This window comes from Neoarius graeffei, chromosome 16, assembly GCF_027579695.1.
Source record: "Neoarius graeffei isolate fNeoGra1 chromosome 16, fNeoGra1.pri, whole genome shotgun sequence".
Lineage (NCBI taxonomy): Eukaryota > Metazoa > Chordata > Actinopteri > Siluriformes > Ariidae > Neoarius > Neoarius graeffei.
The window spans coordinates 7,520,112-7,652,506 of record NC_083584.1 but is presented as its reverse complement, the minus strand read 5'-3'; the positions used below and the strand labels follow the sequence as shown (position 1 = coordinate 7,652,506).

The 132,395-nt window shown below is 43.8% G+C and overlaps 1 protein-coding gene across 4 annotated transcripts; it reads left to right on the top strand.

The window, feature by feature from the left end:
• Positions 1-17,206: 17,206 nt before the first annotated feature.
• Positions 17,207-123,883, top strand: LOC132900382 (NLR family CARD domain-containing protein 3-like). 4 transcript variants are annotated; one of them, XM_060942443.1, is made up of 17 exons: positions 17,207-17,269; positions 22,408-22,519; positions 22,760-22,876; positions 23,127-23,243; positions 23,499-23,615; positions 23,858-23,974; positions 24,219-24,335; positions 78,627-78,746; positions 80,433-80,489; positions 80,679-82,463; positions 89,559-89,732; positions 100,089-100,262; positions 114,825-114,998; positions 115,753-115,926; positions 120,261-120,434; positions 122,763-122,918; positions 123,191-123,883. In XM_060942443.1, exons 3-17 carry the CDS (start codon positions 22,770-22,772, stop codon positions 123,195-123,197), a joined length of 3,570 nt encoding a protein of 1,189 aa, XP_060798426.1. In that variant the 5' UTR covers positions 17,207-17,269; positions 22,408-22,519; positions 22,760-22,769; the 3' UTR covers positions 123,198-123,883. The 4 variants fall into 4 exon arrangements, with proteins under 4 accessions (XP_060798426.1, XP_060798428.1, XP_060798427.1 ...); XM_060942444.1 differs by having other exon boundaries at positions 17,240-17,269; positions 22,405-22,519; XM_060942445.1 differs by lacking the exon at positions 78,627-78,746.
• Positions 123,884-132,395: the final 8,512 nt, after the last annotated feature.

Below are 132,395 nucleotides of genomic sequence, written 5' to 3'. Positions count from 1 at the left end.
TCTTTCTTCGCTGTAAGCAATTCTGTATTAACATCTGGAGCAGGGAGGATCCATGCGGGGACACTACTCATAGCCAATGCAGAGCTGAACTTAAGATTTTTTAAACCAAACACTCTCGCAGACTCATCAATATTCCATCCAAATCCCTTAGCTTCTTTGGAATATTCCCAACAATCTTTGAGCACTGATATGGCTGGACTGTCAATGCTGCACTGTTGTCTGACCCAGTAGGTCAATGACAGTTTTGCAAAACGCAACTGAAGTGGAGTTTCCTCTGACTCCACTTGTAAGGCACTAATGGGAGTTGTCTTAATAGCACCCAGGGCTATTCTCAGGGCCCTTGAGTGTACTCTTTCGAGTTTCAAGAGGGATGTTTTACAAGCAGAGCCATACACTATACAACCATAATCAATATTTGACCTTATCAACGCTTTATAAATATTGAGTAAAGATTGTCTATCTGCTCCCCAACAAAGACCAGAAACCATTCGCATCAAGTTCAGAACCTTTTTGCACTTTGTTTCTATGTATTCAATATGCTGTTTCCAGGTGAGTTTGTTGTCTAACCATAGACCCAGATACTTGAAACCTTCTCCTCTTTTGAGCGGGTGGTTGTAAAGTAAGACTTCATGGTTTTCTGGGACTTTCTTCCTTGTGAAGTATGACACTTGTGATTTTTGCACGGAAAACTTAAAACCCCACTCCACTCCCCATTGTTCTAGGATATACAAGTCCTTCTGTATTGTTTTAGTGATATGTGGGATATTATTCCCCCTTCTCCAAATGACGGCATCATCAGCATAAAGTAGACCGTCATTCATTCTATTCAATTTCTCAAAAATATCATTAATCATAATATTAAATAAAATTGGCTAATCACACTACCCTGCGGGGCGGCACGGTGGTGTAGTGGTTAGCGCTGTCGCCTCACAGCAAGAAGGTCCGGGTTCGAGCCCCGTGGCCGGCGAGGGCCTTTCTGTGTGGAGTTTGCATGTTCTCCCCGTGTCCGCGTGGGTTTCCTCCGGGTGCTCCGGTTTCCCCCACAGTCCAAAGACATGCAGGTTAGGTTAACTGGTGACTCTAAATTGACCGTAGGTGTGAATGTGAGTGTGAATGGTTGTCTGTGTCTATGTGTCAGCCCTGTGATGACCTGGCGACTTGTCCAGGGTGTACCCCGCCTTTCGCCCGTAGTCAGCTGGGATAGGCTCCAGCTTGCCTGCGACCTTGTAGAACAGGATAAAGCGGTGAGAGATAATGAGATGAGATGAGACACTACCCTGCGGAATTCCACCTTCCACTGGGAACTCCTTTGAAACAGTTTCTCCAACTCTAACCCTCAAGGTGCGTTTTGATGAAATTTAAAATATAGTTGTACATCTTCCCTTCGATGCCCATTTTCTTTAGTTTGAGGAATAGTCCTTCTCTCCACATTGTGTCATAAGCTTTTTCAATATCCAGGAAAATTGCTACCATCGCTTCTTTCATAGTCAATGTTTTCTCAATTTCATTTGTGAGTTTGACCAGTGCATCTGTAGTTGATCTTTGTTTTCTAAATCCCGTTTGATAACTATGGAGTAAATTATTATATTCTAGATAGTAGTTTAGTCTAGTCACAACCATTTTCTCCATTAATTTGCCCAGGTGTGAGGTGAGGGCTATTGGTCTATAATTACCTGGATCACTTTTATCTTTACCAGGTTTATGAAACGGGAGGATTGTTGATCTTTTCCATGCCGTTGGTAATGTACCCTCCTTCCACACTTTGTTAAACAGCTTAAGGATTATTTCTAAAACTTCGTCAGGGAGTTGTCTAAACATGGCATAGCAGAGACCATCACTGCCAGGGGCAGAGTAGGCCGTATTATTTAAAGCCATTTTTAACTCTATCATGCTAAAATCAAGATCTATACTAGACATGTTTGATTCCCTCTTTGTAAGAAGGTCCTCATTCATACTCAAGATTTCCTCCTTTCTTTTCTTAAAGCAGTCTTCCAGGTGGTGACCTTTGTGAACATCTGCAAAAGTTTTAGCTAATATATTAGCCTTATCTACATCTGTAATATAATGATTATCCCTGTCAGTTAAGACAGGAATATGAGGAGGTTCATATCTACCAGTCATCTTTTTAATCATCAGCCATACTTGGTTGAGTGAGGTTTCTCTGCCTATTGATGAGCAAAAGTTTCTCCAGGATTCTCTTTTCGCCTCTTTGATAGTTCTTCTAGCTAATGCTTTCTTGTTTTGATAGTCCAATAAGTTATCATAGGTTAAAGTATTACGTAATAGCTTAAAGGCTTTATTTCGGTCCTTAATCGCTTTGGTACATTTATCATCCCACCAGGGGATATTCCTCGTGTTATTTTTGCCCTCACTCATTGGTATAGACTGCCTTGCTGTAAAATAGATAAAGGAGCTTATACTGTCATTCACACTCTGTTCAGATCCTGGTATTCGTTCAGCCAAATCTGCAGACATGTTCTGGAATTCCTCCCAGTTAGCCTTCCTAAAAAGCCATTTATGATGTACATAATTAGGTTCAGTCCTGATTTCCACATCCACTTTACACCAGATAGGAAAATGATCACTGCCAATAGTAGTTGTTTGGTCAGTGTTCCATTGACATCTGGAAGCTAATCTTCTGTCAACTAGGGTTAGGTCAATACATGAAGTCTCATTCTTAAGGATATTGAGTCTAGTGCCAGAGCCATCATTTACGCACACTGCATTCTGTCATTGATGACTTCTTCAACCACCATACTATTTAGGTCTGTGTGCTTGCTACCCCACAAACTATTGTGGGCATTAAAGTCGCCACACCAGATCTCTGTGTGATTCCTCTTAGCAACACTATTTAAGAAATCAATTGTTAAGGCTTTACATGGGTTATAATAGTTAATGATAGTATACGTCTCCTTAGGCCCATTAAATATTTCTGTAACAATACATTCATGTTCACTGCTTGTTTTAATGCATTTATAGGAAATCCCTTCTTTAATGAATGTTATACATCCACCACCTCTCTCATTACCCTTGTCACGTCTAATAGCACTGTAACCCTTAATGACAAATTGTAAGTGTGCTTTCAACCAGGTCTCCTGGATACAAATCACCTCAGGTTTATCTGTTAACTTTTGAATATATCTTTTAAGTTCCTGACCATTGGCTATTAAACTTCATGCATTCCATTGTAAAATGAAAAACACCATAGTCCATTCAATTATCTTGAGTCTGGCCATATTTGAGAGTTAGCATTTTATGTATCTCATCTGCTTTAGCAGTAGACCCCAAGAAATCATTGGCAATTTCCACAATAGACTTAATCCTGTCACTTTCCCCTGGATATTTCAGAGTTTTATTCATTACTGTACACAGGAATGCAATAAATTCATTTTTCTTCACTAACAGTGTGTCCTTTGTAATGTTAGTGTTGCATGCACACTTCTCTGGGGCTGGCATAGGCCTAGGACCAGGCCTAGTCATGTAATGACTTCCATCCAGTTGTACCTGCTCATTCAGGCTAGTAACTCTGTCATATTGGCTCCATGTAGGTCGTTGCAGTGTAGTGGGAACACTAGAGACTCTTTTGTCATTCTGAACCGTCTTAAGGGCGTTCGCATAAGACGTCTTACGCATGACTCTGCATTTCTGTACCTCCTTTGCCTCTTTCTGTTTTTCACAACCACCATACGCAGCACTATGTGGGCCTCCACAGTTGCAACATTTTAACACTTCTGTCTCACACTTATCATATTCATGGTCCCCACCACATTTAGCGCATCTTAATTTCCCTCTGCATTGGCTTGCAACATGTCCAAATCTTTGGCAATTAAAACACCTTAAAGGGGGAGGGATGTATTCGCGAACCGTGTAAGACATATAACCCATTTGAACTCGAGCTGGTAGATCTTTAGTGAAACTTAACAAAATTGACATGCTGTCTGTTTTTTCTTTGCCTTTAGTCAGTCGTTTAGCATCAAGTATTGCATACTGGGACAGATTCTCTTTGATCTCTTCAATAGAGACAGTCGTAGGAATTCCTGATATGACCCCTCTTGTCTAGACGCTGTCCCTGGAATGTGCGAGGATATCTTGAGCTTATTAAGTGTGTTTTTCTTTAGGATGTTGTTACGTTGTTCTTCTGAGCTAGCATAGATTAGCAGTCTACCATTCCCCAGGAATGTGGCATGATGAATCTTCCCTATTTCTTTCTGAATGGCATTAGTGATGTGAATGGGATGTAAATCTGGTCCACCTTTTGCTTCGAAGGCAACAATTACTTTCCATGTCGTAGTCTCTCTATCTTCATTAGACCGTCTTCTAACCACTCTTGACCTTTTGACCACTGAGGCCACCGATTCTCCACTGCTATCTCTGTCTGATAGCTTCCTCACCCGACTAAATTCATCCCAAAACATATCGTCACCCAGATTATTATTTCTCAAATGCCCGCCAGACTTCTCCGCCATGACCATTCACATTCACTGTACAGTTCTGGTAGGATATCAATGTTACCGCGTATTGTAGAGAGATTTAAATTCACTGCCGTCAGCAACCCGGTTCTAGGAGAAATGTTATGATCCACCTCTTCCTGTCTCCCACTCCGCACAGTACGTCAGGATGTTGGGGGGAAAACAAGAGGGAGGAGGCAACAAAATGGCGGCTTTTCAATCAAACCTTCAAAAGTTCATTCCTGTCAAACAGGGATTGAGAATAATGTTTTACAGTTTTGTTGGTTTTCTGTATTCAGGACTTTATCCTGAAAGATATTGTGAATTCTTTATAATAAAAAGTGTTTAAATCGTGTGTAGTTTTGTTGTTTTATGAACTGGGGTTGTGTAAATGTGTAGATTTTTATGGAAAGGGTTTGTTTAAATGTTGCAGAGGCTCCAACTCTCCCGCTTTAGGGAACATTTAGAAAATCCTCCCAACCTCCCGCTGACAACATAAAAATCTCCCGCCCACCCTTACTACACGATTAGTTAAAAAATATATATATAACTTGATCCGTTTATGTTGACGAAAATTAATAGTTGACTTTCCACTTTTCATGTGTCTGACATTGTCTGGGTGGACTCGAGTGTGTACCCCGCGGTATATGCCGATTCCCCGGTTGGTACACCGATCGGCGTAACGGGGGGATTGGAGTGAATGCCAGAGGCATGCACGCACAGATCAAGTGCACATATGAATGGAGCGGAATTCGGTGCGCCGCGGGGTCACACTGAGCCACCCAATGTCTTAGCAGTTACCGATAAAGCATACAGATGGAGCTATTAATGATATGCGCTAGAGAACGAGAAAACCCGCGACACTCAAACATTTTGTTTGTTTTTTTGCGTCTGCATTTTGTCTGCATTTATCGCCTGTTCATCTTTAACTTTATGTTCTCTTGAATGAGATAATGAAATGAAGTTCCGTTGGTGGAAATGGCGAAAGCCAAACTACAAAGAAAAAATATCAGAAAATCACCAAGATAAAGTTGGGATCGCCCGTCGCGATGGTCGCCAGGGACGAATGGCGGACTATTCTGGACGGCAGCAAGATGACCCTATATCTGACAGGGTTAGATCACTAGACCAGACATTAGATTCTAACCAACTTGTCTGACTTTTTTTGTCTGACTTTTACTAACTTAGACTTAGAAATAGAATATTATTAGAAGAGCATTATCATCAGAGGGTCTACCACTGGCAATTTATAATAGTCATTACTGACATTAACATTGACTTTAGGCATATTAAAGTTTGGTCTATAGTCACTGGATTTATCTAGATCTGTTACTATTAATAAGATTTAATTGACACGAAATGTGGTGAATCATTCATATATAGTATATACACACACACACACGTACAACCCCAATTCCAAAAAAGTTGGGACAAAGTACAAATTGTAAATAAAAACGGAATGCAATGATGTGGAAGTTTCAAAATTCCATATTTTATTCAGAATAGAACATAGATGACATATCAAATGTTTAAACTGAGAAAATGTATCATTTAAAGAGAAAAATTAGGTGATTTTAAATTTCATGACAACAACACATCTCAAAAAAGTTGGAACAAGGCCATGTTTCCCACTGTGAGACATCCCCTTTTCTCTTTACAACAGTCTGTAAACGTCTGGGGACTGAGGAGACAAGTTGTTCAAGTTTAGGGATAGGAATGTTAACCCATTCTTGTCTAATGTAGGATTCTAGTTGCTCAACTGTCTTAGGTCTTTTTTGTCGTATCTTCCATTTTATGATGCACCAAATGTTTTCTATGGGTGAAAGATCTGGACTGCAGGCTGGCCAGTTCAGTACCCGGACCCTTCTTCTACGCAGCCATGATGCTGTAATTGATGCAGTATGTGGTTTGGCATTGTCATGTTGGAAAATGCAAGGTCTTCCCTGAAAGAGACGTCGTCTGGATGGGAGCATATGTTGCTCTAGAACCTGGATATACCTTTCAGCATTGATGGTGTCTTTCCAGATGTGTAAGCTGCCCATGCCACACGCACTAATGCAACCCCATACCATCAGAGATGCAGGCTTCTGAACTGAGCGCTGATAACAACTCGGGTCGTCCTTCTCCTCTTTAGTCCGAATGACACGGCGTCCCTGATTTCCATAAAGAACTTCAAATTTTGATTCGTCTGACCACAGAACAGTTTTCCACTTTGCCATAGTCCATTTTAAATGAGCCTTGGCCCAGAGAAGATGTCTGCGCTTCTGAATCATGTTTAGATACGGCTTCTTCTTTGAACTATAGAGTTTTAGCTGGCAATGGCGGATGGCACGGTGAATTGTGTTCACAGATAATGTTCTCTGGAAATATTCCTGAGCCCATTTTGTGATTTCCAATACAGAAGCATGCCTGTATGTGATGCAGTGCCGTCTAAGGGCCCAAAGATCACGGGCACCCAGTATGGTTTTCCGGCCTTGACCCTTACGCACAGAGATTCTTCCAGATTCTCTGAATCTTTTGATGATATTATGCACTGTAGATGATGATATGTTCAAACTCTTTGCAATTTTACACTGTCGAACTCCTTTCTGATATTGCTCCACTATTTGTCGGCGCAGAATTAGGGGGATTGGTGATCCTCTTCCCATCTTTACTTCTGAGAGCCGCTGCCACTCCAAGATGCTCTTTTTATACCCAGTCATGTTAAAGACCTATTGCCAATTGACCTAATGAGTTGCAATTTGGTCCTCCAGCTGTTCCTTTTTTGTACCTTTAACTTTTCCAGCCTCTTGTTGCCCCTGTCCCAACTTTTTTGAGATGTGTTGCTGTCATGAAATTTCAAATGAGCCAATATTTGGCATGAAATTTCAAAATGTCTCACTTTCGACATCTGATATGTTGTCTATGTTCTATTGTGAATACAATATCAGTTTTTGAGATTTGTAAATTATTGCATTCTGTTTTTATTTACAATTTGTACTTTGTCCCAACTTTTTTGGAATCGGGGTTGTATATAAAAACTTGCCTTCGCGCCTATGGCGCTCAAACTTGTCTCCCTCCGAGCTACTCACAGAGAGGGAGAATCTCCCTCTTTGCAATTTCCCAAGTTGGAGCCTTTGTAAATGTTGTGTAGATTTTTATGGAAAGGGTTTGTTTAAATGTTGTGTAGTTTTTATGAGCTGCTGATGTGTGGAATATGTGTACATTTTACAAGACAGGGTTGTGTAAATGTGGATTTTTTTTAGACTTTATGGGATGTAAATGTTGTGTAGATTTTATGGGATGGGGTTGTGCTAAATATGAAATATGTAGATTTTAAAGGACCGGTTGTTTAAACGTTGTGTAGCCGACATTATCCAGGTGCTCTGTGCTCTGAGTACTGTTATATGTTTTTAGTATGAATACACAGGTGATTATAGAAAATCGCATGAGCTGATTGGTCGAGAGATTCAGACGATTTTTCAATAATCACCTCGAGCAACTCGGCAAAAAGGCGGCTGATCGCTTCGTCACTGTAAGCGAGGAAGAATTACAAATTATGAGAGAAAATGTTGCTCCTAAAAGCTATAAAACACTATAAAGTTTGGTCTAAAAATATTCAAAGGTAAGGTGGGATTGTGATTTATTTTATCAATTTCACAACAAAGTATTTTATGTGAGTCGGGGTAGATAAGTGACACAAGTCTGCGCCACACTGTTAGTATGTTTGAAGTTTGAAATATTTTTTTAAAATACATTTTTTTAAATAATCACCTGTGTATTTACCGTATACTAAAACAATTTTCCGCCTCAGGGTCAGTGAATATCCGTGATTATTATATGTACCGGCCACATTTTTCTTGGAATCAAAATGTGTTCTATTCTCTTCCAGCAGGTTTCATTTATTTAGTTCGATAGCATGCAATATTGTTAGCATATCACTTATCCTACATGTACAGTGGTGCTTGAAAGTTTGTGAACCCTTTAGAATTTTCTATATTTCTACATAAATATGACCTAAAACATCATCAGATTTTCACACAAGTCCTAAAAGTAGATAAAGAGAACCCAGTTAAACAAATGAGACAAAAATATGATACTTGCTCATTTATTTATTGAGGAAAATGGTCCAATATTACATATCTGTGAGTGGCAAAAGTATGTGAACCTCTAGGATTAGCAGTTAATTTGAAGGTGAAATTAGAGTCAGGTGTTTTTAATCAATGGGATGACAATCAGGTGTGAGTGGGCACCCTGTTTTATTTAAAGAACAGGGATCTATCAAAGTCTGATCTTCACAACACATGTTTGTGGAAGTGTATCATGGCACAAACAAAGGAGATTTCTGAGGACCTCAGAAAAAGCATTGTTGATGCTCATCAGGCTGGAAAAGGTTATAAAACCATCTCTAAAGAGTTTGGACTCCACCAATCCACAGTCAGACAGATTGTGCACAAATGTAGGAAATTCAAGACCATTGTTACCCTCCCAAGGAGTGGTTGATCAACAAAGATCACTCCAAGAGCAAGGCGTGTAATAGTTGGCGAGGTCACAAAGGACCCCAGGGTAACTTCTAAGCAACTGAAGGCCTCTCTCACATTGGCTAATGTTCATGAGTCTACCATCAGGAGAACACTGAACAACAATGGTGTGCATGGCAGGGTTGCAAGGAGAAAGCCACTGCTCTCCAAAAAGAACATTGCTGCTCGTCTGCAGTTTGCTAAGATCACGTGGACAAGCCAGAAGGCTATTGGAAAAATGTTTTGTGGACGGATGAGACCAAAATAGAACTTTCTGGTTTAAATGAGAAGTGTTATGTTTGGAGAAAGGAAAACACTGCATTCCAGCATAAGAACCTTATACCATCTGTGAAACATGGTGGTGGAAGTATCATGGTTTGGGCTTGTTTTGCTGCATCTGGGCCAGGATGGCTTGCCATCATTGATGGAACAATGAATTCTGAATTATACCAGCAAATTCTAAAGGGAAATGTCAGGACATCTGTCCATGAACTGAATCTCAAGAGAAGGTGGGTCATGCAGCAAGACAACGACCCTAAGCACACAAGTTGTTCTACCAAAGAATGGTTAAAGAAGAATAAAGTTAATGTTTTGGAATGACCAAGTCAAAGTCCTGACCTTAATCCAATGGAAATGTTGTGGAAGGACCTGAAGCGAGCAGTTCATGTGAGGAAACCCACCAACAATCCAGAGTTGAAGCTGTCCTGTATGGAGGAACGGGCTAAAATTCCTCCAAGCCGGTGTGCAGGACTGATCAACAGTTACCAGAAATGTTTAGTTGCAGTTATTGCTGCACAAGGGGATCACACCAGATACTGAAAGCAAAGGTTCACATACTTTTGCCACTCACAGATATGTAATATTGGATCATTTTCCTCAATAAATAAATGACCAAGTATAATATTTTTGTCTTATTTGTTTAACTGGGTTCTCTTTATCTACTTTTAGGACTTGTGTGAAAATCTGATGATGTTTTAGGTCATATTTATGCAGAAATATAGAAAATTCTAAGGGTTTCACAAACTTTCAAGCACCACTGTATTACGCCACTCTACCCAATGGAGAATGAGCGATGAACATGGTTTACAATACTGCATGGTTGTCGAGACAACATGACATCACACATTGGAGATGTAAAACTTACACGCTAGTGAGCGACTGTGACAGTTTGTAAACAAACATGGCCACCAGGTTTGCTTCATTAAGTATGGAAGAGTTTGAGAGAATTTTGCCTGCCAGTTCCCTCCATTGTATGTAGCTGATGATTTTAAAAATAACTCAGTAAATTACACAGGGAAATGAATAGTTAAGCCTGAGTGAAAAATACTGTGGCAAGCATGCAGCATGGAAGAAGAGTCTTGCGACAGAACTCTTAGTGTCTAGGCCTGTGCTACTCCTTCTCAATAGCACTGGCTTGACTGCGCTAGCGTTGGCCTTCGCTAATACTACTGATGCTTGGAAGATGACTTCACTGCCGTGCTGATGAATGCTACACTGTCTGGAAAGTGACTGCACTATTGCGCTAACAGCACCGAGTCACGGGTAAGCTAGCGTTAGCCTTTGAGTATGCTGATATGAAGAGTGTGTATGTATAATAATAATAATAATAATAATAATAATAATAATAATAATTTTAGCTGGCTTTTTTCATGGTCTATCAGATATATTCCATTCAGCTAGAACTCATCTTTGAATGGTTCAGTATCATGCTAGCTGAATGGAATATATCTGATATACCACTCAAAGTCAGCCAATATTATTTAAATAATAATCTCGACTTCATCTCGCTTATTATTCACCAATATTCACTTCACCTTCAGCCAATAATTGTTAAATATAGATATAAATTCTGCTGATAAATTTCATTTATTCATTTTCTCTACCACTTATCCATTAAGGGTTGCAGGGAAGTTGGATCCAATCCCAGCTGACACTGAGTGAGAGGTGGGGTTCACCCTGCACAGGTCACCAGTCTGTCACAGTGCTAACACAGAGAGACAGCCAGCCATTCACACTCACACCTATGGGGGATTTAGAGTAGCCAGTTGATCAAATCCACATGTCTTTGGACTGTTGGAGGAAACCGGAGCACACGAAGGAAACCCACACAGGCATGAGGAGAACATGCAAACTCCACACAAAAAGACCCCAATTAACTGGCAGGTTCAAACCCACAACGTGCTTGCTGTGAGGTGACGGTGATAACCTCTGCACCACCATGCCTTCCAGCCAGTAAATTTACACATTTTAATACAATAAAACAAACAAACAAACATGCAGTTTTTTCATATTTACTTTATTTTAAAGAAGCACTTCAACCAATTAAAAACTGCTTTTTTAACATCCTGACCACTCGGTCATTCCAGGTAAGTTTTGTGTAAATTTTGTAACATTGGCATAACACACACACACACACACACACACACACAAAAAAAAAAAAAATCATAGTCTAATAATAATGAAATACAACCCCAATTCCAAAAAAGTTGAGACACTGTGTAAACTGTAAATAAAAACAAAAATGTGATAATTTGCAAATCATGGAAACCCTATATTTCTTTGAAAATAGTACAAAGACCGCAGATCACATGTTGAAACTGAGAAATTTTATTATTTTTTGAAAAATATGTGCTCATTTTGAATTTGATGCCAGCAACACGTTTCAAAAAAGTTGGGACAGGGGCATGTCCATCACTGTGTTGCATCACCTCTACTTTTAACAACACTCTGTAAACGTTTGGGAACTGAGGAGAGCAATTGCTGTAGTTTTGAAAGAGAAATGTTGTCCCATTTTTGCACGATACACAATTTCAGTTGCTCAACAGTTCGGGTCTCCTTTGTCATATTTTGAGCTTCATAATGCGCCAAATGTTTTAAATGGGAGGCAGGTCTGGATTGCAGGCAGGCCAGTTTAGCACCTGGACTCTTTTACTCCAGAACCATGCAGTTTTAATATGTGCAGAAAGTGTTTGGCATTGTCTTACTGAAAGAAGGAAGGCCTTCCCTGAAAAATATTTTGTCTGGATGGCAGCATGTTGCTCTGAAACGTGTTTATATCATTCAGCATTCATGATGCCTTCCAAGATGTGCAAGCTACCCAATGTCACATGCATTAATGCACCCTCATACCATCACAGATGCTGGCTTTTGAACTGTGCACTGATAACAAGCCGGATGGTCCCTCTCCTCTTTAGACTGGAGTATGTGATGTCCATGATTTCCAAAAATAATTTCAGATTTCGATTCGTCAGACCTCGGGACAATTTTCCACTTCACCTCAGTCCATCGTAAAAGAGCTCAGGCCCAGAGAAGGTAGCGGTGTTTCTGGATATTGTTTATATCTGGTTTTAACTTGCATTTGTGGATGCAGTAATGAAGTGTTTTCACAGACAATGGTTTTCTGAAGTGTTCCTGAGCCCATACAGTGATTTCCACTACAGACATGTGTCTGCTTTTAATGCCGTGTTTCCTGAGGGCCTGAAGATCACAGGCATCCAATGTCAGTTTTCAGCCTTGTCTCTTGCATACAGAGATTTCTCCAGATTCTCTGAATCTTTTAATGATATTATGGACCATAGATGATGTGATCCTCAAATTCTTTGCAATTTTACATTGAGGAATGTTATTCTTAAATTGTTGCACTGTTTGCCCAAGCAATCTTTCACAGAGCGGTGAACCCCGCCCCGTCTTTACTTCTGAGAGACTCCGCCTCTCTGGGATGCTCTTTTTATACCCAATCATTTTACTGACCTGTTGCCAATTAACCTAAATTACTTTTTTTTTAGCATTACACAACTTTTTCAGTCTTTTGTTGTCCCTGTCCCAAGTTTTCTGAAACGTGTTGCTGACATCAAATTCAAAATGAGCATATATTTTTCAAAAAACAATAAAATTTCTCAGTTTCAACATTTGATATGTTGTCTTTGTACTATTTTCAATGCAATATAGGGTTTCCATGATATGCAAATTATTGCATTCTGATTTGACTGATGTTTTACAGAGTGTCCCAACTTTTTTGGAATTGGGGTTGTATGTGCTTTGGAAAATGACGCCCATTTGTCCAGAATAAAAATGGGTCAACACAAACCAATAAATTAAGACAAATAAATCAAATTAGGAAATTATGGATAGGCTCCAGCTTGCCTGCGACCCTGTAGAAGGATAAAGCGGCTAGAGATAATGAGATGAGATGAGATGATGAAAGCAATGCTGCTGTATAAAAGGAGAATGGGCCGGTCTGTCTGCATATCGCCTTAAATGCCTCCACTGATGGAGGATTTGGCACTTGCCTATTATTATTAATATCATATGTTATTAAATATTTTTATTGGCATAGAAGTGAGTCAAAAGATTCCACTTCAGTTTTTCAGCTTATGCTGATTATTAATTTCCTGCTCCCAGGTGTCTGTGTACTTGACCTTTTATAGTCAATGACAGTCAAATGAGCTGTGATGGGAAAGAAACTTTCAGGTGATAAATACAGGGACATGACTTCTGGGGGACCTTTTTCAAAACCCTGCACTTGCATCCGTCTGCCTTAAATGCTAAATTTTATTGCATCATTTGTGCACTAACTTATGTTGTAATTAACCTAGTTTACTTTTCTTTACATTTTTAAAAATGCTGAATAAAATATCCATGTAGATTCGAAAAATATTCATGCTCATATCAGTCTTCATTTATCTGTCTGTCTGTCTATTGTGCTGATTTCCTTATAAAATGAATATTTATTGCCCTGTGATGACCTGGCGACTTGTCCAGGGTGTACCCCGCCTTTCGCCCGTAGTCAGCTGGGATAGGCTCCAGCTTGCCTGCGACCCTGTAGAACAGGATAAAGCGGCTAGAGATAATGAGATGAGATGAGATGAATATTTATTTATTGAATGTATTTATTCTAAACACTATTATTTTCTATTTTCTCATCACATAATGTTCTGGTCTAAATTATTAAACCGGTCATTATATTATACAAACTAATAAATACATAAATATAATTCAAAACAGGGCGGCACGGTGGTGTAGTGGTTAGCGCTGTCGCCTCACAGCAAGAAGGTCCTGGGTTCGAGCCCCGGGGCCGGCGAGGGCCTTTCTGTGTGGAGTTTGCATGTTCTCCCCGTGTCCGCGTGGGTTTCCTCCGGGTGCTCCGGTTTCCCCCACAGTCCAAAGACATGCAGGTTAGGTTAACTGGTGACTCTAAATTGACCGTAGGTGTGAATGTGAGTGTGAATGGTTGTCTGTGTCTATGTGTCAGCCCTGTGATGACCTGGCGACTTGTCCAGGGTGTACCCCGCCTTTTGCCCGTAGTCAGCTGGGATAGACTCCAGCTCGCCTGCGACCCTGTAGAAGGATAAAGCGGCTAGAGATAATGAGATGAGATGAGATAATTCAAAACAATAACAAATCTGTAAATGCTGTATATTGGCAGGATATATGAGATTTTTTTTAATCAATGTCTCCCTCTAGTGGTAGGATGTGGTAACATGCAGAAAATTAAATCTGTGCAGAAAAAAAAATGCGAGGACTATTTATTTGTTTGTTTGTTTGTTTTAAATCTTTAGTATTACTGAAAACATGCAAAAAGCAACCTTAAAAATTTGATGTAGAGCAAGCACAGGCCCTAAGAATATGTTGCGGGGCATTCAAAACCTCTCCAGTAGCTGCTGTGCAGGTTGAAATGGGAGAAATGCCATTATATACTGTACTAGGAGAGTTAAGCTTGTGTTGGCATACTGGGTTAACTTACAGGGGCACAATGAATTGCACCCAACAAAGTCCATCCTGCAGGAGTGCTGGGAACACAACAAATCAAACTTTTACAGTTTTGGATGGATTGGTAATGTCAAGGCAGGTGAAGCAGGTCTACACAGTCACCAGTACAGCAAAACAGTTCCAGCGATCCCTCCCTGGCTGTTTGTGATGCCATCTGTTGATCTGAACTTACAAAAAGAAATGAAAGAAAAGTGTCTGCTTGTCACATTGTCCAAAGCTACATACAACAACACCTTGCAGATAAGACAGTGTTATTTACAGATGGTTCAAAGAACCCTGAATCTGGATGCACTGGTGCTGCAGTATATATCCCACAATATGGCACAGCTAGGGCAGCACGGTGGTGTAGTGGTTAGCACTGTCGTCTCACAGCAAGAAGGTCCGGGTTCGAGCCCCGTGGCCGGCGAGGGCCTTTCTGTGCGGAGTTTGCATGTTTTCCCCGTGTCCGCGTGGGTTTCCTCTGGGTGCTCCGGTTTCCCCCACAGTCCAAAGACATGCAGGTTAGGTTAACTGGTGACTCTAAATTGAGCGTAGGTGTGAATGTGAGTGTGAATGGTTGTCTGTGTCTATGTGTCAGCCTTGTGATGACCTGGTGACTTGTCCAGGGTGTACCCCGCCTTTCGCCCATAGTCAGCTGGGATAGGCTCCAGCTTGCCTGCGACCCTGTAGAACAGGATAAAGTGGCTAGAGATAATGAGATGACACAGCTATAAAAAGGAGAACAACAGACCGTCTTTCACTATACACAGTAGAGTTCGTGGCCATAATGCTAGGATTACTATGGGTAGAGGCATCCGTTCGTCTTAGAGGATGATGGCGTAGCACTAGGTGCTGTTGCACTTTCTAGAGTGGCTGAATAGGTCGACTCTGGAGTGGCAGTCTCTCACACATCTGGCACAAGCAAATTCAGCTGGAACTCTTGAGGATGTTACTCTTGCTTTACGACTGGCTCTTTTCGCTTTGAGATGCTCATTCTTGTCCCTTTCAGCTTTCTGCAAGCCATTTCTCACACAAGCCCTCCAAGACTCCTGTGAGGCCACGATGTTCTCCCATGTGTTAGGGTTGATACCTGCTGATTTCAGGTCCCTTTTGCACACATCCTTGAAGCGGAGATGAGGTCTTCCAACAGGACGAGTCCCTTTGTGCAATTCCCCGTACAAGATATCCTTGGGAATGCACCAACTACGTCCTCATTTCCTACATATTTGGACATGGATACATGTCCAAATGGTGCATGTATCCTAGCCACCTGAGATGCTTTTGGATCAGCAGAGTGTGGATGCTTGGAATGCCGGCATCAAGGACCTCCGTGTTGGTCAGTCTGTCCTGCCAAGAGATGTTTTGGATGTGCCTGAGGCAGCGGAGATGGAAACTGTTAAGCCATTTTTTCTTGTCTGGCATATGGTGCCCAAGACTCGCTGCCATACAGTGGAGTGGAAAGAACATAGACTTGGTACATGCAAAGTTTGGTGTTCAAAGATAACTGGCAGTTGGACCAAACTCTCTTGTTCAGTCTTGCCATGACACCTGCGGCTTTACCAATTCTTGCACCGACTTTGGCATCCAAGGAGAAAGAATTAATGATTGTTGAACCCAGATACATAAAACTCTCAACTGCCTCTGCATAGCTGTCATCAATGACAATGGCTGGAGGGGAGTCAGCACCCTGCGCAAGAATGGTAGTCTTCTTGATGCTAATTATTAGCCCAAACTCTTTACAGGCGTAGGAGAAGCGATCCACCAATCGTTGGAGGCCAGCCTCCATAATGCTAGGCCATAATGCTAGGATTACAATGGGTAGATGAAAACAACCAAAACAATACAGTACACTGATAACATAGTTTATCAGCACTCATGAGCATCAGGTCAGGGAAATCATGCAGGCAAGATATCATAAATAAAATAAATATCATATACAGAATACACAGAATGAGCTTAAGTGTATGTTTCATTTGGGTTCCTGCTCATGTAGGGGTAGAAGGAAATGAGGATGTAGACATATTGGCAAAACAATCAGTGAAATCACAAACAATTCATCTGCAAATTCCATTATGTAAAGCTGAGGCAAAAACCATCATGAGTCCAACAGAAGACGTATGGCAGGAAAACTGGGACACCAGTGATACAGGAAGGCATCTCTACAATATACAAAAGCATGTGGGTGTTGGAAGAAAGGTGGGGAGAAACAGAAGAGAAGAAACCATCATCCATCTAAGAATAGGCCATACAGCACTCAACAAGACACTTCATATAATAGGAAAACATCCGAGTGGGTTCTGCAGACATTGCAATCAGCCAGAACATCTTGGGTAAGGCATTAGGACACATATATGGATAACTAATAACATTTTTAAAGGAAACAGGTGCAATAGAAAAAAATTAGTTTTTTTTGTTTTTCTCCTGCCAATCTTCTGTTCCACACTCCAATCCAGTAGGTGGCGGTAAGGCACCTTTAAGCTGGCATGCCAACCGCCATGCAACCCAAAAGAAGTGAAAGTGAAAGTGTTTATTTTCCTCGACGTCATTCGGAAGAGGGATATCTGTTTGCAAACGGTAAGAAATATTTCTCTCTCTTAAAAGCCTTTGTAGGCGAGAAGAATGGGTTTAATTTGTTTATCCTGCGTTTATTGATTGATTGATTGATTACTTTATTCTGAACAATAAAGAAGAAAGATATAAAAATAAAAATTTTAAATAAAAAAAATACAATAATCAAAACATCATCATAAACAAACAGAATAGCGTAGCCACCAGGCAATAACATAATGTTCAGAAAGGATTAGGAAGAAGTAATAACTTATCCAATCCTAACCCTCTATACCACCGCTAATCAAATGTCACTTTCCACCATAATAAACTATATATACAAAAGAAAACAAAAGCAATAAACAAAAAAGAAAACATACCAACATATCAAAACATACCGACATGGTATAATATCGACCAAATCAAATCATATATACAGATACTTATGTTATGCATATAGACACACATACAATACATATATACAGTACATACATATACACATACCTATAACTATACACTAAATACAAGAAGACCAGTCACAGACTTACTCTCAATTTCATCATCACCTATATAGTCTGCCTGTCCTCATTCTCATATATTTTTATTAACATGTTTTTATATAATTTTTTAAACAGTTTTATGTTGGTGCTATTTTTGAGTTCATTATCCAGACCATTCCACAATTTCACCCCACAGACTGTTATGCACATACTTTTCATAGTTGTTCTAACATTTACTCTCTTAAAATTCATTTCCCCTCTCAGGTTATACCCACCCTGCCTTTCCATAAACATATTTTGTACCTCACCCGGAAGAAGGTTATGTCTTGCTTTATACATAATTTGTGCAGTCTTGTGTTTAACCAGATCAGTGAATTTCAGAGTGTGTGCTTTTACGAATAATGCGTTTGTATGCTCAAGATATCCCGTATTATTGACAATTCTTATTGCTCTTTTTTGTAATGTGCATAACGGCTGCAGGTTAGATTTGTAGGTATTACCCCATATCTCCACACAGTCGCTCAAATATGGAAGTATGAGTGCATTATACAGAGTATGTAGTGATTTATAGTCCAGAATGTGTCTTGATTTCCCCAAAATTGCAGTAATCTTTGCTATTTTTGCTTTAACATGATTAATATGCGGTTTCCAGCAGACTTTATGATCAACAATCACACCCAGAAATTTTATTTCATACACTCTTTCTATGGTTATGTTGTCAATTTTCAATTCAACTTGAGGGTTTGACTTATATTTTCCAAATAACATAATCTTTGTTTTACTCAAATTCAATGACAATTTGTTTACGTTAAACCACCTTTTTAATTTATTCATTTCGGTTGTGATTGTTTCCATAAGCTGCTGTGCATTGTCCCCGGCGCAAAAGATGTTTGTATCATCAGCAAATAATATGCATTTCATTATACTTGATACATTACATAAATCATTAATGTACAATATAAACAGTTTAGGACCTAAGACAGACCCTTGCGGTACTCCACATGTTATGGGCAAATACTCAGATGTGTGATCTCCAATTTTTACAAATTGTTGCCTGTTACTTAAGTAGCTCCTCACCCAGTCCAAACCAACCCCTCTGATACCATACCTCTCTAATTTTTTGAATAGAATGTCATGATTTATTGTATCAAATGCTTTCTTTAGATCTATGAAAATTCCCATAACATGTTTTTTATTGTCTATACCATTTGTGATTTTCTCGATAAGTTCCATTAATGCCAGGGTTGTTGATCTGTCTTTCCGGAATCCGTATTGACTGTCAGCTAAAAGTTTATATTTTTCAATGAAATTGTCTAGTTTTGCTGTGAACAGTTTTTCGAGGATCTTGGAGAACTGAGAGAGTAAAGAAACTGGCCTGTAATTTGTGTAATGGTGTCTATCTCCACATTTATATAAAGGTATAACTTTAGCTATTTTCATGTTGTTTGGAAATTTACCAGATTGAAAAGACATGTTACATATGTGAGTAAATGGTTCTGCAATTTCTTCAATAACTTTTTTTATTAAACTCATATCAATATCATTCCAGTCAGTGGAGGTTTTACTTTCACTTCTCCTTACAATGTCTATGACCTCTTTTATGCCAACTGCACCAAGGAATATAGATTTAGGATTTCTCTCCCATCGAGCAGCCTCCGCCCCTCCAGGTGTGTCTGTATCTTGAATCTTTTCTGCCAAATCTGATCCCACATTTACAAAGAATCTATTAAAACCATTTACCACTTCCTCCATATTATTTATTGATCTGTCATTCTCAATATAATGATCAGGGTAGCTTGTGTTTTTGTTTTTAGCTCTATTCCTAATAATACTATTCAGTACATTCCATAGCCCCTTCATATTATTTTTATTACTATCTAATAATTTATTATAATATTCCTTCTTACATGTCCTCATAATGCTGGTTAATTTATTCTTGTATTTTTTATATTTAATTTCTGCCTCCAAAGTTCTTTTTTTTATGAATTGTCTATACAGCGTGTTCTTTTTTTTACAGGCATTTTTTAATCCTTTGGTGATCCATGGACCATTTGCTTGTTTTTGTCCATCATTGTATTTCCTTACAGGACAGGTTTTATCATATAGTGTTTTAAAGATATTTAGGAATCCACTGTATGCTTTGTCAATATCTTCTTCCTCATATACGACTCTCCAGTTCTGTTTAAGTAATTCACTCTTAAGTATCCTTATGTTTTCTTCGGTTCTTATCCGTTTGTATTTCAGCTGATTCATATCCTTAGGTTTCCAGTAATTACAGTGATAGACAATAAATACAGGCAAATGGTCACTGATGTCGTTATATAAAAGCCCACTTTCTGTATTATTTTCCATACTGTTTGTAAATATATTATCTATTAATGTGACACAATGAGAAGTAATTCTACTAGGTTTGGTGATTTTGGGGTATAAACCCATACTGTACATTGTATTTATGAAATCTTCTGTCATTTTATGCTTTTTTGGATTTAACAGATCAATATTATAATCCCCACAGATAAACACAGTCTTCTGCACTGAGTTAGAAAACACGTTTTCCATCCAGTTTTCAAATATCTCGATACTTGATGCTGGAGTTCTGTACAAACAGCTCACAATTATATTTTTTACTTTTTCCATACAAATTTCCACTGTGATACATTCCACCAGATTATCAACAGCTGCTGTCATACTCTCCACCACCTTATACTTCAGTCCTTTGTCCACATATATTGCCACACCTCCTCCTCTCTTTTTCACTCTGCTTATATGATTTAGATCATAACCCTCCATCTCAAAGTCCACACCTCTGTCAGTGCTGATCCATGTCTCTGAAATTGCTATGATGTTGAATGGGTTCTTAAACTGTTTCAAATATTCTTTAATACTGTGGAAGTTGGCATATAGGCTTCTGCTATTGAAGTGGATGATTGATATGTTATGCTTTGATTGGAAAGTTGCGTTGTAGTGCTCATCTGTGTAATAACTGCAGCTGTTTTCTATATCATTGAGTAAATTGTTATCCGGATCAATATGTTCTATGTCCTGTATTTTATGTTCTGTATATACAAAGTTTTCTAGTCCTAATGTGTGTTTATTATCAGGAGTTGTCATGGCTGTAGTTTAAGGATACCTTGTTGTACGTTTCGTTAATATTTGCTCAGCTCCTCCAGCTCCCGGATGACTAGTACTTTGGCTTGTTCTGGTGTTCCATTTAACTTGATGTATATTTTGCAGTTTGAAGTCCATGTTGATTGTATTTTCTTCTGTTTTCTGAGTAAATGGGCCATTCTGGCAATGTCCGCATTTTTCTTTGTCAGGTGCTCATTGATGTAAACGTCTGATCCCTTCAGCCGTCTTCCCTGTTTCAGCAGTTCGTTTTTGTGTTTTCTGTTTGCAAACCGAACTATTATTGCCGGTTTTGTCTTCTCGTTTCTCCTTGGGAGCGGGTGACAGGCCTCGATGTTCTCCCTGTCTAACTCAACTCCCTTTGAGCGGAGAAACGCCGCCACCTGTTGCTCCACCGATGCCGCGTCCTCCTCGCTCGGCTCCTCCCCGTTCCGCATCGCCACTGCCCGTGCATATGAACGAGGTTTCACTTCCAAGCCGGTGATTATGATGTCGTTCATTCTGGTATATTGCTCCAGATCGGCCACCCGGTTCTCCAGCAAGTTAATCCGCTGGTCCTTCTCAGTGATTTTTAGCCTCAAGGCTTTAACTTCCTCCACCAAAGTCATGATGGTTTTCTGCTGTTGTCTAACAGCAGAAACCTCCTCCGTCAACATGTCGAGCGATCTTTTAATATCGTCGACCTCCTCAACCTGTGCTGTATTCTTTTTTGGTGGCATGTCGCGAAGCGCAGGAAGAACAAGCGGGGCGGCAGCAGCGCGACAGGAAAATCTGAGGCTTCAGCCGCGGCCTGGGCCCGCTCTCAGCCCGCTCTCGCTCTCAGCGTGTTCTCGTGCAGCCTCTCAGCCCGCTCTCGCTCTCAGCGTGTTCTCGCGCAGCCTCTCAGCCCGCTCTCGCTCTCAGCGTGTTCTCGTGCAGCCTCTCAGCCCGCTCTCGCTCTCAGCGTGTTCCCGCGCAGCCTCTCAGCCCGCTCTCGCTCTCAGCGTGTTCTCGTGCAGCCTCTCAGCCCGCTCTCGCTCTCAGCGTGTTCCCGCGCAGCCTCTCAGCCCGCTCTCGCTCTCAGCGTGTTCCCGCGCAGCCTCTCAGCCCGCTCTCGCTTTCAGCGTGTTCCCGCGCTGTTTACCGCAGTGTGTTTATAAAAACAACATGACAAAACTTCAGCTAGTTGTGGAGTTAAAGCGCCGTTAAATTTGATTTTTTTTTTATTGAATTTTGTAACCTGAATTTGATTGGTTGAACCTTGACCCTGTGTGGATCAATTTCAAAACCTAATCAGCTGATCTGCTGGTTACAATGATAATATAAATCCAACAAGCTGTCAAACCCTTGTTCTTGAGAAATCACACTAATGAGAATCTCTGAGAGATGCACAGACAACCTGAAAAAAGGTATGTCTCCCCATGGAGTAAAAAAAAAAAAAAATCCTCACCTTCAAAACATAGTTCAAACTTGTATCAAAATTAGGAAGAACTTTGTAAAAATTTAACAAAACACTGATCTTTACTGAATTAATGTTTCTGGTGTTCTGTGTGTAAGCAGTGTGCCCAAGATGAAGAGATAAGACTCACCAGGGCCCAGCTGTGTGTCTATGAAGAGTGATTACGCCACAATCACGAAATTTTAAAGATGGAGAATCCACAGCTGGATACAGGTATCTCCTTATATCTAATTCAGTGTGATGCACTGCAGCTTATTCCTGCAGAAATGCATAATAGCCACATATAATAATAATAATAATAATAATAATAATAATAATAATATAGGCGTAACTGTATGTGCCCCTGTTTATGATAATCTTAATATGAATCATTGGTGTGTCCTTATTAGTAAATATGTTTATTATGCTTTTGATTGCAGTATAACAAATTATAATATGTGTCTTACTGTTTAGTGAAACACAGATGAAGAGATCAGACTCACCAGGGCCCAGCTGTGTGTCCATGAAGAGTGACAACTCTATGGATATTCCAATAGCTTTTAAAGATGGAGAATCCACAGCTGGATACAGGTATCTCCTATATCTAATTCAGTGTGTTGCACTGCAGCTTATTCCTGCAGAAATGCATAATAGCCACATTAATAATAATAATAATAATAATAATAATAATAATAATAATAATATTATAGGCGTAACTGTATGTGCTCGTTTATGATAATCTTAATATGTATCATTGGTATGTCTTTATTAGTAAATATGTTTATTATGCTTTTGATTGCAGTATAACAAATTATAATACAGTATGTGTCTTACTGTCTAGTGAAACACAGATGAAGAGATCAGACTCACCAGGGCCCAGCTGTGTGTCCATGAAGAGTGACAACTCTATGGATATTCCAATAGCTTTTAAAGATGGAGAATCCACAGCTGGATACAGGTATCTCCTTATATCTAATTCAGTGTGTTGCACTGCAGCTTATTCCTGCAGAAATGCATAATAGCCACATTAATAGTAATAATAATAATAATAATAATAATAATAATAATAATAATAATAATATTATAGGCGTAACTGTATGTGCCCGTTTATGATAATCTTAATATGTATCATTGGTATGTCTTTATTAGTAAATATGTTTATTATGCTTTTGATTGCAGTATAACAAATTAGAATATGTGTCTTACTGTTTAGTGAAACACAGATGAAGAGATCAAACTCACCAGGGCCCAGCTGTGTGTCCATGAAGAGTGACAACTCTATGGATATTCCAATAGCTTTTAAAGATGGAGAATCCACAGCTGGATACAGGTATCTCCTATATCTAATTCAGTGTGTTGCACTGCAGCTTATTCCTGCAGAAATGCATAATAGCCACATAATAATAATAATAATAATAATAATAATAATAATATTATAGGCGTAACTGTATGTGCCCCTGTTTATGATAATCTTAATATGTATCATTGGTATGTCCTTATTAGTAAATATGTTTATTATGCTTTTGATTGCAGTATAACAAATTATAATACAGTATGTGTCTTACTGTCTAGTGAAACACAGATGAAGAGATCAGACTCATCAGGGCCCAGCTGTGTGTCCATGAAGAGTGACAACTCTATGGATATTCCAATAGCTTTTAAAGATGGAGAATCCACAGCTGGATACAGGTATCTCCTTATATCCAATTCAGTGTGTTGCACTGCAGCTTATTCCTGCAGAAATGCATAATAGCCACATTATAATAATAATAATAATAATAATAATAATAATAATAATAATATAGGCGTAACTGTATGTGCCCCTGTTTATGATAATCTTAATATGTATCATTGGTATGTCCTTATTAGTAAATATGTTTATTATGCTTTTGATTGCAGTATAACAAATTATAATGTGTGTCTTACTGTTTAGTGAAACACAGATGAAGAGATCAGACTCACCAGGGCCCAGCTGTGTGTCCATGAAGAGTGACAACTCTATGGATATTCCAATAGCTTTTAAAGATGGAGAATCCACAGCTGGATACAGGTATCTCCTTATATCTAATACAGTGTGTTGCACTGCAGCTTATTTCTGCAGAAATGCATAATAGTCACATGATGTTATTATATTTTATGGCTAAAATGTGTGTGTGTAAATGTTTGTGCTTATATTTGTAATAATCTTACCGTGTCTGAAATCACTCCCTATTCACTATATAGTGCATTATATAGTGAGTTCGCCATTTTGTAGTGCTGTCCGAATGTACTGTGAGAATTATTACACCCTTTATAGTGCAGTCAAAGTATCCCACAATGCACAGTGAAAAGCAGTGTACAACCAATGGTCACTAACCAAGCAATATATCCCATCATGCATTGCGGTCACGCTGAAAGAAATCAAATCAAAAGCCTCAAGTGTGATTTAATAAAAGGCAGCAACAAAGAAGAAAGTATTCAGCCTTGATTTAAAAGAACTGAAAGATACAGCAGACACAAAGTACTCTGTATTTATTAATGTGTGAAATATGCTCAATATAATATGAATTTACCACAAAAACACACGCATGTATTTATTATTTTGAAAACCCACCAGCTGACTGATCTGGTACGTTTTAATTGTGCGACTGTAATGACGTAAGTAACAGTGTGATGGAGTCATGTCCGAAAGTGTTTTTCATCTTACCAGTGAGCTCACTATGTAGTCCTCTATAGTAATTGTCTATATAGTGAGTTGGGAGTAGTGAATGAGTGAGTGGTTTCGGACACAGGGTTAGTATGAATAATTTGTGTCCTTATGAGTAAACATATTGGTGGAACACTGGTGCAGTGGTTAGCACCGTCACCTCACAGTGAGAAGGTTCCGTATGTGAACTTCATGGCCGATGAGGGGCCTTTCTCTGTGGAGTTTGCATGTTCTCCTCCAGGTGCTCTGGTTTCCCCGACTGTCCAAAGACATCTCTTGGCCTCTGTTAGTCAAGGTTGACCATGGAATGCATCTTTATTTCTGTCTGTTCTGTCGATTCTTGTCTGTATTTGTCATGTCTTGTCTGTTCCGTCTGTATGGGTAGAACAACGCTGCCTGTGACTGTAGAGATCAATGTGGGAGTAACAGTTTCTGTCGCAAAGGACACATCTGTGTGCGGTCACTGGTCTGTTAGTTATTCATTCCTTTCTACATGCCCTCTTATCAGCTGCTCCACTCAACAGTGGTCTCAAAGTTTAGGGGAATAAAAGGGTACGAGGCAGAGAATAGGAGGGTACAATTAAAAAGGCTGAAGCCCTTCACTGTGAACCACAGGTGAGAAAAATGGAAAACTGGGGTTATCTGAGACACAGTTTCATGGCATTTGGGGAGGAATTTCCAATTTATTGTAAACAGCAAAATAGTGTCTGAAGTGATGGTAATCGATCCAAAAATTTAATAGAACTGCCATATAGTAATGAATCAAAAAGAAGTTTGACAAAACTTTATATATTTTTGATGTTTACAAACTCAAGTAACAGTTAAGCTGCTAGTAACCAACTACACACACACACACTTTTATATATATATACACATACACGGGCGCAGATAGAGGGGGGGATTCGTCCCACCCAGATTTAAATTCACCTCGTTCGGTCTCCCCCACTTATAGGGAGGAAAAAACGTCTATGCTGTCTTTCTTTGCATAAGGTAAGTAGGGTGACCATTCGTCCGGATTTCGTCCGGACAGTCTGGTTTTAGAGCCGTCTGTCCGGACGTCTGTCACGCGTCCTCACTTTTTACATTTTGTCCTCATTTCGGACCCTCAGCCGCCACCGTTGCATCAATCGTCACAAATCCCCGCCCATTATTTACACTTGCTATTCTGCGATAACATACAGGCAAAGATAGCCTACAGGGATTTCTCGTATACAAACATTGGCGCTGCGCGCACAGCTGATGGAGCCTCTGCAGCCTCTGATTGGCTGGAAGCTGCTGTCACTCAAAAGCTGCGCTCACGCGATTCACTGATTTTTGCTCCTCCGAGCTGCGCGCGCAGTGCGAATGTTCGTACGGAAAAACCTATGAATGTTGGCACGCATGCTGTTGAACAATACTCATGCTGAAACGAAAGACATCCTTTAAAAATGCTTGGTGCTTAGAGCATCGTTTTGTCGGCAAGAGCCAAAAAGGAGAACACTTCGCCTTCTGCAAGCCCTGCCGCATTGACATTGATGTGGGGAGCAGAGGTAAAGGTGCGATAGACAGACATGCGGACACAGACTGCCACAGAGAGAATGCCAGCAGTGCTGGACAGTCATCTTTAGCATCATTTTTTGCCCCAGCTCTACCAACCCCAATCGATGACAAAACCACTGCTGCTGAGCTGACTAAATTGTTCCACACCATCACTTGTACAGGAGTTTAGACTGCTCTGCAAAAGTTGACAGGTAAGGTTATAGGCCAAATGTAAATGACATGGTTGACTATCAATTTTCATATTTTTCTTATTGATATTTTTTTGGATGAGCATAAATGAACACAACGATGTTTTGTTTTTAGTTTAGTTCCTGTGGATAAGCCAAGGCCAGTATAGTAGGCTAAATGACAGTAGGCCTACATGTTTCTTGACTCATTTTTCGATTTTTCATTTTTTTTCTTTTTGATGGTCATTTTCAAGTGAATAAATATGTTGGCCTATGGCATGGCAAAGACTGTTTTTTCAGTGCCTATAGATGGACACAACTCTTTACAGTGACTTTACAGTGATGTTTTGTTTCTTGTTGACATGGTCTTGACCATCATTTTCCACATTTCTCTTTTTGATAGGTGTTCCAAGTTAATAAATATATATTGACTTCTTACATTTTTTTAATAAGTTTTTCTTACACCCCCCCGTAACGCGACAGTGTCCTAACTTTAGGGCCTTTGTCCTCACTTTTGGACACAAGTGTCCTAACTTACAGACTCATGTCGGTGGTGACCCTAAAGGCAAACCTCACGGAAAAATCAAAAGACTAATTACCATTCGGTTTATTGAGGTGCACAGCAGTACATACATAGTTGCAACAACTCACATAAAACAAAACAAAGACTGATATTCGGTTGGTTGAGCTGCGCAGACTGCACAGGTTGCGAGCTTGAGCTTGGTTGCTATGGTTACCCACAACAAGTTTGACAGGCATATCGAGGACAGCTCCTAGTTCAGGACCCCAACACGGCATGATGAAGGGTGCCAAACCGAAAAGGCAGAAAACGATTGCATCGTTTTTTTTCAAAAAACAACGACTGTAAGTAAACTGTGCCTTACTTTATCATATCACCTTGCAATTTTTTGATAGTCTGTTCAAAGTAATGTCGTAGTGAAAGTAAAATCGTACGGAGTAGAGATGCCTTTCTGGTAGCCTCCTTCTTTCGGTGGCAGCCTGTAGATACAGTGCTCAGAAGGCAGTTTTAATGTTTAATCTGGCGTTCCCTGCCATAATTTCAGCGAGCATATTGTTTCATAAGGAAACTTTGCGAAGAGTTGTTGACTGACTGCCGCTCATGCAACACACAGGCATAGTTAGAAAGTCAGGATGCACTGGTTTACACTTTACACACACACACGTAGCCCAGCCTCTCGCTATGTTTAACAGTTGGAACTTAGCGGTTTTAAAACTAGTTTTGCAGTTTTGCAATTTCTGTGCGTGATGATAATGTGTAAACTTTGGATTTCCCTGAGGGCATCAGAGTATATTCCTTGCACAACACATGTTGGGGGTGGGGTTGGTTTGCTGGCAGCTTTGTCCCCCCCAGTTCAAAAAACGTATCTGCGCCCCTGCACACATATATACATACACTGTGTGTGTGTGTGTGTGTGTGTGTGTGTGTGTGTGTGTATAGACCCTTCCCACATGACGTCACGACAAACGCGGCTGCCATTTTGGACATGAACTACCAGTAGTCTACCACAGCCAACAACGAGGAACGACGGCGAAGCATCGAAAGGAATATAGCCATCAAAGAAAGTTTTTACTTTCAGCAAGACTTCCATCATGCCATTATATTGTTGTGCACCTGGATGTAGTAACCATCAACACACAAGGCAAGATTTATCATTTTATCGGATCCCGACAGATGCTGACAGACGGAGAAGATGGATGGTCTCTAAAATATTGGCAAAATGATGTTTATTGACATAGCAATCGTGTGTAACGGGAAGCATTTGCATGTCCGAAGTGTTGTGTTTACATCAAAGATAAAATAAACCGATATGACAATGACTGCTGCTGCCAGGTTGGGGACACAAACTAGTAGAAAGGAAGTGTGCCAACAGTGCCAACACACTTCCTTTCTACTAGTTTGTGTCCCCAGAATTTTCCCACGACTTCTATCCATGTTTCTGTAGTTGCTCCTTTTTCCCACGGTTGTTTTGCTACAATGTTTGTAGTGGGTGTGGCAGTAGGTTGAGAAAGTGTTTATCATTCGGTGCATCTTCAGATCATGCGAGTGCTAGTCTTCAGCGTTAGCCATGTCGAAAAGAAAACAAGGTACTCTTTCGAGTTTTGGATTTGTTAAGAAAAGTAAAAATTCCGAGGAGCAGCGAGACGGTTCTTCAGCAGATGACAGTGGACAACCGTCCGCAACCACCATCACTGCACCTGCTGGGAATGCCAGGCCCGCTGTCAGCATGCAGCAGGATGAGCAAAACCCGCAACAGACTGCGTGAGAAAAGCCTGTCATCACTACTTTTTGTGGATTTAAATGGGCCCCCACTGGAGCGATTTGACCCAGCACCCTTCATCACATCATGGATTAAATCAGGTCATCGCCTGTCCATGTCATGGGTTTCGGGACCAACAGCCAAGGAAGAAGAGCCCAGGCCTTTGTGGTCGATTCTGCTTTAAGGTAAGATGCATTTAATTATTCGTCTGCTGTGGGTTTGGAATCGGTAGCCTGACCGATTCGTTCATGTTTGTGGTGCCATTTGTTTGTTGACACGTGTTGAAATGGAAGATTGGTTGTTGACATGATTTCCAGTGATGCTTTGGTGCTGCTGTGGATCAAATGTGTTGAGTAGCCTGTTTTTTTTTTCTTTTTTTTTCTTGCGTGTGGTATCATTGTTGACGCGAGGTTGTTTTTTGAACATGCCAATGTGGACACGATTTCCCCTGATGAGTTATGACTTCAGACGCGATGCATGTGTGGAGGTGTGGAGTCCGCGTGATATGTGCGTAAGATAGGCTTCTCATGTGTTTGGAGATCCGCGCTCTGAGACAAGCGCAAGCACCCCCCCCCCCACGGGAAAAAAAGGGACCCCCCAAAAATATCGGCGTAGTTCGAACACTGGGTTGGAGAAAGTAATGGCAAATAGTGAGTGCACAAACCATAGAAGGTAAACTGTACACAGCACCAGGGCAGTGTGATGGTATGTCTACTTTTAGATTGTGTTAGCTTATCAATGAACACACTTGTCACTCGACGAGTTTCATGTCTTTACAACGGATACTTTAATGTGTGTGTAGCGCGGATAATGTGTGGGTGGAGCACAGAGGACGGCAGGACAACGTTTGGAGGTAGAGACAGCGTATTTATTAATCAACTTTTCAGTTATATGATCGTAAGCACACACGCACACAGACACACTCAGCCTCCAATCCCGGGTCACGCTCCCTCTGCTCTCTCTCAGCCTCCTTAAATAGGGAGTGGTTTACTGGGAAAACACACACAAAACACAGGTTAATTACCGTCAGGTGTAGCGATTCTGCCACTCACCTTCCCTGGCTCCACCCTCCTGTCACAGACCGGCGCTTGACCACGCCCCCGCTGCCACATACCCCCACCGCCCGACTCAGGCCGGGCACCCGTCCGGCCCGCAGCCGACTCCCCCCCCCCTTGATGGGAGAGGAAGTCCGCCACGACCATCTGCGCCCCCGGCCTGTGGACCACCTTGAAGTTGAAGGGTTGGAGTGCCAGATACCAATGGGTGATCCACGCGTTGGCATCCTTCATGCGGTGGAGCCACTGGAGGGGCGCGTGATCCGAACAGAGGGTGAAAGAGCGCCCCAGCAGGTAGTAACGGAGGGCGAGGACCGCCCACTTGATCGCCAGGCACTCTTTCTCAATGGTGCTGTAGCACCCCTCACGCACTGACAGCTTGTGGCTGATGTATAGGACCGGGCGGTCCTCCTCCTCCACCTGCTGGGACAAAACGGCCCCCAGCCCTCTGTCCGACGCATCCGTCTGTAACAAAAAAGGGAGAGAGAAGTCAGGGGAGTGTAAGAGTGGCCCCCCACACAGTGCAGCCTTTACCTCAGAGAAAGCCCGCTGGCACTGCTCCGTCCACTGGACCGGATCTGGCGCCCCCTTTTTAGTGAGGTCAGTCAGCGGGCTGGTGACGTCCGAATAATTAGGTATAAACCTACGATAGTAGCCAGCCAGCCCCAGGAACTGTCTCACCCCCTTTTTGGTCTTGGGCCTCGGGCAGGCCGCAATCGCTGCTGTCTTATTAATTTGGGGACGCACCTGCCCGTTGCCCAAGTGGAAGCCCAGATACCGTACTTCCACCCGCCCAATCGCACACTTCTTCGGGTTGGCAGTGAGTCCCGCCCGCCTCAGCGACCTAAGGACGGCCCTCAGGTGTTGCAGGTGCCGCTGCCAGTCATTACTATAAATGATGTCGTCTAGGTACGCGGCCGCATAGGTGGCGTGCGGCCGGAGGACCCGGTCCATCAGCCGCTGAAATGTAGCGGGCGCCCCAAACAGCCCAAATGGAAGTGTGACGAACTGGTGTAAGCCGAACGGTATGGAAAAGGCCGTTTTCTCTCGGGATAATGGAGTCAAGGGGATCTGCCAATATCCCTTCGTCAAATCCAGTGTCGAGTAAAAGCGAGCCGTGCCTAGTCGATCGAGCAGCTCATCAATACAAGGCATTGGGTACGCGTCGAATTTAGACACCGCGTTGACTTTTCTATAGTCCACACAGAACTGGACCGACCCATCGGCCTTGGGAACCAAGACCACCGGGCTGCTCCAGTCACTGTGGGACTCCTCGACGATGCCCATTTCGAGCATGGCCTGAAGTTCTTCCTGAACCACCTTTTTTTTGTGTTCGGGTAATCTATAAGGACGGCTACGCACTACCACCCCCGGGGGCGTCTCTATGTGGTGTTCTATGAGGTTAGTGCGACCGGGCAGGGGCGAGAACACATCCGAAAACTCGGCCTGCAACTGGGTGACCTCCATGAGTTGGGTCGGGGAGAGGTGGTCTCCACAGGGGACCGGAGAGGTACGTGATGCCAATGACCCTTTATGGACCTCCGGCCCCAGCTCCGCCTTCTCCGGAACTACCGACACCAACGCCACGGGGACCTCCTCGTTCCAGAGTTTCAGCAGATTGAGGTGGTAGATCTGTAGTGCCCCCTCCCTGTCCGTTCGCCTAACCTCATAGTCGACGTCCCCGACTCGCCGTGTGACCTCAAAGGGTCCTTGCCACTTGGCGATTAATTTGGAGCTCGACGTGGGCAACAGGACGAGTACCTTATCTCCCGGAGTGAACTCTCTAAGGCGCGTGCCCTTGTTGTACAGGCGGGCTTGCCGTTCCTGGGCCTGCCGCAAATTTTCCTGAGTTAGGTGGGTGAGCGTGTGGAGTTTTGCGCGCAGATCAAATAACGTACTGAATTTCGTTTTTGCTCTGTGAAGGTCCCTCCTCCCAATTTTCCCGCAGTCCATCTAAGATGCCGCGCGGCTTACGCCCATATAATAATTCAAATGGGGAGAACCCCGTGGAGGCTTGGGGGACCTCTCGCACTGCAAACAACAAGGGTTCGAGCCACTTATCCCAGTTACGTGCGTCCTCACTTACGAATTTTTTGATAATATTCTTGAGGGTGCGATTGAACTGTTCAACTAAACCGTCCGTCTGTGGGTGATAAATGCTGGTGCGGATCGGCGTAATACCCAGTAGCCCATACAGTTCGCTCAGTGTTCGTGACATAAACGAGGTGCCTTGGTCAGTCAGAATCTCTTTCGGGATTCCAACCCGGGAGATGACGTGGAAGAGGGCCTCTGCAATACTGCGTGCTGAGATATTGCGAAGAGGCACCGCTTCCGGGTATCGCGTTGCATAGTCCACCAGAACCAATATAAAGCGGTACCCTCGTGTTGACCGATCTAATGGCCCGACGAGATCCATCCCAATTCTTTCAAACGGGGTCTCGATTAATGGTAGGGGGTGCAAGGGCGCTTTTGGAATGGCTGCTGGATTTACTAACTGGCATTCGCGGCACGCCGTACACCACTTACGGACGTCGCCGCGAATCCCCGGCCAATAGAATCGGGCCATTATCCGGGCGAGTGTCTTATCCTGCCCGAGGTGTCCAGCCATGGGATTAAAGTGAGCCACCTGGAATACCAATTCCCGGCGGCTCTTTGGAATTAACAACTGGGTGACTCGCTCTTTCGTCTGAGTGTCCTGCGTCACTCGGTATAACCTATCCTTCAAAATGGAAAAATAGGGGAAGGACGGGGTGGCGTTCGGCTGGAGCGTTTGACCATCGATTACTCTCACTTGGTCAAACGCGTGTCGCAGAGTCTCGTCTCGCGATTGTTCCAGTGGGAAATCCGCAAGGGATTCCCCAATAGAAAGAGGGGGGGCCGGTGGCTCCTCACTCTGTCGCGGAGATGACGTAGACGGCTCTGCGACCGCAGCTCCAGCCAAAGCGACACCGGGACCTTCCCCCGTCAACCGGCAGGACCCACTCTTTACTAGGCGTGCCATTAAACCCCGAAATCCCGGCCAATCAGTCCCCAAGATCAAAGAGTGGGTAAGGCGAGGATTAACCGCCGCCTTCACTATCGATTTTTCCCCTCTAAAATATATGTGGACCGACACCAATGGATAGCTGTGAATATCCCCGTGCACACACAACACCTTCACCCCTTGTGCTCCCCCCAATGCCTCGTCTTGCACCAGGCTTTGGCGGATCGAGGTCTGATTGCAGCCTGAATCCACCAACGCGTGATATGTAGCCCCTTGTACACTCACCGGTATGCGATACGCGCCGGCCCGATCGAGGGCAGCCTCTGGCGCGTCGGGGATCCGCACCACCGCCCCCACCTCCATCGCTGCACATTGTTGCTGCAGGTGGCCCGGTTCCCCGCAGCGCCAGCAAACCGGCCCGGGCCTTCCCTCTGCAGCTGTGTTCTGGGGCTCACTCACCTGAGGGGGGGGAGAGACAGACACAGAAGGGAGAAACGGGAGGGCACCACGGGTGTGGCGGGCCGGCTGGGGTGGAGCCGGCCCCCGCCTCCGTGGTGGGGGAATGGGGTGAGGACGGGACACAGGAGGGGGGGGGGAGACAGAGAGAGAGAAGAGGAGAGAGAAGACGATGTCATCCGTTGTCCTGCCACCGGAACAGCCGCCAGATGATCCTCCGCCAGTCCTACGGCCTGATCCAGCGACGCCGGGCGGTGGCACTGGACCCACTCCGCGGTTCCGGCTGGTAAGCGGACGATGAACTGTTCCAGCGCCACCTGGTCGATGATTCCCTCGGCATCGCAATGTTCGGCCCTCAGCGATCTTCCGCCCTCAGCCACCGCCAGCAGGTGTCCCGGAGCTGCTGGCCGAACGCGAACGGGCTGCCGACTTCCTCCATCCGCAGCGCGCGGAAGCGCTGGCGCTTCTGCTCCGGCGTGCGCCCCACGCGCTGGAGGACGGCCCGGCGAAGGTCAGCGTAGGCCAGCCGGTGGTCGGCGGGGAGCTGTAGTGCGGCCAGCTGCGCCTCTCCCGTCAGGAGGGGGAGGAGGCGCGCCGCGCGCTGCTCCATCGGCCACCCCGAGGCTTCGGCGACCTGCTCGAACAAGGTGATGAAAGCCTCGGGGTCGTCCTGCGGGCCCATCTTGGTCAAAGTGAGGGGAGACGGGCCCGCGGCCGGGGCGCTGGTGGATCCCGCCAACGTGAGGAGCCTCCGGAACGCCTCTCGGTCTTCCTGCTGGGCCAGCACCAGGGCTTCGAAGCGGCGCTCCTGCTCCTTTCGGAGCGTGATGAGTGCCTGGTGCTGGCTCTGCTGAGCCGTGGCGAGGGCGTGGACCAAGTCCGCGAACGGGGAGGATTCCATGGAGCTGCAGAACTGGTGCTCCACCTTTCCCGGGTTTCGGCACCACTGTAGCGCGGATAATGTGTGGGTGGAGCACAGAGGACGGCAGGACAATGTTTGGAGGTAGAGACAGCGTATTTATTAATCAACTTTTCAGTTATACGATTGTAAGCACACACACACACAGACACACACTTAGCCTCCAATCCCGGGTCGCGCTCCCTCTGCTCTCTCTCAGCCTCCTTAAATAGGGAGCGGTTTACTGGGAAAACACACACAAAACACAGGTTAATTACCGTCAGGTGTAGCGATTCTGCCACTCACCTTCCCTGGCTCCACCCTCCTGTCACAGACCGGCGCTTGACCACGCCCCCGCTGCCACAGTGTGTTAGGTATTATTGTTGCAGTCTAAGCAGTCATTGTAGCAGCTAGATGAGCGAGAACCGAAAGGGTCTGTGCCATAAACCGTTATTTCTTCATGTCCAAAATGGCGGTCGCGTTTACGAAGGTCACGTGAGTGAAAAGGGTCTACACACACACACACACACACACACACACGTGTGTGTGTATATATAGTTCAAAAGATTTTTCAGATATTTTGAAAAAAAAATCTGAATTTATCACAGTATTTTCATTTGGCATTGCACTATGTTATAATAAGTGAATCTATATTCATCTGACAATGAGTCACAGTTCTTGCAACAGCAACTGTACAAAAACAAATGCATACAAACTCGTGTATATATTTATAATTTTAAGAGTTACCGTAAACATTAACTGCATGACAGATGTCAAGTCTCGATATGTGACTCTCCTTGTAGGGGATGCATTGCATTCCATTGCAAGTCAAAATGTAAACAATGTCAATGCGCTAAGCATGCGGAGTGGGCGGGTTTGACCCCAAACAGGCCGTAGACAATAATGGGATAGTGATCGATATTTATAATTTAATATTTAGCCAACCAGCATTTATACATGGACCCATACACAGATGTATTTCACTCAGTAATCATAGTGATGGCTAAAATTACAGACTCGCCCTTGGTTCGAGGCATTTTTGAAAACCAGGCCTCTAACGTGCCGCTCCGCTTCTTAGTCGCCATTTCTAGCCATGTGGTAGCGCGGCTCAATCACAGTACACGAAACATTGTCAACACCTTGTCAGCCAATCAGATTACATCTTAGTTACAGCACACGGCAGCAAAACAGCTGCCTCTATTTCCTACAGATGGCCATTCAGGGTTCCCCCTGGGTTCTGAAAAATATTCTCCACTTTTTTCCTTGAAAAATAAAGTCAAAGAAATATTCTTCACTTTTTCTTAGTCTGTATTTTTTCTTAGTTACTGACTTATCAAAGTGGACTTAATACAGGTTTATACCAACCAAACTGGCACAATTCAAATATTTGTATAGATACAGCTCGGCCTCTCCATTACAGATAAAATTTAGACTCCACTCCAGACTCTCATAAGAGAGACTTGATTTTGGGCCCCTGTGCACCATCAAGCTAAAATAAACCTCTTTAGTTTGAATTTATTGAAGATTATTTGAGCAGGGAATTATTCTAAAGCAGCATTAGGACTCCCTTTAGCCTTCACTTCAACACAACACTTGATTTATAATTGAACAGAGTCGAGAAGAGTCTGGGAACAAACAACACTGAAGGAATCTGATTTACTCGTCGATTTACAAACCGAATACAGAACGACACCGCTGTTTTCAACATACGTTAGTTATCACAGCTATTTCTATTTGAGCTATCAAACAGACCGGGGGCTCAGTCCAGTTTTCCTGAGGCTTGTATTTTTTTAAGGGAGATTGGCATAGATAGATTGGCGAGGTTATATCTAACTTTACAAGAAATATCATCACCCACACACATTCACAGGTTATGACATCTTTATCACTGATTGTTGCACTGCGCTTTTTAAATTTGTCATTCACGTCAGTTTCTGTCTCTTTTTTTATTAAATTATCATCAACACCCATAATGTCTCAGGAAACTGAGGCACGTGCCCACTGACTTAATGTTATTAGTAAAATTAATGGTTAGTTTAATAAAAAAATATCATTTCTCACTCACATCTCTCTCCTTCAGGATCACAAAGACACAAATTTTAAGCTACATTTATTATATCACAACATTCAAAATCCCAGGTGACATCCAAGTCAGTTGTTTTTTATTTATCTCGGACATTTTTTTTAAGGGCGAAAATACCTGGGGGCTATTGCCCAGAAACGAAGCTCTCTTAGGTTGCTTGCTGGCTGACAACGCTTTCAGTTTAGCATTTTTTGTTTGTTTTTTAAATTTGATTTTAGTTTTTTTGTTTTGTTTTGTTCTTTTTTAACCCAACCCCTGTATCACTGATGCTGCCCAATGTGCTTGGAGACGGTTGGGGCTCTGAGTGTATCTCCCCTGTGGCTGTTTTGGCCCTTAAATCATCTTTAGTGCTTGAAGATAAATCAATCAATAAATAAATAGCCAGTTTAGACTGTGGCACTGTTTGGGTCATGCAGAGATAACGCCACCCACCCACCAGGCCAATTAAGACGCACTGTGATTGGTCAAAAGTTTGGCGATCATGTGGTCATTATGTGTAGTCGATTTTTATTGGCCACAAGCACACGCTCATTGTTTACACTCTGGTTTCCCAAAGTCTCTTCACTGGAATTGGATTTCAGCAAATGGAGGGATTTCTATAAAAGATGACTTATGACAGTGATGACACGCATTCATCACCGTGACAACTGCTTGTAATTTTCTCTTTGTCACTGATGGATTATATTCATCAGTGGCAAGTGTGGCGAGCGCCAGTGGGAACCCTGGCCATTATTTAGTTGAATAAAACTTAGTTTCACATCGCACGCTGCTCAGTTTTGTACAGATATGTAAACCAAAATATTTTTTGTTACTCAGTGAAAAATAGATGGCAGCAAATACTACTACAGATGGCGATTTGCTACCACTGGCTGGCTACTTTTGAGACCTCTGCATCAGCTTTTCTTCCCCTAACTTGAGGTGCTGCTTCAGGATGCTACTCCAGCTTGTGCAGTCAGCTGTGAGGCTTTCCCAGGATTCAGTATCGATGTCCATTGCTTTCACGTCTTTCTTCATAACATCTCTGTATCACAGCTTTGGGCAGCCAGTGCCTCTCTTCCCGGCTGCCAGCTCACCATAGAGGATGTCTTTTGGGATGCAGCCATCCTCCATTCGGTGGATATGTCCAAGCCAGCAGAGTCTGCTGTCTGAGCATGGTATGCATGCTGGGGAGACCAGCACAGGACAAGACCTCGGTGTTGGATGCTCTGTCCTGCCAGGAAATACATAGGATGTGACGAATGCTTCTCAGATGAAAGGTGTTGAGTCTTCTCTCCTGTCTGGCCTATGTGGTCCATGTCTCGCTGCTGTAAAGCAGTGTGCCGATGATACAAGCATTGTATGCTGCCATCTTTATTTTCACCGTCAGCTTGGGGTTTGAACACTGTAAAAAATGATTTGTTGTTTTAACTTAAAGCTCATAGGCAACGGTTTTAATTTTATGCACATTTGAAACATTATATGTTAAAAAACCCTCTGTAATTTTCTTCTGGTCCCAAGAAGTATTGTTATTAAGTAATAATTAAAATAAGTTAGCGCAGATCATGGCGAATTTCTGTTGGCTATTTTCGTGACCACTCTGCGCGTGACGTCATTTAAGCCAAACAAACCACTTGAGTTGAGTCCACTTCTGTTTACTTACATTGCCGTTCGGCTTTAGTACAGACATGTGTTCAGGAATTTCCAAAGAAAAACCATGCCTTATTGTTATGCAGTGAATTGTAACAACGGGACCGGTTCAGGAAGAAGTTTTTACCTTTTTCCAAGAGAGGAGAAGAAGCCAGAGAGTTGTTTTTTTTCGGAAGAGGAGACGAAGCAGAGAGAGTGGATTGTGCGTGTGAAGCCAGAGGGTTGTTTTTTTTTCTGGAAGAGGAGACGAGGTGGAGAGAGTGGATTGTGCACGTGAAACAAAATCAAGCAGTCATAGAAGAAACGGAGCAGCAACGCTCAAGCAAAAAGGAGAAAATTGAAGATAAACATTTTTACTTTTGCTTGCAATTGACAAGTCAAGAATCCTGAGGGATCCTGTACAATCATTGTGGAAATGAGACAAAGGGATATTTCCTCGCTAATCAGGTGGGTCTAGGGTGGTAGTGCACTGTAAAAATGACTTGTTGCTTTTACTTAAAGTTAGCACCTGGGCTGCCTTAAAATTTTGAGTTCATTGAAATTAATATAGTAAGTTAACACAATTCGGCCAACAATTAAACTTACTATATGAATTTCAATGAACTCAAAATATTAAAGCAGCCCAGGTGCTAACTTTAAGTTAAAACAACAAATCATTTTTTACAGTGTGGTCACTTGCAATGTTCCTGGCTCTGGGGAGGCAGCAAGAGCTGGCACTGTCTTCCAGGGAGGGCAGAGGGTGGCCGATGATCTTCTCAGCAGTCCTGAAGTTGGCAGCCTGGTGTTCAGAAAATAACCTCGCTCTGAACACCAAGAAAACCAAAGAGCTCATTGTTGACTTCAGGAAGCACAGCACCGACCTAGCCCCCCTCTACATCAACAACATGTATGTGGAGAGGGTCCACACCTTCCGGTTTCTCGGCATCCTCATCTCCGCCGACATTTCCTGGTCAGTAAACATCACAGCAGTCATTAAGAAGGCTCAGCAGCGGCTACACTTCCTGAGAGTCCTCAGGAAGTACAACCTAAACTCCAACCTGCTGCTGACCTTCTACCGCTCATCCATTGAGAGCCTGCTGACGTACTGTATTACAGTATGGTACGGCAGCTGCACTGCTGTAGACAGGGAGAGGCTCCAGAGGGTAGGTAAGGCAGCACAGAAGATCATTGGCTGCCCTCTCCCCTCCCTGATGGACATTTACACCTCCCGCTGCCTTAGCAGAGCTAAAAACATTATCAAGGACTGCTCCCACCCTGGCTTTGATATGTTCGACCTGTTGCCCTCAGGGAGGCGCTACAGGTGCATCAGGACAAAGACAAACCGATTCAAAAACAGCTTCTTTCCAAAAGCCATAACCGCCCTGAACTTGGATATGCTCTGACTTTATAGTCTATTTATTTTACTATGTGACTCTCCTCGTGCAATAATTTATAATGTGCAGTACTTTATAAGGGACTCTCTATGTGCAATACTTTTATGATGTGCAATACCTCACTCCATAATGTGAAACGCAACACCTTCACCTCACCTCAGGACTGTGCACCTTACACACAACACATACACCTCAGGACTGTGCACCTTACACACACCAAGTCTGTGCACCTACCTTACCTTGCAATACTTCATAAATGTGTAATATTTTATTTTAATTTATAATGTGACTCACTCTGTGCAATAATTTATGTGTGCAATGAGCAATACCTCACTCCATAATGTGTAACACAACACATACACCTCAGGACTGTGCACCTTACCCCCCGACACACTCCCCCCCCCCCTTTTTTTTTTCTCCCCCCCTTCCTCTCACTCTACACACTGTTTTGCACTGTTATTGGAGATGCTTTAATCTCATTGTACATGTGTATAGTGACAATAAAGGCATTCTATTCTATTCTAATGACCCTCTGCGAGGCTCTCAAGGCTCTCCTGTCTGTGGCTGAGCAGCTGGCGTACTACATAGTGATGCAATACGCCAGCATGCTCTCGATGGCAGAGCAGTAGGACACTAGCAGCTTCTCTTCCAGTCTGTTCCTTTTGAGCACTCTCAAGAAGTGGAGTTGCTGCTGGGCCTTTTTCACCACCACTGTCATGTTGACAGACCAGGAGAGGTTCTCGGAGATGTAGATTGCCAGGAATTTGAAGGACCGTTTCAAACCGTTCAAACCGTAATTTGTGGATAATGATGTAATAAGGACTTTATGATACACTGTATTGCTAAAAGTATGTGGACACCCCTCTTAATGATTGAGTTCAAGTGTTTCAGCCACATCCATTACTAAACAGGTGCATAAAGTCAAGCTCACAGCCATGTAATCTCTATAGACAAGCACTGACAGTAGAATGGTTCATACTGAAGAGCTCAGTAAGAGCAGCACTGTCATGGGATGCCACCTTTTCCACAGGTCAGTTCCTGAAGATTCTTGAAGACGTTTCACCTCTCATCCGAAAGGCTTCTTCAGTTCTGTCTGACTAATAGGGAGTATCAAGTATTTATCCTCTCATGGATGAAAAGCAATCCTAAGGTGTCATTGAGTCAACCTGTTGGTGTGGGTCACTGGGGGCTGGGTGTGAACAGCCTAGAGAGTCGTTGGGGTGATCAATGGGTTGTTGGTTCTTTCTGTCCTCCTGTGAGTCACTGAAAACAGCTGGGTTCTGCTGTGCATTCAGTTGGGAAATGCCAAGGACTGCATTGTAGGTGGCTGATAAATGGTGTCTTAGACCACCACTTCTGTTCAGTAATGGCCATTCCAGGTTGACAAAAATGGCTTCTTTAACTCCTCGCTCATACCAACGATCCTCTCTGGCTAAAATATGTACGTTGCAATCCTGAAATGAGTGTCCTTTGTTGTTAAGATGAAGATAAACAGCAAAGTCCTGGCCTGAGGAACTGGCTCTCTTGTGTTGAGCCATAAGCCTGTGAAGCGGTTGTTAAGTTTCCCCAATATACAAGTACGTGCATTCCTCACTGCACTGAATTGCATACACTACGTTCTGTTTGTGTCTGGGTATTCTGTCCTTAGGGTGGATCAGTTTCTGCTTCAGGGTGTTACTGGGTCTGAAATGTACCAGAATGTTGTGTTTGTAGAAGATCCTCAGGAGTTTCTCAGATAGACCAGAAATGTAGGGAATGACAATGTTCTTGCGTTTGTTCCTGTTATCTTCCTTATCTGTTATGTTCCCTTTTCTGCTTTTGAAGAAAGCCCAGTTGGGATACCCACAGTTCTGAAGTGCTTTCTTGATGTGATTTTGCTCCTTCTTTTTTCCCTGTACCGTTGTAGAAATGTTCTGAGCCCTGTGTTGCAAGGTCTTAATGACCCCCAATTTGTGTTCCAGTAGGTGGTGTGAGTCGAAGAATATGTACTGGTCTGTGTGTGGGGGTTTCTGGTAGACCTCGATGCTAAGGCTTCTGTCTTGTCTAATGTATACATCACAATCCAAGAAGGCTAGATTATTCCCACTGACATCCTCCCAAGTGAAACTGATGGTGATATCCACTGCATTGATGTGCTTAGAGAAGGCTTCCACCTCATGGGTTTTGATTTTAACCCAGGTGTCATCCACATATCTGATCCAGTGGCTGGGAGCAACTCCTGAAAAAGTGGTCAAAGCTTTATGTTCCACTTCCTCCATGTACAGTATAGATTGGCCACAATAGGGGACACTGGTGAGCCCATGGTGTATCCATGCTTCTGTCTGTAGAAACTTTCATTAAACTGGAAAAAGGTGGTGGTCAGGCAGAGGTCAAGCAGGGTGCAAATCTCCTCCGTGGTGAGGTTCATTCTATCCAGTAAGGTGCTGTCTTGAAGGAGTCGTTTTCTAACAGATTCGACTGCTTCTGTGGTGGGAATGCAGGTGAATAGAGAAGTAACATTGTAGGAAACCATGGTTTCACCTGAGTCTAGTTTGAGGTCTGCAAATTTAGTAGCAAAATCTTGGGAGTTTTTGACATGATGTGGCGTGTTTCCAACAAGAGGAGCCAGGATGGTGACTAGGTGTTTGGCAATGTTATAGGTGACAAAGTTTATACTGCTGATGATAGGTCTGAGTGGAGCTCCTTCCTTGTGAATCTTGGGGAGTCCATATATGAGAGGAACGGCTTCCCCAGGGTACAATCTGTAGTACAGAGATCAGTTGATAGTTTGGTCCTTTTCTAGTTGTTGCAGGCAGCTAACAACTTTTTTTTGTAACAACTGGTGTGATCCTGCCTCAAGGTTTCATAGGTGGTTGTGTCGCTGAGGAGACTGGTCATCTTTGAGTGGTAGTCCGCTGTGTTTAGCACCACTGTGCATCTCCCTTTGTCAGCAGGAAGGATGGTGATGTTCCAGTCTCTCTGAAGCAATGTAAGAGCCCTCCTTTCTTGGCTGGTGAGGTTGGGGGGGGGTGCTTTCGCACTGGACAGAGCAGCTGATACCTTCATTCTAAGTTGTTATGCCTCTGTGGTGTTCAGATTGTTGTTTCTGATGGCTGACTCTGTGACTGTGATGAGGTCTATCACTGGTATCTGCTCTGGTGAAACTGCAAAGTTTAGTCTCATCTCATCTCATTATCTCTAGCCGCTTTATCCTTCTACAGGGTCGCAGGCAAGCTGGAGCCTATCCCAGCTGACTACGGGCGAAAGGCGGGGTACACCCTGGACAAGTCGCCAGGTCATCACAGGGCTGACACATAGACACAGACAACCATTCACACTCACATTCACACCTACGGTCAATTTAGAGTCACCAGTTAACCTAACCTGCATGTCTTTGGACTGTGGGGGAAACCGGAGCACCCGGAGGAAACCCACGCGGACACGGGGAGAACATGCAAACTCCACACAGAAAGGCCCTCGCCGGCCCCGGGGCTCGAACCCAGGACCTTCTTGCTGTGAGGCGACAGCGCTAACCACTACACCACCGTGCCGCCCGCAAAGTTTAGTCCCTTGGATAAAACATCTTTCTCTGCTTGGGTGAGTACCCTATCAGATAAGTTCTTCACCCATTTCTCTTCTATGTCCGGTTGTGTAGCCTGGTCAGATTTCTTCCTCCAAGTCAGCACTTCTGTCTTGCTGGAGGAGGTGGTTTTAGACAGCAATGTTTGAAATTTGCGCATCTGTCATTCCTTGACTTTGGTATGTTGTGAAATCTGTGCCTTCTGAGCGAACTCAGAGACTTGTTCCAAAACTTCCCTGGGAAGAAGTTCTGTCAACTCTTCAAACATCAGTTCAGTCTTGTTCTGGAGAGTGTCGATGGTGAAATGTACACTACCGTTCAAAAGTTTGGGGTCACCCAGACAATTTTGTGTTTTCCATGAAAAGTCACACTTTTATTTACCACCATAAGTTGTAAAATGAATAGAAAATATAGTCAAGACATTTTTCTGGCCATTTTGAGCATTTAATCGACCCCATAAATGTGATGCTCCAGAAACTCAATCTGCTCAAAGGAAGGTCAGTTTTATAGCTTCTCTAAAGAGCTAAACTGTTTTCAGCTGTGCTAACATGATTGTACAAGGGTTTTCTCAGGGCTCTTAAATCTCACGCATTGACTCACCAAAAGACAGTCACGCTTTTTGGTCTTTTGTCACGCACTCCCGCCACACATTGTATTTCTCATGCTGAAAAAAATTATAATATAAATTTCTCTGGTGCGCCGCTATCGCTATGGAAATGGCAGGAAACAAGCATGTCTCTCATGAGTCGAGCCTGACACTTACCAGCCAATCAAATAAAGGAAAAGGGCAGCGCTACACAATAGCCAATCAGAAGCACTATTGTATCTGGGTCGATAACGCAACAACCAATGAAAAAAGCATTGTTATCCTGGGAATTGTTCACGTGATTCTGCTACAACCATCATCTGAAAGTTTTGTTCAGTGGACACCATGAGGATGAGCTCCGAGCATCACAGAGACCAGAGGAAGTCATATCCTGTTTTAATGTTCCAACAAATTCACAACTTGTTTGACACAAGAAATGACAATTTGCCTGCTGTTAGAGAATGTTGCCCAGATAATTAGCATGGACATGGTAAGGTTTTACAGAGGTGAGCTGTATTGTAACTTTTTAAATGATCCCCTGGCGAGCAGCTCCACTTGTTCACAGGCAATAACAGATGCTGGTCAGTAATAATAACAGCGACACTAACGTGTGTTTAAAGCAACATGTGAATACCAGGAAGAGTGAAGATTTTTTTTTTTATTTGTCAGCAGTTATGAAAGACCCGTTTGTGAAAGATTAAGTTTTTATTGTTCATAATATAGAAACTGCGTGATTCCAGGGGAAGATATAGGGAAGAGGAAAGTCCAACTATTACAGGTTACAGGACCCAACATCCTTTGACGTTGAGGAATTTTGGGGAAGAATGTCCTCAGAAAAGAACAAAGTAAGAAATTTTTTGCACACAGCATGACTTGCTCATTATTAAGGTAAAAGGAAAACATTTAAGTAATAGAGGCCCTTGGTTCCTTTTTCAAAGGTGACTGGCTTGAACCAATTTGGGAGGTTATCAAAGATAACAACCTGGGTTTTGGTGCTTCCTCATTCAAATGCTGACGCCGAGAGGGTATTTTCAATGGTCAGTCTGAACAAAACCTCAGCCCGAAACAGCCCGTCTCTGGACGGGACATTGGCCTCTATCATGACCCTGAAAATGGCTGGAATTGAGCCAAACTGTTTTAAGTGGGAGCCAACAACACAAATGATGAAGGACTCCAAAAAGGCAACAAACACTTACAATAAACAACACCAGTCATAATCTCTCTCTCTCTGCTCTCTCACACACACATACACTTATTCAGTACATGGAAATTGAATAAAGACTTTGTATTTGGTTGAATTGTCAGTGCTGTGTGTTATCCTTTCTTCTGCAAGTCTGAGCAGTTATTAATAACAACAACACTAATAATAATATTATTAACAAAAGACCCCCATTCCTGCGACCCGTCCAACCGGCCCCCCCAATGGGGGGAGGGAATGTCACTCTTGCCTGCATTCAAAACTTGAGAGCCCTGGTTTTCTAATCATCCATTAGCCTTCTGAGGCAATGAGCAAACACATTGTACCATTAGAACACTGGAGTGATAGTTGCTGGAAATGAGCCTCTATACATCTATGTAGATATTGCACCAAAAACCAGACATTTGCAGCTAGAACAGTCATTTACCACATTAGCAATGTATAGAGTGTATTTCTGATTAGTTTAAAGTGATCTTCATTGAAAAGGACAGTGCTTTTTTTTTCAAAAATAAAGAAATTTCAAAGTGACCCCAAACTTTTGAATGGTAGTGTACTTGTCTCACTTTCTCGTTAAGAAGCTGCTTCTGGGCTTTCTGGAGGATTATTTCAGCTCTGTGTCCTTTGACAGTTGAATACAGGTGTAGGCTAGTGGGGTTAATGTTGGATTGTCGGCATCTTAGGTTGATGCAGAAACGCAGGTGGTTTCTGTAGTCTGCCAGTTTTCTGGAAGTCCTCTCATACTCTTGCAGCAGTCGAAGGGTTCTCATCCCAAAGTGCGTGGAAACATGTCTGTGAAGATTCTCAGTCATCCAGGTCATAGTAAACTGTGGGTGGAAGATCCTCCTGAGAAATTCAGGAGGATCTTCTACAAACACAACATTCCGGTACGTTTCAGACCCAGTAACACCCTGAAGCAGAAACTGGTCCACCCTAAGGACAAAATAGCCAGACACAAACAGGACAACGTAGTGTATGCAATTCAGTGTAGTGAGGAGTGGCATGGACTCATATATTGGGGAAATAAAACAATTGCTTCACAGGCGCATGGCTCAACACAGGAGAGCCAGTTCCTCAGGCCAGGACTCTGCTGTCTATCTTCATCTTAACAACAAAGGACACTCATTTCAGGATTGCAACATAAGCATTTTAGCCAGAGAGGATCATTGGTATGAGTGAGGAGTTAAAGAAGCCATTTTTGTCAACCTGGAATGGCCATCACTGAACAGAGGTGGTGGTCTAAGACACCATTTATCAGCCACCTACAATGCAGTCCTTGGTACACTTCCCAGACAACTGAATGCACACCAAAACCCAGCTGTTTTCAGTGACTCACAGGAGGACAGAAAGAACCAACAACCGATTGATCACCCCAACAACTCTCTAGGCCATTCACACCCAGCCCCCAGTGACCCACACCAACAGGATGGCTCAACGACACCTTGGGATTGCTTTTCATCCATAAGAGGATAAATACCTGATACTCCCTATTAGTCAGACAGAAGTGAAGAAGCCTTTCGGATGAGAGGTGAAATGTCTTCAAGAATCTTCAAGCAAGTCCAGTTGCTCTCTTTTACCACCCACAGTTTACTATGACTTGGATGACTGAGAATCTTCACAGACAAGTCAGTTCCTGAAATTTCTGCCTTGTCAGATCAGTCCCGGTCAATTCTAAGTGCTATTATTTTGAAATGGAAGCATTTAGAAGCAACAATGGTTCATCCACAAAGCGTTAGACCATGCACACTCACAGAACATGGCCATCAAGTGCTGAAACATCATCACTGTTGCCCATAATAGACCATGAGACCGCCAATAAAGCTCTCCAATGGGCTTGATCTGGAGACCATCTTTCCAGCTGGCCCAAGATCCATCCTTTCTCCCTCATTTCCTTTTCAGTTGTCCTCCTTCAAGTTTCCTTGGGCCTGCCTCTGTTTCTCTGGCCATCAGGAGTCCATTTGAGGGGTACTGTTCGTAGATGTGGGTGGCATGCGCAGTATGTGTGCAATCTATCTCAAATGGTGCTTCCGCACTTCTTTGGTGGGTTTGGTAGATGTTCTTCTGTGTAACTCGAAGTTGGAGATAGTGTTAGGCCAAAAGATGTTAAGGATTCGTCTGAGGCATCTGTTCTGAAAGACTTCCAGCTTGTGGCTTATGGCTTTTGTCATCTTCCAAGACCCTGCGCCATATAAGAGAGTACTCAGGACAGTACTCTTGAAGAGTCTCAACTTGATGTTGGTGCTGATACTCTTTGCTTTCCATGTGTTTCTCAGTGCTGCAAAGGCCTAGCTGGCTTTTGAGATTCTTGCCCTGATATTTTCTTCTGCATCCCCACTCTTGCTTATTTTGGAGCCCAGATATGTGAAGTGTTCCACGTCATCAATCTCTTCTCCATTGATAGTAATTGCTGCATCTAACCTGTTGTTATTTATCAGAATAAAGTTTATTGCCAAGTCCATTCTCACATACAAGGGATTTGCTTCAGTGATTGGTGTTTGAACAGTTAAAGTAGAAAAAATTAACAAAGACAAAAACAAAAGTAGCTATATACCAGTAGCGGCTGGCTTTTGTAAAAGTGAGGGAGGAAGGAATGCTTGGTTGAAGGTCACGGGCCCCAATGCGACCGCACCTGCTGGACCGGCTATAGTTACACGCACGGGTTGAGTTGATAATAGTTGAAAAACCTATCATTTTAACGGGGTGTGTACACTTTTTATAGCTGCTGTACACATTACTTTCAGGTGTTCAACACATCTTTCTCTTTCAAAATTCTCTCAAAATCTTCCGTATTTAACGAAGCAAACCTGGCGGCCATGTTTGTAGCTCAGCCCATGGAAGGGTTTTGCAAGCAAAACATTCACCACGTCCTCTGTTTCCATTACTTTATTCGTAGAATATCTATAACATAGTCAATCCACTTCCACCTCGCCGTTCTCACTCTGACTGCCGAAGTGCCCGAGTCACCGGATCTAGAAGTTAAGTTTGATAAGATAACCCCTCCCCCCAGGCAGCTAAGGCCTCTACTTATTGGTTCATTGCGCAACTAGGGCTGCAGCCTATTGGTTGATATTTTGTAGCACTTGTCAGATCTCTTAGCTAGTCCCACCCTCTTAGAGGAGGATTTTCCTCCTCTCTCTCATTGAAGTCTATGTTAACCACGAGCCGCCAGTGCCGGAGACTGTTTGAATCGGAGTGAATGGGAGCCGAAGGGAGGAAGATCCTCCGTGCAGTAATTTCTAATAGCGAGCGATAGGGGGTGCTAATGTAATTTCACCCAGAGAAACGAATATAATGTACATGTCGTATTTGGCAGTAAAATAGTAATATTCAAGGACAGCAATTCATTAAATTGGTCAAGACAATTTCAACTTTTTATTCTTAGAATTTTTAAGGAGGATCTTCCTCCCTCTCCTCACTGGAGAGCCACCTGTGCTATATACATAGAATAAAAAAAGAAGAATCTGAAAATATACAACCCGATTCCAAAAAAGTTGGGACAAAGTACAAATTGTAAATAAAAACGGGATTCAATAATTTACAAATCTCAAAAACTGATATTGTATTCACAATAGAACATAGACAACATATCAAATGTCGAAAGTGAGACATTTTGAAATTTCATGCCAAATATTGGCTCATTTGAAATTTCATGACAGCAACACATCTCAAAAAAGTTGGGACAGGGGCAATAAGAGGCTGGAAAAGTTAAAGGTACAAAAAAGGAACAGCTGGAGGACCAAATTGCAACTCATTAGGTCAATTGGCAATAGGTCATTAACATGACTGGGTATAAAAAGAGCATCTTGGAGTGGCAGCGGCTCTCAGAAGTAAAGATGGGAAGAGGATCACCAATCCCCCTAATTCTGCGCCGACAAATAGTGGAGCAATATCAGAAAAGAGTTCGACAGTGTAAAATTGCAAAGAGTTTGAACATATCATCATCTACAGTGCATAATATCATCAAAAGATTCAGAGAATCTGGAAGAATCTCTGTGCGTAAGGGTCAAGGCTGGAAAACCATACTGGGTGCCCGTGATCTTCGGGCCCTTAGACAGCACTGCATCACATACAGGCATGCTTCTGTATTGGAAATCACAAAACGGGCTCAGGAATATTTCCAGAGAACATTATCTGTGAACACAATTCACCGTGCCATCCGCCGTTGCCAGCTAAAACTCTATAGTTCAAAGAAGAAGCCGTATCTAAACATGATCCAGAAGCGCAGACGTCTTCTCTGGGCCAAGGCTCATTTAAAATGGACTGTGGCAAAGTGGAAAACTGTTCTGTGGTCAGACGAATCAAAATTTGAAGTTCTTTATGGAAATCAGGGACGCCGTGTCATTCGGACTAAAGAGGAGAAGGACGACCCAAGTTATTATCAGTGCTCAGTTCAGAAGCATGCATCTCTGATGGTATGGGGTTGCATTAGTGCGTGTGGCATGGGCAGCTTACACATCTGGAAAGACACCATCAATGCTGAAAGGTATATCCAGGTTCTAGAGCAGTATATGCTCCCATCCAGACGACGTCTCTTTCAGGGAAGACCTTGCATTTTCCAACATGACAGTGCCAAACCACATACTGCACCAATTACAGCATCATGGTTGCGTAGAAGAAGGGTCCGGGTACTGAACTGGCCAGCCTGCAGTCCAGATCTTTCACCCATAGAAAACATTTGGCGCATCTTTTGGAAGATACGACAAAAAAGACCTAAGACAGTTGAGCAACTAGAATCCTACAATAGACAAGAATGGGTTAACGTTCCTATCCCTAAACTTGAGCAACTTGTCTCCTCAGTCCCCAGACGTTTACAGACTGTTGTAAAGAGAAAAGGGGATGTCTCACAGTGGTAAACATGGCCTTGTCCCAACTTTTTTGAGATGTGTTGTTGTCATGAAATGTAAAATCACCTAATTTTTCTCTTTAAATGATACATTTTCTCAGTTTAAACATTTGATATGTCATCTATGTTCTATTCTGAATAAAATATGGAATTTTGAAACTTCCACATCAATGCATTCCATTTTTATTTACAATTTGTACTTTGTCCCAACTTTTTTGGAATCGGGGTTGTACACTCTTCATTTCATTTCTTATATAAATGAGATTGCACATTAAATCAATAAACCCAAGTTTCCAAAAACTCAATTACCTTCAAGTAAGAGACATAGCTTGGTTATGGGGCTTTCAAATTCATTGCTCTGTGTTCTAACACGTACTTTACATACAAAGCCTTTAGCATCTCTTATTGTGTCTGTAATGCGCCCTTGAGGCCATGAATTTCTTGGAGCACTCTCATCAACTAAAAGAACTAGATCTCCAACTGAGAAGTTTCTTTGGGGTCTGTTCCACTTCTAATGCTGTTGCATCAGTGGAAGATATTCTTTCATCCATCTTTTCCAAAACAGGTCACTGAGATATTGTACTTGTTTCCAGCGCCTTTGTTTTGTGTTTATCAAACAGGCCAGGTGGGATAATGGGTTTTCCTTTTAACAGTAAGAGGTGATTTGGTGTTAGCGCTTCAAGGTCATTTGGATCATCACTTGATGGTGTAATTGGTCTATCATTCAACACAGCCTCAACATCACAGAATATTGTATGGAGGGCCTCATCATCAACTATTTGTTCTTTTGTGACAGAACAGAGGATCCTTTTAGTTTGCTGCACCAAACGCTCCCATACTCCTCCGTGGTGTGCTCCATGAGGAGGATTAAAACTCCACTTGATCCCATCCTGTGCAAGTGTGGTATGGATTTTGTTTTGATTCAGGTTTTGCATTGCTCGCTTGAATTCACAATTTGCACTTATAAAATTTGTGCCATTGTCTGATTTGATCTCCTTCACCTGCCCCCTCCTACAGATGAATCTTCTTATGGCATTGATGCAGGAATCTGTACCGAGTGTATAGGCCACCTCAGGATGGACAATGTAAAGATGACTCCATATCTTTTTACAGTATTCTTTCCTTTCTTTACTTCAATAGGTCCAAAGTAGTCCATCATGTGTAAATGGAGGAAGGTCCATGATGAGCCTATCAGGTGGGAGATCAGCCATTTTCTGTTGTCCGGGCCTTTGACATGAGCGGCGGCACATCATGCATTCCCTGATGGTCTTTCTTGCCAGTGCATTGGCATGAGGAATCCAAAACTGCCTGCGGAGTGTGGAGAGCATATGATTCCTCCCGCCATGCCCAATCTTCTCATGAACCCTGCGGAGAATGAGCTTGGAGATGTGACCACTCTTAGGCAGGATGGCAGGATGTTTTGCCTCTTCGGGTAATGCAGACTTGCTCAATTGACTCCCAACTCTTAGTGTGCCATTTACCAACACAGGATCCAGCTTGTGTAAGGGACCGGTCTTCTTTATGGCCTTTCCATCACTCAGAAGTGAAACTTCCTTAGAAAAGTGTTGTCTTTGAACACAATTGACTATGGCCTGTTCAGCCTTTTCCAGGTCATCTACAGTTAGCCGGTAAGCTCTTTCCCCTTTTATTTTGGGATCAAGTTTTGCCGACATTTGTTCCTATCTTTTTATCACACTTTTGTTTTAGTGTGTCTTTGAACTTTAAAATCCAAGCAACTGCCTGGTTTAGGTCTGCCCACCTTGAAAAGTAATAGAGCAGCTTAGTAGTGGGGCAAGACTCCATTGGCAGAACGTCTATGGCGTGGATAAAAACTTCCTGCTTTATTTCAGGGTCGTCCTCCGGAATATCATTTACATCTTCAACCACTTCTGGCCACTATATGTGAGCTTGAAGAAACTGTGGTCCATTGAGCCATGTTTGGCACTGGAGGAAGGCCTTGACTGATAAGCCACGTGACGCTGCATCAGCTGGGTTCTCCTTTGAAGAGATGTGCCTCCATTGTTCTATGTTTGACAGAGAGTGGATGAGAGAGATACGATTGGCGACGTAGGTCTTGAATCTTCTGGTTCTGTTGGCAATGTATTGCAAAACAGTCATGCTGTCCGACCAAAAAACTGAGTCTGACAACAACAAATGCAATTCTGTTCTCAGCATATGGTCCAGACATGCCGCCAAGACTGCTGCAGCAAGCTCCATTCTGGGGATGGTTGTGCACTTGAGATGTGCCACTCTGGCTTTGCCAAAAATGAAGGACACGCAGATGTCACCGTCACCATTTGTGAGCCGAAGGTAGGACACTGCGCCATAGCCCACCTCACTAGCATCACAAAAGTGATGCAGCTGTGCAGATGTAATGTGACCAAAGCCTGAGGGGATAAAGCTTCTATTAACTCCCAGAGTGCCCAGAAGGTGAAGCATGCTATGCCAACTTTCCCAGGCCTGTGCAACATCCTGAGGGATTCTCTCATCCCAACTCAATTTCATCTTGCATAATCTTTGCAGGATCTGCTTTGCCACCAGTGTGATGGGAGCCAGGAAACCTAAGGGGTCGTAGATTGAACAGACGACAGAGAGAATTCCCCTTCTGGTTATCTAGTGTAACTTGATGGCTATGCTGAAGGTAAACTGATCCTTTTCCACATTCCATTAAGCACCAAGGGCTCTTTCCATTGGAAGTTGTTCCTTGCTCAGATCTAAGGTTTGCACTTTAGCTCTGTCTTTCTCAGGGATTGCAGCGAGGACTGTATGATCATTGCTGATCCATTTGTTCAGATGGAAGCCTCCTTTTGTGCACAACTCATTAAGTTGGTGAAAGAGCAGCAATGCCTGCTCTGTGCTGCCAACTGCCTTCAGACAGTCGTCAACATAGAAATTATGCCTGATGGTGTTTGTGACGTCCTCTGAATATTCATGCTGGTGGTCATCTGCAGTTTTTTGCAAGGCAAATGTTGCACAGCTGGGTGAGGAAACTGCGCCAAAGATATGCACCAGCATTCTGTGTTCGACGAGATCTTTGGAGATGTCCCAATCAGGTCACCAGAGGAAGCGCAAGAAGTCTAGGTGTTCCTTCGCCACGCGAACCTGATGAAACATCCCTTCTATATCAGTGATGAATGCGACAGAGCCCAAACGGAAGCGGAGTAGCACACCAAGAAGGGTGTTCGTCAAGTCAGGACCTTGAAGAAGTTCCTTATTCAGAGAGGTTCCACCATAAACTGCTGCACAGTTAAAAACCACACGCAGCTTGTGTTTGCATGGGTGGTAGACACCATGGTGTGGCAAGTACCACAGCTTGCCAGGTTTGGGCTGCAGCTCACTCTGAGGAACAACTTCAGCATATCCCTTTACCATAACCTCATTCATAAAGGCCTTGTACTCATTGAAGAATGCTTGGTCCTTTTCAAATCTCTTTACCAAGTTCTGAGCCCTTTAATGGGCAATTTGCCTGTTATTGGGCATGTTCACACTGGTATTACAGAATGGAAGTTTCAGATGGTAGTGACCACTTTGAAGTTCAGCTGAATTGGATACAATCTCCAAAAACTGCTCATCATCCTGTGACAATTCAGTCTGTTCTCCATAATGTTGTTCCATAAAATCTTCACTATATTGCTTTATTAACAGATTCTCCAAATTCACAATGGATATTCTATTGACTGTAGTGCAAGCACCATTCATGCTTCCATCAAAGCCTAGCGGGCCATTGATAACCCAGCCGAGAAGGGTTTTCACTGCATAAGGTCCGCTGCCAACGCTGTTGATAATCTTCCAAGGCTCTAACGCTCTTGGAGTATTGACACCGATCAGCAGCCCAATGCCAGCGCTGATAGGAGTGATGTCAACCTCCTTAAGGTAAGGCCACTTTCTTATATCTTTTAGTTCTGGGATGTCATCGTGTGTCACAGGGATTTGCTTTTGAGTAAAAACATCGGGGAGTTTGAGAGTTTTCACTGTCCAGTGCAGCTACTTCCAAGCCAGAAACTCTATATGTGGACAGGGTTTTTTCTTGGCCCATTGTTTTCAAGATGATCTCCATTTTCTTTCCAGGGGCTGCAAGCTGTTTGGTCAGCTCTTCAGTACAAAAAGTTGCCGAACTCCCTGGATCCAAAAAGGCATATGATTCTATGCATTTTGTTCCTTTATCCAACTTTACTTTTGCCGCTTTTCCACTACAAACGCGGCTGAGTCGGGCTGAGCCGTGCCGTGCTGAGTCGGGCTGAGCGGGGCTGTTGGAGTTGCATTTCGACTACAACCGCGCTGAACCGTGCTGGCTGGAAGTGGGTGGACACATTGGGTGGAGTTAGCGAAAGTGGGTGGACGTCAGGTGATGTCGTTAAGCAGCGCAAACAGTGACATCAGTGAGCTTTTAAGCGGTAGTCTCACGACCCTAATAGTAAACAATAAACATGGAGGACATGGAGTTGTTAGTGTTGCTGGTCTTGGTTCTGTGGCTTGTTGTCACCGACAACGCCAACAGATACTGGCAAGAGCGTATAGATGAGGCGAGGCGCATAAGGCTTCAGAAATTCTCGTAATTTGTAATTCTTCTTCTTCCGGGTTTGCGGTGTTTACAGATCCCAGCGTGCTCGCGGGGCGTGTGTGGGCATGTGAGGACACTCCTCCTCACCAATCAGTGCACAGGGGAGTGTCTCCTCACGCCCCCAGCCTCACTCGGCTCGGTTTGGCTCGCTTCAGCCCCACTCCAAAACCGTGCGAGTTTTAGGGGCTAAGCAGGGCTGAAGCGAGCTGAGTCGTGCTGGTTTTTGGTAGTCGAAACGCGAGCCGTGTCGGGCTGAAGTGAGCTGAAGTGAGCTGAAAAAGGGTAGTGGAAAAGGGCCATTTAACAGGTACGATTGCCAGAGCACATTCTTTCCTTCCGGCCCCAGTATTACTACCGGTCGCCAACGAAAGGACTGCATTGGGACTTGTGGTACTTGTAGATGCCCTTGTTTCAGTCCGAGACTTCCTTTGATTTCCCTTGGTTTGTATATGCAGAATTGTTGGATGATTTTGTTTAAAGGTGTTGCACAACAGACATTTCTGACAATTTTTGTTTATATGTCCCTTTTGCATGCATCCAAAGCATAGTCCTTTATCCTTAAAAAAACCTCCACTTTATCATTGTTTGGTTTATTTTGAAGTGTTTCACACACGTTCATGGGGTGGTTTCTGTTGCAGAACATGCATGGCTTTGTAAATGCACTTGAACTGGTAACATTTGAGGATTGTTTATTTGTTTGTAAATACACCTTTGTTTGCTCAGGCACTGGCATTGATGCAACTGTAGCAGCTGTAGCAAAACTGCTCTCCTTGTTTGTTCTTAAGTAGACTTTGTTTTGTCTTAGTTCTGGTGCTTTATTCACTGGGTTCTGTATTTCACCAAAAATTGGATCCAGCATAATTCGTGCTTGTTTGTCAATAAAGGCGAGTAGATCTATGAATGTGGCTCTTTGTTTATGCTTCTTATAAATGTTGCTGACAACAGCTCGCCATTTCTCCCTAAGTTTGAAAGGAAACTTTGAAACAATGACTTAAGTTGGAAGGTGTTTCAAGATCCACAGTGTACTCCATTTCTCCCATGGCATTATGGCAGCTTTTCAAAAAAATTGCATATGACCTGAGGCTTAATGCATCCTCTGACTTAACAGCAGGCCACTTCAATGCCTTGTCCAAAAAAAGCAGACGCAACTTTAATTTCGTTTCCAAAATGCCATTCGAGTTGTTCTTTGGCCTCCTTGTATCCTCTGTCTGGTGGTAAATGAAAGCAGCTTCTTACAAGGTTCCTTGGCTCTCCGGAGGTATACTGTTCCAGGTAATAAAGCCTTTGTTGCATATTATCAATTTTTGTTTCAACTGTTTGTTCAAAAGATTTTAAAAATGATCGGAACTGAAGTGGGTCTCCATGAAAGACGGGTATTTCTCTTTGTGGTAATTGAGACAATACATGTTGCTTTGGAAGTAATTCTGTAATTTCGTTTTGTTTTTTCATAACATTCAGCAAAGAGGTGCTATTATTTGAGTTTGGGCTGTATTCTGGTGATTTTATTATAGTCTTTTGGACTGGCATTTGTTTATCATTTGAGGATGAGCAGTGAGGTTCAGTTTTAAGCTCAGTTTGAGTAAAGTCAAGTTTATGTTTGCTTGTGCTACTGTGAAAAGGCAATATGTGTTCCTTTGTGTGAGCTTTCTTTTTTGTTGTTGGCACGATATATTCTGTTGAAGTACCAGATGGCGTAGCGAGGTCAGCGGGCAAAAGTTCGGTTTCAGAAAGCACTCGAATAGCAGCTTCGGCTATTTTTGCTTGCAACTGAAGCCTTTTCTTTGCTGATTTTATTCGCAATTCCTCCATTTCGAGTTTGAGTTGTTTGTCCATAGACTGCGCTTGTACCATCAATACAGCACGTCAGAGCCTTTGCTGCCCTGACTGGAAACCCTGCTAGGTGGCTTTGCCGCTGTGGCCTGAGAAACACTGTCATGAGGTGACTCGGCCACGGCCACAGACTCATCAAGTTCACCATGCAATTCATCGGGATGTTTTTCAACTGCACCCGCCTCAACTTCGTCAGCCTTTAACCAGAATTCAATGCCATTCAGAAACTCTTTAAACCGCGACGCTTTTGGCTCAAACCAGTCGTTTTGGTCATAAGCCTTTTCTTCATGCGGTAATAAAGCTTGGACCGACTCTTGTAATACATTAAATTCATCCAAATAACGCATAAAATCCCCAACTTGTGCTTTTACTTCTTCTTTTGTATCACCGGCTTCAATAAGAGCATCTGTTTCATTACGCTTTCTTGTAAGAACACCTAATTTTCCTCTGCGACTTCCGATCAACTTAAACTATTTCTTTTCCTTCTCAGCCATCGCTTCCCCATTGTCTACATCCTTTTCTACCATTTTTAAAAATGTACACTTGTAGTTCAAAGCTCCGCTATATCCGGAAAAAATTCAACTTAATTCAAGCTTTGTTTCCTTATTTGCGCGCTCAGCTGACAGGTCAAGCTTTTAGGCTCGGCAGCCCGACATTACTTTAAGACCGTCGTACTCACGGATAGTTGATACAAATCTGAAGATCAATATAACGTTAGCTTTTCCAAGTCCAAAAGTCCACATCCATCAATCCTTATACTGTTTTGACATTATTGTGGCGATGATTTCCATTGTTAAATCCATGGGGATGAAAATGCTAGGCCTGGCCCGGATTGAACGCATATTCCATGAAACGGTAACAAAAATAATTTATTGCGTCCATTTGGGTAGAAAACTCTGAATGAAAACTGGTTGTAAATTAGGCTGTAATGCCAAACTTAATGAAAGAATTGTAAAATGATCAAAAAGTAATATAAAGCATGGTCAAAACAGTGTGAGAAAACTGGCTGCATTTTCCATCGCCCCACTCCACTCCATCCCCGCCCATATGACCTTTCACCTATGATACCATGATGTCATTATGACAATGGGCATTACAACGTAAAGAAAACAAATTAAATCTCAATTCATGTCCTTATTTCTTCATGACGCTACTTAAAGCAATTTCAATTTTCGAAACCAAAATATTAACTTTTCCAAAAACATAAAATATCAAAATGGCTGTAACAAACATCATAATACAAAAAAATGTGGAAATGCAGTTTTATTTTTAAGAACTCACTGCCAGTCATCAACATTAACAAATTACGAATAAATAAATTACAAATCAAACATTTTACTGCAGCTCTGCTTTAACAATAACAGATGCAGCAGCTGGTGGAACATTGAAAGTGCTTTGAAGTGCAACATCTTATATTCTTCAAAAGATCACATAACTGTACGCAGAAAATGCATTTGCTACTAACAGAACAGAGGTAGTTACAGGCAGCACAACTTCTATGGTGAAACATGTTTGTTGTGCTACCTTGCTTCGTCGCAATTTTTGCTAAGCACGACCTGCACAACACTTCACTCTGGTTAACATCGTCCTTTTTGAATCCAAAATACCTCCAAATAATGGAGGATGATTTATGTTTTGGCACCAAGTCAGATTCTGCACCGCCACCGGCCGCATTATCTTCCACACTCATTTTCTTTATCTCTTTTTAATTTCTCTGCTGTGTCTGTAGTGTGCGAGCGCTTCGGTCTCCGTTTCCCTCACTCCCGCCCTCATATGTTTGTCATTGGTTGGCTTCAGCTGTCGATCCACAGCAAGCATGAAATAAGGTTTGTGGTTGGCTGGCCTTAGCGGAGCATTCAAGCGGTGCCCACTGTGAATGGTTGTGTGTCTATGTGTCAGCCCTGTGATGACCTGGCGACTTGTCCAGGGTGTACCCCGCCTTTCGCCCGTAGTCAGCTGGGATAGGCTCCAGCTTGCCTGTGACCCTGTAGAACAGGATAAAGCGGCTACAGATAATATGAGATGAGAAGATTTCTGTGTAATAAGCATAATTATTTTTTTCGCGGTCCAAATCCTGCGCTCTGATTGGCTGGCGAGCAGGTCTGTATCCTACAGTACAGACCCCGGTTACGGACCTCTGGCGACTCGCTCGTTCACAACAACAACAAACATAGTAGCATTTTTTGTCAACATTTATCTTTTTTTATAAGATTTATCAAAAAGCTTATACATTTTTGCCAGCATTTCTTAGGAGAATCGCATTAATTTTACAGCATGGATAGCGATAACGACAGTGTTCACAGCAAAAGCGAGTTTTACTACCCTGAGGAAGAAATAAAATAAAACATTTGAGGAGAATTCTAAAAACCTGTAACTGTTGCTAACGCCGAGCAAAAACATGGCTGAATCCTGAATGACTCCTATTTGTATAAATAGGGGACTACATAGGCGGCAAAAAAAATTTTTTTAGTTCCTGCCATGGAAGTGCACTTGTATACCGAGGAGGAAGCCATTTGCATTACAGCCGTGAATGAGGATTCAAAAATGGCGTCTCGGCTCGGTTTTCCCTTTCGGGCACTTTCGTTTTCTGTTAGAATTTGGTAAAGAAAAAAATATTATTTACCAGCTTAAGGTCGGTCCGTATGATGAAATACCATGACCTCGGCCTTGAATACTGACCTCGGCTCAGAGGACCTCGCTCAGTACTTTCAACACCTCGGTCACGTTATTTCACCATACGGACCTCCCAGCTGGCAAATAACACACACACACACACACACACACACACACACACACACACACACATATATATATACATATATATATGAAGGTCTTCACACTTTCTTATAGTGAGATTGAATCTATCTATCTATCTATCTATCTATCTATCTATCTATCTATCTATCTATCTATCTATCTATCTATCGTGCCTTGCAAAAGTATTCATACCCCTTGAACTTTTTCACATTTTTCCACCTTAAAACCACGAACTTAAGTTTTTATATTGAGATTTTATGTGATAGACCAACACAGAGTAGCACATAATAAGAAGTGACACAAAAATGATAAATGGGCTTCAAAATTTTAAACAAATAAAAATCTGAAAAATGTGGTGTGCATTAGTGTTCAGCCCCCCTGCGTCAATACTTTGTAGAGCCACCTTTTGCTGCCATTACAGCTGCAAGTCTTTTGTGGTATGTCTCTAACAGCTTTGCACATCTAGACACTGAAATTTTTGCTCATTCTTCTTTGCAAAATAGCTCAAGCTCAGCCAGATTGGATGGAGAGCGTCTGTGAACAGCAATTTTCAAGTCTTGCCACAAATGATCTTTGGGATTTAGGTCTGGACTCTGACTGGGCCATTCTAACACATGAATATTCTTTGATCTAAACCATTCCATTGTAGCTCTGACTGTATGTTTAGGGTCATTGTCTTGCTGGAAGGTGAATCTCCTTCCCAGTCTCAAGTCTTTTGCAGCCTCCAACAGGTTTTCTTCCAGGATTGCCCTGTATTTAGATCCATCCATCTTCTCATCAACTCTGACCAGCTTCCCTGTCCCTGCTGAAGAAAAGCATCCCCATAGCATGATGCTGCCACCACCATGTTTCACAGTGGGGATGGTGGGTGCAGGGTGATGAGCAGTGTTAGTTTTCTACCACACATAGCGCTTTGCATTTAGGCCAAAAAGTTCAACTTTGGTCTCATCTGACCAAAGCACCTTCTTCCACATGTTTGCTGTGTCCCCTACATGGCTTCTTATGCCTGTCTTTCAACAATGGCTTTCTTCTTGCCACTCTTCCAAAAAGGCCAGATTTGTGGAGTGTACAACTTATAGTTGTCCTGTGCACAGATTCTCCCACCTGAGCTGTGGATTTCTGCAGCTCCTCCAGAGTGATCATGGGCCTCTTGGTTGCTTCTCTGACCAGTGCTCTCCTTGCTCGCTCTGTCAGTTTAGGTGGACAGCCATGTTTTGGTAGGTTTGCAGTTGTGCCATACTTTTTCCATTTTTGAATGATGGATTGAACAGTACTTCTTGAGATGTTCAGAGCTTGGGATATTTTTTTATAACCTAACCCTGCTTTAAACTTCTCCAGAACTTTATCCCTGACCTGTCTGGTGAGTTCTTTGGTCTTCATGATGCTGTTTGTTCTTCAATGTAGAGCCCTGCACTCCCGCGGGAGTCCCGTGGGACTCACAGGACCCGCCGCAAAGCAGTGCGGCGCGGGACAAATTTTGAAAGCTCATTGCGGGCGCGGGCGGGACCGGAAATGCACATATGCGCGCGGGCAGGAGCGGGAGTGCACATATGCGGCGCGGGCGGGAGCCGTGATAAGCTGCAGTCCCGCTAACTAAAAACGTGTTTGAAATAAAATTTATAAATTATTAATTTATGTCTATCATATATAATTTGTGCTGGATATTTTATTTGGCATTAATAAAAACATTTTAAGATGCCTAAATTTGCAGAGAGAGTCAGATTGCCAGATTGAGTGAGGAATGGCATCTTAAATTTGCCATTGATCACCCTAACGGGAAATCCTTTGATCACTCTAATGACTCGCAGTTCACACCCAGCCTCCAGTGACCCACACTAACATGATGCCTCAATGACACCTTAGATGAGCTGGTCATCAGAATTATGATTCTGATTCAGGAGAGGATAAATATCTCTCGTTCGTTTCTTGATTCTTTTCCTCTTCCGTGTTTGAGATCTCCGATCATGGCAGAAGAGCAGAGCTCCTTTACTGAGCCCATGTTTACATTAGACCGTATCAGCGGATCATCAGATTAACATTTTTAAAACGATTAGTGTGCACACAGCAACATCAATACACGATTTGCGTGCACACAGCAACGCCAATACACGAATACGCTCGGCTCCGCAGGCATCCTGCACTCCAAATCACTCCGCCCTGAACAGCGAGTGCCCTCTGGAGGGTGCGCACTCCGGCCCTGCGCAGCTCACACAGCGCGCGAGTGAAGTGCACGAGCAGTGATTCGGGACTGAGCCGCTGTGTGTGTGATCCCAGTGCATATCACTTACTACTTGCAAGTGGAAGGATGGCAAGCCTAAAGACAATCATAACTACACAATGGGCAGTATTTGCATCAGTATTTGCAGTATTTTCATACTTTTATACTCTTTAATGAAAGGTGATACAAGGCGGAAGTCCGCGCCGTTTTTCAGCAGTCGCGTCACATGACCAACGCCAGCGAATCAGGAAGGTGGATGTCACAGTGACGTTGTCCAATGAGACGCCAGCTAGAGCTCAGCACAGCGTATCTGCGTATTCTGAATGTTTACACAGCACCGGAGCTGACACGATCTGGATTGAATACGTGGACGCTGGCGGATTCCCGTTTCCTGGCGTTTCCAGGCGGTTTAATGTAAACGGACAGTGCATCCGCGAAGAAAACGAGACAGATACGGTCTAATGTAAACGTAGCCTGAATCTCTCAGTGCTTCAAAATTAAGTGCTGCTTTAAAAAGAGGTACATTTACCGTTAAGTCAAGAGTCCTGAAATCGGACATTTGGAAGTCGTTCTCACTCGTGTACGACGCGGATGGAAATCAGCTGCCCTTTGCTTGCTGTGATAAGTAGGCTAGGACTGTGTTTTGTTATAACGTTTATATATGCTATGCTTATAGGGTATTCTATAGGATATTCTAGTTAGAAATGCTTAACAAATGTAAACTGGGTTAGCCTAATGTTTTGTATGGCTGAACAATAAATATACCAAATTTCCACTTGGAATTACGTGCTTGCCTGTCTTTTATTATTATTATTAGTGCTGTAAAAAAATGTCGCATTATTATCGTGTTAACTTGACTCAATTTTAACGGCGATAATTTTTTTTATCGCGAGATTAACGCTCTGTGACATGATGTAGGTTTTTCATAAGCTTTTGAAACTAGTAGAGATGGGATTTATGGCTCTTTGATGGGATCCGCATCTTTGTGATCCGTTCTTTGAAAAGAGCCATTCAAAAGACTGGCTCATTTGGCTCTTTTTAAATATTTATTCAGTTTTAAGAAGACAGCGTCTGTAAACTCAATGCTATCCCAGAAATCCTTCCTGTAATATGCAAATTTGGCCGCCTCTGATTGGACAGCGCGACGCATCAACAGGCAGAAAAAGTGTAAAAGTACGAAATGTGTTAAGTGAGATGAAACAGTAAAGATCAGACTCAATGCAATATTTATCAACGAACAACTTAAAGTTAATATAATAGTGTACTTTATATTATAATCAAGCATGTCAAGCCTACCGTCACTGTGTAACCTGTCTCTCTGATAGAGCTGTAGACTAACTCAAGCAGGAAATCACTTCACTGACTGAAGTGGAAGAAGAGTGAAGTTTACTCCTCTTGTTAGCTCTGCTTTGCAATAAAAAAAAACACAACACCACCAACCTTGGTACAAAGCAAGCCCATTCACTTTTTTATGCTGATCAGAGAATTGCAATGGTTTCTCATGTGATAAAAATGTGTGATTCGCGATTAAATATTTTAATAGCTTGACAGCACTAATTATTTATTATTAGAGACACTACATGCTGAATTCAGAAACAAGGTAAATAATAACAAACGTGAACGTGAGCTGTAGATATTTATGTTCAAATCCATCTAAGTAGGGGGCGGGGCACCATCACGCTGTGTCAAGACAAGAACTTTCCTGAGAAATAACACGAACATCTGCATCATGCGGGATTTGCGGGCGGGAGCGGGACTGAAAATCATAATTTTTTTGTGGGCGCGGGCGGGAGTGGGACTGAAAATCATAATTCTTTGCGGGCGCGGGCGTGACTGCACAATGCGGGCGCGGGCGGGAGCGGGACTGAAAAATCCGACCCGCGCAGACCTCTACTTCAATGTTCTCTAACAAACCACTGAGGCCTTCATCGAACAAGTGTATTCATGCTGAGAGTAAATTACACACAGTAGGACTCTATTAACTAATTAGACGACTTCTGAAGGCAATTGATTGCACTGGATTGTATTTAGAGGTATCAGAGTACAGGGGGCTGAATACTAATGCACACCACATTTTTCAGATTTTTATTTGTTAAATTTTGAAGACCATTTATCATTTTCGTTTCACTTCACAATTGTGCTACTCTGTGTTGGTCTATCACATAAAATCTCAATAACAAACTTTTAAGTTCGTGGTTGCAAGGTGGAAAAATGTGAAAAAGTTCAAGGGGTATGAATACTTTTGCAAGGCACTCCTATCTATCTGTGTGTGTGGGTGCGCATGCATTTAATGAACCTGAAAGACCAAAGCACAATTCCTAATGAGCTACCATGAAACATAATGCACACGCAGAAATACTCCTAAGAGTAGATTGTATGATGGAGCTTCTCCCAGGTGCAGACGGTGTGACTGCAGTTAAACAACAGAGGTGTAGAGGAACCAGAGAGAACCCTGCTACAAAAGCAAATAAACAAAACCACACTGATTTTAATCCATGTATCATTCATTATTCATGACTTTACTCAAGGAATCTTCTGGGAAGTTGAGTCTCCTCACCTGTTCAACCTGTTTACATTCCGTGTGGCTGTGAATCCGCCTGAATATGTTCTACCTTTCCAACAGTGAGTTTCTGGAGCTTCGACACCTTTTTCAAAGTGCGGCTGAACAAACAGAACACTTTTTTTGTTGTTTTTTAAAAAAATGAGATTAATTCCAAGGGAACAAGGACTTTTGGTGAAAAGAGAAAGATTTTTCTATTTTAATGTCAGGTATGGAGAATGGGGGGGGGGGGGGGGAGTGAAACTGTTCTGTGAACTCAACATTACAGCAGAAGAGATCAGGCCTGGTTGTACACAGCTGTCTTTCCGTGAACAATAACTTTTCTTTCCGCATGGTGAAAGATGGATCAGTGTAATCCTGACCAACCTGATGGATTTCCACAATTAAAAAAAAAAGAGGTAAACTACTAAATTACACTTTCATTTCTTTTTAAAACCTTTATAGTGAGACTTTGACTGTTCTCTCTACTGACTTAGTCTGGCTTGCCAGGCTAACAATGTGAATATTTAGTCTGGTCTCGGTCGTAGACATTTCTGAAGGGTGTGGGTAGGAACAACCCGTTGTCTTTCAAACTGTCTCTGTGCGTATAGGCCAACGCTCTGACCAATCAGCGCAACAGTGACTGTGACGTAGTCAGAGCGACAGAAAGCAGTGGGGGAGTAGCCTGGCAAGCCAGACTAAATGTGACAGCGAAATGTCCTTCTTGAAAAGGAATGAGCGGAGAGCCTCTTCCTGCTCATGTTTCAACGAAAACTCCAAGTCTAATTCTTCTAAAACTGATTCCAAAGCGGAGTCAAATGAGCGCTGTTCAATAGCCATAGCCATCTTTCCTGTTGTGCTTTCTCCAGCGTCACGCAGCCTTGTCGTCACTCCTGCAAAAGCCCGCCCAAAGAATCCAAACAAATACCTTGCGTTGTGATTGGCGGGCACGATTTGATGCCCGGGGTGTTTTTGTTTATATGGTGCGAGGCTAGACCCACTCGCAGGCAAAAATATTTTTGGCCGCTAGGCGGGTGGGTCTAGTTTACTAGGCTAACTGACTGTGTGTGTTAATGACGAACTAAAGTCTGAACATAAATGATTAACCTTAAGTAATATTTTAAGAGTCGAATGTGTATTGTTTTTTTTTTCATTTGTTTATTTTTTGTTCTATTGAAACCTGGGCCCTGTACTACGAAGTGGGTTTTCTGGCTTACCAGGGTAACTTCGAGAGTAACTTGATCACGTGCAGCGTAACTTCCCGATTAACCCATACTATGAAAGTTGGCTATGTTCAAACCGAGGTATGCTGCCATGGCAACCTATGCTGCATCTCAAACCTGCTCGTCTCAGGTTATGTTCTTGGTTAACCCGAGGTTTCCGATTAACCACACCCTTTTTAAACACCACCTCTCCACCGACATTTCCTTTAGAGACAATGCCAGCGTACCTGGATAACCCGTGCGATATCGGAGTGCAGATTAGAGATGGGATTTATGGCTCTATGATGGGATCCTCATCTTTGTGATCCGTTCTTTGAAAAGAGCCGTTCAAAAGACTGGCTCATTTGGCTCTTTTTAAATATTTATTCAGTTTTAAGAAGACAGCGTCTAAAGAAGCCAGATCCCTCTGCTTAGACAGTGACATCAATATTTCTGGACATACCTTTTATATAAAGCAACCTAGACTTACATTATTGTAACCCCTAAATGCTCATAAATAACCATTAAAAAACAATGAGGGCTTCAATGAATGTCCATGCAGAACGGCTTTTCTGTTAAAAAAAAAAAAAAAAAAAAAAAACCACTCAAGAACATAGTTACCAAGAACGCAAGAATATTTTATAGAAAAACACTTGTTTTACAAAAATATTTAAGTCTGAGATACAAAATAGATACAACTACAATAAATATAACAAGAACTAGTTATCACACAAGAACATTTTAATAGAAAAAAAACAAACTTTCTATATTGAAATTGTAACAAAAATAGATACAACTAAACAGTCAGATAAAGTTAACAAGAACACATTATTTTAATAGGAAAAAAAACTTAATGCAAAAAATTAGAAAAATAGATAAAACTAGACAAACAGATAAATAAATAAAATACACAAAAATAGAACAAACAAAATGACGATAGAATAAATTAAATGAACGTCCGTGCAAAGTAGTTTTCCCACAATATTATCATTAATATCACACAACAACATTATAAACTATATACAAAACAATTTGAACTATTAGGCAAACAGATAAAACTTGAATAAATAAAAGGCAAATGAATACTTGCTTGCACACACACACACACACACACACACCATTATGAATGATGTTTTTATATTTCATTTTCACCTGTTGCCAGGTGCATTTGGCACTGCTGTTGCCTCTGAAATGTTCACAGGACATACACCAACTTAGTCAAAGGGACTGAACAGTCAGTCATCCTAATTCATGTGACTCTGTGCACATATCAGCTTAAGCAGGCTACTCCATGAATTTACCATACCAAATTTTATTCAGGATTTTTCGGACATTAAACAAGCTATATATGACTGGGGCCACGTCGAAGGACCATTTTCTGTGACTTGTGATTGATCATGAAGCTTTCTCTCGTCCTATACTTCTGTTCTGGAACATGTAGAAGGGAGAATGTACTTACGCATTTACCCGATCGGCAATTCGTTGCCAACATGCTTGCCGCTCCTTATTGGCAGCCGCTGTGTTAGATTTTGCTCTTAATGTTGTTTTGAACTCCTTGTAGCTTTGCATTATGACAGCGCATTCTTCCTCCGTGAAGTGCGGCGACCGTGCCATTGTGAACAGTGGGGATTTGCGCTGATAACCTCCCCTTTAACGTGAACGCGCATTAACCCTGATTAGGTTAAACCAGGTTCAACAAATCAACTTCATAACTGGCGTCGTAGTACCGTTTAACCCTAAACAAGATAACCAGGTTTTGTCAACCCCGGTTTAGCAGGGGAACCCTGGGTTACTTCTGGGTAGGTTAACCTCCGTTCGTAGTACAGGGCCCTGGAAAAAGAGATCAAAATGTGCATGATCCAGCTGTTCCTCCATGTACAGTGATGTGTCTATAGATCCTCCACCAGTCCGTGCCATACTAAAGTGAGGGGCGGATTTTTTTTTATGGAATTTGTATATAGGTGGAAGGAATTTTAAAATGATTAAATTTTTTCAGCATTTCTTGTTTTGTGTAAAGCCAAGGGGTTTGTGGTATGAATCATTTTGTAATATTCAGTGTTTCAGTAATATTTTCTGACCTGGCGACTTGTCCAGGGTGTACCCCGCCGTTCGCCCGTAGTCAGCTGGGATAGGCTCCAGCTTGCCTGCGACCCTGTAGAACAGGATAAAGCGGCTACAGATAATGAGATGAGATGAGTAATATTTTCTGAGTCTGTCCCCTTATTGCATTTCTCAGCCACTCAGTAAAGTCGTTATGTTGAGTCCTGATACTCATTATAAAGATTAAACTGCCGAATTATTTTCAGGGCGGCACGGTGGTGTAGTGGTTAGCGCTGTCGCTTCACAGCAAGAAGGTCCTGGGTTTGAGCCCCGGGGCCGGCGAGGGCCTTTCTGTGTGGAGTTTGCATGTTCTCCCCGTGTCCGCGTGGGTTTCCTCCGGGTGCTCCGGTTTCCCCCACAGTCCAAAGACATGCAGGTTAGGTTAACTGGTGACTCTAAATTGACCATAGGTGTGAGTGTGAATGGTTGTCTGTGTCTATGTGTCAGCCCTGTGATGACCTGGCGACTTGTCCAGGGTGTACCCCGCCTTTCGCCCGTAGTCAGCTGGGATAGGCTCCAGCTTGCTTGCGACCCTGTAGAAGGATAAAGCGGCTAGAGATAATGAGATGAGATTATTTTCAGTGTGCACATTGTCTTTCATCTTGCTTTGACACAGAAAGAAAATAAGACATACAAATGCATACCACGTTATAATTCACTCAGACTCCCACTGCAGACTTCTGTAAAGAACACGAGAGTTAAAAGATAGATTTCCTTTATTAATCTGATTCAAATCTATGATTGCTGTCGCGGCGACCTGCCGCAAGGAATGTCTGAACGCAGGCTCACATGATTGACAGCTGCCTCCGCCACTCCCTGCTACGCTGAATCGCAGTGCTACGCTGCCAGCACGCTGCGCTGAACAGGTGAAGCCAATCTCATCTCATTATCTCTAGCCGCTTTATCCTTCTACAGGGTCGCAGGCAAGCTGGAGCCTATCCCAGCTGACTACGGGCGAAAGGCGGGGTACACCCTGGACAAGTCGCCAGGTCATCACAGGGCTGACACAGACACAGACAACCATTCACACTCACACCTACGGTCAATTTAGAGTCACCAGTTAACCTAACCTGCATGTCTTTGGACTGTGGGGGAAACCGGAGCACCCGGAGGAAACCCACGCGGACATGGGGAGAACATGCAAACTCCACACAGAAAGGCCCTCGCCAGCCCCGGGGCTCGAACCCAGGACCTTCTTGCTGTGAGGTAACAGCGCTAACCACTACACCACCGTGCCGCCCGGTGAAGCCAATCACAACGCTAATTAGCAGGGCAGCAGTTGTTCTAGAACAATAGGCAGAGTTGGCGTTCAGTTTGTAACGAAGCAGCAGCACAGCAGTTGCAAAGAGAATTCGCTACCAACACAAACCTTACAGCACATCGGGGGAAAAAGGACGAAAAAGGCTACCGGTAAGCCCACTGAACTTTCCATGTTTAGTAAACTTATAGCTTGCTGGTAGTTGCTAACGTGTGTCCTTTATTACATTAGTTAAATTTCATCAGTTTCCTTTCTCAGTGGCGTGTAGTAAAATATCTTCAGTTAAAGTGCACAAACTGCCTGTTAAAGGGCTAATGGTTAAAATGGTTAGAAGTAAATGGTTCTTAGTTTAGAACTGGTTTTCTGTTCATTTGTTTGTTCAGTAACATATTGCATGAATGATTGAAAATGGTTAAAATATACTTAACTTACGTTATACATAAATATTTATATATTGTTGCCTAATTAACTTGGGCTTTGTTGTAGAAAAACAGGCCATACATGCTTTGTTGTAGAAAAACAGGCATTTATTCATACATTTAATTGTTTTTCACCTTCTACTTCTGGTTCTACTTCTACCTTTTCTTCTGGAAAAAACCCTACTATAATTTTACTACTACCACAATTCTACTACAACGTCAACTCCACTGAAAATCAATAAAACACAAGACGAGTGGAATCCTGTGTCCGAGTCCTTCCCTTTCAAGTGTGGGAAACCCATGATGCTCACATACACTTGACAGTGAAAAACTGCTGCACCAGTGGAAACTGACGACTGCCAGTGAAAAAACGAAACCAGTGACCAAGAAGCAAGACTCCACTCGTGCCACAACCCAACAGAGAGGGAAGACACTTCACCTGGGGGCCTGGAGGATAAAGCTTGAAGTCACCTGAAAAAAGAAACGAAATGGCGAAGTCATTAGAAGAACTGAAAACAGAGCAAACCACAGCCAAAAGACTTTTCTCCCTTCTTGCTCACTGCATTACAAGAACACACTCAGATGACTGTGGAGGAGCTAAAGCAAAACTTCAACAAGCTTACAGCAGAAAGCTCGAGACTCATGGAAGCGAACGAAGAGATTGCTTCTGCCATGTAGGCAGCCTCAGACGCAGCCACTGTAGAGGACCTAGGCGCCAAGAAGAAAGCAGACCTGGAGAAGATAGAGGCATACTGTAAGCAGAGGACTAAAGAAGCAAAGCTCCTAATTCAACAAACACCCTGGGAATCGTATGGGGAAAAAGAGCTGCCCCTTGCCCTACACATCGCTGAAACTGACTGCAAGAACGTCTCCTCTGCCCAGCTCGACGTGACTCTGGAGGCATAGGAGTTCACGCTGAAGCACTGAGATGTTGGTGCTGAAGGCAAAAGAAGCGCACCATGACTGGAACCGCTGGGCTCCCGCTGCAGAGCAAAGAGACTTTGATCACCAAATGGCAGCGCTCGAAGTGCAACTTCCCCAGCTGGTGTCACGCAAGGCCACCTTCATCAAAGCTGCAAAAATCAAGACAGACTCTGAAGAGCCTACTGTCCACCGTACAGCTCCAGTGCCAGCAATAAAGCTGAAAGCCACAGCCCTTCCAAAGTTTGCTGGCAACCAGCAAAGTTACTACAGGTGGAAGAAGGAGTGGGAAGCTCTACAGAAGCAGGGTGAACCGACAGGGTCTAGAGAGTCTTGATTACATTCATTATGTCTTATATTGAATATTGTTAGTTTTTTCTTTTTTATCAGACATCTAATTTTTTAGGTTTGTTTACCTGACATGTTTCGACGTACGACTGTCGTCTTCCTCAGAGTGTCACCGGATGTTATTGGTGACGCATCTTATCAGCTGATTTTTCCGAAGGCGTGGCCTTCCTGTCTAGATTGACAGGTCAGTCACGCCTTCTACTGTCAGTTCGTCCCCTGCAAGATGGCACTCCAGGTATGGGAGAGCATGTATGCTCCCTCAACTCGGTTGATGGTCCTCGGACTTCGCTTACGGATCTCTATGGCCTCCCTGATCCAGCGGCCAAACCACTACCTAGCAACATCACCAAATAGGAAGCCAAAGCCATGAGAACATTAGCAAAAAATAAAGACATCACAATCCTCCCAGCAGATAAAGGCAGAACAGTAGTTATCATGGACACCGAAGAATATGAACACAAAATGATGGAATTACTCAGTGACAATGCCTTCGAGATATTAAGAAAAGACCCAACAGAAGATAAGAAAAAGAAACTTAAAGCATTACTCAAACTGCTACTCGATGAAAATAAAATAAACAGGCATATAATCATTTAGTACCCACAGCCAATGTCATCCCCAGGATTTACGGTACACCAAAAATACACAAACCAGGAACACCATTACGCCCCATAGTAGATAGCATTGGTTCAGTGACATACAACTTATCAAAAGCACTCACCGAAATAATTAAACCATTACTAGGACTCACAGACCAACACTGCAAAAACTCAAAACAACTGGCAGAAGAACTAAAAAAACATTAAAATGCAACAAGACGAAGTTTTCATTTCACACGATGTCATATCTCTTCACCAGAACACCCACGGAAGCCACCATACAGGTAGTACAAGACAAATTAAAAACAGATAGGATGCTCAAGAAACGCACAAACCTCACTGTACAAGACATTACGCAACTCCTTCAATTCATCGCCACATCCACATACTTTCAGTTCAGGAACACAATTTACAGACAAAAGGAAGGTTTTGCCATGGGAGACCCACTATCAGCCATCATGTGCAGCTTTTTCATGGAAGACCTGGAGCAGAAAGCACTCACTACAATACAGACCAACACTCTGGAAACGTTATGTGGACGACATATTGGAAAAAGTAAAGAGGGGATACACTCAACAACTTACCAACCATCTCAATACTATAGACAATACCGGCACTATAAAATTCACACATGAAGAGGAAACGGAGCAGTCAATAGCATTTTTGGATTTAAAAATACATCACACAGAAGAGGGGGACATCAAAATAAAAGTACACAGGAAACCCACACACACCGACCAATATTTAAACTGGACTTCCGAACACCCCATAATGCACAAAATATCTGTAGTTAGAACATTACATGAACGCGCAGCAATAATTACAGATGCACAGGACAAAGAACGGGAGGAACAACATATACAACACGCACTGAAGGCATGTCAATATCCACAATGGGCAATATCCAAAGGGGCAGAACAGGTCAAAAACAATATAAAACAGAAGAAAGAGAAAAAACAGACCAACAAACAAGAACACAGGAGAGTAGTGACATTACCATACATCAGAGGAATAACGGAACGCATTCAAAGAGCAATGAGGAAATACAACATTAACACACCTGTCAAACCACACACAACACTCAGTCAGATCCTGGTTCATCCCAAAGACAGAATACATCCGGACAACAGATGCAACACCATATATGAGATTCCATGCCAATTATGCAATAAAACTTACATTGGGGAGACAGGAAGGAGTTTCAACACAAGAAAAAATGAACATAAGAAAGAGTGCGAAAAGGAGACAGCTACAAGACAAACCCGAACAATAAAAGAAAAGGCACAACAGGAAAATTATAAGTCAGCCATAACAGATCATTGCAAAAGGTAAAATCATATTATGGACTGGGGGAATGCCAGAGTCATCCGCACAGAAGATAAACATCAGCGCTGGATCAGGGAGGCCATAGAGATCCGTAAGCGAAGTCCGAGGACCATCAACCGAGATGAGGGAGCATACATGCTCTCCCATACCTGGAGTGCCATCTTGCAGGGGACGAACTGACAGTAGAAGGCGTGACCGACCTGTCAATCCAGACAGGAAGGCCACGCCTTCGGAAACATCAGCTGATAAAAGATGCGTCACCAATAACATCCGGTGACACTCTGAGGAAGATGACAGTCGTATGTCGAAACATGTCAGGTAAACAAACCTAAAAAATTAGATGTCTGATAAAAAAAAAGAAAAAACTAACAAAGGGTCTAGAGAGGTCAAGAAATTCCAGCTGCTCGACAGCATCGATGAGAAGGTGGCCGGAAACCTACGCCTGTCGACCTACAGCTCCTCAAACGAAATCTTCAGAGTCCTGGATAACCGGTTTGGGAACCAAGCCAACATCGCTCTCGAGATCATTGAAGATCTACAAGCAACTCCTCCAGTCAAAGCCGGCCAGCCAAGAAGAGTCAGTCATCGAGCTCATCCAAACAGTGGAAAAAGCTCTCTATGACTTAAATGAACTGGACAATGCAGAGGCCATTGTGACCAAATCCATTGAGGGCAAGCTTCCAGAAACTTTAAAGAAAGACTGGCTCACCTATGCTGCTGATGTGAGTAATGCTGTGGACTGTCACAACTGCTTTGACAAGCTGCTGGCTTACCTAAAGTCACAGGAAGCCATATATGAGCAACTTGACCAGCTGAAAGATGGCGTTGAACCTGCCAAGGACAAGACCAAGTTCCTGAAGCAAGCCAGAACAAAAGCAACCAACAGTCCGGCAGTGTCGTCCAACAGTGATGCAGCAGACTGCATCATCTGTGGTGACCCAAAGCACAGAAGAAAACTGTACTTCTGCAGAAAGTTTAGGAGCAACCTAAAGAGGGATACAGCACAACACCTCGGTGCCTGCAAAAGATGCCTCGAAGTCCACACTGGTGAAAACTGCAAGAAAACCACTTACCTGTGCGGGAATCCAGAATGCAAAGATCAACACCACTATCTCCTCTGTCCAGTTGCCAGACCCCAGTCCCAAAGAACACCCAAGTTCAGTCCAGTGAGGGCTGAGGGCAGAAGACTCACTGACACCCAGGAGCAGTTCCTCTCCAAACTCACACCAGAGCTGGCACAGCAGTGTCAAGATGCCTTCTGCAACATAGCGTCCAGGGCATTCAACTCCAGTGCTGCTGAGAGAGGTCTTCTAGATGAACACTGCCTCACTGAGTACCCAGTCATCTTAATGCTTCTCAATGTCACTGCTAATGACGGACAGTGTCGGGACCCTCATCGACCTGGCATCAGACACAAACTACATAACGCACAAAGCTGCAAGCAAGTTGAACCTGAGAAGTGAAGACGTTACACTGGTGGTTCATGGCGTTGGAGGGATGAAGGTGTCTGTTGCAACCAAGCGCTACTTGCTTAAGATACGAGTCAGCACCCCAAGAGGGACACTCGAAGCACACCAACTCATCTGCTATGGACTTGACAAAATAGCAGAAGTCCACAGACATGTCCCGGCAGAAAAACTGCAGAAAATCTTCTCAGACATCTCCCTGGAAGATCTGGCAAAACCAAAGGAGATCCAACTCCTCATCAGCCACGAAGGGCAGCTGGTACCCCAGACGGTTTGTTCCATCGGTGACTTGGTGCTCTGGGATGGCCCACTTGGCAAGACTATTGGAGGCACACACCCGGACCTTTTTGAAGAAGTCACCTTAACGGCCCACACCTCCAAGACTCACTTCGCAAGATCCATGCGCACTGCAGCTGTCAGATACACCGAACTCACCTGCAAAGTCCCAGTCTCCTGCCAGTCTCCCAGACATCCCAGCTCCCAGTCCAACACAGCCACTAGCAACAGAGACTTCCTGAAGTGGTGGGAATGGGAAAGCATTGGAGCAGCTTGCGAACAGAGATGCGGAGGATGTCGCTGTGGGAACTGTCAGCCTGGTGGGAAAGAAATGACGCTGGCCGAAGAAAGGGAGATGGAGATGGTGAGGGACGGCTTGACTTATGTGGCCGGAGACCACCACAGCCCTGAACCACACTGGCACGCCAAGTACCCATGGAAAGAAGACCCAGCATCTCTTCCCAACAACAAGAGAGCAGTTGAAGCCACGTTCCGCAGAACTGAAAGGCAGCTGGCGAAGGAACCGGAGTGGAAAGTGGCCTATGCCTCACAAGTCCACGAAATGGTGAGCCGCAGAGCTGCAGTGAAGCTGTCCAAAGAGGTTCTGCAGAGCTGGACCGGGCCAGTGTGGTATAAGTCACCTGATAGCCCCAAATCCACATTCAGTCTCCACCTCAGTGAGACTGGTATGGAACAGCAGCCAGAAGTACAGTGGCCTCAGCCTAAACGACATCCTGATCAAAGGCCCTGACATCCTGAACCCAATCAGAGGTGTCCTGCTGAGGTTCCACGCTGGTGTCTTCGCAGCTTTAGGGGACATCCGCAAAACGTATAACTCTGTCTGGCTTGAGGAAAGAGAAGTCCACCTGCACAGATTTCTGTGGTGTGACACAGAAGATGCAGAGATCGAAGAATTCGCCATAAAAAGAGTCAACATTGGAGACAAACCTGCTGGTTGCATAGCCCAAGTTGCCATGCGAGAGACCACCAGCCTGCCTTCATTCAACCACTTCAAAGAGGAGAGACGTGTCCTTGAAGAGGATACCTATGTCGATGACATATTGACTTCCCACAACAACCTTGACCACCTGAAACGCCTTACATCCAACATTGACCAGACCCTTCAAGCAGGAGGGTTCTTCATAAAGCCCTGGATCTACTTGGATCAAAGTGGGAGGAGTGAGTCGAGAGGTGAGAAGATTGAGTCAAACACCATGATCCTGCCAAACCAACTCACTGAAGAGGATAACAAAGCCCTGGGTCTCAGCTACACTGTCGACGATGACAAGTTACATGTCATGGTTGCAGTGAACTTCTCCAAGAAGAGGAAGAAAATGCACCTTGGCCAGGACTTGTTGAAAGAACAAGTGAGAGAACAAACCCCTGACCCACTCACCAGAAGAGAGCTGTTAAGCCAAGTCTCTGGTCTGTATGACCCTCTCGGCCTTGTGGCCCCAGCAAAACAGAAGGGAGCCATCCTGATCCGCAGGGCTTTCCAAGAGGCAAAAGTCATGTACTGCATAGAAGACACCTGGGATGCCGCCTTGTACAGAGAGCTCAGAGACGATGCCATAAAGCTCCCCGAAGAGTACGCTGAGCTGAGCCAAGTTAGAGTCCCCAGAGCTCTCACACCCCCAGATCCAGCTGAAAGACCATGTGCAATCACCTTCTCTGATGGCAGTGAGCGTGCGTATGGTGCCGTGCTGTACCTGCGTTGGAGCTGCAGCCATGGTGTCGTCGTAAGGCTAGTTGAGGCCAAGGCTAAGCTGACCCCCCTCGACCATAAAGGTGACCCTGTGAAAGCAGAAATGTGCGGAGCAGTCTTTGCAGCACGGCTGAAGAATTACTTCCAAAAGCACTGCCGAATCGAGGTCAAGGGGTGGTATCATCTAGTCAACAGCCAGACCATCTTGGGTGCCATACAGCGTGAAAAGTTATGGATACCAAACCTTCTACGCAAACAGAATTGGTGAGATCCAGAGCAGCACTGACATCCGAGATTGGTGGTGGATTCCAGGTGCCGAGAACATTGCAGACATTATCACCCGAGGGGCCAGTCCTGATGACCTAATCGAGAAATCCGAGTGGCAGTCAGGTCCGCAGTTCCTTCAGCTTCCTGAGGGTGAGTTGCCAAAAAAAAAAGTCAGCGAAAGATGTTGCTGCACAGGCAAGAGACGTCGTCACAAAAATGCAAAAGAAAACATTCACTGCTGTACTCACCCGAAGTCAGCTGAAGGCACAAAGCCCAATTGCAGTCCAGGATGAAGCCCAATCCAAGTCCAGAAACCCACCACCAACAGTAGCAGCAGTCCAAAATCTATTGGACGAAAGGTGCTTCAGCAGTCTAAGACGGTTGGTCGGGACAGTTGCATGGACTTGGAGGGTGGCTAAGAAGTTCTTGCATGCCAAGAGGGGAGATGAAGCAAAGTGGGAGGCAATACCTTTATCTGGCATCATCACTGTCAGCGAAAGGAAAAACATGTTCCTGAAACTATGTCTGGCAGCGCAAGAAGGTGTGAACTTCCCAAATACAACTACTGACAGGCTTGTTGTATACAAAGATCAAGTAACTGGAATCCTGATGTGTGGAGGGCAGATACAGGCCTTCAAAGAGGACCGTGAAGCTGTTCCCCTGCTACCATACCAAGCCTGGGTCTCCACTCTCCTGGCCCATGAAGCACACAGTGAGGGACATGACGGAGTGGCAGGAACTCTGCTGCGGATGCGAAAGAGAGCCTGGGTGATCAGAGGAAGAATTCTGGCCCAAAAAGTTGTCGACAACTGCATCATCTGCAAGAAGGAAAGAGCAAAAACCTGTCAGCAAATCATGGGTGACTTACCTGAATAGCGTGTCAATCCAGCTGCGCCATTCCAGTTCACATCCGTCGACCTGTTCGGACCATATCAAGTGAAGGATGATGTCAGAAGGAGAGCAAGCATGAAAGTATGGGGCATACTATTCTGCTGTATGTCAAGCCAAGTCATCCATGTCGAACTGGCAAACACTAACAACAGAGAGCTTCCTCCTTGCTTACCAGAGGTTCACTTCTGTCCGTGGTCATCCGCAGAAGATCTGGTCCGATCCTGGAACAAACTTCATTGGAGCGAAACCTGTCCTGGAAGAAATGTATACTTACCTGAGACAACTGAACAAAGAATCACTTGAGTATGCTGCCAAAAACGGTACCTGCTGGACGTGGAAAATCCTTCCAGCTGACTCACCCCACCGGAATGGTGCTGCCAAAGCTGCTGTCAAGGTCACCAAAAGAGCTCTGCAAAGCCTTGGTGGCGAAGGAGGCCTTACCTTCAGTGAGTTCCTGACAGTGCTTAAGCTAGCTGCTAACCTTGCCAACGAAAGGCCAATCGATGCCAGAGTTCAGAGCCATGAGGACCGCATCAACTACATAACCCCAAACACACTGTTGCTTGGCCGAGCCACACAAACTGGAGACTTCAAAACAGTAGGCTACACCACCTACCCCTTCTAGAGACTGCAAGAAATGCAAACACAAGTTAGCCACTTCTGGAGGTCCTGGAGCTAACTTGCAGGTCCGGACATGTTCATCCACAGCAAGTGGCACACTGCAAAAAGAAATGTTGCCGTCGGAGACATAGTGTGGCTCTGCGACCAAAACGCACTGAGGGGGCAATTCAAGCTTGCAAGAGTGATCAGCGTGAATGCAGACTCCAAAGGCATTGTCCGGGATGTCTATGTGAAAGTCCCCCCAGGTGGACATGCTCAGGTGAAGACTCCAAAGCCAACCAAAAAGTCCTGGGACCTGCAGGGTACCACACTGCATTGGGATGTGCGACGCCTCATCGTCCTCCTCCCAGTGGAAGAACAAGTCAGCAGAGACCAGCTCGCCTGATGGATGCGATCTTCCCGTCGCGCCACACCAAGATCGAGTGGGAGGTGTCGCGGCGACCTGCCACAAGGAGTGTCTGAACGCAGGCTCACATGATTGACAGCTGCCTCCGCCACTCCCTGCTACGCTGCCAGCACACGGCTTGACAGCACACTGCGCTGAACAGGTGAAGCCAATCACAACGCTAATTAGCAGGGCAGCGATCGTTCTAGAACAATAGGCAGAGTTGGCGTTCAGTTTGTAACGAAGCAGCAGCACAGCAGTTGCAAAGAGAATTCGCTACCAACACAAACCTTACAGCACATCGGGGGAAAAAAGGACGAAAAAGGCTACCGGTAAGCCCACTGAACTTTCCACGTTTAGTAAACTTATAGCTTGCTGGTAGTTGCTAACGTGTGTCCTTCGTTTCATTACATTAGTTTAATTTCATCAGTTTCCTTTCTCAGTGGCGTGTAGCAAAATATCTTCAGTTAAAGTGCACAAACTGCCTGTTAAAGGGCTAATGGTTAGAAGTAAATGGTTCTTAGTTTAGAACTGGTTTTCTGTTCATTTATGTTCGTTCAGTAACATATTGCCTGAATGATTGAAAATGGTTAAAATATACTTAACTTACCTTATACATAAATATTTATATATTGTTGCCTAATTAACTTGGGCTTTGTTGTAGAAAAACAGGCATTTATTCATACATTTATTTTATGTTTGAAGGTTTTTCACCTTCTACTTCTGGTTCTACTTCTACCTTTTCTTCTGGAAAACCCTACTATATTTTGCTACTACCACAATTCTACTACAACGTCAACTCCACTGAAAATCAATAAAACACAAGACGAGTGGAATCCTGTGTCCGAGTCCTTCCCTTTCAAGTGTGGGAAACCCATGATGCTCACATACACTTGACAATTGCTTTGCAGTGTTCTGTTGATATAGTGATATAGGGACATACAGGAGATGTAAAAATGGCATAACACACTTCAGGATCGATTGCTTTTGTCGACCACTGAGTAGCCCGGGTTAGTGAGTTACTTATTTGTATTGAATTTTGTGACCTGAATTTGACTGGTTGAACCTTGACTCTGTGTGGATCAGTTTCAAAATCTAATCAGTTGATCTGCTGATCTGTGAACCCCTTGTTCTTGAGATTTCATACTAATGAGAATCTCCGAGAGACGCACAGACAACCTGGAAAAATAATGCCTCCCCATAGATTAAAAAACCAAAACAAAAAACCCACCATAATTCTTCACCTTTACAAGAAGAACTTTGCAAAATTTAGCAAAACACAAATGGACACTGAAAATTACACATCTGGTGTTCTGTGTGTAAGCAGTGTGCCTAAGATGAAGAGATCAGACTCACTAGGGCCCAGCTGTGTGTCTATGAAGAGTGATAACTCTATGAATTTCCCACTAAAGTTCAAAGATGGAGAATCCACAGCTGGATACAGGTATCTCCTTATATCTAATTCAGTGTGTTGCACTGCAGCTTATTCCTGCAGAAATGCATCATAAAAAGTTACAATGTTTTAGTTTATGGCTCAAGTATGTGTGTGTAAATGTGTGTGCCTGTATTTGTTACAATCTGAGGCTGAATAATTTGTGTCCTTATTAGCAAATATGTTTATTGTGGTTTCAACTGCAGTACAATATATGATGTGTTCTGTTGTGTAGTGAAACCCAGAGAAAAGGATCAGACTCATCAGGACCCAGCTGTGTGATTATGGAGAGTAATGAGTTTATGGAATTAACATTTAAATGGAAGGGAGAATCCTCACTGATACACTGGAAATAAACATTAGATTAAAATAACAGCTGTTTGTTTGCCAATTTTATTCGAACAAATCTATAAAAACACAGATTTCAAGATACTGTATACTGAGGCATCTCCATCAGGTTTAGTCACATTTGTGAAAACGTGGAAATCTTGTAGCAGATTTCAGACTCACCATTTTCAAACTGTAATTTTAAGTTTGTGGATAATGATGTAATAAAGACTTTGATGTGTATGACACACTATATTGCTAAAAGTATGTGGACACCCCTCTTAATGATTGAGTTCAGGTGTTTCAGCCACGTCAGTTTCCAACAGGTACATAAAATCAAGCTCATAGCCATGTAATCTCCACAGACAAACACTGACAGTAGAATGAATCACACTGAAGAACTCAGTAAATGCAGCACTGTTATGGGATTCCACCTTTGCCACAAGTCAGTTACTGAAATTTCTGCCTTGTTGGATCAGTTCTGGTCAACTGTAAGTGCTATTATTGTGAAATGGAAGCATCTAGAAGCAACAACAGTTCGGTTACAATGCAGTAGACCATGCAAACTCACAGAACATGGCCATCAAGTGCTGAAGCATGCAGAATGTATTAAAAAAAAAAATAAATAAATAAAAATCACCTATCCTTGATTGCATCACTGGCAATAGAGTTCCAAACTGCCTCTGGAAGCAACATCAGCACAAGAACTGAGTGTCAGGAGCTTCATGAAATGGGTTTCCACTATCACTGGACTCTGGAGCAGTAGAAACGTGTTCTCTGGAGTGATGAATCACGCTTCACCACTTGGATGGATGAATCTAGGTTTGGTGGATACCAGGAGAATGAGACCTACCAGAATGCATAGTGTGAACAGTAAAGTGGGGTGGAGGAGACATTTTAGACAATTGTATGCTTTGTAAACTTTGTGGCAACAGTTTAGGGAAATCCCTTTCCTGTTTGAGCATGACTGTGCCCCTGTGCACTATGCACGGTCCATAAAGACATTATTTGATGACTTGGTGGAGGAGGAACTCCAGTGTCCTGTACAGAGCCTTAACTTTAATCCCATTCAACACATTTGGGATGAACTGGGACATTGATTGTGAGCCAGGCCTTCTCATCCAAAATCTGTTCCTGACCTCACAAATGCTCTTTTGACTGAATGGGCACAAATTCCCACAGACACTCCAAAATCTTGTAGAAAGTCTTCCCAAAAATGGGTAGGATGTAAAATCTGCAAGGGTGGGGGGTCAACTCTGTATTTATGTCCATAGTTTTGGAATGTGATGCCAAACAAACTTGTATCGGTGGGATGGTCAGGTGTCCATAATTTTGACCACAGAGGGTAAATAAAATATTTTGTTTTCACAGTGTCCTACAGCGAGCAAGAAGCAAAACAGAACAGAAGATCATAATCACAGATACAGGGTAAGAAGTGAGAAGGGTCATAAGTGAGACCAGAACAGTGGTATTTTTTTTTCTTATTTTCTACTGAGAATTTCTACAGCTTGATTCAGTTAAGTACATATTCACTAGATTTAAGTGAACATTTACGTGAACATATTCAGTAGATTTAAGTGTGCTTGATCTCACCACAGGTCTGTTTCCATTTTACAGGTGCAAGTCTCTAACTACTGAACCTCATCTTCAGGAGAGATGCAAATTAAATCTGATAAAGAAGTTTCAGCATGTAAATGAGGTGATAACAAACCAGGGAAACCCAACACTTCTCAATGAGATCTACACAGAGCTCTACATCACAGAAGGAGACAGTGGAAAAGTCAATAATGAACATGAGGTGAGACAGATCGAGGCAGCATCCAGGAGAGCAGCAACAGAGGAAACACCCATCAAATGCAATGACCTCTTTAAGCCCTTATCTGAAGAAGACGAACCCATCAGGAGCGTTCTGACAAAGGGAGTCGCTGGCATTGGAAAAACCATCTCTGTGGAGAAATTCATTCTAGACTGGGCTGAAGGGAAAACAAACCAGGATGTTCATCTCATATTTCCACTTCCTTTCAGAGAGCTCAATTTGATGAAGGATCAAAACCTGAGTCTGATGGAGCTCCTTCATTTCTTTAAGGAGATAAAAGAAATGAACATTTCCAATCTGCGCAAAGTTCTGTTCATTTTTGATGGTTTGGATGAGTGTCGTTTTCCTCTGGATTTCCAGAACACAGTGAGATTGTGTGATGTAACTGAATCATCATCAGTGCATGTGCTGCTGATAAACCTGATCAAAGGGAATCTGCTTCCCTCTGCTCTCATCTGGATCACCTCCCGACCAGCAGCAGCTGATCAAATCCCCTCTGAGTGTGTCCATCGAGTCACAGAGGTACGAGGGTTCAATGACCCACAGAAGGAGGAATATTTCAGGAAGAGGATCAGTGATCAGAGCCTGAGCAACAGAATCATCACACACCTGAAGTCATTAAGAAGCCTCTACATCATGTGTCACATCCCAGTCTTCTGCTGGATTTCAGCCACAGTTCTAGAGAGAATGTTGGGTGAAGCAGAGAGTGGAGAGATCCCCAAGACTCTGACTCAGATGTACACACACTTCCTCATCATTCAGACAAACATTGTAAAGAAAAAGTACACAAAGAGCAGAGAGGCAGATAAAGAAATGGTTCTGAAACTGGGTAAACTGGCTTTTCAGCAGCTGATGAAAGGGAATCTGATCTTCTATGAGGAAGACCTGATGGAATGTGGCATTGATGTGACAGAAGCATCAGTTTATTCAGGTGTGTGTACACAGATCTTCAGAGAGGAGTGTGGGCTTCACCAGAGTAAAGTGTACTGCTTTGTTCATCTGAGCATTCAGGAACACCTCGCAGCTCTGTATGTGCACCTGGTGTTTATGATTGAAAAGAGCAATGTTCTTCAGCAGAGCCTGTTTTCTAAAATGTTGATGCTGTTCAGAGAAATTCCAATCACCGATGTCCACAAGAGTGCTGTAGACCAGGCTTTACAGAGTAAAAATGGACATCTGGATCTTTTCCTTCGCTTTCTTCTGGGTCTCTCAGTGGAGTCCAATCAGATCCTCTTACAGTCCATAGTGACACAGACAGGTTCCCACAGTAACCAGGAAACAGTTCAATACATCAAGAAGAAGATCAGAGAGAATCCCTCAACAGAGAAATCCATCAATCTGTTCCACTGTCTGAATGAACTGGAGGATCATTCTCTCGTTGAGGAAATCCAACACTCCCTGCAATCTGGAAATTTACACCAACTTAATCTTTCTTGTTCTCAGTGGTTAGCTGTGGTGTTTGTGTTATTGACATCTATGCAGGAAGAGGATGTGTTTGTTCTTCAGAAATATACCAAAGATCAGAGTAAATCAAATGAGGTTCTTCTGAAGCTCCTGCCTGTGGTTGCAGCATCCAGAAAAGCTCAGTAAGTAATGCTGACAAGAATTGAAAAACTCTTACAATATTCAAGATGGAAGAACATGGTTAGAACTCATAAGATTCTTCTTTTTTTGGCTGCTCCCGATTCGGGGTCGCCACAGTGGATCTTTCGTCTCCTTTGCTCCCTGTCTTCTGCATCCTTCTCTACCACACCTGCCACTTTCATGTCCTCTCTCACCACATCCATGTATCTCCTCTTTGGCCTTCCTCGTTTTCGTGTGCCTGGCAGCTCAATCCTCAACATTCTCCTTCCAACATGCTCTGCATCTCTTCTCAGGATGTGCCCGTACCATCTCAGTCTCATCTCTCTCAGCTTAATTCCCAAGCTATCCACATGTGCTGTCCCTCTGATTTGCTCGTTCCTTATCCTGTCCAACCTTGTCACTTCCATCACAAACCTTAACATCCTCAACTCTGCCACCTCCAACTTTGCCTCCTGTCTCTTCGTTAAGGGTACGGTCTCCAATCCATACATCACAGCTGATCTCACTACTGTCATGCATCTTACCTTTCACTTTTGCTGGGACTTTCCTATCACAAATGACTCCTGAAATCCTTCTCCAACTGCTCCACCCTGCCTGCACTCTCTTTCTCACCTCACTATCGCAGCCCCCATTTTCCTGCACAGTTGACCCCAGATACTTGAATTCACCAACTTTCTTTCCGTCTACTCCTTGTATCTTCACTATCACTCTCATCCCCATTCTCATTGATGCACATGTATTCTGTTTTACTTCTGCTCACCTTCATTCCAATGCATACCTCCATCTCTCCAAACCTAGCTCAACCTCCTTTCTACTTTCACCACACATCACATCGTCCACAAACATCATGTTCCATAGTGACTCTTGCCTCACTTCGTCTGTCAAGCTATCCATCACTATGGCAAACAAGAAAGCATTCAAAGCAGATCCTTGATGAAGTCCCACCTTCACCTTGAACCATTCAGTCATTCCAACTGCACACCTCACTGCTGTTTCACTGTTCTCATACATGTCTTGCACCACTCTAATATACTTCTCATTCACTCCACACTTTCTCATACAATACCATAACTCCTCTCCTGGCAATCTATCATGTGTCTTCTCCAGGTCTACAAACACGCAATGTAGCTTTCTCTGGCTTTCCCTGTACTTCTCCATTAACATTCTTAAAGCAAAAATTGCATCTGACATGCTCTTCCTTGGCATAAACCCGTACTGCTGTTCACAGATTGCTACCTCTTCTCAATCTCGCCTCCAATACCCTTTCCCATAACTTCATGGTGTGGCTCATCAATTTTATCCCTCTGTAATTACTGCAGCTCTGTACATCTCCCTTATTCTTGTATATTGGGACTAGCACACTCTCCATTCATTTGGCATTTTCTCATTCTCTAGGATCTTATTAAATAATCTCGTTAGGAACTCCACAGCCGTCTCACCCAAACATCTCCAAGCCTCAATCGGGATACCATCTGGTCCGACTGCTTTCCCAGTCTTCATTCTTTTCATGGCTGCCCTCGCCTCATCCTTACTAACCAACTCTGCTTCCTGATTTGCTGTCTCCAACGAATCTGACCTTTTCTCTCTTGGATTTTCCTAATTTAATAAATCCTCAAAGTACCGGTACTCTTCCCACCTTCTTAATACACTTTGTTTGTCAGAACATTTCCATTTACATCTTTCATCACTCTTACTTGCTGTACATCCCTCCCTTCCCTGCCTAGCTAGTCTGTACAGGTCTTTCTTTCCTTCTTTAGTCTCCAGTCTTTCGTACAACTCCTGATATGCATCTGCTTTCACCTTCACTACTGCTCTTTTTGCCTTCTGTCTCATCTCTCTGTATAACCACCTGCTTTCCTCATCTCTCTGATTGTCCCAATTCTTTGCCAGCCTCTTCTCTTTTATAATTTCCTGCACTTTTGTTCCACCACCATGTCTCCTTGTCTTCCTTCCCGATGACCACCCTAGCACCTTCCTTGCTGCCTCTTTTACTAGTATAGCAACAGTGTCCCAATCTGCTGGCAGACTTCCATTACCGCTCAATGCTTGTCTCATTTCTTCCCTAAACTCCTTCTGATGTTCAGCCTCTTATAGTTTCCACCACTTAATCTTCGGCTCCACTATTTCATGCTTCCTCTTTCACTTTCAGGCTCATCCTGCATATGACCACTCGATGTTGTCTAGCTACACTCTCCCCTGCCATCACTTTACAGTCTCCAATCTCCTTCAAGTTACCCCTTCTGCAGAGTATGTAGTCCACCTGTGTAGATCTTCCTCCACTCTTAAACGTCACCCTGTGCTGCTCTTTCTTCTCGAAGTATGTATTGACTATTGCCAAATTCATCCTCTTAAAAAAAAAAATTTGCCCTTCCACATTTCTCTCTTACACCATATCTGCCCATCACGTCCTCATCTCCTCTGTTTCCCTCGCCAACATGTCTGTTGAAATCTGCTCCTATCAGCACACACTCCTCCCTCAGTATACGCTCCACCACTTCATCCATCTTTTCCCAGAAAAACTCTTCATTCTCACATCTAACCTGTGGGGCATACGCACACACCAGGGGCAGTCCGACCAGGCAGCCGCCCGGGGTGGCTTCGTGGGGGGGCGGCACGAGCGCGGGCGGGGGAAAAAAAAAAAAAAAAAAACCACACAGGTCCCAAAAAAAAAAAAAAAAAAAAAGACCGGGGGGGGGTTTGAACATTTTGGATGGGGAAGCCCAAAGTTGCGCAGGTGATGTCATCATAACAAGAGGTGTCAATACCTGAAGTTGGTCAGTTCTTGTAGCTCAATTGTAATTAAGGGTTTGCAGCAGTGTTACGCACACACACGTAACATGCAGCAAAAGCCATCATGCGTCACGTTTGCTGTATAGCATTTTGTACTATATCATGCGTCACGTTTGCTGTATAGTATTTTTAGATCTTTTGTCACTTCATGTTATTCTGTAGTTGTGATTGTTTAACTGTTTAGCTTCTTTTGTTATTTATATGGTGCGACTTTAATGGAGGTTTAAGTCTTCTTGTTAATAATAATGGTGAATGGTACTCTATGATAATTCATTGTGCACTCTGTTGGTAAAACTGACTGACTTGTGCAATATTTTGACCATCGGGTGGTGCTGTAGTGCAGTTGTGCTTTCTTAAATAGCTGTGGATAGCTGTAATGCGAAGTCATTGAGTCTTTTTGTTTATTGTTCATCTTTGTATTTTTTATTGCACTAGTCATTAAAACTGGAAATTTGTTCTTGAAAATAGCTGTTGTGAGTTTGTGTATGGGGTCGTGTGTGTTCTGGAAGAAGTTAGTGTTTTCTTAGGTGGTGGGTGGGAGGTGGTTGTCGGGTTGGGCGGGGGCGCCAGCAGGGGGTTTCGCCCAGGGAGTAAATCACTCTAGGATTGCCACTGGCACACACAATATTGATTACCACACCTTGAATCTCCAGCTTCATGCCTATCACTCTCTCTGACACACTCTTCACATCAATCACACTGTTGACCAACTCTCCCCTCAAAACAATACCAACACCATTTCTCTTACCATCAACTCCATAATAAAACAACTTGCATCCACCTCCAATGTTCTTGGCCTTGCTTCCCTTCCACCTTGTCTCCTGCACACACAAAATGTCCAACTTCCTTCTTTCCATCATACCTGCTAACTCTCTCGCTCTGCCAATGTTCCCACATTCAGTGTTCCTACCCTCAATTCTAAGCTCTTTCCCTTCCATCTTTCATGCTTTCTCCTAACACGCCTCCCCTCCTCTCTTTTTCCTTCTCCATTTTGGTGCAACAGTAGCATACTTTCCACCGTCACCCTGTTACCCAACAGTACCGAAGGTGGCCATTGTTAACCCAGGCCCCGACCGATCCAGTATGGTATTTCTCTTTTCAATCCACATGTTAGATTTGGCACAGTTTTCAGGGTTTTCATTAATATGGAAAACAGATGAAATGTGAAAAGTAACAGATTAGGCGGGGGGTCATGGGGGCCACTTATGGCCCTTTTCCACTACCCTTTTTCAGCTCACTTCAGCTCGCTTCAGCCCGACACGGCTCGCGTTTCGACTACCAAAAACCAGCACGACTCAGCTCGCTTCAGCCCTGCTTAGCCCCTAAAACTCGCACCGTTTTGGAGTGGGGCTGAAGCGAGCCGAGTGAGTCTGGGGGCGTGAGCAGACACTCCCCTGTGCACTGATTGGTGAGGAGGAGTGTCCTCACATGCCCACACACGCCCCGCGAGCACGCTGGGATCTGTAAACACCGCAAACCCGGAAGAAGAAGAATTACGAATTACGAGAATTTCTGAAGCCTTATGCGCCTCGCCTCATCTATACGCTCTTGCCAGTATCGGTCTGCGTTGTCGGTGACAACAAGCCACAGCACCAAGACCAGCAACACTAATGACTCCATGTCCTCCATGTTTATTGTTTACTATCCGGGTCGTGAGACTACCGCTTAAAAGCTCACTGATGTCACTGTTTGCGCTGCTTAACGACATCACCTGACGTCCACCCACTTTCGCTAACTCCACCCAATGTGTCCACCCACTTCCAGCCAGCACAGTTCAGCGCGATTGTAGTCGAAATGCAACTCCAACAGCCCCGCTCAGCCCGACTCAGCACGGCACGGCTCAGCCCGACTCAGCCGCGTTTGTAGTGGAAAAGCGGCATTAGGCCCCCATGTGGGTTCAGGGCAACGCCCTGATGGGGGGACCAGAAACATCTCATCTCATTATCTCTAGCCGCTTTATCCTTCTACAGGGTCGCAGGCAAGCTGGAGCCCATCCCAGCTGACTACGGGCGAAAGGCGGGGTACACCCTGGACAAGTCCCCAGGTCATCACAGGGCTGACACAGACAACCATTCACACTCACATTCACACCTACAGTCAATTTAGAGTCACCAGTTAACCTAACCTGCATGTCTTTGGACTGTGGGGGAAACCGGAGCACCCGGAGGAAACCCACGCGGACACGGGGAGAACATGCAAACTCCACACAGAAAGGCCCTCTCCGACCCTGGGGCTCGAACCCAGGACCTTCTTGCTGTGAGGCGACAGCGCTAACCACTACACCACCGTGCCGCCCGGACCAGAAACAAATTTCGCAATTTCTAACAGCCAATCGTTAGCGCTCCATGGTCCATCTGAAGTCGAAATTCAACAGTCACTCCTGGGTCTCACAGCAATTACAGTTTGTATGCCACAAAGCCCAATCAAGATTTTGGAAATCAGAACATAACACAAATGCTTGCAGAATGACAAACATGCAAAATAGCAATAACTTTTAAAATGCAAACTGGGCAGGGTTCTCCACTTTTCAAAAATATAAGGTGGCGGTCTGCCCCCCTGAAGGTGACAGACTTTGGGCTTTTTTGACAGTGAAACTGGCCAATAAATGGATAGGAAATGCTAAATCATTGTTAAAATCATTTTACAAAAAATTAACACACTGTACATATCATCTTTGTCAATGTGATACTCATTTGACATTTCAGTTGAGACTGATGCGCCTGTTGTGCATCCCTGAATTAATTATATTTTTTTCTGTATGTGAAAAATAACTTCCATGCATAAACAAAATACCCAATTACAATAAATGCATACATTTTTTACAATACACATAATGTTAATTGGGTGAAACCACTCCAATCCATGCACGAGCTGGTGCGCATTCACAAGACCGGCACTACAAAGCCACCCCGGCCTCTGTAGTTTGGGTCCTTTGACCCAGGAACCTGGAAGTCCTGCAGTAAACAAACACTGAAGCAGTGGGAAAATGCAGCTCTCGCCTACACGATCACAGATGCGTTAAATAAAAGACCTGAACTTGTGTGTGCGCTGTTACATGATTACTGTAACTGTGTATGGTCAAAGTGTTTAAAATATTGGGATGACAAAGTGTAATGTTTTTTGTACTTGTATTTTATATATATCATGTACAAGATCATTTTTATATTGAATAAATGAACAAAAATTAACAAAAGACGATAGATAAGCGTAACTGTTGCACAATAACGCTACAACAACCTGCGTGTGCACCGCAACGTTATTTAGCTGCTGGCTAGTTATTTTGGCCACTTCAGGTAGCCCCATATGCATTTGTTTAATGGTCTTCTGCGTGTTAAATAGTTACAAAATTATAATAAAGTGAATATTTTGATTTATTTGGTGTATACTGATTTTTTTTTTTGGCTGAAAAACAGATTCAGACGTCATTACAACCGATGATTTTGATCAGCAATCAGTTACTAATGAAAACCCTGTTTTGTTTTGTTTTTTTACACCGGATGCCCTTCCTGACGCAACCCTCTCCATTTATCTGGGGACCGGTGCCAAGAGTACACTTATGCACCCCCGGTGGCTGGATTTTTAGGCCTCATAAGATAAGCACTCAAATAAGAGTTGTATGTACAATACATGTCAAAAAGATTGTGGACCCCTGACCATCACTCCCATACAACATCTCACTCTCTTGAAACCAGAATTTCAGAGATGACTTTCATATTTGGCCTTTACGCCTCCAAAGTTGCTCACTTGAATTTTATTTAAAAAAAAAAAAAAAACTTACATTAATAAGAAACCAGAAGGTGCAACATTCTCCATTGTGAAGACTCTCCCATGGTGGAAAAACTCACTGAATATTACAAAGTGCTGACACTGAAGACTCCTTCCATAAATCTGACATCAATGCCATCATACAGAAATCTATACCAGATCACCATGATAGAGTTCTTGTATAATAACCTGGGTTTATGTTTTTAGCTTTAGTCACTCTTCCATGAAAGTCCCTGTGAATGAGCCTTTAAAAAAAACACTAAGTGTATTCCAGTGCATTAATATAAACCTGTGATATTCAGCTGCACTACTGTCGGAGCTGCTGTTATTGAAAATTAATCAGCACCTTCTGACCAATCAGAATCCAGACTCAAGAGTGCTGTTGTATAAATGTCTGTAATCTACATTCAGTAAACACACATTACATAATAAATGTTGCAGCATGTTGCACCCCTTGTATACCATGATTGTACATTTCACATTTCAAAGAGAACTTCAATATTGCACACTTATTTCATCATGTATTTTGTTCTTTCCTTCAGGTTGAAGAATTGCGGTCTAAATGAGAAAGGGTGTGCAGCTTTGGCTTCAGTGCTCAGCTCTGAATCCTCCAATCTGAGAGAACTGGATCTGTCTGGGAATAAACTCAGAGACTCAGGAGTGAAGCGTCTCTCTGCTGGACTGGAGAATCCTCATTGCAAACTGGAGACAGTGGGGTAAGATCTCCTCTGAGGGTCACATGACCTGCTCCTCAATAAGGCATTCTTTATTAAGACTGAAGCCGAGGTTGTAGGTTCATCATCAATGTCCTGAGGGTGAAAATTTCATTTCACTGCACCATTTGAGTCGTAATTTTCTGATCACAATATTTGTTTGGGGTAGCACAGTGGTGTAGTGGTTAGAACTGTTGCCTCACAGCAAGAAGGTTCTGGGTTCAAGCCCCACAGCCAGTGGGAGCCTTTCTGTGTGGAATTTACATGTTCTTGCTCTGTCTGCATGGGTTTCCTCTGGGCGCTCCAGTTTCCCCTATGATTCAAAGACATGCAGGTTGGTAAAAAGACCCACCCCCTGGATTTACACAAGCCAGTGTATACTTAGTGCTGGTCCCAAGCCCGGAAAGATTAGGGAAGGTTGCATCAGGAAGGGCATCCAGTGTAGTTAAAAAAAAAAAAAAAATTGCTAAAGGGGTTGAAAATCAATTGGGCTTTGCTCTGTATTCTTCCCCTGTCACTATGTGATAAATGAATTAGTTGCGTTTTGCACATGTATTTGATGTTACAGATCTTTGCTTGTCTTGAGACTGAAAAGAGCTTTTATGATTATAGTTATGGCATTACAAATTATTCGGATGAAGTTGTTCAGCACCTTTTTAAATATGATATGGTTCCTGCAGCTTATAATTAAATTAAATCACAGGAGCTAAAAATAAGCTTTGAAACCAGTGAGTGTTCGAAAGACAGAATATTTACTCCTTTGTACTGCAATCATTGTTCAGGATGGATGAGAATTTCAGCTTTGTGAATTGTTTGTAGAATTATTTCTCTCTCTCACACATAAGCAAACAAACAGACAAACATTCATGGATTTCCTCATGAGTGACAGATGTGTGTCACGCTTTTAGTTGCCCATGTCCTGGATGTACCTTGTATGAAAAACAAGTGGTGCATTTCCCAGAATTTAATAATCGTGGTCTGAATGAGAAAGGGTGTGCAGCTTTGGCCTCAGTGCTCAGCTTTGAATTCTCCAATCTGAGAGAACTGGATCTGACCAGGAATAAACTCAGACCATGGGGCTCAAAATTCATATAGAGTCATCACATTATCTCTAGTTTTTAAATGAATATCAATATATTTTGATTAAATGTATCAAAAATATATTGACATTTACCTGTGGGCAATTTAGAATAGCCAGTTAACCTCACTGCATGTCTTTGGACTGTGGGGGAAACCAGAGCACCCAGAGGAAACCCACACAGACACAGGAAGAACATTCAAACTCCACACACAAAGGCCCCTGTAGGCCACTTGGCTTGAACCCACAACCTTCTTTCTGTGAGGTGACAGCGCTAACCACTACACCACCATGACACTGTGTACATGTTCCCCTTCATTCTTGCTGGCAACCATCTGTCTCAAATCACTCCTGACACTCCCCTCCATCCATTTCAACCTGCTTGCACTCTCTGCTTCACTTCTCTTCTGCACTCGCCATTACTTTGTACCAGGCCTGGAATTTGGTCATTTTAGGGGCAAGGCCACTTGGCCTTTTGTGTGGTCAATTTTTTGAGGGCACGAAGGCCAAAAGCCAGGGCACCAAGGCCATAAAATAAAACAATGATCTTAAGTTCACATCTATAATGAATTTAATTTAAGGACTAATGACTCTTCTGAGGAAGATTGGAGTCTCAGTCGAAACTATCAAGCAGGTAAAGAAATGTCTCCTACACTATGTCTGAAGATAAGAAAATATTGAACACATCTAAACTTATCAATCCATCACTCACTTCAAAAATTGTAAAACTTATTAAACCTATATCCTCCCATAATTTTTGTTCATTTGACACCGAATGTGCAAGAGCATCTTCAGACTGGACTACTACGCAGATTTTTGATTAATCAAAATTGAGCCTGGAGTTCATCAAAATGTTTGACTGTAAATGGAACATATACTAGCATGCAGGCTACTGATTAACCCATAAGAGCCCAGACCGATTTCTCAATCAAGGAAAATTGAGGAAATAAAATGAACTAAATAGACGACAAAGAAAACATTTGACCTTTTATTTTTTTTTAAATAGCACTTTCATGTCTCAAGATCTGAAATATTAAATTGCAAATTTGCAGAACACTGCAACACTATTAGACTGTTAACCCGAAAGTTCATTCTATGCAAACATTATGAGTAAATTCCACTTTTTAAAAGTATATGAGACAGTCATTGGGTGTACTCATTTTTGTAATTTAAACAAATTTAACTATCATGTTTTACCTCAGGCCACAGTGCTGCCCTGTTGTGATTGGCTCAAAACAAGTCTGTGCTTGTCCGTTGACTGCTACAGAGGAAGTTGCGCCATTTTCTAATTTACACAGAGGGGGTAAATGAATAAAAGTAAAAATGTTAATGTTGTAATGACGCCAAAAACAATGAGAAAATCTCTTGTGATGGTGATCTCGTCAAGATGGCAGCAGTTACACTTCGGTTAAACAGCAAAAAGAAACTTACAATACTAGTAACAAAACAATGATAACTGCATAGATTAAAAAAAAGTGGCTATGAACAGACAACAGCACATATCACGCATCATATTACATCAGGAACAAGCAGTAGGAACATCCATGACCTTACGCTTAAAGCTCGACAAAGGAAAAACTTGACAGCAAGCTAATTAGCATTTGTTAGCGGCTACAGTCGGTACTCGGCACGTTAAAAGTGGGTCAACGTCGTAACGACATAACGTTACTGTACAAGCAATGCTTATTTAACGGTAACAAACTTAAGCCCTATATGTTGAAATTCCTATCTTATTCGTTCGTTAATTTATCACACAGTCTTACCTCAGTCAACTTCTTCCCTCCTTCTGTGAAAATTCAACGTCTCAGACGCGGACACAAGTGGGCGGGGGATGCGTTTGATTAAGTCTCCTGGTTGGCTGGTGATAGATTGGTGTCATTATAGCACATCGGAGCGGTTCATGCCAGGCTCGAGTCCGATCCACCACTGAGGAGTTGCCCAATAAGAATCCAGAATGTCATCAAAAGACGCATTTTTTTCTCAATAGACGCAGGTGATGTTAAAGCCTATTGGCAGTCACGAGGCAGACTACAAAACCGCAGGGCATCAAGACCACTGTGGCCTTACGGCAGATATTTTTTTCCAAGGGCACAAAGCCAAATTGGCCCTCGTGAAATTCCTGCCCTGGTGTGTGCCATCCTTTTATGTTTATGGTATTATCATCATTTTGGCTTGTGAACATGCATGCTAAGATGCTGCAGCAGGTTTACTGTGCGCACACATGTTGGCTGTCCGGCTTCTGCTCGTATTTATTAATAGGGTATGTACATGGGATACGTGCCTTTTTGGGGGTGAGTCTCACTTTGATTTTTATGACAGCAGCTGGATTGATCTGAGAGAGATGTTGATTTTGCAATGGCTCTCAAGAAAATCTACTTGAAATCTCCCCAGTCTTGGGAACTGAGACTTATTATTGGACTTGATCACATGTAACTCACAATTATAATAATGTTTAATTTATATAGCACCTTTCTCAAAACCCAAGGTCACTTTACAATTATAGACAGAGAAAAAAAAAAAAAAAGTCCACCAAATAGAGGTCAGGATGTCATTCCAGTGGTGTAGCAGCCACAGTCCACCAAAAGACGCACAAAAACAAGTCCCACACCTCCAGCACAGCCACTGTGACACCGCCAGCAACATCACTCGGAACACCACACCATGGATCCACAAAGCAAACACAGAAGCACTGCCATGCAGAGTGCTGGTATGTCCCAAACCCCCTGCACAGCCGCTGTGACGCCACCGAGCAACATCGCTTGGAACATCACGCCAAGCACTAAAGCACAGAGCGCTGGACAACCACGATGTTAAAATGAGCAATGAGCTCACTGCAGTCCATAGCTGGGAGCACAGACATCACCCACAGCGAACCAAGGCCTGGAGGGAACCAACACCCAAAACTGGGTCCGGAGCTACACCACACCTGACGGACAAAAACACTCAAACTACACAAACAAAAAATAAATTAAAAAAAAAAGCAAAAAAAGCTCTGGTGAGAAGCAGCAGCCAGAATGTGCACGGCATACTCTCAACCGGAAACGAGGGGGGGGGGGGGGGGGGGATATGTCTCATTGTCTCAGTCTGTTAGACTCGGGAGCGCAGACTGCAGTTACTGACTTTGTATTACAGACATGCAGCTCCTGCAGTCTGTGTTTATAGTTCTCTCAGTATTAAGCTCAGTCTTAAGTGGCCATTTACATTCCCTCAGTGTACCTGGGTATATTCACTGTCTTATATGTACACTGAGTGCAGAATTATTAGGCAAGTGAGTATTTTGACCACAACATCCTTTTAATGCATGTTGTCCCACTCCAAGCTGTTTAGGCTTGAAAGCCTACTACCAATTAAGTATATCAGGTGCTGTGCATCTGTGTAATGAGAGGGGGTATGGTCTAATGACATCAACACCCTATATCAGGTGTGCATAATTAGGCAACCTCTTTTCCTCTGGCAAAATGGGTCAGAAGAGAGATCTGACAGACTTTGAAAAGTATAAAATTGTGAGATGTCTTGCAGATGGATGCAGCACTCTTGAAATTGCGAAGATGTTGAAACGTGATCACCGAACAATCAAGCGTTTCATTGCAAATAGTCAACAGGGTCGAAAGAAGCGTGTGGGGGAAAAAAAAAAAGGCACAAAATAACTGCACATGATCTGCGGAAAATCAAGCGTGACGCTAACAAGCAGCCATTAGCATCCAGTTCTGCCATATTCCAGAGTTGCAACATTCCTGGAGTGTCAAAGAGTACAAGGTGTGCAATACTGAGGGACATGGCCAAGGTAAGGAAGGCTGAAAAACGACCACCACTGAGTAAGGCACACAAGATAAAACGTCAAGACTGGGCCAAGAAATATCTTAAGACTGATTTTTCTAAGGTGCTGTGGTCTGATGAGATGAGAGTGACTCTTGATGGGCCAGATGGATGGGCCTGTGGCTGGATCAGTAATGGGCACAGAGCTCCACTCCGACTCAGACGCCAGCAAGGTGGAGGTGGAGTACTGCTATGGGCTGGTATCATCAAAGACGAGCTTGTTGGACCTTTTCGAGTTGAGGATGGACTCAAACTCAACTCCCAGACCTACTGCCAGTTCCTGGAAGAAACCTTCTTCAAGCAGTGGTATAGGAAAAAGTCAGCATCTTTCAAGAAGAACATGATTTTCATGCAGGATAATGCTCCATCTCATGCGTCCAAATACTCCACTGCGTGGCTAGCCAGTAAAGGTCTGAAAGGTGAAAAAATAATGACATGGCCCCCTTGTTCACCTGACCTAAACCCCATAGAGAACCTGTGGTCCATTATAAAACGTGAGGTCTACAAAGAGGGAAAACAGTACACCTCTCTGAACAGTATCTGGGAGGCCATGGTTGCTGCTGCACACAATGTTGGTCGTGAACAGAAAGAAATTGACAGAATCTATGGATGGAAGGCTTTTGAGCGTCCTCATGAAGAAGGGTGGCTATATTGGTCACTGATTTGTTTTTGTTTGAATGTCAGATATGTTTATTTGCAAATCTGGAGTTGTCATATCAGTGTATCTGGTGAAAATAAATAAGTGAAATGGCTACATATTTGGTTTTTATTAAGTTGCCTAATAATTCTGCACAGTGAAAGTTACCTGAACACATACATATTCTCCTAAAATGGCCAAAACTAAACGCCCCACTCTAACTTCCATACATATTCAGCTTTGATATTTATGAGTCTTTTTGGTTGATTGAGAACATAGTTGTTCAATAATAAAACTAATCCTCAAAAATACAACTTGCCTAATAATTCTGCACTCCGTGTATATTGAAAGTCCTGAGCAGGAGCTCAGATTGCAGTTGCTAAAACAGTAATAATTTATTGATGGGTGTTTTGTGGTCAGTGTACAACACTGTAGTGTCATGTGGTAATGCATTATGACAATGCAACTTTCATAAACATGACCATCCATCAGTTGTAATTCTGTTCTACACATACCTGCAACTCTGACAATATCATTTTCAGTGACTAATAAAATGGTTTTGAAAGTTCCTACTTTTAAAACATTTTTGATATTGTAATTTTCTTTAAGAAATATCACTTACAACAACAGGTCTCTGATAGCTCAAAATGCATCTCTGGGCATTTAAAAACTACAGAGCTTCTGGGGGCCTCTGGCAGCCCCCAGACCCATAGCCTTACTGGGTTGACGCCCCCATTTTCCTGGATCTGCCCCTGCTCAACATACTATTCATTCAGGATTACCCCTACACCATTTCTCCTCCCATTCACACTGATAGAAAAGCTTGAAACCACTTCCGATGTTCCTTGCCTTACTTCCCTTCCACTTTGTTTCTTGTACACACAGGATGTCAGTCTTTCTACTCTCCATCATATCAGCCTGTTCTCTGCCTTTACCAGTCACAGTGCCAACATTTAAAATTCCAACTTTCAATTCCACTCTCCTGCCTTTTCTACCCTCATGTTTCTTCCATATTCACCTTCCACCTCTCTTTCTCCTCCTTTTCCCACCAGTAGCATAGTTTCCACTGGTACCCTACTGGGAAACAGTTCCAGTGGTGGTCGTTGTTAACCTGGGCCTTGACTGATCCAGTATGAAAGTCCTCTTCATATGCATAATTGATTTGGCATGAGTTTTACACCGGGTGCCCTCCCTGATGCAACCCTCCCCATTTATCTCGACTTGGGACTGGCACCAAGTATGCACTGGCTTCTGCACTTCAGTGGCTGGATTTGTTTATATTTACAAAATACAATTCAGTTGGTCAGTAAAACTGACCAACTGAGTACTCAGTAAAATCTTTCCTGATTGTGTCTTAATCTCTTAATTAGACTTTACAATAAACATTTGTTTTTGGCCAAAACAAGTTTCTTCTTCAAACCAGTTTATTTTTAATGCAATGAGAAACACTCCAATAAATAATCAGGGAAACTTTCTCATGCAGATTTTTAACTAGGACATGGTTACTGCAGCTTATGGTACCGATGTGTGTGATGTTGCACATAAATTATCGGCCTTGCTAACATGTAAATACCGCCATCTTGGATGAATGAAGAAAGCCTGTTAAAGGGTTTGACACATTGCTGTTGCTTGCTATTATTACTGGTCTTAAAATGACAACTGGTTGTGCAGCATTTGGCTGGACAAACAGCCAAGCAAAGGATGCTACAGCAAAATGTGCTAACCAGACAAATCTGACAAGTTATGGCAACCATCGGAAGATCACCAATTATGCAGTGCCCATTTTATATCTAGTTAGTGTTATTTATCGGGATATTGCAGGTAGATTTATTAAAATGTTTGGAGCCCACTTCTCCCCATTAAGTCAGAGACCCCCAAGTTCATATAACAGCTAATTTCACTTGTCATAAAATACTCCAAATAATATTTCTGAATCTCTCCTAATTTATAATGCTAATAATTATCTTGGGTTTCTTTAATATTTTTCTAATAAGCAGCATTAATGATAAAGATGAACTTTATGAAATTCTAACTTAAGTACGTGTGATAAAACGGAGGTAAAAATATTACACCAGACACAGTTCTAGAAAATCAGAACTCAATTATTTACTGAAATGTAAACCAAAACTGAGTTTTATTACCAAAAAAAAAAGCTCTTTTCTTTCCCCTTGTTCTTACAAACAAATTAGGTTACAGAAGAATTTCCTTTCACCTTAGGTCAATTAGGTTCACCTTCAATTATTGAAATTATACCAAATATTTACCCTTTTAGTTCCACAAAATTACTCTAACTATAACAGCTAAAATAGTTAAATTCAGTGTTATTCTCTCTCTAACAAATTCTAACTCTGTGGGCCCACATTCAAACACACAGCCGGCAAAACAAAAGAAACCCCTTGTTGCAGGCCTGATGCTATGATGCTTGAGCGCAAGGAAATCCACAGTATTTGTCCACTCAGTCCACAGAGCAGTGAAAAAAAAAATTTAAAGATATTATGTCCGAGTGAAAATCAAGTCCAAACAGTAACAGTCTACCCAGTCTGAGTCTCTGGTGAAGGGCGATGCTGTAGGCCTGTGTAGTCTCTGCCAGGCAGCAAGCAGCAATGTCCAAATGATGACTTGTTGCACACACTAGCAGTGTTTCAGATAAAGCCTCAAGGTTCCATGTTGAAACGTGGAGTCACGCCTAGTAGCGTTAGCCAGGTTAGCTATACAGCAGCTAAGTCCATTCCCTTTTATGAACAAATGCTAGTAACACACTCTGAACTAGCTTACAAGCTAGCTAAACACGTGCGCAACTACAAAAGAAACTTCGAGTAGAAATGTCTCTAGTTGCTCACAAACCAGGTGTCGATCAAGTACTCAGTTTCAGAATGTCAAGCAGACAGTCTTTTAGATACTGAAAACTACACACTCACCGTGATGTGACTCCACCGTCTCTCGTCCATGTCGACTGTCAAGTTCCCCAAAATCAACACACACTCACTGTCTCTTCCTGTCTGTACCTTAAATCATGAACCTTCAACCAATGAATGACCAGTATTATCCATATTCCCAATCAGTACTTCCTCTTTTCACATGAACTTTCCAAAATAAAAGTAAATATTTAACAATGTACATTTGTATCTTTTAAACCTTTTTAAACTTGTTACACTTTTAATCTGTTTTAACCTACATCTGTTTTAACCTTTATGAAATACCCTTTAAACCATTTTCATAATAGTTTTAACCAAAGGAAGTAACATATTTACAAATATGCTTTCTATTTTAACATCTATTTTAATGTGTGGGGATTTTAACAGGGGTACATGTTGAAATTTATTATCAGTTCTGTGAGTTGTGCAAGACACATTTTACACACACACACACACACACACACACACACACACACACACACACACACGTATATACTGTTTGTATATCTATCTATCTATCTATCTATCTATCTATCTATCTATCTATCTATCTTCACAATGGCAAATTTACGATAGGTCCCTAGAAAAATCCAATTACTGAGCGATAACAGGGATACAATGTAAATCAGACTGCATGGAAAGTAAATATTTATAAAAGCAACTAAAATTTGCAATATATTTTAACATGTGGCCTGAAACTTAAAATCTACAGAAATCCAGATGGCTTGACAATTAAAGGGCTACTGGTCTATTTAAGAACACAAGGGTTTATATCATATAAAGTAACGGTCTTATTGTAAATACTAGGGTCGAAATCTAGTTATCTAGTTCCTGCACTTCAAATTATAAAAATGACAAAATAAACACATTTTCAATAATGAGTTAGTTATCTGGAGTAAATAAATAAGAAGACATGCATGTCTCTCAGCAGTTTCAACAAACCCACCAGCAACCATCAGTGTGCATTTTAGTTATCTGAATACTTTAATTCATTTAGAAATTAAATTAAAACAATTGTAAAAGAAAATGTTTTGAATTAATTGATATTTTGCAGTGCATTCGTCATTAATCAGTGTTGGCAAATTTTATTTTTAAACGTAATTTTGAGCAGAAAGGGAGATTGTTGTGTCATAAATTTTCCACAATCTGACATCATGAACCCAGCCAGAAACAAAATATTTGTAAGTGTCAAAGCTTTTGTAAGCTTTAAACTGGCTGTTAGTGTAGTAAGATGTCGTCAGCACCAAATAACCAACAATGTCAATATCTGTGACCTCGGGGACTTTTGCTTTTGACCCCAGTGTTCTGTTGGCCATTTCTACAAGACTTTTTGTGTTTAGGGCTTTTGACATCGCTGATGTGATGGAATATGGGTCTGTTTTTCTAAGGCTGACATTTGGACATTTATTGACTGATGCACTTATTTATTAATGTACGGTGTATTTCAATTTGCTTTTATCATCTAATTTTCTTCAAATATTCGTGAAAATTAAACACCGGACACGCACTACTCGCCATTGTTTATTTTACATCCAAAATGGCCGCTGCACTGTTGCTGTGTTTACATCAGTCACGTATTCGGATCGGTACAATAATTACAGTCTCCGTCATAAAGAATGCAGGAAGCAGTCTTAAATAAGTGAGGGATGGAGAGACTGGGGACATTTACTCCTTTATAGTGGAACTGTCTTTCATCATGAAGTTACATTTTCTTATGAAGACTTGTGCTCTCTCTCACACAATAAATAGAAATTGTATTTTTTTGGTTATTGCTTTTGTATAATTCATGACTAAGTTTCTGTATTTCATTGTGATTAAAGACTGCAGTGTCTCTTTGATGAAAAAGTTCCTGCTGAACTGATCTGTGTGTCCTGAACTGAGAGAGTGAAGAGTGTGTCATTGTCTCTCTGCAGGTTGTGTTATTGTGAAATCTCAGATGAAGGCTGTGCTGCTCTGACTTCAGCTCTGAGATCAAACCCCTCACACCTGAGAGAACTGGATCTGTCTGGGAATGAACTCAGAGACTCCGGAGTGAAGCGTCTCTCTGCTGTACTGGAGAATCCTCACTGTAAACTGGAGACACTGGGGTAAGATCATCTCTCTGAGAGTCACATGACCTGATCCTCAGTAAGACACATTCTCTAATAGTGAGACTGAAGCAGAGGTTTTAGGTTCAACATCAAATATCCTGAGGAGGAAAATCATTACATTTCATTCCACATTGCTGTTATTGTCCTGATTTGATCACAGTATTTCTGTATTCAGTGTTTGTAGTAGTATAAACAGATCAGGGCCGTGTTTCCCAAAAACACAAACATCATTGTATAACCCCTTCGGACACAAGGAAAAATGCTATGGGACTTCATGTGTACACATTATGTCCAAAGGTGTTAATGGTAGAGCGAGCATCACTTTGAACTCTCTCTCTCTCTCTCTCTCTCAGTTAAAACGATCTCACTTTTTTGAATGATTTTCAGAAACTCAGCCCTGTTTGTTCTTACACACACACACACACACACACACACACACACACACACACACACACACACACACACACAGGGCTTTATTTATCAATCTTTTAGTCAAGTAGTGTGTAAATACTCGTCAGAGTCAAATTGAACTGAACATTTCCAACAGAAAGGCTGATTTTCTTCATACTTTTTTCTGTTTAAAGGTCATAGGCAACGGTCGGAGGTGAAATGTAGAATATCAACTTTATTGTCTAGAAGAACGACCCAAAAAGCAAATTCAATCTTCCTGGTGTCTAATTTGCAACCTAAAATTGATTAAAATGCTTAAAATATACTGTTTTGCACAATTTCCGAAGGTTTCTTTACATCTCACTTATGCGCGCCTTCACCGCCAGGGGCCCGTCGTCGTGACGTCATTTAAGCCAAACAGACCAGGAGCAGCTCTGTGTTTACCTGCGAACCGAGCACACATTTAGGAGGTTCATTTATTTAACCACTTTCTAAATATACTTTTTTTTTGCTGGAGAGAAACATACAGGGCTAATTTTCAACAATTCAATAATAACATATACCAGGACATTTAATGGGGTTCCCCACTGATGCGCACAGGGGCGCGCACACACACACACACACACACACACACACACACACACACACACACACACACACACAATCAATCCCTATAATAGGGAGGGAAAGTGAAACACAGCGATCCTAGTGGTAGCGTTCCTAAGCCAAGCGCCATACTATTGAAAATCCCATAGACCCGATTTTTAAAAAAATCCCACGAAGTTATGACGTGGAACTTGTACACCCCCAAAAAATATGTTGTATATGTTGGGATTATCTACTAACTGTGAAAGTATCAGGTGAAATTTCGCTGTCTTTTAATAGATCGAAATTGCGCCTAACCTGTCAGAAACGGATGACAACCAAACTGTCTGGTCAGAGTCGCTCATATTACGTCAGCAGTAGGCTTGATAAGTTTTGTTCTTCATACTAGCCCTTACGAGTGCTGACAGCTCTCCTGTGAATAGCGGCAGTTGACTACATGCCCTGATCTGTTATGGTTATCTCCACGAGGGATGCATTTCTTATTGGTACAGAAATACTCAGCCAACCACGCTATACAAATCGGCATGTTGATGTAGGCTACTCGCCGGCCACTACCTGCTACAGATTTGGAAAGGCGCTAGACTTGCGGTGACATCACATACTCGACGTCGGGTCCGTGTAGTCTTTCATCAGCTTATTAAAAAACATTCAAAACAGTTCAAATCAGTGGAAAAAATAAAGTATGATCACCAGGATCGATAGAGCTGCCTGACATGCACAACATACGGAAGCCATTGTCTTAACTTTGAAGTGTAACCCAAAATGTAATTTTTTGAAAAGATATTCCCATTAATTTTGCCATAGAGGTTGAAACGCATCCAGTAGAGGGCGATGAGATTACTTTCCCTCCCTGTAGAACATGGATTCGTTTATCTCATCTCATCTCATTATCTCTAGCCGCTTTATCCTGTTCTACAGGGTCACAGGCAAGCTGGAGCCTATCCCAGCTGACTACGGGTGAAAGGCGGGGTACACCCTGGACAAGTCGCCAGGTCATCACAGGGCTGACACATAGACACAGGCAACCATTCACACTCACATTCACACCTACGCTCAATTTAGAGTCACCAGTTAACCTAACCTGCATGTCTTTGGACTGTGGGGGAAACCGGAGCACCCGGAGGAAACCCACGCGGACACGGGGAGAACATGTAAACTCCGCACAGAAAGGCCCTCGCCGGCCACGGGGCTCGAACCCGGACCTTCTTGCTGTGAGGCAACAGCGCTAACCACTACACCACTGTGCCGCCAGATTCGTTTATATTGCTAATATAATTTATTGCTAATATTAATACAAGCATTATACCATTTATAGCCTACTCTAAACATACAAACATTAATCATGTTAGTCAATAGCATGTTAGCAGGTAGCCACTGCAAAGCAACTTCAACTTAGTGGCCACTTTATTAGGAACACTTGTGTAAAAACATGCAGACATGCATTGAGCATGTCAGCCGTTGTCATGTCAGCAGGCTAGCAGTTAGCATGTTAGCTGTGACTAATCAACTTCAACTTAATGGTCACATTATTAGGAACACGTGTGTCTGTATAAACACGCACATACATTTATCATGCAAATGGCATGTGAACCATTAGCATGTTAGCATGCCTGCAGGTATCATTTTAGCGGTGACTAACTTCAGCTTAGTGGCCACTTCATTAGGAACACTTGCGTTCGGACTGAGATAGACACACAAAGACATTTATCATGTTAGTCAATAGCATGTTAGCATGCTGGCAGGTAGCCATGACAAACTATCCCTTTTGTCTCATTTCCACAATGATTGTACAGGATCCCTCAGGATTCTTTACTTGAAAAATTGCAAGCAAAGGTAAAAATATTTACCTTCAATCTTCTCCTTTTTGCTTGAGCAGTGCTGGTCCGTTTCTTCTGTGACTGCTTGCTTTTGTGCTCGAATTTTGTTGGAACAGCATCAGGTTTGAGCTTCTCTGTCCAACATTGACACCTAAACTCTCCAACAGATGGGGATTCTTCAAAAATGATTCAATGAACCTCCTCGAAGTGATGGGAGCACCGAGCGGCGTATTTACCCGGCTGCCAACCCTCTCACTTCACATGCACAATCCACTCTCTCCGCCTCTTTTGGAAAACGGTAAAAACTTCTTCCTGAACCAGTCCCGTTGTTACAGTTCACTGCACAACAATAAGGCATGGGGTTTTCTTTGGAAATTCCTGAACGCACGTCTGTAATCAAGCCGAATGGCAATGTAAGTAAACGGAATTGGGCTCAACTCAAGCGGTTTATTTGGCTTAAATGACGTCACACGCCGAGTGGTCACGAAAATAGCCGAACAGAAATTCGCCGCGATCTGCGCTAACTTATTTTAATTATTACTGATTAACAATACTTCTTGGGACCAGAAGAAAACTACAGAGGGTTTTTTAACATATAAAAGTTTCAAATGTCCATAAATTGAAAACCGTTGCCGATGAGCTTTAAAGTGCATATCACGGGTAAATTCAGGAGCAAGATCAATGTAATTCTCCTATTTTATATTAAACTTTGGTCAGATATCTGTAACATTCTGCATTTTCTGCAATTTTTTACCTTGCGCAATACCAGAAAAATTCAGTTGAAATCAAGCCATTTGAGGCGAATTGGTCCGCCTCTGAAAAAACTTGGCATTTGAATTTCCCGGCAAACATTGATTTTCGTGACGTCGAGTGCGGGACGACTCCCTCTGAATCCTACGTCAGCGCTGGTTTGTTTATGAGAAAATGACCTAGTGGTTTTCTGCAAATTTCTTCAACGTTATCACGTAATTATTAAAATGGTTAACAGATGTATCGTCGGAGGGTGTAGCAACACCAATCTTGATGGGATTAGTACTCATCGTTTCCCAATGAGAGAGAAATGGGAGCGCTTGGTCTACACAGGCTGTGTACTGAAACCGTGCAAAGCCCGCGCAGCCTGCTGGCGCTTCCGCAGGTAACGTCACGAATCTGGCTCCAGACTCCCTTGGGATTTTTCCAGACGCGTTTTATTATTTAATTTTTTTCTGCTGTAGACAGATGGCCTTGTGCAAAATTACCCTTCTGGATGAGTGTGTAAAGAGACAGACTTTCATATAAAAAAACATGAAATTGGTCCAGAATATGCACTTTAAGTTGATCACCCGTAATGTGTGAAGTGTGTTCCTGGCACAACTGATTTGCATGGTGTGACGCCCACACACACTTCATTGAGGCATCAGGGGTCAGTGCAGACCCTGATAAGTTGAATACTGTCAAAGCCATAAAAGAGCCAAACAACATCAACAAGGTGAGATGCTTTCTGGGGATGACAAACCATCTCAGGAAGTTCCTGCCTCACTTGGCAGAGAAAATGCGTCCTTGCAGAGACCAACTGAAAAAGTCCAACATGTGGGCCTGGGAGCCACAGCAGAAGCAGCAGCAGCAGGCTTTTGATAGCATCAAAGCAGAACTGACATCACCGCCAGGGCTGGCACTATATAACCTGAATGCTGAAACACTTGTCTCTGCCGACTCGACCTCATTCAGGTTGGGCGCCATACTTCTCCAGCAGCAGGCAGACACAGGATGGAAACCAGTGGCATGTGCTTTGAGAGCCCTCAGCAGTACCAAACAGCGATACGCCCAGATTGAGAAGGAGGCATTCGCTTCAACATGGGCCTGTGAGAGGTTTGCTGAGTTCCTCATTGGGAAAAGCTTCCATATTAAAACTGAACACAAGCCTCTAGTTCCCCTGCTGGGCTCCAAGAGCTTAGATGAACTCCCACCATGCATACAGCATCTGCGCATGAGATTAACGAGGTTCTCCTATACCATCTAACATGTGGCTGGCAAAAACATTGCAACCGCAGATGTGCTATCCAGAGCTCCTGTCAGCAACATGGCAGAGGGTCTGCAAGAGGAGGAAATCAACCTGTATGTTGATCCTGTCATTGCAAGCCTGCCAGCTACAGAAAAGAGACTCGGAGAAATACGGACACGTCAGAACAGTGACGCCATTCTCCAGCAACTGAAGAAATTCTGTGTGGAGGGAGATACAGTAAGTTCTCGACTGAAAGAGTGTTCCAAACGTATCTGCCATTCTCAGGTGAGCTCATGTTCAACAATGGTCTGCTACTCTATGGCAGCAGGAGAGTAATCCCAACATCACTCAGAGCAGACGTGCTGTCCAAACTGCATGAGGGCCACCTAGGAATAATCAAATGCAGGGAGAGAGCTAAGCAGTCTGTGTGGTGGCCGGGCCTCAGCAGAGAGCTGACAAAAATGATAGAGAACTGTGACACGTTTGCCCATGAGAGAACAAATCTCAGAGAAACGATACTACCTACAGAGTTCCCATCAAGGCCATGGTCCACTGTAATAGCAAATTTGTTTCAGACAGGAAACAAGCATTACTTGGTCATTGTGGACTATTGCTCAAGATACTTTGAAGTGGCCAGACTAACATCCATGATGTCAGAAGCAGTGATCGAGCACTTCAAGTCTATCTTTGCATGTCACGGGATACCAGAAGAAGTGCGCTCGGACAGTAGGCCACAGTTTGCATCTGAGCCCTTCAGAAAGTTTGCACAGGATTGGAGCTTCAAACATGTGACATCCAGTCCCCATTTCCCACAGAGCAATGGGGAGGCTGAGTGTGCTGTAAGGACAATTGAAAGTCTTCTCAAGAAATCTAGTGATCCTTACCTAGCCCTCATGGTCTACCACGCTGCACCTCTGGCGAATGGATACAGTCCCACAGAACTCCTCATGGGGAGGAGAATAAGAACAACTGTTCCTGTCATTCCATCCCAGGTCAAACTGAGATGTGCAGACATGGAAAAACTGAAAACAACAGAACAGAGATACAGACAAAAACAGCAACAAAACTATGACCACAGACACTGAGCACATGACTTGCCATACCTGCAACCTGGAGATCAGGTGTGGGTCAAAGATGTGCTCAAAAGAGGCAAAGTTTTGTCTACAGCAGACACGCCAAGGTCTTACATCATTGAGACAACTAGGGGCACCTTGCGTAGAAACAGACACCACCTCTCACCAACCCCTGGAGCTCCTGAAACACCTACTAACTTACCTGAGGCAACACCTGAAAATACTGCTCCTGATGCAGTGACTACTTCTGTCACACCTGAGGTCCAGCAAAACGGCAGTCAGCAGGCTCCAATGTGTTAGAGACGCTTTCCTACCAGAATCAGGGCACCTCCAGCGTACCTGAAAGACTTTGCTTGTTCATAGATTTAGCAGCTGAGTGAGCTATGGGGCAGAATAATCCCCACACTCAGTTGGAGGGTTTTGGTAGTCCACCCCATCCCTCAGAGACAGGAGGAGAAGAACAGGTGATTGATGAAAAGACTCTTTAAAAGGACTATTTTGTTATTTTGTTGTTTTGCAATGCTAGATGTGTTTACTGAAGTTACACTGAAAAATGTTTCATTGTTTACCAAGCACTGATGCTGGAGGGAGTTAAAATGTTTACATCGGCACATGCTAAAAAATGTTTTGTTGTTTGCGTAGCAAAAGTGTTTCACAGATAAAGATTATGATAAAAGGCAGGATAAGCCATATGTGTTCTTATTAATATTGATCCTGTTAATACATGAGTTAAAACACTGTCCTATACATTACATCTGTGAAGGAAAGTGAATAGTTCTCTATTTACAGTTTTCATACTGTTTACTAAGGCCTACTCATGCATCTTCTCAGGGAAGGTTCTTTATTTGGAAAGGGGTATGTAGTATTAGGGAAAATACCTGGGTAGGAACCTTGTGGAGATGTATTGTGTTGCACGGGGGAGTTTAATAAAGTACGGAGTAAACCAACAAGAAGTGTCTGTCATATGTCCTGTGTCAAGCCTCCAGATATTACTCCACTGCAAATATAAATAACACAACACCGCTGATGTCCATTTCCTAAGTTGAAATGTTCTTCACGGTGACAGCACCTTCAGGTTCTCTTTCTTGGTGAGGTGCTGTAGAGTTCATGTCATCTGGCTGTGTTTCTGACACACCTGAGCAGTCAGAGTAACTCACCTCATCTGAGGAGATCTCACCCTCCTCCATGTGTGTGAGCTGTTCTCCTGTAGCACCTCGACTGCACTCTGCTCTTTCACTGTCTCACATTACACTCTTTACTGATTCACTGGGGCTTTTGGGATGATTGGCATTTTCTCAACTTCTTAGTTTTTCCATATTTGTTTCTTCTTTAACTAAGATTTCTCCACCTTTGCCAAGTTCTCTGACTCCATGTTTCTTTAGTTGGAGTCTTGTGTGTTCTCCTGCTGCAGCTTTGTGGGATTAGTGACAGTCTCAGTGTCGGCATTAAAACCCTTTGTTGACTGACCCCTTGAAAATGGTTCCTCCAGGAACGATGACATTTCAGTTGTCAAGACAACGGAAAAACTAAAATGCGTCAGCATTAAGGCTGGTATCACCACTAGCGCTACTGCTAATATCTGGAGTCGCCTCAGGTTTAGCAGCGATGCTATCGCCAGCACCAGTGTTAGAATTAGCATTTGTACACGCATTAAAATTAGTGTCAAGTAGGGATGTTAACCGATGACCGTTTGACCGATGGTTGACCGAATCAACGTCAACTGGTTAATTTTTTTTTTGGTTGTCGGTTAAAAAAAATCAATCGTTTTGAAGCTGCCGATTTTGGAGCGGAGAACCTGGAATTCTGTGTTGTAAACACTTGGGGCATGCCATGCAGTGTAAGGACGACAGCTGACAAATCAGAAACACCCATTCAGTCATGTCCTGCCCTCCCGCCCCAGTTGAAGACAGCTGCCACTCGGCGAAAGAAAAGTGTAGACACAGGCTTTTTAGCTTACAAATTACTATTCTGTTTTTTTTTTTTTTATTATGAGAGGGCACATCGAGTTTAGTCCTGCCTTGGCCAGTGCATTCTGAAAGTATGTTTCGGTCTGTAGCCAACAATGCATGTTATTGCAGATCAGATCTCTCCACACAAACTAAAGGCGCAGATGCCGACTTTTGGAGGAAAGGGGAGAGAATGAAATGACAGCGGTGTCTGGAGGGGGAGTGACAAACGCAGCTTTTATGTCTGTGAGCCAAGTCGGTGATGGCTTCAGAGCAACTTCAATACCATGCAGTAATGGCGTGTTGATATTGGTAACGGCGTTATAACGATTGTAGCTAATTCATTAGATTGCCCGGCGTTATAACAGCCTTTATTTTAACGCTGTTATTCCCATCACTGAATGTTATGTACTTCTTCTAGCACTTGACTTTATTTTCAACGCCATCATGGCCAACTGAAACTGTCTCTAAGCTGGAGCCATTTGCCCTCCGCTCCAATACAAACCCCTCGACATCAGTTTGGCTAAATGTTTCGCGCTGTAGAAAAGGTAATGTGAGTGGAGGGCAGCGACTGGGACTGAATGTGCGGATGCTCGCGGTTAGATTTAGAATAGATTCTAATAATTCCAATTCTAGAATTTTAAACAGGGATGCAAACGGCGCGCCTTTTAGCGGATGCCGCCTTTTTCACGGCTGAATTGTGCAGATCCGATTTTTTAGGGGGGGCGTTGGAGTGTCTGAATAATTTCATCAGAGTAAATTCTGTATTAAAATTACTAAATAAGCAAATGCTGGTACAGTCCATGAAACATAGGAAGTATGAGAAAAAAAACAGTAAATCAGAAAGCTGCGCACATTTGCGCAGCTTCCGCGAAAACGTGCGCAGCTTTCTGATTTACTGTTTTCTTCTCATACTTGTACTTCCTATGTTTCATGGACTGTAACGGCATTTGCTTATTTAGTAATTTTAATACAGAATTTACTCTGATGAAATTATTCAGACACTCCAACGCCCCCCCTAAAAAAAAAATCGGATCTGCACGATTCAGCCGTGAAAAAGGCGGTATCCGCCAAAAGGCACGCCGTTTGCATCCCTGTTTAAACTCATAGGTTAACCAACTTTAACCGGCTAATGAGGCTCGGTGGTTGGTCAAGTTTTTTTTTAGGTTTTGCCATCCCTAGTGTCAAGATTGTTTGCAGTGTTAGCATCGTTAGCATTATTACTGGGTTCAGCACTGACCTCTTCTGCTCTCCTGCTGACTGTCTCCGCCCTGCTGGTGCTGTATCTCGGCCGTGTCGCCCCCTGAGCTCCCCGACTGCACAGCTCTGTGTCACCAACTCAACTTTTTATCCCCGATGTCTCCACACTGGAAACATCTCAGGCTTTCAGTCCTGGTGAACACAGTGTAGCTGCTATCACCATGTTTACATTTAAAACTTATATCGAGGGTTTCATCTCAGTTATTAAGAAACATAAAAACCTGCATGTGAAAAGATACGACATGTTTCACTGCCGAGTTTTTACAGTCAAGAGGAATCATTCTCATGGAGCTGGCAAACACACACACACACACACACACACACACACACACACACACACACACACACTAAATAGAATTTGTTATTTAGTTATTGCTCTCATATAATTCATGACTAAGTGTGGCAGTTCCTTACGAGTGGGTGCAGCACAGAGGACGGCAGGACAGAGATCAGGTTTGTACATCGGCTTTATTGCCACACTTTTCAGTCTAACAATATTTTCCCACAATATAGAGAGAGACACACACACACAACAGCGTCTCGTCCGGGGATGAGCTCTCCTCTGCTCTCGCTCTCCCTCCTTAAATAGGGTGCGGTTTACTGGGGAGAACACACACAAAACATAGGTTAATCACACTCAGGTGAAGCGATTCTGCCACTTACCTTCCCCAACTCCGCCCTCCTGTCACAGACCGGCGCTTGACCACGCCCCCGCTGCCACATACCCCCACCGCCCGACTCAGGCCGGGCGCCCGTCCGGCCCGCAGCCGACTCCCCCCCCCCCCTTGACGGGAGAGGAAGTCCGCCACGACCATCTGCGCCCCCGGCCTGTGGACCACCTTGAAGTTGAAAGGTTGGAGCGCTAGATACCAATGGGTGATCCGCGCGTTGGCATCCTTCATGCGGTGGAGCCACTGGAGGGGCGTGTGGTCCGAACAGAGGGTGAAAGAGCGCCCCAGCAGGTAGTAACGGAGGGCGAGGACCGCCCACTTGATCGCCAGACACTCTTTCTCGATGGTGCTGTAGCGCCCCTCACGCACCGACAGCTTTCGGCTGATGTATAATACTGGGCGATCCTCTCCCTTCACCTGCTGGGACAAAACGGCCCCCAGCCCTCTGTCCGACGCATCCGTCTGTAACAAAAAAGGGAGAGAGAAGTCAGGGGAGTGCAAAAGTGGCCCCCACACAGTGCAGCCTTTACCTCAGAGAAAGCCCGCTGGCACTGCTCCGTCCACTGGACCGGATCTGGTACCCCCTTTTTAGTGAGGTCAGTCAGCGGGCTGGTGACGTCCGAATAATTAGGTATAAACCTACGATAATAGCCAGCCAGCCCCAGGAACTGTCTCACCCCCTTTTTGGTCTTGGGCCTCGGGCAGGCCGCAATCGCTGCTGTCTTATTAATTTGGGGACGCACCTGCCCGTTACCCAAGTGGAAGCCCAGATACCGTACTTCCACCCGCCCAATCGCACACTTCTTCGGGTTGGCAGTGAGCCCCGCCCGCCTCAGCGACCTAAGGACGGCCCTCAGGTGTTGCAGGTGCCGCTGCCAGTCATTACTATAAATGATGATGTCATCTAAGTAAGCGGCCGCATAGGTGGCGTGGGGCCGGAGGATCCGGTCCATCAGCCGCTGAAACGTAGCGGGCGCCCCAAACAGCCCAAACGGAAGTGTGACGAACTGGTGTAAGCCGAACGGTGTGGAAAAGGCTGTTTTTTCCCGGGATAATGGAGTCAAGGGGATCTGCCAATATCCCTTAGTCAAATCCAGTGTCGAGTAAAAGCGAGCCGTGCCTAGTCGATCGAGCAGCTCATCAATACGAGGCATTGGGTACGCGTCGAATTTAGACACCACGTTGACTTTTCTATAGTCCACACAGAACCGGACCGAGCCGTCGGCCTTGGGAACCAAGACCACCGGGCTGCTCCAGTCACTGTGGGACTCCTCGACGATGCCCATTTCGAGCCTGGCCTGAAGTTCTTCCCGAACCACCTTTTTTTGTGTTCGGGTAATCTATAAGGACGGCTACGCACTACCACCCCCGGGGGCGTCTCTATGTGGTGTTCTATGAGGTTGGTGCGACCAGGCAGGGGCGAGAACACATCCGAAAACTCGGCCTGCAACTGGGCGACCTCCGTGAGTTGGGTCGGGGAGAGGTGGTCTCCACAGGGGACCGGAGAGGTGCGAGATGCCAATGACCCTTTTTGGACCTCCGGCCCCAGCTCCGCCTTCTCCAGAACTACCGACACCAACGCCACGGGGACTTCCTCGTTCCAGAGCTTCAGCAGATTGAGGTGGTAGATCTGTAGCGCCCCCTCCCTGTCCGTTCGCCTAACCTCATAGTCGACGTCCCCGACTCGCCGTGTGACCTCGAAGGGCCCTTGCCACTTGGCGATTAATTTGGAGCTCGACGTGGGCAACAGGACGAGTACCTTATCTCCCGGAGTGAACTCTCTAAGGCGCGTGCCCTTGTTGTACAGGCAGGTTTGCCATTCCTGGGCCTGCCGCAAATTCTCCTGAGTTAAGTGGGTGAGCGTGTGGAGTTTTGCGCGCAGATCCATAATGTATTGAATTTCATTTTTGCTCTGCGAAGGTCCCTCCTCCCAATTTTCCCGCAGTACATCTAAGATGCCGTGCGGCTTACGCCCATACAATAATTCAAACGGGGAGAACCCCGTGGAGGCTTGGGGGACCTCTCGCACTGCAAACAACAAGGGTTCGAGCCACTTATCCCAGTTACGTGCGTCCTCACTTACGAATTTTTTGATAATATTCTTGAGGGTGCGGTTGAACCGTTCGACTAAACCGTCCATCTGTGGGTGATACACGCTGGTGCGGATCGGCTTAATACCCAGTAGCCCATACAGTTCGGCCAGTGTTCGTGACATAAACGAGGTGCCTTGGTCAGTCAGAATCTCTTTCGGGATTCCGACCCGGGAGATGACGTGGAAGAGGGCCTCTGCAATACTACGTGCGGAGATATTGCGAAGAGGCACCGCTTCCGGGTATCGCGTTGCATAGTCCACCAGAACCAATATAAAGCAGTACCCTCGTGTTGACCGATCTAATGGCCCGACGAGATCCATCCCAATTCTTTCAAACGGGGTCTCGATTAATGGTAGGGGGCGCAAGGGCACTTTTGGAATGGCCGCTGGGTTTACTAACTGGCATTCGCGGCACGCCGTACACCACTTACGGACGTCGCCGTGAATCCCCGGCCAATAGAATGGGGCCATTATCCGGGCGAGTGTTTTATCCTGCCCGAGGTGTCCCGCCATGGGATTAAAGTGAGCCGCCTGGAATACCAATTCCCGGCGGCTCTTTGGAATTAACAACTGGGTGACACGCTCCTTCGTCTGAGTGTCCTGCGTCACTCGGTATAACCGATCCTTTAAAATGGAAAAATAGGGGAAGGTCGGGGTGGCGTTCGGCTGGAGCATTTGACCATCGATTACTCTCACTTGGTCAAACTCGTGTCGCAGAGTTTCGTCTCGCGATTGTTCCAGTGGGAAATCCGCGAGGGATTCCCCAATAGAAAGAGGAGGGGCCGGGGGCTCCTCACTCTGTCGCGGAGATGACGTAGACGGCTCTGCGACCGCAGCTCCAGCCAAAGCGACACCGGGACCCTCCCCTGATAATCGGCAGGACCCACTCTTTACTAGGTGTGCCATCAACCCCCGGAATCCCGGCCAATCAGTCCCCAAGATCAAAGAGTGGGTAAGGCGAGGATTAACCGCCGCCTGTACTATGGATTTGTCCCCTCTGAAATGTATGTGGACCGACACCAACGGGTAGCAGTGAACATCCCCGTGCACACACAACACCTTCACCCCTTGTGCTCCCCCCAATGCCTCGTCTTGCACCAGGCTTTGGCGGATCGAGGTCTGGTTGCAACCCGAATCCACCAACGCCTGATATGTCGCCCCTTGTACACTTACCGGTATGCGATATGCTCCGGCCTGATCGAGGGCAGCCTCTGGCGCGTCGGGGATCCGCACCACCGCCCCCACCTCCATCGCGGCACAGTGTTGCTGCAGGTGGCCCGGTTCCCCGCAGCGCCAGCAAACCGGCCCGGGCCTCCCCTCTGCAGCTGTGGTTTGAGGGTCACTCACCTGAGGGGGGGGAGAGACAGACACAGAAGGGAGAAACGGGAGGGCACCACGGGTGCAGCGGGCCGGCTGGGGTAGAGCCGGCCCCCGCCTCCGTGGTGGGGGAATGGGGCGAGGACGGGACACGGGAGGAGGGGGAAGAGAGAGAGAGAGAGAAGAGGAGAGAGAAGATGATGACATCCGTTGTCCTGCCTCCAGGACAGCCGCCAGATGATCCTCCGCCAGTCCTACGGCCTAATCCAGCGACGCCGGGCGGTGGCACTGGACCCACTCCGCGGTTCCGGCGGGTAGGCGAGCGATGAACTGTTCCAGCGCCACCTGGTCGATGATCCCCTCGGCGTCGCGATCTTCGGCCCTCAGCCACCGCCAGCAGGCGTCCCGGAGCTGCTGGCCGAACGCGAACGGGCTGCCGACTTCCTCCATTCGCAGCGCGCGGAAGCGCTGGCGCTGCTGCTCCGGCGTGCGCCCCACGCGCTGGAGGACAGCCCAGCGAAGGTCGGCGTAGGCCAGCCGGTGGTCGGCGGGGAGCTGTAGTGCAGCTAACTGCGCCTCTCCCGTCAGGAGGGGGAGGAGGCGCGCCGCGCGCTGCTCCATCGGCCACCCCGAGGCTTCGGTAACCTGTTCGAACAACGCGATGAACGCCTCGGGGTCATCCTGCGGGCCCATCTTAGTCAAGGTGATGGGAGATGGGCCCGCGGCCGGGGCGCTGGTGGACCCCGCCGACGCGAGGAGGCGCCGGAACGCCTCTCGGTCTTCCTGTTGAGCCAGCACCAGGGCTTCGAAGCGGCGCTCCTGCTCCTTCCGGAGTGTGACGAGTGCCTGGTGCTGGCTCTGCTGAGCCGTGGCGAGGGCATGGACCAAGTCCGCGAACGGGGAGGATTCCATGGGGCTGCAGGACAGGTGCTCCACCTTCCCGGGTTTCGGCACCACTGTGGCAGTTCCTTACGAGTGGGTGGAGCACACAGGACGGCAGGACAGAGATCAGGTTTGTACATCGGCTTTATTGCCACACTTTTCAGTCTAACAATATTTTCCCACAATATAGAGAGAGACACACACACACAACAGCGTCTCGTCCGGGGATGAGCTCTCCTCTGCTCTCGCTCTCCCTCCTTAAATAGGGCGCAGTTTACTGGGGGAGAACACACACAAAACATAGGTTAATCACACTCAGGTGAAGCGATTCTGCCACTTACCTTCCCCAACTCCGCCCTCCTGTCACAGACCGGGCGCTTGACCACGCCCCCGCTGCCACACTAAGTTTCTGTATTTCATTGTGATTAAAGACTGCAGTGTCTCTTTGATGAAAAAGTTCCTGCTGAACTGATCTGTGTGTCCTGAACTGAGAGAGTGAAGAGTGTGTCATTGTCTCTCTGCAGGTTGTGTTATTGTGAAATCTCAGATGAAGGCTGTGCTGCTCTGACTTCAGCTCTGAGATCAAACCCCTCACACCTGAGAGAACTGAATCTGTCTGGGAATAAACTCAGAGACTCAGGAGTGAAGCGTCTCTCTGCTGTATTGGAGAATCCTCACTGTAAACTGGAGATACTGGGGTAAGATCATCTCTCTGAGAGTCACATGACCTGATCCTCAGTAAGACACATTCTCTAATAGTGAGACTGAAGCAGAGGTTTTAGGTTCAGCATCAAATATCCTGAAGAGGAAAATCATTACATTTCATTCCACATTGATGTTTTTTCCTGATCTGATCACAGTATTTCTGTATTCAGTGTTTGTAGTAGTATAAACAGATCAGGGCCGAGTTTCCCAAAAACACAAACATCATTGTTTAATGGTAGAGCGAGCATCACTTTGAACTCTCTCTCTCCCAGTTACAATGATCTCAACTTCGCAATGATTTTTGTAAACTCAGCCCTGATTCATCTTTTAAATTTGATTTTACACACACACACACACACACACACACACACACACACACACACACACACACACACACACACACAGGGTCTCATTTATCAATCTTTTCGTAAAATTGTGTGTAAATATTTGTGTAAACCAAAATGAACTAAACATTTCTGACAGAAAGGCTGATTTTCTCCGTAAGTTTGTACTTAAATTGATCACCCGTAATGTGTGAAGTGTGTTCCTGGCACAGCTGATTTGCATGTAGTGACGCCCACACACACTTCTATAAGTCGCTCTGGATAAGGGCGTCGGCTAAATGCTGTAAACATAATAACAATAAGTAATTTAAACTCCACAGTATCTTCCAGATATAAAAGTGCAGTAATCCATGCAAATTATATAAACTGAGAGAGTGAAGAGTGTGTCATTGTCTCTCTGCAGGTTGAGTGATTGTGAAATCTCAGATGAAGGCTGTGCTGCTCTGACTTCAGCTCTGAGATCAAACCCCTCACACCTGAGAGAACTGGATCTGTCTGTGAATAAACTCAGAGACTCAGGAGTGAAGCGTCTCTCTGCTGTACTGGAGAATCCTCACTGTAAACTGGAGAGACTGAGGTAAGATCATCTCTCTGAGAGTCACATGACCTGATCCTCAGTTCGATGTATTTACCGACATAATTTTGGATTGTACATGACTGAAAACAAACATGATTTTTGTTGTGAACCCAGATGTTTTTGTTTGTGGAAAGGAAGGGGAGAGAGACTTTGACTTTTTTGATGTCTTTCATTCATCAGTCTAACAAATTTACATATTTATTAACACCAATCAACCCCCCCACCCTAAAACCCAGAACCCTCTGCAGTCTGTTCTCATTTTGAAAGTCTGGAAATCAAGCTCAGATATCCAAGTTGCAGTAGATGGAGTTTATAAATCCAAGTGTTTGTCCAGTGTTTGCTCAGGATGCAGGAGTGTACTGTCCAGTCTCTCAGTATCCATGACACAGAGTTTTCAGTCCAGTCTCATGTGTGGAAACAGAAAAGACAGTGAAAAGTCCAGAACACCAGAAAGAGGAGCAGATAGATCGTGTCCACGATTAACTGAGAAGAGTCTTTCGTCCCGCTGATGTCCATTTCCTGAGTTGAAATGTTCTTCACGGTGACAGCACCTTCAGGTTCTCTTTCTTGGTGACGTGTCAGGCCTAGAAAGTCATATATTTTTTCACCAGCCAGCCGGACTAGTTACCTTCCAAACTAACTCGCCAAACAGAAAATCAACTCGCCAAAATTTGTTCATGTATGAATTTTACTTCTGTCAAAAATAACGCAAAAGAGAGTCGTTACCATTGTTCATGACTAATGTGCATTTATTTCAAGACCCGAGTATTTTGATACTGTTGTTAAATACATAAATGAGAACAACACAGAGCACCATAATATAATATTAACAAATAATAATATATTGGAAAACTTGGCAACTTGGTGTATGAGTATTGAAAACAAATATACTTACTATCATGACTATAGCACCCAAAATATGTCCAACATGCTTTCTGTATTTAACCATTTATGAGAGAGAAAGCATTAGGAGCTTCATATTGACTAGGAATCAACTTGAAAAAAGAATTATTCCATGAAAATCATATCGCAGCCAAGGCCTACCCTGCTCCCACGTTTGCTTATAAGTCCTTTGTCGTTTCTCCTTCTCGTACGCTTTATCGTCTGCCTTTTTCTCCTCTTCAGACCGAGGTCGCTTTGTCCCCGTCTCTGGCGGTTTCTGTACACCTTTCAGAAAATTCCACATCGCAACATAGCTTTCCAGATGTAGATGTAAACAACAAAAAAACACACGTGTTTAAATGGGTGACAATGTGGCCACATCTATTGAATTTGATAACGTGATGTGGCAGCGGGGGCGTGGCCAAGCGTCGGTCTGTAAATGGAGGGCGGAGTCAGGGAAGGTAAGTGGTGGAATCATTGCACCTGATGGGGATTAACCTGTGTTTGTGTATCTTCCCCAGTGACTGCGCCCTTTAAAAGGAGAGGAGAGCAGAGAAAGGGAGCTCTCTCTCCCCAACCAGAACATGTGTGTGCACGCACGCGCGCAGCTGGGAAGTGATAAAAGGCTGAAAAGCTAGCAATAAATTGTTCATTGAGAACTCAGTTCTGGCCTGCCGTGCTTCTGTGCTCCACCCACCTGGTCCAATACTACACGTGATTACCGCGATATTCAACGAGATGCGTTATATGCATGCGCAGTAGTGAAAAAAACGACAGCCTGACTCGTATACGATATGATTCGGAATCCTTCGATATTTTCCGTCCTGCCGATAAACACATCGATTAACACAGACACGGCACACGCTTAGTATGTGGCGGCTTTAGTTGACGGTGTGTCTGAATCTTTGCTTCATATATATTTTTTATTTTCAACTCGCCAGCCGGGCTGGCTAGTGACAGGAATTACCTGCCAAATGACAAATTAAGTCGCCTCGGGCGACTGGACCACCGCGAATTTTGAGCCCTGCATGTTGTGCTGATTTCATGAACTTGGACTTATCAGGGAAGGAACTCGACAGTGAAATAGTCCTTTTTCCTTTAGTCTGTTCTAGAAAGCGGTTGATCTGAGTGATGGAGTTCATGTCATCTGGCTGTGTTTCTGACACACCTGAGCAGTCAGAGTAACTCACCTCATCTGAGGAGATCTCACCCTCCTCCATGTGTGTGAGCTGTTCTCCTGTAGCACCTCGACTGCACTCTGCTCTTTCACTGTCTCACATTACACTCTTTACTGATTCACTGGGGCTTTTGGGATGATTGGCATTTTCTCAACTTCTTACTCTTTCCATATTTTTTCTTCTTTAACTAAGTCTTCTCCACCTTTGCCAAGTTCCCTGACTCCATGTTTCTTTAGTTGGAGCCTTGTGTGTTCTCCTGCTGCAGCTTTGTGGGATTAGTGACAGTCTCAGTGTCGGCATTAAAACCCTTTGTTGACTGACCCCTTGAAAATGGTTCCTCCAGGAACGATGACATTTCAGTTGTCAAGACAACGGAAAAACTAAAATACAAAAACAGAAAGATACGTTACAGTGCTCTTGTGCACAAAACAAAATGCTCTTGTATTTTAGTTTTTCCGTTGTCTTGACAACTGAAACGTCATCGTTCCTGGAGGAACCATTTTCAAGGGGTCAGTCACCAAAGGGTTAAGGCCAGTATCACCACTAGCGCTACTGCTAACATCTGGAGTTGTCGTGGAAACTCTCCAAGTCTCCAAACAAAAAATGATTCAATGTCCAAGAAGTTGCAGAAAGGTTTAGACTTTTATTCAACCAGTAAAAGCCGAGTTCCGTCTGCAGATTGAACCGACTCAAAAATGACAAAGTTCTCATTTTATACTGTCTCAAGGACAAAACAGTGTATACAAATAATTTCATTGGTTTTCATGTCACGTTATACCACTTCAGCATTTTCTATTGGCCAATACGTCTCATGCTTCTCATATTTTGTATGAACCGTTAATTCAGAAAGAGTCAAAACATACGATAAGATGGGGTATGGTATAAACAACACAGCATTCAGAGCGTACAATACATGATTCAAAATGACTGGGTTCAGATCAAGTTTAAGGCTAATACAGGCTGCAGGTGCGAGTAAACAAACCACTCGTGGCCTTGATCAGTCTGCTACTCCATATAATTAAAAAAAAAGAAAATGCACTCTGCAGCTTCTAACACTACCCAATTTAGAACGGCCTGATAAAAGTACTCCGTCGGTATGCACACACTCCAGAATGAACAGTTGGTTAATGCCACATGGTCTTGGCTTTCTCATTCCCACATATGATAATGCTCCAGGTGTTGGAGTCAGAATAATACACTTAGCACAAAACAACCTTCAGTATAAACAATGTCTTTGCTGTATTTTACTGTAATTATGATCATTCATAACCCAATTTATTATGACTTTTAATAGAATTAACTTCATTTATTCAAATTAACATACTCAGCTTTGAATTAATCTATAATCAGCATAAAAGGAAATTAGTGCATGTGTGGTTATATGAATCAGTAGATTTGTGATTACTTCAGGTGTGTATGTGTTTTTGTGCACATAAAATCACCACAGAGTCACCTCAGATTTAGCAGCGATGCTATCACCAGCACCAGTGTTAGAATTAGCATTAGCATCATTAGCATTACTGCTGGGCTCAGCACTGACCTCTTCTGCTCTCCTGCTGACTGTCTCCGCCCTGCTGGTGCTGTATCTCGGCCGTGTCGCCCCCTGAGCTCCCCGACTGCACAGCTCTGTGTCACCAACTCAACTTTTTATCCCCGATGTCTCCACACTGGAAACATCTCAGGCTTTCAGTCCTGGTGAACACAGTGTAGCTGCTATCACCATGTTTACATTTAAAACTTATATCGAGGGTTTCATCTCAGTTATTAAGAAACATAAAAACCTGCATGTGAAAAGATACGACATGTTTCACTGCCGAGTTTTTACAGTCAAGAGGAATCATTCTCATGGAGCTCAAACACACACTAAATAGAATTTGTTATTTTATTATTACTCTTGTATAATTCATGACTAACCGCGATTTGGCCTAGTGGTTAGCCTGTCCACCTCTCAGTTGGGAGATCACGAGTTCTATTCACGGTCGGGTCATACCATAGACCATCCTAAAAATGGTACCTACTGCCGTCTGGCAAGGCACGCTGCAATACAGATATGAGTGGGGAGTAAAACTCTTGCTACGGAAATGGAGATCGGTGCTGCCCTTTGCGCCACATGGCATGGAAAGGACTTTGATTTGATTTGATAATTCATGATGAAGTTTCTGTATTTCATCGTGATTAAAGACTGCAGTGTCTCTTTGATGAAAAAGTTCCTGCTGAACTGATCTGTGTGTCCTGAACTGAGAGAGTGAAGAGTGTGTCATTGTCTCTCTGCAGGTTGCGTTATTGTGAAATCTCAGGTGAAGGCTGTGCTGCTCTGACTTCAGCTCTGAGATCAAACCCCTCACACCTGAGAGAACTGGATCTGTCTGGGAATAAACTCGGAGACTCAGGAGTGAAGTGTCTCTCTGCTGTACTGGAGAATCCTCACTGTAAACTGGAGACACTGGGGTAAGATCATCTCTCTGAGAGTCACATGACCTGATCCTCAGTAAGACACATTCTCTAATAGTGAGACTGAAGCAGAGGCAGGCCTTTCAATTACATAATTTGTGCTACACCCTGCATTTCTGAATTTGGGCTTTTTCTGTCGTGATACAGGGTAATTTGGGCTTTTCTGCGTGCGCAAAGTGCTGTTTTCCCAGGGCTCTGTGTTTAAACCTGCTGCTGCTTTTTTTGCTACAAAGTTATGAAGAAATAAAGAAATCTATGAATGTTTTTTACCTTTATTGCAAAATGTCTACAGCATTAATCCCTCTTGATGTACATGAAAAAATAATTAGGATACAGTTAGTTAGTATTTAAAAGATATGTGTTGGGGCCTGAGGAGAGTCTGGAGGAAAGGAGCCTGGGAATGAAAAAGCAAGTTCTGCACTGTTGCCATCAAATAGACAAACCTGTAGCAGACCTGTGACACAAAAGGTTTTTCAGTCACATCACAAGAATTGGCAGTGCAATTCACAGCATGTCGTCAGGTAAAAGGTCTTAAGCCTCACTCACAACCCGCCGTACGTGCTGCTATGGGCGGTCTACGGTAAAAAAAATTTGGCAAAACCATGCTTGAGACTTGTGCAATACTTGCATGTGTTCAGCGCCATAGAAGGTTGCAGACTGCCCGTGGAGCACGGCTAATAGGGGCTTTTTGCGATGACAGTAAGACGCATGAGTGACGCGCGGGCATTGTACAAGTGACGTGCCTCAGAAGTACTACACAAGTATTCCACACTTGCTATTTGTGCGGCCCGCAAGACAGAAGTACATCTCACTTTCTGCCACTATGTGTGGTGTGCACGCAGCACACGCGACTGGCACGTGACCTGAAGGGCAAGACTCTGGGTATATATATTGGGGAAGAACCAAGGACCCGATCATATAGTGTGTAGCATCGTAGAAAGGAAGAAGACCACCTCATTTGCTGTTTTTATTTAAGTATATGTTAATTTACCATGCAAACGTCAAATAATAAAACATGAGTATAAGGGAATAATGCATTTTATTACATTGTAAAAAAATCCCAACTAAATAGTCCAACAGTTTGAGCACTGAAACGCACTCTGACTCCGAGCTGCTGTCCTGCTCCTGCTGAGTGGTGGGACGGGGTGTCGGGATGTCCTTGTCCTCATCGCTGAGCATGGCACAATGGCCTGACAGCGATGATGGGATTGCAGTGTCCTCACTTCTGGGCATCGTTAGCTGAAACATGCATGAAAATCAGCAGATATAATATTAATTACATAAGCATATCGATCCTGAAATGAATGTTTAAAGCATGTGTATTTACCTGTGAAAATCCCTCTGGCGGGCAGCTGTGCCTTCTGCCGGCTTGAAGGCAAACTTCTCCCTGTCCGTGCAGAGCTCGCCGGTGCTGCTACCATCATCAAATTCTTCCTCCTCCTCCCCCTCTGCTGTTTCAGGCTGGGTTACTTCACTTTTGCTCGTGTCTTCCTGGGTCCCATTTTCTAAACTTTAAACTGAAGATTTTTAAATTTTTCCCACAAAATATCCAATGTTCTTCAGTCAAAAGACAGATGCAGAATGCTGCAGACACGCTGGTTTTATTCCCACTCCTGGCTTGCGTCACATGCAAGTTATGAGTGATTGTAACATGCTAATCATCACATGCGTCACACGCTTCACAAGTGCGGCCCGAACTCATAGTGCAGGAAACTGGTAAAATGCAAGTCACGCACTCCACACTCACTGAACACACACTGATCACGTGCGTCAGACATACGCTTTCCACGGGCTAACGGCGCAACTTTTCCCACACCTCGAGGAAGTTAGACGTGCAACCTGTACTTGACAAGTACTTTGCCCATACTCCTCCCCCAAACTCTCCCCCGGGTTCACCATGACCCTGCGGCACAGCTGCGAGCTACCAAACCCTGCGACCCGTGTGTGTCCAGAACACTTACGGTGGGTTGTGAGCGAGGCTTTAGATTAAATGAAAGGCCAGTGTCTAAGACTATCATCAACAAGAGGACCAAGCTCCAAGTCACTGATTCCACCCACACTAACACAACTCTGTGTATTTAAGATGCAAGCTGTATCTTAAATACACACAGTCATGTCCTGAATAGCTCTCTTTTATTCAGTCTTTTTGTGATGCCCACACACACTTCTATAAGTCGCTCTGGATAAGGGCGTCGGCTAAATGCTGTAAACATAATAACCGTAAGTAATTTAAACTCCACAGTATATTCCAGATATAAAAGTGCAGTAATTCATGCAAATTATATAAACTGAGAGAGTGAAGAGTGTGTCATTGTCTCTCTGCAGGTTGAGTGATTGTGAAATCTCAGATGAAGGCTGTGCTGCTCTGACTTCAGCTCTGAGATCAAACCCCTCGCACCTGAGAGAACTGGATCTGTCTGGGAATGAACTCAGAGACTCACAAAAGGAGAAACTCTTCAGTCTTAAGCTCCAGAACTTGAGGTGATTTGTTCATGTTTCAGTTAAACATTTACAAAAATATATACACAAATATTTAGAGTCATAAACATTGATGCTGTTTATTTATTGAAGAAAGTTTCTGTAACCTGGTCCTATTTCTATAAAGAGCTATTGATTTTAAACAGGTTCATATTCAGTGAGTTACTGGGGATTTTTTAAACTTTGTCCTTTTTACTTTGGTGTTTAATGTTCATGTTCAACCTGTCAGGTTCATTAAAAAAAAAAAAAAAACTTTTGTTTTCGTTCATGTTTAGGGTCTGAAGAAGAATCTTCATCTGATACCGACTCCAGTGAAGATATTTTTGAATGAAATGTGCTCGACTCACAGCAGCATTTCCTGGACAGTTTTCTCTCACATTGGAGAATGAAGAACATGTTGGTGATTTTGCAGAGACGTGTACACAGTGGATCAGAGACCCACCACTTATCAGCCATTCAACTAATAATAATGTTCATGAAGCCCTCATTCATAACGCCATACATTTTAAATTCCATTGGTGTGTGTGTGTGTGTGTGTGTAAGCTTGTGTGTTTGTGGAAGAAGAAACCTTTATTCGTCATATGCACACTTCAAGCACAGTAAAATTCATCCTCTGCATTTAACCCATCTGAAGCAGTGAACACACGCACACACACTCAGAGCAGTGGGCAGCCACACCAGAGCGCCCGGGGAGCAGTCAGGGGTTCGGTACCTTGCTCAATGGCACCTCAGCCCAAGGCCACCCCACATCAACCTAACTGCATGTCTTTGGGGGAAACCGGAGCACCCGGAGGAAACCCACGCAGACATGGGGAGAACATGCAAACTCCACACAGAAAGGCCCTCGCCGGCCTCGAACCCGGAACCTTCTTGCTGTGAGGCGACCATGCTAACCACTACACCACCGTGCTGCCCGTATGTCTAATTGAAACAATTCCTTGGGAAAAAATAAAGTTGTAACAAAATAATGTGACGTTCTTTACACATTTTTTTACATCTGTGTTTAAAAACATTTAGATTTTCAGTGGGATCCGATCATCATTAACCTGTCAACACTGATTTGATTTATGATGGCCTTTGACTGAGACCTGTCAAATTTTACTCTTCCAAAAGCCACAAACCTTTACTCTCTCAAACGTTAAATACTTCTAACTGCGATTGGGTGCAGAAGCACAAAAAACAGTCAGAGGTTTCTTTCCTGAGCATCGAAACCGTATGGAGGAAGCCCTCTTGTCCACTGGGAAAAACTCCAACTTTAAGGCCCAGCCTGAGACTAGTGAGGAGCTCCACATCCACCTGAGGCTTATCTCCTTTGTTGTAGGAGAGATGACTCCTAATCTAGAGGTTTGGTACAAGAGCCCTAACCGTGTGTGGATGTAAGACCAAATATATCAATCTCCTTATCTTTCCATCTCATGTTCCCCAATCCAGCTTCCATTTAAAGGGTGTAGTCCATCAGTCCAACACAAGTCTGCCGCAGGACTGGCATTGGCCCTGACACCCACCCTCCATTCTGTTAGGTTTATATAAGTATTATTCTTGACCAAGAAGGCAGTAATTTATTAAAATGGTGACAAAATTAAGGATTAACTTCGGTTCAGTTAAAAATGACCTTCTGTCTTGGCTGGACATTGTTTGGGAACATTTTGTTTATTTTGCTATGAAATGTGTATTTTTGATCAGAGATGTGTCTGAACGACGCCAAGGTCTGTTTTGATGTCAGATCGACCCACACACACTTTAATGTTGGATGTAATGGTAGCCTTATTGCTGAACAAAGAGTTAAGACTTTATATTTTAGAGCTTTTTAAGATCTTTTATATTTTTGGATTATTGCATATACTATGGCAGTGATTTAAATTTAATTGTTAGATCTAAGATGCAGTCAATGATTTAAGTTAGTTTTATAGTTTTAAGTTAAGTTTTATAATTACAGAATATAATTTAGGGTTGTTAAGACCTTATGATTCTAATGTTAAGACTTCATGAGTTTAATCCTGAATCCTGTCCTCCGGTGAAGTAGCATTTCTTTGCTTTGCCAGACATATTCTTATTTTTCTTATTTTTCATATAATTGTCTTTGTTTAGGTTTGTTCTTATTTACTTATAACATATCTTTGTTGAAAGATTCCGTATGTGCGTAAGCAATGACCTTGTTATGATTATTTAACCTGCCCCAAGATCAAGCTGCTCACTTGCTCGCAAGTCAACCACACACACACATACATCTGAACACTCCATCAGAACAGTGATGTACTGTAATTAAAATGTGACCTGCTCACACACACACACATAGACACAGATATCAAAATGTCACTTACTCACACCCTCCCATAGACACACACACACACACCCTTCTCCGAGGTCACATACAAACACACACACACACACACACACACACACATTCGACAGACACAGTAGCCGTTTGGAGAGATTATGATTTGTTATAAAAGGTGTTTGTAATCTTTCATCTTTGGCGAGAATACTGCGATTAAACAGCAGTGAAACCGATCTCTGGTTCTCTGTTTTTTGCGGTGTTCCGTCCCAGACGTCTGGGTGGTACGAGGGCGGGGGTCCCGAGAAATACGTTGACCGATTGACCGTTTCAGACTGGGTTGAACCCCAACAGTGGTGATCCTGAACCCTGCCAGGTTATGTTGGTGGCCCAGTCACCAGATGTTCTACTGTGTGTGGTTGTAGGATTGGGTGGTTGGAGTCATTAGAATAGCTCTTGGTCTGATCTCTCCAGTTAGATCTGTTCAATAATGTGGCTCAACTGAAATCATTCACCACAACAAGGTTTCAATACATGAAGAAAGAAAAAAAAACAGACAAAGAATATCTCACACACTGCTTTTTTTAAGGTTTTTTTTTCTCGAAAAAAGAAAACAAAAATTGTGGCAATTTTCCATAAACCAGTCTGTGATGTACTGCACTGTATAATAGGTTTTTTTTTAATATTCTTTTCTTTATTACAGTATTAAAATAAAATCTACTTGCAACATTACTCGTCAATTTCTGTTAAATATAAAATAAATTTAATATTCATTTAAACAACTTGGCCAGCCTCCCTTGCAAAAAAAAAGTGTTTTTTTTTTTTTCTTTATTTCACTGGGAATCACCTGGTTTTTAAAGGAGAAATTAACTGCAAAACAAAATGAGCTTTAAGAGCCTTTGATAAAGTTGAGGATCCGAGAGCTGAGCTTCACATCCACATGCACTAACCACTAACACTCACATTCATTAATCTTTTAGTAAAACATGCTCAGAAGGGGGAGTGAGTCTTAATACCCTTTTTTGACGCCTGATTTTGGACAAATGAGTGGAGAAATGAAAGGTGAAAGACAATAACCATCTAATACTGTTAGGACTGGGGACTGTTTTGGCCTCTAGAGGCCGCCACTGCTTCTGTGTTCTGTGTTTGTTTTGACTACCATGTGCCTTTTGTTTTCATGTGCCTTGTGCCCTGCCTAGTCCTCATTATCGTCACCTGTGTTCAATTTATTTTGTGTATTTATACTCCCTCTGTGTGGTCCCTAGTCACGGAGTCTTTATGCTATGCTGTTAGTGCTAGTTCCCTCTGTCCCATGTACCTTGCCTGTGTCTTAGTATTCTTGGTTTTTGTTACTTTCTTTTGGACTTTGTGGATTTTTGTTTTGACCTTTGGATCTTCTGAGCGTTTGAGTTTTTGCCTCTTCTTTTCTGAGTTGGATTTTGGACATTGAACCTTTGGATATTTTTATTTCTGTATATCTTCTGAGCTTTTGGATTATCCTTTTGTTTTTTTCCTTTGGATTGTAAATATTGTAAATAAACTGTTTTTGATACTCTACTTTCGCCTCACACCTCTGCACTTGAGTCATCCCCCTGGTGGCCTAGTGGGGGTTTGCTGGATTATCACACCAGCGACCCGGGTTTGAATCCCAGCAAAACCCTAACAGAAAGACTCTGTCATGACCGACTCAGCAGAGGCTGCTTCAACTGTCTACCCGGCCAACCTTCAGGGAATTATGGCAGCTTTGACACGCTTCGGAGCACTCATGGATGTATGCTTGCAAGCCAATGTGAGGCCCTTGCTCACCACGAGGTACTGCTTCAGCAGAAAACCCTGGCACAGCTGACTCCTCTGCCCGCATCTCCTCATCCGGATCCGGCTCCTGCTCCACCATCTGCTCCAGTGCCTCCCGCCACGCTGCCTCCTTCACCTCACGAACCCAGCCTTCCTGCACCACAGAGGTATGACGGCAAGCACGGTGAGTGCCGGGAGTTCCTTACCCAGTGCCAACTCACCTTTGAGCTCCAACCTACCACCTACACTACGGATCGTCGCAAGATTGCCTTTGTGATAACCTTGTTAGCTGGTAAGGCACGAGCTTGGGCAACAGCTATCTGGCAGAGACAGGGACCCAAGTGCTCTGATTTCGAACTGTTTACAGAAGAGATACTTCGGGTCTTCGATCAGGCAGACATCAGTACAGACGCAGCCAGAAAGCTCATGTCCATCCGGCAAGGAGGAAGCGTCGCAGACTACGCCATATTGTTCCGGACGCTCGCAGCAGTCAGCAGATGGAACGAGGCTGCCCTGGTTTCAGCCTTTCACCATGGTTTGTCTGACCCCATCAAAGACGGCCTGGCCTCTATTGGATGCCCAAGTGACCTCAAAACACTGACTTCCCATGCCATTCGTCTTGACAACAAGATGAGAGAACACCGCCAAGTCCTGAGCCTCCCCAGCCTCACTGCCTCGACCTGGAGCCCGTCTACCTCCTCCAGTGACTGTCCAGAGCCCATGCAAGTTGGCCGTACTCGTCTCTCCACAGCTGAAAGGGAGCGCAGAAGGAGGGGCAAGTGCTGCATCTACTGTGGCAAGCCTGGCCACTTCCGAGCATCATGTCCTGAGCTCTCGGGAAAAGGACCGCCCCGTCCAGCCGCTCTCCTGAACTTGCTGGACAAGGAGTCTACATCCCGGTCTCCATCTCCTGGGGTGAGTCCGTCCACTCTTGTCAAACCTTGTTAGACTCCGGGGAGGCTGGAAACTTTATGGATGTCAACTTCGCCCAAAGTATCAATGTCCTGACTGCACCTCTTGAAGTCCCACTGTCTGTGTCTGCCCTCGATGGCCAAGCATTAGGTGATGGAAGAGTCACTCAAGTTACTTCTCCAGTCTTTCTCCAGTCTCAAGGTCACAAGGAAGAGAGATCCCTGCATCTTATTCATTCACCAGAGTTCCCAGTGATTCTAGGCCTTCCTTGGCTTACCTGCCACAACCCTCTCATAGACTGGGTAACAAGCCAGGTTGTGGAATGGGGCCCTGCGTGCCATGCCTCTTGTCTGCTCTCTAGCTCTCCTGTGTCTCCTGCCGAGCCCCCTGATCTCACCGAGCTATCTCAAGTTCCCACAGAGTACTGGGATTTGAAGGAGGTATTTAGCAAAAGCAGAGCCACCGTTCTTCCTCCACACCGTGCCTACGACTGTGCCATCGACTTGCTCCCTGGGACTACCCCTCCACGGAACAGACTGTTCTCCCTCTCTCAGCCAGAATGCAAGGCCATGGAGGAATACCTCAAGGGCGCCCTGTCTCGGGGTTCATTCGACCCTCCACCTCACCTGCTGGTGCCGGCTGCTTCTTTGTCGGCAAGAAGGATGGGGGTCTCCGACCATGTATTGACTACAGGGGCCTGAACAAGATCACTGTGCGCAACTGCTATCCCCTTCCGCTGATGTCCACAGCATTCGACCTGCTCCAAGGCGCCACCGTCTTCACTAAGTTGGACTTACGGAACGCATACCACCTCATCCGTATCCGACAGGGAGACAAGTGGAAGACTGCCTTTAACACCCCGTCAGGGCACTACGAGTACCAGGTGATGCCCTTCGGACTCACCAACGCACCAGCTGTTTTTCAGGCCCTTATCAACGATGACTTGAGGGACATGATCAATCAGCATGTTTTCGTCTATCTCGATGACATCTTAATATTTTCTAAGACCTTGCAGGAGCACCGCCACCATGTCCGCCAGGTTCTCCAGAGGCTGCTACGGAACAATCTGTTTGCGAAGGCCCAGAAGTGTGAGTTTCATGTTCCCGAAGTCTCCTTCCTGGGATTTATTGTACGGACAGGACAACTCCAAATGGACCCAGCCAAGACTCTGGCCGTCCGGGACTGGCCCACTCCCAAGTCCGTCAAGGAGGTGCAGCGGTTCTTAGGATTCGCTAACTTTTACCGCAAGTTCGTCAGGAACTTCAGTTCTGTAACAGCACCCATGTCAGATCTCACCAAAAGGACTGGTGGATCTTATGTCTGGTCTCCTCAGGCGGAAAAGGCGTTTAAAGACCTCAAACACCGGTTCTGCACGGCACCCATCCTGGTCCTCCCAGACAATTCTCAACCATTCATCATCGAGGTGGACGCCTCGGACAGCGGTGTCGGCGCGGTTCTGTCCCAATGCTCGGAGGGTAAGCTGCACCCCTGCGCATACTTCTCACACCGCCTGAGCCCTGCAGAGTCCCGGTATGATGTGGGGGATCGGGAACTGCTTGCGGTGAAACTGGCCCTTGAGGAGTGGAGGCACTGGCTGGAAGGAGCACAACATCCATTCCTGGTTTGGACGGACCACAAGAACCTGGAGTACCTCCAGCAAGCTAAGAGGCTGAACCCACGACAGGCTAGGTGGGCCTTGTTTTTCAGCCGATTCAATTTCACCCTTTCATACTGCCCAGGCTCTAAGAACACCAAACCAGACGCGCTCTCCAGGCTGTTCTCGCCCAACAGCAGGGAGAGTGAAGTTGGGCCTATTATCCCTGTGTCTCGGATAGTGGCCCCTGTCCGCTGAGGTGTTGAGGAGGCCGTCCGACAAGCTCAACGCCAGGACCCTGGTCCTGGGACGGGGCCACCGGGCCTCCTGTATGTCCCTCGTCAAGCCCGGGCCAAGGTTCTCCAGTGGGGTCACTCTTCCCCTCTCACCGCCCACCCGGGAGCTGGGAGGACCCTGGACTTCTTGAAAAGATGCTTCTGGTGGCCGAACATGGAGAAGGAAGTGAGGTCATTTGTCCTGTCCTGTGATATCTGCACCAGAACCAAGAATCCTCGACAGCGTCCCCAGGGTCTCCTGCATCCTCTGCCTATTCCCCGGCATCCCTGGTCCCATGTGGCGGTCGACTTCATCACGGGCCTGCCAGACTCTCAAGGTAACACTGTCATTTTGGTTATAGTCGACAGATTCTCGAAGGCCTGCCGCTTCATACCACTGTGCAAACTCCCTTCTGCTCTGGAAACAGCTAAATTAATATTTAATCATGTCTTCCGAGTCTTTGGTCTCCCACAGGACATCGTCTCAGACCGGGGGCCCCAGTTCTCCTCCCAAGTGTGGCACGGGTTTTGCAAGCTCATCGGAGCCACTGCCAGCCTCTCCTCTGGGTTCCACCCCCAGTCCAATGGCCAGACGGAGAGGCTCAACCAGGACCTGGAAACCACCCTGCAAGGCCTGGCTATGGATAACCCGACATCGTGGAGCACCTGGCTGCCATGGGCAGAGTACGCCCACAACACCCTGCAGTCATTGGCCACCAAGCTGTCACCATTCCAATGCCAATTCGGGTTCCAGCCACCTCTGTTCCTGGACCAGGAGGAGGACGCTGGGGTGCCCTCGGTCAACCAATATGTGAGACAGTGTCGCAAGACCTGGAGCAAGGTTAGGAGGACCCTCATCCAGACCTCCAGAACCAACCAGACTCAGGCCAACCGCCATAGAAGGCCTGCCCATGTTTTCTGTCCTGGGCAGCGGGTTTGGCTGTCCGCCAAGGACCTTCCGCTATGGGTGGAGAACCGCAAGCTTGCTCCTCACTACATTGGCCCCTTCAAAGTTGTGCGCAGGGTGAACCCTGTCTCCTACCAGCTCCAGTTACCATGAACGCTAAGGATCAACCCCACATTCCATGTTTCCCTGTTGCGGCCCGTATTGTCATCCACTTATGCCCCTGCCCCTAGGAATCCCCCGCCCCCACGCATCTTCCAGGGTCAGACTGTGTTCACTGTGCATCGCCTGCTTGACTCCCGCCGGGTCCGTGGTGGGCTCCAATATTTAGTGGACTGGGAGGGCTATGGCCCTGAGGAGCGCTGCTGGGTCCCAGCTTGGGACATATTAGATAAAGAACTTTGTCGCTCCTGGGGGGGGGTCCTGTTAGGACTGGGGACTGTTTTGGCCTCTAGAGGCCGCCACTGCTTCTGTGTTCTGTGTTTGTTTTGACTACCATGTGCCTTTTGTTTTCATGTGCCTTGTGCCCTGCCTAGTCCTCATTATCGTCACCTGTGTTCAATTTATTTTGTGTATTTATACTCCCTCTGTGTGGTCCCTAGTCATGGAGTCTTTATGCTATGCTGTTAGTGCTAGTTCCCTCTGTCCCATGTACCTTGCCTCTGTCTTAGTATTCTTGGTTTTTGTTACTTTCTTTTGGACTTTGTGGATTTTTGTTTTGACCTTTTGGATCTTCTGAGCATTTGAGTTTTTGCCTCTTCTTTTCTGAGTTGGATTTTGGACATTGAACCTTTGGATATTTTTATTTTTGTATATCTTCTGAGCTTTTGGATTATCCTTTTGTTTTTTCCTTTGGATTGTAAATATTGTAAATAAACTGTTTTTGATACTCTACTTTCGCCTCACGCCTCACTTGAGTCATCCTAGTGGGGGTTTGCTGGATTATCACACCAGCGACCCGGGTTCGAATCCCAGCAAAACCCTAACAAACACAGTGCCTCCCAGTGGAAACAAATCAGCATGGCCACCTCTGAAGGAAGATAAATGGATAGAGAGAGAAAAATAACCATAATCCATTGGATTGATGATGAATTTTAAGGGTCTTATCTGTTTGCTGTATTTTCAAGACTATAAGTTTACAGAAAAAAGAAAAAACTAACATGTTGAGCATGGAGATTCCCATTTGGCTAAAAGTTGCTGATTTGTCTCCACCAGGACAGCTGCTATTGTTTAAGCATGATTGTTGAAATGTTTGATTTCAGTTTCTGTATTTGTTTAGAAAAATCATCATCATAAGACTCAGCATAAGCCGGATGCAAATATGATAATGTACTGTAGCAACAACAAGGTGAAAAACACCGCAACATGTAGTCTGGAAAATATGCTGGATTTAAAAAAAATATATATTTTTCTATTTGGAATGGGGTTTTATGTTTCCAGGCCACCCTGCTGCTGATCTGCAACAAATACAGAAGTACAACGACAATCACATCTTAATCTTCACTGCAGTCACTCTGACTGTAAAGCATGCACTGGAGATTTATCTTCATTGAACTGAGTAGAAACCATTAAAAATGGCCAATCAGGCTTTTGTTTTGAGCTTTTTTTAGGGGCAGCCTTGAAAATAATATTTTTTTAAAATTTGCAACCATGCAAAAAAAAAAGAAAACAAAAGAAAAATTCTTCTCATGACTTTAATCCAGTACATCACTGGTAATAGCATCAT

Coding starts and splice junctions, on each gene's coding strand:
- LOC132900382 (XM_060942443.1), top strand. CDS start 22,770: ATGAAGAGATCAGACTCACCAGGGCCCAGCTGTGTGTCCATGAAGAGT. Junction 23,244..23,498: donor GAATCCACAGCTGGATACAG/GTATCTCCTTAT, acceptor CTTACTGTTTAG/TGAAACACAGATGAAGAGAT. Junction 80,490..80,678: donor ATCATAATCACAGATACAGG/GTAAGAAGTGAG, acceptor TCCATTTTACAG/GTGCAAGTCTCTAACTACTG.